This window comes from Myotis myotis, unplaced genomic scaffold (assembly GCF_014108235.1).
Source record: "Myotis myotis isolate mMyoMyo1 unplaced genomic scaffold, mMyoMyo1.p scaffold_m19_p_18, whole genome shotgun sequence".
Taxonomy (NCBI): Eukaryota; Metazoa; Chordata; class Mammalia; order Chiroptera; family Vespertilionidae; genus Myotis; species Myotis myotis.
Genome location: NW_023416322.1, coordinates 976,956 through 1,102,574, shown reverse-complemented (window position 1 = coordinate 1,102,574; position 125,619 = coordinate 976,956). Strand labels below are relative to the sequence as shown.

General features: G+C 57.7%; 3 protein-coding genes across 4 annotated transcripts; 1 reads left to right on the top strand and 2 right to left on the bottom strand.

Annotated features, from left to right (window-relative positions):
- The first annotated feature begins 30,717 nt into the window (after nt 1-30,717).
- Nucleotides 30,718-36,488, top strand: CCDC190 (coiled-coil domain containing 190). The gene is made up of 4 exons (XM_036343803.1): nt 30,718-30,867; nt 31,619-31,898; nt 35,642-35,759; nt 35,981-36,488. Exons 2-4 carry the CDS (start codon nt 31,703-31,705, stop codon nt 36,450-36,452), a joined length of 786 nt encoding a protein of 261 aa, XP_036199696.1. The 5' UTR covers nt 30,718-30,867; nt 31,619-31,702; the 3' UTR covers nt 36,453-36,488.
- Nucleotides 36,489-37,422: 934 nt separating this feature from the next.
- Nucleotides 37,423-49,927, bottom strand: HSD17B7 (hydroxysteroid 17-beta dehydrogenase 7). 2 transcript variants are annotated; one of them, XM_036343511.1, is made up of 9 exons: nt 49,792-49,927; nt 49,469-49,672; nt 48,540-48,632; nt 47,549-47,663; nt 45,516-45,710; nt 40,955-41,059; nt 40,197-40,253; nt 38,879-38,977; nt 37,423-38,745 (listed from the first exon to the last, which is right to left on the bottom strand). In XM_036343511.1, exons 1-9 carry the CDS (start codon nt 49,824-49,826, stop codon nt 38,653-38,655), a joined length of 996 nt encoding a protein of 331 aa, XP_036199404.1. In that variant the 5' UTR covers nt 49,827-49,927; the 3' UTR covers nt 37,423-38,652. The 2 variants fall into 2 exon arrangements, with proteins under 2 accessions (XP_036199404.1, XP_036199405.1); XM_036343512.1 differs by lacking the exon at nt 49,469-49,672 and having other exon boundaries at nt 49,792-49,901.
- Nucleotides 49,928-51,648: 1,721 nt separating this feature from the next.
- Nucleotides 51,649-123,192, bottom strand: DDR2 (discoidin domain receptor tyrosine kinase 2). Its single transcript, XM_036343406.1, has 17 exons — nt 122,903-123,192; nt 95,508-95,608; nt 82,074-82,176; nt 80,723-80,954; nt 80,482-80,629; nt 80,132-80,237; nt 77,162-77,345; nt 75,928-76,171; nt 70,564-70,626; nt 69,724-69,854; nt 66,729-66,939; nt 65,461-65,684; nt 64,248-64,375; nt 62,491-62,682; nt 62,021-62,255; nt 61,104-61,253; nt 51,649-57,805 (listed from the first exon to the last, which is right to left on the bottom strand). Exons 2-17 carry the CDS (start codon nt 95,587-95,589, stop codon nt 57,671-57,673), a joined length of 2,568 nt encoding a protein of 855 aa, XP_036199299.1. The 5' UTR covers nt 95,590-95,608; nt 122,903-123,192; the 3' UTR covers nt 51,649-57,670.
- Between the last annotated feature and the right edge of the window lie 2,427 nt (nt 123,193-125,619).

Genomic DNA, 125,619 nt, shown 5'->3' with positions numbered 1-125,619 from the left:
AACAAACTGCAGCTGGCCCAAGGCCCCAGGGCAACTTGCATTGCTTCACAGCTGGCTCCTGCTGGGTAGCCTCAGGCAAAGACTAGATTAGCACCTCCTTAGAGATCCAGGAGCCAGTGTGCTCGGTGGTCAGAGTGGGACCATCCAGATTGCAGCTCTTCGGATCCATAAAGGACACACTCAGGGGGAAGACTCAGTGAGCACCAAAGCCCCACAGAAGCAAGTCTTGCCCCGGAGGGGTGTCTCCAGCACAGAAGTTCTCCCACTGTAGACATAGCTGATTTTCACAGCCAATTGGCCTGGAGGTCAATCCCTCCCAGTGTTACCTACAACAATCAAGGCTTAACTACAACAAGACTGTGCACAAAGCCCACAAGGGGGTGCACCAAGAGTGTCTACCTCAGGTAATTGGGGAGGCTGAGCCACTGGGTCCTATAGGACACCTAGCACAGAAAGCCACTCTATCGACACAGCGAGCATAAAAAAATGCGGAGACAAAGAAATAGGACACAAATGACAGAAATGGAGGAAAGCAAACTACTGGATATAGAGTTCAAAACCACACTTTTAAGGTTTTTCAAGAATTTTCTAGAAACCGCCAATAAACTTAATGAGACCCTCAAGAAATCTAATGAGACCCTTGAGGCTGTGATAAAGGACCAACTAGAAATTAAGCATACACTGACTGAAATAAAGAATATTATACAGAATCCCAACAGCAGACTAGAGGATCGCAAGAATCAAGTCAAAGATTTGAAATACGAAGAAGCAAAAAACACCCAACTGGAAAAGCAAAATGAAAAAGGAATCCAAAAATACAAAGATAGTGTAAGGAGCCTTTGGGACAGCTTCAAGCGTACCAACATCAGAATTATAGGGGTGCCAGAAGAAGAGAGAGGGCAAGATATTGAAAACCTATTTGAAGAAATAATGACAGAAAACTTCCCCTACCTGGTGAAAGAAATAGACTTACAAGTCCAGGAAGCGCAGAGAACCCCAAACAAAAGGAATCCAAAGAGGACCACACCAAGACACATCATAATTAAAATGCCAAGAGCAAAAGACAAAGAGAGAATTTTAAAAGCAGCAAGAGAAAGAAACTCAGTTACCTACAAGGGAATACCCATACGACTGTCAGCTGATTTCTCAACAGAAACTTTGCAGGCCAGAAGGGAGTGGCAAGAAATATTCAAAGTGATGAATGCCAAGAACCTACAACCAAGATTACTTTATCCAGCAAAGCTATCATTCAGAATTGAAGATCAGATAAAGAGCTTCACTGATAAGAAAAACTAAAGGAGTTCATCACCACCAAATTAGTATTATATGAAATGTGAAAGGTATCCTTTAAGAAGAGGAAGAAGAAGAAAAAGGTAAAGATACAAATTTATGAACAACAAATACACATCTATCAACAAGTGAATCTAAAAATCAAGTGAATAAATAATCTGATGAACAGAATAAACTGGTGAATATAATAGAATCAGGGACATAGAAAGGGAGTGGACTGACAATTCTCAGGGGTGAAAGGGGTGGGGGAAGAGACTGGACAAAAATCGTACGCCAATGGATGAGGACAGTGGGGGGTGGGGGAGTAAGGGCAGAGGGTGGGGTGGGAACCGGGTGGAGGGGAGCTATGGGGTGAAAAAGAGGAACAACTGTAATAATCTGAACAATAAAGATTTAATTTAAAAATAAAAAAAAGAAAATACATCCTTCATATCAGATATTTACATGACAATTCATAACAGTAGCAACATTACAGTTATGAAGTAGCAACGAAAATAATTTTATGGTTGGGGTTCACCACAACATGAGGTGGGGTGGGAACTGAGTGGAGGGGAGTTATGGGGGGAAAAGAGGAACAACTGTAATAATCTGAACAATAAAGATTTAATTAAAAAAAAAAAAAAAAAAACAAATGAAAGAACTAGAGAATTCTCCAGAAGAAAAGCTAAATGAAATGGAGATCATAAATTTATCAGACAGATGAGCCGCTTCACACCGAGAATTGTGTTTCCCAGTTCGCTGCACTGTGCCACCCGGAGGGCAGCTTTCCTTTGGACACCCTGTGTTTGGGTCACTGTGAGCACGGAAGGGCCACCAGGGCCCTGACCCCAGGGACAGAACCTAAGTGCCTCTTCCTGGAAAAGCATCAGGTTCTCCTTAGGCAGGACGTCCTTCTGGGCGTGAGTCGCAATTACTCCAAAGAGAATTTGTCACCTGGCCTGGCAGCTCCCTGGGACAGGCGCCTGTGCTGGCCGCCCTCACCTTCTGCCTGCCCACCTTTCAGGACGCATCCTTCAGGAAGTGCTCAGGTCATAGAAGAACCGACTTCACCAGCAGGCAGACTCGAGCCCTGAGCCCTGAGCCCTGCGTTCGCCAAGCTCTGTGCCTGTGGACTGGTGACTCCATCTCTCAGCCTTGGGTCAGTCGCCCTGGGAAATGGGATGAAAGCATCTTCAGGCGTGAGGAGGGTCTGGGAGCCCTGTCGGCAGGGCGGGGTTGTGGCCTCTTGGATGCCTGTTGTCTGCAGTGGAGACAGTGAAACCATTCAGCATTGGCTCCTTTGGAGAGGGCGGAACTCCTGGCGGCAAGTGCTCCCAAGTCCTATTCTGGTCCCAGCTCTGCTGAAACTGGGCTTGTTAACTTGGTAAACCCTTCCTGTTGGAGAGGCTGGGGCAGTAAGACTCCCCCGCTTCCTGACATTTTCTTCCCTCCCTGCGCCCCTCACCCCTGTTCATGGAGAGTGAGTCTGCTTTGCCCATCTCTCTGCCCTCCCCCCACCCCGCCCCTGAGGAGCCAGTGTCCATGGGTGCTGGGGTCCCCAAAGGTGTGGACGGAGTCGGCGAAGAAGGAATGACACAGAGACAGCGTTCAGTTGATCAGCAGCCTAGCCAGGATCTCTAGCCAAGTTCTGGTCAGGATCTCCAGCAAAGTTCTGGTTAGGATCTCCAGCCAGGTTCTGTGTCCATGTTCTCTTGCTAGGTTCTCCAGCCAGGTTCTGTCCAGGTTCTCCAGCCAGGTTCAGTCACCACGTTCTAGTCAGGTTCTCTTGCCGTGTTCTATCCAGGTTCTGTGGCCAGTTTCTGTCCAGGATCTTTTGCCATGTTCTCTCCAGCAAAGTTCTTCTGTCTCTAGGTTCTGTGTAGGTTCTGTCTTCTAAGTTTTGTCTTCCCACTGTCTTGTTACATCTGTATTTATACCAGTTGATTCCAATCCTATCAATCTCTATTCCAAAGGTTAGGGCGTTTCTTATCTCCATTCCAGGGAGTAAAGATTATGTAGCTTAAGCATGATTGTTCATAGTTAAAGTGATTAATTACCCGCCTGGCACTTAGTTAAGGGGTTTTATTCCCTCCCTAACTTCAGGGGAAAATCCCTACCTGGGGAAACAACCTTTCTCAGAGAGGTGACCTTGGTTAAAACACATAGTGCCAAGAAGGTGAGCAAACATATTAAGAACAGTATGCCATATATGCCAGGTCCCTTGAAACAGCAAGGATGGACCGGCTCCCGGCACATGGGGACTGTCTGTCCTGCTCCTGCCACCAGACCCTTCCTGTGAGGACAGACCTCAGTCCAGCCCGCACCCAGGACCCCTGCAGACCAGTGAGGAGTTTGCCACTAATTAAGGTGCATGAGATCCAAGGTGGGAGATAAGAATGTATACAACTTGATTAGGCCAGACTGAAGGTTGCGGGCAGGTGTGACATGTGGGCCAGGGCAGGGGTAGCTGGATTTAGGAAGACCAAGGGCAAGTACCACCCCGGGAAGATCCCGGGAGGAGGAAACTGAGCCCAGAGAAGGGGGATCTGGCTCAAGTCCACGGTCTCCAGACTTCCACTGGGCCCTGCTACAAGGCAAACCTCTTAACTCACAGGATGAGATGTTATGTAAAGAGAGGACTTAATTGAGAGTGGTGTTGACCAAAGCAAACAGCAATAAACAGAAGCGATTAGAAACATGTCAATCACATTTGTCCCCAGAGCGTGCACTGTGTACACAGCCTCCTGATGGGTGAGGTGGTGCTGTCCCAGCCCCCAGCCCCTCACCTGGTTGGGAAACTCCCAGCGCGGACGCCTCCCAGCCCCATGGTTCTGAAGGTGCCGAGAGGGGGCACTGTCGCCGCAGCCCCGGCACCGCATCGGTTCGCTCAGCAGCAAGAAGAGAAGAGTATCCGGAGAGTGTCTGCTGATGGGCCCTCGGGACTGAGTGTGGCCCCACAGGCCAGGCACTGAAGTCCCAGCCCCTCCCCCGCACATCAGCAGTGACCTCATTTGGAAAGAGCTTGCTGCTGTGATTAGTTTAAATGGGCTCCTAACCCAGTCATGACAACAGCATGGGAAGACGAAGGCAGAGACTGGAGTGATGCTTCTACAAGCCAAGGAACCCCAAAGATTGTCCGCAAACCACCAGCGGCAGGGGGCAGGGTTTGGGGGGATGGGGAGAGGTCAGACCCGATTCCCCCTCACACGGGACCAGCACTTGACCTGGGACTTGTAGCTCCAGGACTGAGACAGGAACCATCGGTTGTTTAAACCTCTTGGTTTGTCCCTGCAGCTCTAGGAAACAAACACAAGGCCCCAATTTAGTGAATCAGGAGCAGCACCTGTGGGTGGAAGGTGGGTGCGATGGCCAGAGCTCAGGCTCTCAGCTTCCAGACCAGCGGCCTGAGGACAGCCTGGGCCTGTCCCTGGACGCCACAGAGCCGCGAGGACATGGCTCAGCCTTGGGGCCCATCCCCGGAGCTCTGCGATGGGTGTCAGTGTTCCTGCTCATGGATGACACACACTGATGCTCTCAGGCTGGGCCTGGCACCTAATATCCCTCCACAAATCTCAGCTCCTGCGTCCGCGTGGCCCGCTCTGTGCAAAGCACCACCCCACGCGCCGTGCGCCTGCCCCACAGTCCACGAGGCAGCGTGGTTATTCACATGTTCCACCTGGAGACTTTGAGGCCCAGGTTTTGAAGCTGACCACGGAGTGGGTTTGGGGTACAGGTGGATCTGGGCTGGAACCCTGACCCCGCCACCTCCTAGCTCCGCAACTTTGCAGACATTCTTTAGCCTCCTCCACATTTGTTTCTCCGGGTTTCGGAGAATTGTGAGAGGGGTCTGCTTGTACTTGGCCTTAGATAAACTGTCCTCACGCGCCTGCTGTCACACCAGTGACCAGTAGAGCCGGGCTTAAGCTCCACTCCCGGGCACGGTAGAGGGTGCACCTCACACTGCAGAAAGGCTGCCAGATACAGGGGCCCAGGTCCTCACTTGGAGCGAAGGACAAGAGGCGACCAGGCAGCAAGTGGACACCGAGTGGAGGGGGAGGGGGAGGCGTCCCTGGGAAGCCACGTGCCATCGAGGCTCACCGGCTCCCTCAAGGGTTGGTGCCACGACAGAGGCTCAGCTTCGAAGCCAACGTCCTCTGCACCTCTGCTACCCTGACTAGTCCTGGCCTGCTCCTCCTGTAGCGGAGAAGATCCCCGCCTTTCATAATCGCCTTGACGCCTGTGATCCGTTACCCTCAGCCTTTCATTGTGTCCCCAGTGGGGTGAGGACGCCCATGGCAGGCAGCTGACTCCACCGTCTTTGAATCGACATTCCCCCATCCTCCCTGCCTGGCTGCACTCAGGGCAGTGTCCCCCTGCCTCGCCGCCCTTTCCTGACAGCCACGGCCCCAGCTCACTGGGGGATCCTGGTCACCCTGGACCCTGCCCCTGGTTCCCCGGCACGTTGTAAGCTCTCCTTTACCTTCCTGGGCCCTCTCAGGACGAGATGGTGGGTCTACAGCACCGGCCTGCTCCCGGAAAAGCAGAAACCGCTTTGCCCATGTCCCTGAGGTCTCTTTTCCTAATGACTGAGATGGCCTCTTTGTAAGTGAAGACGATTAGTTCCCAGCACGTCTGCTCCAAAAAGGCTTTCTTCTCAGGGGCTTCACTTTTAACGTTACTTGAGGCATTTCTTCTTGCCAAACAGATTTTTTAAGAAACTCTTTATGCAGTGAAACACGTCAAACATTTTACACGGGACTCAGGTTCCTCTCTCGCCTGAAGGCTTGCTCATTCCAAGACGAGCAGTACAGCAACCAGCGCTTTCCTGGGGAAATGTTGCTATTTTTATGTTTAATCTTTAAGCCATCTGTAATGCCAATTTTATCTCCCACAGGAAGAATGAGGGAAGTTTATGAAAAAAATTCCTGAAATATTTTGCATTTCATTAACTCAGAAAGTTCCGAAAATCCTTTCTACATCTCCTTTTTAACATGACATTTTCTAATTAAACAACAAATATACCTTTTATGGTAGTAAACTTAGAAAGCACAGCAAAGTATAATGAAAAAAATAAACAGACAAACAAAACCAATAGTAAGCCCAGCAGTCAGAGACAATCCCTGTTAGTATTTTGGTTCATCTATTTTAGGCACAACTATAATTTTTATAAAATTGGGATTATACATTATAAGAGATTTGGTTCCTGAATAAAATTATTTAATATTGAACCATTGGATTTTAGCTCTGTGTCATTACAGATATCTAGATATATAGTCTTAAAACATAATCTTAAAGGGCTATATTATATTATACTATACTAGAGGCCCAGTGCACGACATTCATGCACTCCAGGGGGAGGGGGGGTGTCCTTCAGGCCAGCCTGAGCCCTTTCGCAGTCTCAGAGCCCTCGGGAGATGTCTGACTGACAGCAGGCCTAAGATGGCAGTTGACATCCTTAGTGCTGCTGCAGAAGTGGGAGAGGCTCCCACTACTGCTGCTGCTTTTGCCAGCCATCAGCCAGGCTTTTGGCTAAGTGTCACTCCCCCTGTGGGAGTGCACTGACCACCAGAGGACAGCTCTTGCATTGAGTGTCTGCCCCCTGGTGGTCAGTGAGAGTCATAGCGACCACTCATTCTGCTGTTCAGTTGATTTGCATATTACTCTTTTATTATATAGGATTATATTATACTAGAGGCCTGGTGCACAAAAATTTGTGCACTCTGTGGGGGGGGGGGTCCCTCAGACTGGCCTATGCCCTCTTGCAGTCTGGGACCCCTCAGAGGATGTCCACCTGCTGGCTTAGGCCCGCTCCCTGGGGGATCAGGCCCAAGCTGGCAGTCAGACATCCCTCTGTCAGCCCAGGAGCCCTTGGGGGATGTCCACTTGCCAGTGGGGAGCAGGCCTAAGCTGCAGTCGGACATCCTTAGTGCTGCTGAGGAGGCGGGAGAGGCTCACACCACCACCGCTGTACTGGCAGCCATCAGCCTGGCTTGTGGCTGAGCAGAGCTCCCCTGTGGGAGTGTACTGACCACCAGGGGGGCAGCTCCTGCATTGAGCGTCTGCCCCCTGGCAGTCAGTGTGTTGTTCTGCTGTTAGGGTCAGTTTGCACCAGTCATTCTGCTGTTAGGGTCAGTTTGCATATAACCCTTTTATTATAAAGGATAGAGGCCTGGTGCATGGGTGGGGGCTGGCTGGTTTGCCCTGAAGGGTGTCCCGGATCAGGGTGAGGGTCCCACTGGGGTGCCTGGCCAGCCTGGGTGAGGGGCTGATGACTGTTTGCAGCTGGTCACACCCCCTTCAGGGTGGGGGTCCCCACTAGGGTGCCTGGCCAGCCTGGGTGAGGGGCTGATGGCTGTTTGCAGGCTGGTCACACCTCCTTCAGGGTGGGGTTCCCCACTGGGATGACTGGCCAGCCTGGGTGAGGGGTTGATGGCTGTTTGCAGGCTGGTCAAGCCCCCCTCAGTGGGGACCCTCCCCCCATGGAGCTTTGGCAAGTCTGGGTGAGGGGCTGAGGGCTGTTTAAGGCTGAACAAGCCCCCCGGTGGCAGAAGCTCCCAGCCTCTCCTTTTTTTCTTTTCTTTTTTTTATTCTGGGATTTATTTACCTTCTATAATTGAAACGTTGTAGCCTTGAGAGGAGCTCAGAGCTGGCCAGGGCAGGTGGGAGGGACGCCTCCTGCTCACTCCAGCTCCGTGGCTGCCGGCCGCCATCTAGTTTGGGTTAATTTGCATATAGTCGCTCTGATTGGCTGGTGGGCATGGCTTAAGGCGTAGCGAAGGTACAGTCAATTTGCATGTTTGTCTTTTATTAGTGTAGATGTAGATGTAGCATACTGACAACCATTCCGATGAGGTGGGAATGGATCAATGAAAGTTAAATAAATGAATCGACACTGCACATGATAAAAGCATCTTCAAACAACTCCTCTGATAAGTAAGCCCAGTGTCTGCTTCTGCACCTGTGCGTCAGCATGCCTCAGCCCAAGTATTTCCTTCCCACCTGCCCGTCTGGAAGGAGACACGGATTTCTGTCAGGGCCTTTCGCATCCACGCAGCAGAATGTTTGTGCCCAGGGATGGCCCAGGACTAAGAAGGAAGGACCTGAAGTCCCCAACTGCCCCAACCCGAGAACACGAAGCATGTCTCCCGGGTTCCCACCCACCCTGGGAACCCAGGCGGCAGGGCAGGCATGACCACCCTCCTTTCCGAAGGACTTGAGCTCAGCAGGACGAGGGCATCGGGTTCCGGTGCCGAAGAGAAGCTGCAGCGTCCCCTGTCCTCCTGAGCACAAGGCCTGCGTTGAACCTGGATGGCAGGAGGGCCGAGGGTCAGGCAGGAGAGGAAGCAGTAGGAGGTGTTTGAGGACACCGGGTGGCTGACTCCAACTGACACCTGAAGGTGGAGTCTCATGCTGGGAGGGAGGTTTTCTCACCTTTAAATGGAGCAGAGATGGAGCGGGACAGGGTGGGGGCCGGGCGGGGAGGGCCATCCCTGGGCGGTGCCACGGAACATTGGTGGGTCCGCAGCTCAGGGCTCTCAGGACGCAGGTGGGTCAGCAGCACTCGGTCCACCGTGCACGTCACACATGATCGTACTGGCTCTTCACACCGACCCTGGGACATGCCGTGTCCTCATGGGACGGGTGGAAACGGAGGCTCAGAGACGTGAGACACCAAGCAGTTTCCACGGCTGGGATGTGAGCGGCAGGCAGCTGAAGTGCAGACGCCGACCCCGCGGCTCACTCAGTCCCCGACGTCCTGGTTCCACCGCCAGCGAAGCACGTCGGTCCAGAGGCCTGAGCACCGCTTCCATCGGGTTCTCAGAGGCACCACACCGTTTGCCGCGGAGCACGTGGCGCTGTTTGCACGAAGGGCCCCCGCAATGCTGTGTGCCGCCGTGGGAGTCAGTGGCTCAGCATAGCCTTCATCCCTATGCTGGCCTGCTCACAGCGCAGCGGCCGCTCGGCCCACGCATGTGGGGGAGGGGAGGAACCTTAGTGTTAAAATGCCGCCGATTTAATGAGTATCTCCATTTGCCCACATGCCCACCCCTGACCGTTCAGCTGGAACCATGTGTCCGGTTCGGGCCAGAGGAAGGCCTACCTCCAACCTATCGGGAAAGAGGAGGCCGAGGCCGGCCCGCCTTCGCTCCCCGGCTGCCTCCCGCATCTCCTGCCCGGAACCTCCACGGGAGGTCCGCCAAGGCCTGTGCAGCGAGGGCGCACAGCCGCTCCCGCGCTCCTGCCTGAAACTGCTCGGCTGTGGCCCCAGGAGCAGGGGGCGAGGGGAAGGGGCAGAAGCTGGGCTCCTGCACGCTGACGGTGATGCCATTGTTCCATCCTCGTCTCCGAGAGAAATGGAGAAAAGGTCACATCTCCTTCCTCTGATGGAAAAGGAGCAGATGTGGCTCAAGGGTGCGGGTCGGAGACCAGTGGTGCCACGCTGGGCCACGCCGGGCGGAGCACCATCGGGAGAGGCTGGTGCTGGTCACGCCACGTCCAAGGGCTTCACCCGCTGCCTGCATGTCTGCCTCCGTGACGTGGAAATAGTGTGTCCCGCTCTCGACACTGTGCCCGTCCAATCATTCAGGGGCTGGTCAGAGCCCACCGCTCAGTAGACTCGCTGACGGAGGAGAACCCTGTTTTCCCTCTAATTACGGTGATTCGAGAAGAGGACAGCAGAGGCCACCTGGGGCTCCGGTCGCCCAACACAGTCATACCAGCACCCGCCCTCCGGCGCTGCCCCGAGGAACCCACAGCAGCCCTCGTCACGACAGAGCCTGCGCCCCTGCCAGGCGTCCTGGGCTCCCTCTGGTCAGGCAGCACCGGCCTGTCTGTCTCTCCGGCCCAGTCTCCGCCTCTCAGGCTGCCAGGGCCCAGGCACTCCCCTCCCACCGGGAGCAGAAGGGAGCCCAGCGGCCACTGCAGACGGGGCAGTGACGGCAGCACTGCCCGCCTGTGACCTCCCCATCAAAACCTAAGTGGCCATTAAGGGGCCCATCTGATTAAAAACACCTGCAATTAAGCAAGAAGCGGAGATCACTGAATCTGGGCCTTGCTGTGATCCATGGTCCCTGTCAGGCGATGCTCACCCCACACAGGCCCAGCCAGTGTCCCCACGCCCTGGCCCCCGTTTGCAACCCAGACCACACAGCTTCCGTGGGGTCCCCAGCGCCCCGCAGCCATGTCGCTCCTGTGCTGACCCCGAGGGCACCAGAAAACACCCTGTACCGGACATCCCCGGGCGGGGCGGGAGGGCTTCCTCGGGGGAACTGTGACCACCGTCCGGCCGCTCTCCCCTCCTCCGAGGGGCACAGGCCCCGGGCGCTGTGAAGGGCCTTCAACACGACTCCTCCTCCTCTGTGTGCACGTGTTCTCTCCCAGGACGCGCTGATGCTCGGACGACGGCAAGTGGCTGGTCTCCATTTTTGTCGCTTCGGTCCCTGTGTCCCGGGTCCAGCGAGTGGCTCAGGCACCAAGTCCTGGGGAGCGCGAGTGGCTGGGGACATGGGGCCACTGGCCACACAGACCCAGTGCTTGTCTTCCCATCAGACAGGCCGCTCCCGAGCTCCCGATTTCCACACCCAGCAGCTCACGCTAAGGAGGTGGCGCTGGGGGTGGAGCCGAGCGCCCTTTCCCGTGGGGCCTGCCCTCCCTCCCAGGCCCGGGACACAGCGGGCAGAGCGGGACCAGGTCAGGAGAGGCTGGGGAGGGGTGACCCCGCGGCGCCTCCGTCATGTGGTGCTTCCTCCACCAGCTTTAAAGAATTCTCTGCGACGCGCTTCGCTCGGGATGACTGGCGGCGGGAGCCCACCGTGTCCCCGCAGAGTGCGTGCCAGACTCACCCCCGTGGGTGCTCAGCCGGTACCATGGCATGAAACGTGTCACTTCCTGTGTCTGAGGGAGTGAGGTCAGGCCACCGTGGCCCCTGCATTAGACGGCTCCGTCGCTTGTCCGTGGTTTGGGTGCAGGAGCAGAACCAGCTCGGGAGCCTGCGTGGCCTGCACAGGGGAAATCGGGGCACCAGAGCCCTGTCGGCCGCGTCGGGACTCCACCATCTCCCGGACGATGAGCCTTGGGGACCCCGCCGCCCCCTACCTGGGGGACAGCAGGACGTCTGACCGTCCAGAGGACTCAGCAAAGGACGCAGGGCCAGAGGACTCAGCAGAGGAGACGGGTCAGAGAAACTCAGGCGCCGTAGCCTTGTCTCTGCAAAGCCCTGATCCATCCAGACCATAGATGGACAGTGAGCCGGCCACTGCACGTGCGGACCCTCCCTGGGACCTGGCGGGCAGCAGCCAGTGCAACTAGTGCCGATTGGCCTGAGGCGCTGGAGAAAGAACACGGCCCTGCCCCTACGGTTCTGGATTATTCTAACCCAACAGGCCATGGTTGGAGGACGAATACCATCCATCTGGGCTAATCTGTTTACAAGGAAGACCAAAATAGAAGCCGGAGAGGAGCGAGGTCAGCGCTTGAGCCCGGCCCGCCTGCTGCGGGCGCTGGACCGGAGCACAAACAACTTCCCAGGGACGTGGAGGCCTCTCTCCGCCACAGCCCCTCGGGGACCACCGCCACCAGCCTCGGAAAAGAGCTCCCTCACGGATCCCGGAGAGCAAGACACTTTGTTTCAGGAAAAGGAGCATTTTCTCAGCGTCACCATTACCTAAGGACCGGGAAACTGGGGTTAGAAACCGTCCAGGGCCCTCGCTGACAGCTGCCTTGCCTCTGGGGGAGAGGCAGACAAGACGGAAACTCCAGCCAAAGTTTTAAATGTGACGCTTTTTCTCTACAGACATGTGCACCTGTGCCCACCCCACGCACCTGTGCCCGCCCTGCGCACCTGTGCCCGCCCTGTGTACCTGTGCCCGCCCCGCGCACCTGTGCCCGCCCCGCACACCTGTGCCCTCCCCGCGCACCTGTGCCCGCCCTGCGCACCTGTGCCCGCCCTGTGTACCTGTGCCCGCCCCGCGCACCTGTGCCCGCCCTGAGGACAGGGACAGGAGGAGGTATGGCCAATCCTTTTTCTTGCAAAAACACCCAGCATGGAAGGACAGACGTCAATTTGAGGCGTAGCTCACTCGCCCTCTGATAAGAATGCTGTAGACAGTAAGGTCGTTGCTTTGGGTGGAGAGACAACCCCGGTCCCCAGAGCACAGCCCCAGACCAGCACCAACAGCACCGGGGAAAGTGCCAGAAACATGGACTTCCCGTCCTCACGCCAACCTGCGGATTAGAAACTCAGGTGAGACACAGACCTGTGTTCTAACAAGCCCTCAGGTGACTGAGATGCCGAAGCATTAAAAGAATAATGGCGAGGTGCTGGCTGGGGCTCAGTGGTTGGCGCGCCGTCCCATGCACCGAAAGGACGCCGGTTGGATCCCAGTCAGGCCACGAACCCAGGTTGTGGGTTCAGTCCCTGGAAGCAGCCAGTTGATGTTTCTCTCTCTCTCTCTCTCTCTCTCTCTCTCTCTCTCTCTCTCTCTCTCTCTCTCCCTTTCTCAAATCAATTTAAAATTTTTTTAAACATTACAATTTTTGGAAAAAACAAAAGGAATTATGGTGAGAAGGCCTGTCCCCACCCCCGGGACACTCTGATGAATGGCCTGGGCCGCGAGCAGGGCTTTCTGAGCTCCCACCTGATTGATTCCCAAGGGCAGGAATGGCCGGCTGGGGGTCGAGGGCTGACCCCACAGGCCTCTGGCAATCCCTGCGCCGGGGACTTGCAGCCACTTCAGTTTTAAACAGCAAATTCTCAAGGAGTTGCTTCTCTTTCCAGAAGTTAACACAAAAATTTGGTAGACGGGCTGCCCCGCGGGTGACAGGGGAAGTGAGACCCGCGCGTGGCTACGTATGAAGTACCACAGCCGCGCCTGCTGAGACCGAGGGGCCCTGTGCCCAAGCACAGCGGGCATTTACTACCCCTTTTGCTTTTATTTCAGAGAGGAAGGGAGCGGGAGAGAGAGAAACAATGATGAGAGAGAATCATGGATCGGCTGCCTCCTGCACGCCCCCCACTGGGGATCGACCCACAACCCGGGCACGTGCCCTTGACCAGGAATTGAACCATGACCTCCTGGTTCATAGGTTGATGCTCAACCACTGAGCCACACTGGCCCGGCTACTATTCCTTTTTTAAAAAATAAAAGCATATTCATCAAACCATGTAAACGTCAGTGAGTACTGAACAACCATTACTTTAAAAAGTGAGTGTTTGGAGCAACAGATGAGCCGTAGCTTTCTCACTAATAGTTCACTCTCCTCCCGTCAACTCATCCTACACTGGCTTCAGAATCAAGACCTCCTCACTTGGCCTCGCCGACAGCGCAGCCTGACCATGGCTCTCGGCGCTGGCTCCCAAGCCTCCTGCTCTGCGTCTGTCAGAGGGACCCAGCCCTGGTGCTGGCAAGGGACACACTTCTTCACCCGGTGGCAGGAGATGGCACCGAGACACGCAGGGCCTGGGGATGGTCCCGGGAGGCCGGGCCTGCACCGTCACAGCAAGGCGGGCGTGGAGCGGAGCACCTGGTCCAGGCACGGGGCAGGAAGGATGCCCAGGGCCAGGAAGGCATCAGAGAGGCGGGCAGGTGGGAAACAAGGCAGCAGCCTTCGGTCACAGGCCCACTGGGGTCGAGGTCGCAGTGACGTCAGAGAAGATGTAACAACAGAGGGGCACCGAGTGACAGGAGTCGAGAACCTGGAGACGGGGGTGAGGCACAGGCGCCGGGCACGGGCACCAACGCCTCCCACGGACGAGTCGGCCGCAGCGCGAGGTGCGGGGCGGGGCCAGCAGCAGGGCTGCCGGAGCAGCTGGTTGGCAGGGTGAGTAGGTGTCCACGCGTGTCCCGGTCTGGCTGCGTTTCCGCAACAGTGACCCTGTGTCGCCCAACCCGCCCTCACACTGTTGGGAACCCGCGTGTCCGCAGCTGAGCACCACGGGGCGCAGGAAGAACAGCTGTGGCCGTGGGCGGGGTGGCGGGCGGGCTGCTGCTTCTGTCACTCCGCAAACCCAGGCAGAAGCGGGAGCCCAGTGGGCTCAGTCCTAACGCGGCCCCCACGCCAGCAGTTCCCGCAGGTCCATCTCAGAGGCGAGTGCGTGCTGCCCGACAGCACACGGCTTCCCGCTGCGGCTTTCCCAGGCCTCACCGCCCGCAGTCGGGGCCGCAGGGCCCGTCTTTTCGGTGTTTGTGGGACCACAGGGCGAAGGAGCCACAGGCTGCTCAGTGTCAGCTTTGTCTTTGTGCCCCGGGGTCAGAGGTGGGCAGGGGGCAGGCGGTGCCGAATGTGTCCAGACACATGGAGAGAGTGACACAAACAGTCCCTCTCCTCTCCTCGCCGCCCCCCCCCCACCCCAGGGCCCTGCCACTGGGCTACGTGCTCCCCTGCACCCAGGGGAAGCGAGGGGACCTGGGGACAGCCATCTGGTTCTGCAGGCCCTTGGAGCCCTGCCAGGCAGCCGGCGCGCAGGCTGGAAGTCATGCACTTAGCGAACATCTGCTGGGCCCCGACACCCCGCTCCCCCGGGGACACGGGGTGGGGAATGGGGGACGTGGGCACGGGCACAGGCAGCAGGCAGGACTCGACTCTGGGCCAGGAGCAGTCTCGTCTCCCCTGCCCACCGCCTGCCCTGTCCACACGCAGGTCCATGTCGCCACGCTCTCAGGGTGCTGGAAAGGCGGCTGGAAGGGGCCTTGCTTAGGGTGGGACAGGGGGGGACACAGGACGCCCAGGAAGTCACATGGAAAGCCGGCCTGCGTGGTCCCTCGCCTCCGGGACGGCCGGGGCTGGGATGGGAGGAGGCTGCGCCGGGCGCAGAGAAGCAGGCTCTGACCTGCAGGCCGGACCCCGGGCCTGAGGAAGGCGGGCGTGTGGGCAAAGGGTGAGGGAGCGGGAGAAGGAACTCCCTGCTCTGCCCCAGTGGCTGCTGCCCAAACGACCCCCTTCCCCGGGGTGGGCCAGGGGCCCCCTCAACTGCAGTCAGTGTGATGCCAACGCAGGAGTAGGACCACGGACGTCCTGAGCGGCCCTGGGTGTCCCTGCCTCGCAGGCCAGGTGCCCACAGCTGACAGGGCTTTGGCAAAGACCTGTGTGTGGTCTGCTTCCGGGACTGGCAAGCTGTCCCCCACCTCCCGGGACACCCCTCTGAGGGCCAGGACTCCTCATGGGTGCCCCACCCTCTCCACCTCGTCCCCTGCCCTGTAACGTGAGGAGGACAGGGGACGGGGTGCCAGCGCCGTTGTCTTAAGAATGAACAGTTGAGACCTGAGATTAAACAGCGCCCGGCCCCCGTTACCGAGGCTGTGAGCTGGGTCTCCCGACCCTCTTCCGACAGCTGGCTCGAGGGGTGCGTTGCTTTTCAGGTGTCAGTGACACTCCTGCTCCCGCCGACCCGTGGCTTTGGCCCGGAGTTTCTCGGGCAAGGGCTGCGGCCGACCACGGTCCGTCGAGCTCCCAGGGCCCAGCGTCCGCGGGCATGTGGACAATGCGTGTGGAATTGACGTGGAGGGGAAACTAGGAATCAGACCTTACGGTGCTGACTGCGCTGGGCATGTTGCTAAGAGGCTTATTCGTAGTTTCTTTAAATTTCTCCCCTTCACAGCTCAGAAGTTTGGCTCCCGCAGAGAGGAAGTAGCTGGAGGAGGCCCACGGCGCAGCGTCGCCGGCGGCTGGCACACGGGGCCACTCCGTGCCAGGGAGGCTGGGGGACGCAGTTAAAGAGAAGGACACACAGCTGAGGGGTGTGTCTAGGAGTGGGGGCCTCGAAGCAACGGAAAAGTAAGAAACAAAGGCGGTCAGCGCGGAACAAGACCAAGTGCGCCCGGCCGCCCCCTTTCACAACCGTGTTTACGGCTGCGTCTGCAGGTGCGAGAACCAGAGCGGGAGCTCGGCCGGCACCGCGATGCGGGGACGTGAGGCTGGTGCCAGGCAGGGCCCCGCGGCAGGAGACGCCAGGGAGCAGACGGAGCTCTTTGCCCGGGAGGAGGTGACGTGCCAGGCTCGGGTGAACAGGAGGAGGTGCCGCGGCTCACCCAGGGCCAAGCGACGTCCCTGCCCGGCGCACGGGGGCGGCAGGGCTCTCTGCGGTTTGCTCTGCGTGCGGGCGGCTGAGACCGGCGACAGGAGACTGGCCAAGTCCTCAGCAGTTTGAAGGCACTTCAGCCTCCTGCCCAGGCGACCCTTACAACAAAAGCACCACCGGCCACGTCTGTTCTGGGCACTTGTTGGTTTTTAAAAAGCCCTTTCACTCTATCACCTGATTCTGTCAATTTCCCGGCAAAGTGGCTCCGGTGGTGCCGAGTGGGCCATTGACGTGAGCCTTGCGCAGGAGCCCGTGGACGCTCCTTTTAATTCAGACGCCTCGTCTCTACGTCCCCCGAACACGAAAGAAGAGGCGATGGAGCCAGGCAGCCTCGTTTTATCCTTTAGAAACGTTTCCTAACTTTGACTGAAAAAAAAATAGCTTCAGCTTAAGGGGCAGTAAACTAAAGAAAACAATGCAACGACCCGGGACCGGGAGGGAAGGCCCAGCCGGCGTTAAATGCGCAGGAACCAGGAAGGGAAAAGCGGCCTGGGCTCCACTCCCAGTCCCGGGTCCTGCTCAGCCAGGCCCGGCTCAGTGTGGCGGAGGAGCGCCCCCCCGTGTCTTACTTGGAAACTACAGGTTTTCACTTGAGCTCTGCCTGGACAAGCCCAACTGAAGCGCCCCCATCGCCTGCTTCAGGCCTGTGGCTACTTCTGCAGCCCATGGAGCTTGGCTCCAGCGCAGGCCTGATCACTGCCCATGCCCTTCAGAAAGACTCCTGGTGGGAGTGTCGTCCCGTGCACTGACAGGGGGCAGGTTCAATTCCCAGCCAGGCACATACCTAGGTTGCGGTTCAATCCCCAGTTGGGTTGCATATGGAAGGCAACTGGTCGACGTCTCTCCTTCCTTCTCCTTCTCCCTTCCTCTCTCTCTAAAAGCAATAAACATATCCTCGGGTGAGGATTAGAAAACAATAATGTCTGGAAGCAAAGTAGAGCCAGTGAACTGGCCATCACTGTCACCACATCATCATCACATGACATCCTCCCTCGACCACACAAGTGGCCTGAGGGTCTGGGTGTTTCAGGGTGAGAGCCCCTCGTTCACCGACTATGTCACTGCCCTTAATCCTTGTCTTCAGCCCTCGTCCCTGTCACAGGACCTCTGCACGTGTCCCTATCATAGTTGAATCATGGCCCCAAAACTATATCCGTCCTCACCCTGGTCCCTAGGAACGTGACCTTATTTACAAATGCAGTCTTCGCCGATGTGATGAGTTTACGATGAGGCTGTACTGAAGTAGGGTGGGCGCTAAGCCAATATGACCGCTGTCCTCGTAAGAAGAGAAGAGGGCGGAGCCTGGCCTGAGGCGGCCATGAGCCCAGGAGCATCGGAAACACCGGGAGCTGCAGGAGGTGAGGAAGGGTCCCGCCTGGAGGCTCAGGAGCAGGCGTGGCCCTGCCAGCACCTTAGCCTCATACTTCCAGCTCCAGAACCGCGGGAGAATAAATTTGTTTTTTTAAACCACGCGGAGTGATGTCAGAGGAATGGCCCTGTGAGAGCACACCTTTTCCTCTCCCACTGAAATTTCAATAAGCTAACCAATGTAGTCAGACCAAGGAATCCCTGCTCAACCCAGACACACGCCTGAGAACCGCACACTGAAACCTCCAAAGGTGGGGAACTGGGAGTTAACGGGGAGACAAGAAGGGAGGAAAGCACGACGGCCCACAGACGCAGCCCCGCAGCTAGGAGCCCGCAGACGCAGCCCCGCAGCTAGGGGCCCGCAGACGCAGCCCCGCAGCTAGGGGCCCGCAGACGCAGCCCTGTAGCTAGGAGCCCGCAGATGCAGCCCTGCAGATGCAGCCCCGCAGGTAGGAGCCCGCAGACGCAGCCCTGTAGCTAGGAGCCCGCAGATGCAGCCCCGCAGCTAGGGGCCCGCAGACGCAGCCCTGTAGCTAGGAGCCCGCAGACGCAGCCCCGCAGCTAGGCGCCCGCAGACGCAGCCCCGCAGACGCAGCCCTAGCTAGGGCCCACAGACGCAGCCCTGTAGCTAGGGGCCCGCAGACGCAGCCCTGTAGCTAGGGGCCCGCAGACGCAGCCCTGAAGCTAGGGGCCCACAGACGCAGCCCTGTAGCTAGGGGCCCGCAGACGCAGCCCCGCAGCTAGGAGCTAGGCTCAGCCAGGAGAGGGGAGAGGGCTGTGAGAGGCACTTCCTTTGGCAGGAGGAACAGAGAGCTGCGGGGCAGCCCAGCAGGGTGAGCGGTAAGAGAGCGAACGGAGTCTGAGCCAGCAGACACCTGACAGAGCACAGGGTTCTGCCGTGTGGCTCCCCCGTCGGGCCAGGCAGTGGTGCTTCACATAAAGAAACAGAACCACAGACCTCTGCCGCCACTTGGACTCCCCAAGCTCAACTCCCATTGCCCTTGCAGTCGGGCCCAGGAGCACATTGTCTGTAAACCAAGAGCTGTCGCATAGAGCCCCTGTTTCCCTCTGTGACTGATCCCCAGGAAGGGTGCTTGGGGTGGAAACCCATGGAGGTCAGGGGTCGCCATTCCAGCGAGGGCAAACAACCCTACCCCAAGCAGTGTGGCCTTGCTGTCTTACAGAAACCAGAGGGTCAAGACTGGGAGGCCACAGAGGTAACAAATCTTGCAATTCAGTGCCATCTACTGGAAAATAGTAGAAAGCTCATCAGAGATCATGTGTAAGCAAACGAGGACAGCAAATACCATGAAGAATCAGTAATGAGAATGACCAGAAAGAAAGTGAAAAATCCCTAGAAAGCAAGCGGGAACACATGGAAATGTGTGATACAAATGACAGATTTCAAGGTTGCAGTTCTGAAAATACTCAACAAGATGTGAGAAAATACCCACAGGCAATTCAGTGCCCTCAGAAAACAAATCAATGAACAAAACAAGTAACTTTACTAAAGAGATTAAACTTTTAAAAAGAACCAATCCGTAATCCTGGAAATGAAGCATGCAATTAAGGAGATTAAGAGTGAACTACTGCCCTAACGGGTTTGGCTCAGTGGATAGAGTGTCGGCCTGCAGACTGAAGGGTCCCAGGTTCCATTCTAGTCAAGGGCATGCACCCTGGTTGCGGGCACATCCCCAGTAGGGGGTGTACAGGAGGCAGCTGATTGATGTTTCTCTCTCATCAATGTTTCTAACTCTCTATCCCTCTCCTTTCCTCTCTATAAAAATCAATAAAATGTATTTTAAAAAAAGAGTGAACTACTGCCCAACCAGTTTGGCTCAGTGGTTGAGCATCAACCTATGAACCAGGAGGTCATAGTTCAATTCTCAGTGAGGGCACATGCCCAAGTTGCAGGCTTGGTCTCCAGTAGGGGACGTGCAGGAGACAGCTGATCAATGATTCTCTCTCATCCTTGATGTAGCTATCTCTCTCTCCCTCCGCCTTCCTCTCTGAAATCAATAAAAATATTTTTTTTTAAAAAGGAACTATTGAGCATAGAAAACAGAGCCACCCAGATAGAGGAAAGAATTAGGGATATCAAAAATAGGAATGATACAGAAGGAAGCGGAGAGAGACCTGAGCATAAGGAAAAAGGAAAGAGCTCTATGGGACCAATCTGACTCTATCAGAAAAAGCACTATTAGAGTGATAGGTACTGAAGAGGAGGAAGAAAGGGGACATGGGATGGAGTCTGTTAAAACAAATAGATGAGAACTTCCCAAATCTATGGAAAGAACCAGATACTCGAATTCAAGAAGCAAACAGAACAACTAGTTAACTCAATCCAAAGAGGCCTTCTTCAAGACACTTGGTATTGAAACTGTCAAAAATTAATGACAAAGAAAAAATTCTCAAAGCAGCCAAAGAAAAGAAGTGACCTAAAAAATGGAAACCCATCAGAATTTCACCTGACTTCTCAGCAGAAACTCTACAAGCCAGGAGAGAGTGGAACAGGTAGTCAAACATCTGAAAGAGAGAAATTACCAGCCATGAGTGATATATCCAGCAAAATTTTCTTTTAAATATGGAGGAGAAATAAAGACATTCCCAGACATGCAGAAACTAAGAGATTTTATCACCAGAAAACCTCAATTGCAGGAAATATTCAAGGGAGTAATTCTACCTAAAACAAAGAACACAAAGTCACAACACTACAAGTAAGACCACCAAAAACTTTATAGCATAAACAGGGATAATTTGTGACAACAAAAACATAAAAAGGGAGAGGGGAAAGGTCTGAACTGGCAAAGAAGATGAAGATCAGATTAACTCAAAAGAAAAAGACTATGATATATACGCGTGGGAACCCACATATGAATATATGAGTCCCAGGATAGTCAGGCCAATGGGAGCACAGAGGCCTCATTGTCAATTCACCAGGATGGCCAAGAGTGCTCGGAGCGTGAGCCTAATAGGGGTGCCCAAGACCAAGATACCATAAACAGCTACAAGGCCACAGTGATCTCACGGTACGCTGTGCCCTTCTGTAGCCAAAATGATTGATGTCACTGTTGGCAGCTAGCCTTCTTTGTCCCTGGAATAATATACAGGTTACTGACGAGAGAGAGGAGAGGGAGCTCAGAGAAGCACAGGCAGTAGGCACAGAGAATGCAGCTCCTATGTGTGCAGGAGAGGCTAGAGAGCTCAGACGAAGCTGAGAGCTGCTGATATGATGTAAGACTAAGAGCTCAGAGGTAGTTACTGTGCGAGGCTGCAGAGACCAGCCAGTGTGCTGGGCAGGGGAGACAGGAGCAGCTGCTGAGCCAGAGAGGCTAGAGAAGCTGCGGAGGCAGAGAGCTTAGGTACCGCTATGATGTGAGGCGGTGCGTCTAGGGGGCAGCGTGCAGCGGCTCAGATAACAGCTGTGAGCACAGAGGTTTCTACGGCTTTGTGGGAAAGAGGTACATGTTAGCCAACTAGTGTCCGGCTGCCTGCTGGTATGGACTTTGTTGTAAAGAACTGTTTTGTCTGACGGCTATATGGCCACTGGCTTCTGCAATAAAGACTCATTCTTATAGACCCACAACCTCTCGTGGCTCCTCTATCTGCCCCACCAATGAGAATGGACCTGACCCTGACAATATGCAACTTCATTTTTCATAAACTGAATGGTAACTACACATAAAAATCCCCAAACCAGAACATATAGCTTTAAAAAAAAAAAAAAAGAGGGAACAGGAAAGATATATGGAATACCACCAAACAAAAACAGCAGACAGAAGCATAAAGGGAAAGAGCCAATGGAGGCAGAGCTACCAGAAAACAAAAATAAAATGGCCATAGGGAATCCTCGTACATCAATAGTTACCCTACATGTAAATGGTCTGAATTCACCAATAAAGAGGCACAGAGTAGCTGCGTGGATCAAAACCCCAGAACCCAACCATATGCTGCCTACAAGAGATACATCTAAGCTGCAAAGACAAAGGTAAATTTAAAATAAAAGGATGGAAAATGATTCTCCAAGCAAATAACATCCACAAAAAAGCAGGTGTAGCCACACTTATATCTGACAAAATAGATTTCAAGACAATAAAGATAACAAGAGATAAAGATGGATACTTTATAATAATAAAGGGAACACTACATCGAGAAAACATAACACTTGTTAATATATATGCACCAACCAGGGAGAACTGAAATATATAAAACTCCTCCTCACAGAGCTAAAAGGAGAAACAAATAAAAACACAGTCATAATTGGGGATTTGATGCTCCATTGACAGCTCTAGGTCAACCAAACAGAAAATCAATAAAGGAATATCGGCCTTAAATGAAACACTAGGCCAAATGGACGTAAGTGACATTTACAGAAACGTTCATCCCAGAACATCAGGTTACACATTCTTCTCCAGCACATGGAACGTTCTCAAGGACAGGCCACATGCTGGGTCACAGAACCAGCATCAACAAATTCAAGAAGATTGGAATGCTACCAGCAGATTCTCTGACCACGATGCCTTGAAATTATAAATCAACTGCAGAGAGGAAGTAAGAAAGCCACAAATACGTGGAGATTGAACAACTTACTACTAAAAAATGACTGAGATCAAAAGATTCATAGAGATAAATGAGACTGACAATACAATGCCGGGGTCCAGCCCCGGGGGTCCAGGGGTTCCCAAAGGTGTGGACGGAGTCGGCGAAGAATGTTTTACATGGAGACAGTGTTCAGAACTCTCTAGCTCTCTTTAGTCTCCGTGGATCTTCCTGTGCCTGGCTGAGGTCACAGAGAAAGATCCCGAGGCAAGCTGAGCCTTTATTTTATAGTCAGAGGTAAACAAGGTGGTGGTTACCAAGGTTACACTGTTCTTGTGAGTTTCACTTGTTTACACTGTTCTTGTGAGTCTCGCTTGTTTTTGTTCTTGTTGCACTTCCCTCAGCCCATTAGCTTCCCAGGTAAGATCTAGGGAGCGTCATAAGGTCAAGCCTAATTATGCGTAAGAGGGCTGTGCCCTCTAAGCTGGGACTGGTTTGTGACTTTGCCAACAGGTCAGTCCAAGGCTTAACCCTATAGCGGCTCCCCACAATACAACATATCAAAACCTCTGGGATGCAGCGAAAGCAGTAATAAGAGGGACGTTTATGTCATCACAGGCCTATCTCAAGAAAAAAAGGAATACAAAGTAAACAACCTACCATCACATCTTAAAGTACTAGAAAAAGAAGAACAAAAGCAACCCGAAGTCAGCAGAAGAAAGGCAAAAATAAAAATTAGAGCAGAATTAAATGAAGTAGAGAACAAAAAGACTATACAAAAAAATCAATAAAAGAAAGATCTGGTTCTTTGAAAAAAATAATAAAATTGACAAACCCCTAGCTAGACTCACAAAGGAAAAAAGGGAAAATACCCATATAAACAAAATAAGAAATAAAAGAGAAGTCTCCCTGACATCACAGATATTCAAAGGATGATATGAAAGATGATATGTCACCAATTCAACAACCTAGAAGAAATAGATAAGTTCCTAAAAATATATAACATTCCTAGACTAAATCAGCAAGAACTGGAAAATCTAAATAGACAGAACAGCAGTAAGGAAATTGAAACCACCATCAAAAACCTCTCAAAAGACATACCCTGGCCGGTTTGGCTCAGTGGATAGAGCGTTGGCCTGCGGACTGAAGGGTCCCAGGTTCGATTTTGGTCAAGGGCATGTACCTTGGCTGCGGGCACCTCTCCAGTAGGGGGTGTGCAGGAGGCGACTGATCGCTGTTTCTCTCTCTCTTCCTTCCTCTCTGTAAAAAATCAATAAATTTAAAAAAAAAAACCTCCTAAAAAACAAAAATCCAGGCTTCCCCAGTGAATTCTACCAAACATTCAAAAGAAGATTAAAACCTGTCCTTCTCCAACTCTTCCAAAAAACTACAAGAGGCAACACCTCCTAACACATTCTATGAGGCCAATATAACCCTGATTCCAAAATCTGGAAAATATAACACACATGCACACAAAAGAAAATGACAGACCAATATCGTTGATGAAGACAGATGCAAAAATCCTAACAAAATACTAGCTCATCAAATACAACAGTCCATCACGATCAAGTGGAGTTCATTCCACGGGCACAAGGATGGTTCCACATATGCAAATCAATCAACGTAATACACCACATTAACCAAAGACAGGATCAAACCATATGAACTTATCGATAGAAAAGCATTTGATAAGATATAACATCCACTTATGATTAAGACACTCAGTAAAATGGGGATAGAAGGAAAGTACTTCAACATAATAAAGGCCAACTATGGTAAGCCCTCAGCTAATCTCACGCTCAGTGGTGAAAACTGCAAGCTTTCCCCCGAAGATCAGGAACAAGACAAGGACGCCCACTCGCACGGCTCCTATCCCACACAGAGCTGGAGGGCAGCCAGAGCAACAAAGCAAGAGAAACAAATAAGAGATATTCAAATAGGGAAGGAAGAAGTCAAACCACCACTTTTTACAGACAACATGATTCTGTACATAGAAAACCCTAAAGACTCCACCAAAAAAAATATTAGAAACAATAAGCAAATATAGTTGTTTCAGGATGCAAAACTAATATGCAAAAATCCATTGCCTTCCTATATATTAACAACAAAACTTCAGAAAAAGAAATGCAAAAAAAAAAAATTCCTTCTGCAATTGCAACCAAAATAATAAAATACCTAGGAATAAACTTAACAACGAATGTGAAAGACCTATATACTGAAAATTACAAAGCATTGTTAAAAGAAATTGAAAAAGACACAACAAGGAGAACCAAGATGGCGGCATAGGTTAACGCCGGAGTTTGCTGCTCTGAACAACTACTTCAAAAGTGAAACCAAAAAACGGAAGGGACATCACCCAGAACCACAGGAATGCTGGCTGAGTGGAAGTCCTACAACTAGGAGGAAAGAGAAACGCATACGGACACTCAGAGGAGGCGCAGTGCTGAAGTCAAATTCTGAGGTGAGGAGTGCGCGGAGCGGGCTGGCGGCGGAGGGCGCGGTTGGCGTTTTCAATCGGGAGGGAGTCGCAGACTCTGAGCTCCAGATCCGGGCGAATCTTTAGGGACCCAGACTCAAACGGGAGAAGCGGGACTGTCTGGCTTCGGTCAGAGCGAGTGCAGCTTTCTCTCTGAGCTTTGCAGCGGGTGCTGGGACTCAGAGAGGCAGAGCCCCTGGGGACAGGACTGAGAGCCGCCATAACTGCTCTCTCCGGCCCACCCTGTTGATCCTGTGCGACCCGCCCCGCCCAAGCCCTGCACACAGGCATTTGCCGGATAGCCTCAGTCAAAGGCCAGATTAGCACCTCCCTAGAGGACAGAAGTTCTCTCACTGCTGACACAGCTGATTCTCATAGCCACTTGGCCTGGAGGTCAAACCCTCCCTGGAATTAGCTACAACAATCAAGATTTAACTATAAGACTGCGAACAAAGACCACTAGGGTGTGCACCAAGGAAGCATAACAAAATGCGGAGACAAAGAAACAGGACAAAATTGTCAATGGAAGATATAGAGTTCAGAACCACACTTTTAAGGTCTCTTGAGAACTGTTTAGAAGCCGCCGATAAACTTAATGAGATCTACAAGAAAACTAATAAGACCCTTGATCTTATATTGGGGAACCAACTAGAAATTAAGCATACACGGACTGAAATAACGAATATTATACAGACTCCCGACAGCAGACCAGAGGAGCCCAAGAATCAAGTCAATGATTTGAAATGCGAGGAAGCAAAAAACACCCAACCGGAAAAGCAAAATGAAAAAAGAATCCAAAAATGGGAGGATAGTGTAAGGAGCCTCTGGGACAGCTTCAAGCATACCAACATCAGAATTATAGGGGTGCCAGAAGATGAGAGAGAGCAAGATATTGAAAACCTATTTGAAAAAATAATGACAGAAAACTTCCCCCACCTGGTGAAAGAAATGGACTTACAGGTCCAAGAAGCACGGAGAACCCCAAACAAAAGGAATCCAAAGAGGACCACACCAAGACACATCATAATTAAAATGCCAAGAGCAAAAGATAAAGAGAGAATCTTAAAAACAGCAAGAGAAAGAAACTCAGTTACCTACAAGGGAATACCCATACGACTGTCAGCTGATTTCTCAACAGAAACTTTGCAGGCCAGAAGGGAGTGGCAAGAAATATTCAAAGTGATGAATGCCAAGAACCTACAACCAAGATTACTTTATCCAGCAAAGCTATCATTCAGAATTGAAGGTCAGATAAAGAGCTTCACAGATAAGGAAAAGCTAAAGGAGTTCATCACCACCAAACCAGGATTATATGAAATGCTGAAAGGTATCCTTTAAGAAGAGGAAGAGGAAGAAAAAGGTAAAGATACAAATTATGAACAACAAATATGCATCTATCAACAAGTGAATCTAAGAATCAAGTGAATAAATAATCTGATGAACAGAATGAACTGTTGATTATAATAGAATCAGGGACATAGAAAGGGAATGGACTGACTATTCCTGGGGGGGAAAGGGGTGTGGGAGATTCGGGAAGAGACTGGACAAAAATCGTGCACCTATGGATGAGGACAGTGGGTGGGGAGTGAGGGCGGAGGGTGGGGCGGGAACTGGGAGGAGGGGAGTTATGGGGGGAAAAAAAAGAGGAACAAATGTAATAATCTGAACAATAAAGATTTAATTAAAAAAAAAAAAAAAGACACAACAAAATGGAAAAATAGCCCATGGTCATGGATTGGAAGAATCAACATAGTTAAAGATTCACTGTAATCTACATCAAAATCCCAATGTCATTTTTTGAAGAAATAGAACGAGAATTCATCAGATTTGTATGGAAACAAAAGAGCCTAAATAGCCAAAGTAAACCTGAGGAAAAAAAGAATGAAGCTGGAGGTATCACGCTACCTGACTTCAAATTATACTACAAAGCTATGATAATCAAAACAGTATGTTACTGCAGAGAAACAGACACACAGATCAATGGAACAGAATAGAAAGCCCAGCTATAAAACCATATGTTTAGACAAAGAGAGAATTTTCAACAAAGGAGTCAGAAACACGCAGTGAAGTAAAGATAGTCTCGTCAATAAATGGGGCTGGGAAAACTGGAAAGCCACATGCAGAAGAATGAAACTGGATTGCAGTTTGTCCCCATGTACAAACATTAACTCAAAATGGATCAAAGACCTAAATATAAGACCTGAAACAATAGTTGCATAGATGAAAATATAGGTACCAAACTTATAGGCCTTGGTCATAGAGAACATTTTATGAACTTGACCCCAAAGGCAAGGAAAGTAAAGGCAGAAATAAATGAACGGGACTGTATCAAACTAAAAAGCTTCTTCACAGCCAAAGAAACTGATAACAAAACAAACAGGCAGCCAACCAGATGGGAGATGATATTTGCAAACAGTAGCTCCAACAAAAGTTTAATTTCCAAAATAAATAAAGAACTCAAAGCTCAACACCAAAGAAGCAATTCAATCGAAAAGTGGGCAGAGGACCTGAAAATGCACCTCTCCCAAGAAGACGTACGGACAGCCAATAGATAGATGGAAAGATGTTCGGCCTCACTGGCACTCAGGGAAATGCAAATCAAAACTACAGTGAGATGCACCTCACACCTGTTAGAGCGCCCATTACCAACAAGACAAGCAACAACAAGTGCTGGAGGCTGTGAGAAGAGGGAACCCTCACTCACTGCTGGCGGGAATGCAGACGGTACAACCACTACGGAAAGCAGTCTGGCGATTCCTCAAAAAATTACTAGAGTTACCACACGACCCAGTGATCCCTTTCCTGGCTATAGACCAAAAGAACTCGAATCATTTATATGCAAAGATCTATGCACCCCTATGTTCATTGCAGCATTATTCACAGAGGCCAAGACGTGGAACCAGCCACAGTGCCTGCGACAGAGGACTGGACGAAGGGGCTGTGGGCCGCATGCGCAGGGAATACCACTCAGCCTGAGAAGGCGGGAACGGCGCACTCACAGCGGCACGGCGGGCCTTGCGAGCATCGTGCGCAGTGAAAGGAGGCAGAGGAAGTGAGGACCGTGCGGTGTCACTCCGATGCGGGACACACCGTGAAACAAACTCGTGAACGCCACAGCGTGAGGCGGCTGCCAGAGGCGGGGGTGGGGGCAGAAGGGGCCTGATATGAGGTGACAGGAGAACATGTGACTTCGGGTGGTGGGCACACGGTGCAACATACAGATCTTCTAGCACAGAAACCCACACCTGAATCCTATGTTCATGTTGACCAATGTCACCTAATCAATTGAACAAATATTAAAAAGTAAATAAGTAAAATAAACCGCCCAGTTTGTGGCACTCTGTTTTGGTGGCCCAGGGACACTCATGTTGGGGGAGGTGGATGTTTAGCATGTAGGTGGGGCGGACATGGGCTTGTCACCATGGAGACGGCGTCCTGTGCAGAGCTGTTAGGCACAAGGTGGGGCATGTGGTATGTGAAAACTGTGTACTTTCCCCGACTGCTGAGAAGGGAGGCTGAGGACATTCCTGAGGCTGAGTTTGCCGTGATGTTGTCCAAATGCCCATGTCCTGCCTGCATCTTACCTGAGCGTGTTCATTACTGACCTGGGGGAGTGACGCTGCCACTGATTCTGGACATCCCATGGCTGTCATTCCTGTGGCTGTCATTCCTGTGGCTGTCATTCCTGCAGCTGTCACTCCCATGGCTGTCACTCCCGTGGCTGTCACTCCCTGTCACTCCTGTGGCCGTCATCAGTTTCCCCTCCACCTGGCTGCCTCACACAGTTTGCCGTGATGTTTAAGCACTTACTATAGAAAACCTGAAACAGTTCCAAATTTAGAAAGAATCATCTAATAAACCCTTTTATGCCACACCCCAGCTTCAGTCGTCACCATGTTCCCCTTTGCAGACACCTATGCACATGGTAGTTTATCTTACTTGGCTGGCGTGCTTGAGAGCAGACATGTCCCCTCCTTGTACTCAGTCAGGCCACGGCATGACTGATAAAGATCTTACTAACAGAAGTGCCCAACCAGCAAATCCACAAGAACATTAGGGTCTCTAACACCCACGTCTGTTCAAATCCCCACCTGTCCCAAGGGTGCCTTCCAGGCAGGCGGTGGAGGCGGGTCTAAGTAGGCCGGCTGCTCTGGCTGTGTCTCTCGGAGTGCTGAGTGCTGATTACGGGGCCAGAGGCCCTTTCTTCGCCCCCCCCCCTTCCCCCTGCCCCCCTTGCTATTGACTCGTCAGAGAAACCAGGTCACTGGTTAGAAAGACCCACGTTCGGACTTGCTTTCTCAGCTTGTCCATTAGCTCCCCCAGAATCCTGTGCAATGGGAGCCAGACTTCAAGGTCTGATTGGCTCAGGGGAAGCAGTTTCCGGCGGTGCCTCTCTGTGCACTCACGCTGCTGGGCATTGGGTTTCTCCCCTCGGTCCCTGAGACTGAGCGGTGGCTGTGAGCGACGTCGGTGAGGCCACCGTGAGTCCCCCCACGCCCCCGGGTTGAGGCCGGTGGCCTGGCCTGTGACCTCGTCAGAGGCTGAAAGTGACGGCCTTCCTCCGTCTGTCGTTCATTTGCATTCTGGCCCTTGAGGACCACGGGCAGACCCTACACTTTCCGGGCCACCATGGTTCCACCAGAGTCCAGTTCGCACTGAGTCGGATCCCACGTCATTTAATCCCTTCCTCCCTGAGTCCCAGGAGGGGAGGGAGGGTGACCTGCTCTGTCACTGCAGTCTCCAACCCTGGGGGTCCTTGGTTCTGAGTCCTCTCCCCGTCTCCCCAGCACTGCGCCCCCTGTGCTTGAGGACAGGAGGGAGGGACCAGGCAGGTCCTTCCTGATGAGCAGCACTCCTGGTCCGGGTGCCTCGCTGTCTTCTGCTCTTGGCTGTGGTGAGGACGCTCCCCTGCGGTCTGCCCACGGCCCTGCCATTTCTGCGCGCTCTGGGCGAAGTATGAGAAGCATGACCTCGTTGGACCTGGCGTCTCCCAGGGCAAGACCGAAGCCTCTGCTCCCGCCTCCAGCCCTGCTCCTGCAGGACCAGGAGCCCGGGGCCCTCTGCACCCCAGGGCTTGGCCCCATTCCCTCCCGAGTCACCACACTCGGGCTCCTTCTTGCCCCTCAAGCTCGGGGCCCTTCTGCGAACCTGCCCGGGCAGCTTCCTCTAGGGCGGCCCAGGGTGGCAGGGGTAACTCTCTCCTGAGCCCCCTCGCTGTGCTCAGCTCCGGGCCACCAGGTGGGCATGGGCTGCTCTGTGGTCCTGCCAGGTCCCCGATGGGGGAGAGGCGCTCTCTGGCTGGTGGTTCTCCTGGAACCCACCCTGGCCCAGGCTTGGCATTCAGGAGGAGCGAGGGTGGTGTCCTGGGAAGGGCAGAGGAGGGAGCGCTCCCCACTGAGAGCAGCCCCCCCAGAGATCCCCACAAAGCCTGTGTGAGGGGGCCGTGGGGAACAGGCCGGCCTGGCTGCCTCCTGGGAGGTTCTGGAGATGAGTAAACTCCGCGGGGCATTCATGCCTCTTGTTCTCGGATGATGCCCAAGGCAACAGCCAAAATCCCACTGACACCTCGTTCCATAACCCACAGGGTCCTGGCCGCCTGCGTTGTCCCTGAGACAATCCCGAAGCACCTGCAGTTTCCCGTCAGGCTCTGGGTTGAGCCTGGGAAATCTTAACATTGGCACTAAAATGCGGGGACAGGGTCGGAGCCTGGGGGTGAGTGGCGCCAGGAAGCGGGTCCCTCCTGCCCGTAGACAAGCACAGACAGAAAACCACTCTGCCTCCCCGGGGCCTGGCCTGGTTTCCCAGGAGCAGGAATGGGGACAGGAGGGGGGAGGGCTAAGCAGAGGAAGAAGGGGGTGCGAGCACGGACATGCCTGGCTTCCACTCTGGGCTCCCATGGACACGGGGGACAGTAAGGGGCGGGACCCTTGGGGGGCGGGACTTAGAGCCTGGGGCGAGCCTGCCAGGCAGCCAGCATTCCTGAGCGGGACACAGGCTCTGAGAGCTTTGAAGCATATTCCGCTCTGGCTCCAGCTGGCCTTGCTCCCCACACCAGACCCCTGGACCCAAGAAGCGCAGCTCAGCTCCTTACCCAGCGCAGAGGTGGGAGCAGCGTCCTCCGGGGGAGCCGGGCTCGCAGGTGAGTGCTGATCACCTGGCCTTCGGTCCACAGAGCGGCTGCCTAGCTTCTCCTGTGTCCTCGCTCGTCCTCCCTCGTCCTGACCTTATCTTGCCACCACGGTACTATCACTATCGATGGAAACCCACTCACCCCGGGCTCCAGCGGGGAGACCTGTCCCTGCCCTCACTGCCAGGAGACCCGAACAGGGAGAAGTCGCCCTGGGCTTGGTCCTCAGGGTCCAGAGGGAGGAGGGGGGCGGTTCTGGGAAGACGAGAGGCTGAGGCCGCCCGAGGACAGTGTCAGGCCCGGGGGGCGGGCAGCACCTGGACCAGCAGGTCCCACTCTTTGCACGTTGGAAAGTGATTGTTCCGATTCGGCCCCCAAGTCACCAGCCTGAAATCTCCCTCCCACGGGACCCCGTCCCTCCCAGAGCGGCTGGCACGGGCCGTTACAGGCCACGGACCTGCGCATGTGAGTGAGTGAACGGAAGGGAGCCCTGAGCAGGACACCAAGGAAGGCAGGCGGCACTCCCGTGGGTGGCGATGCCGTCTCCACAGACAGCCTTGCCTTTCTTTCCCCAGAGTCCTGTGTGCTTCCCCTGATCTTACAGCAGGTCCTGGGGGGGGGGGGGGGGGGGCGGGGGGCTCCATCTACCACGTATTTCTGGGCAGAGGGTGGCTCAGAGGAGCGACTGTCCCTCCGTCCTCTGGGTCCCTGGCATCTCATTCACCACAGAGCAGACTCCCAACAGTGCGCCTCCACCTCACAGGCAGGCAGCGCGGCTCAGACCCCTGGGAGAGACCAGGCCAGGCGCCCACTCGCTGTGTCGGGGCCTCCGCTCGCCTGCGAGAGCATGAAGGGGACGGAGCGGCACATGGCCAGGAGGCCGCTGCATAAGCAGCTGGATTGGGAGAGGAAGCATGCCAGGCAGGCCGAGGCCAGGCTCAGCCAGCATCTGCAGAGACTCGAGCAGGCCCACCTGTGCCACCTGAGGCTGCTGGCCTGGGAGCAGCGGCAGCTGCAGAAACAGCTGCAGAGGCTGCAGCACGGTAACCCCGGGGGTGGGTGGGGGGGCGGGGCGGGGCCGGGGGCGGGGCGGGGCCAGCCCTCGCAGCTCCTGGAGCGCCCACCCCTGACCTCCGGCTGAGGCCAGGCCCTCTTTCAATTCTCTCTCCTGCTCGAGCCCTTGGTCCCCTGCTTCCTCGCTTTGCTTTTATTCTACTCTCCCTTCGCGCCCCTTCGAGTGGGTTTCACCTCTTTTCCATGCCGGGTCCGTACCACTCAGCGCAGCGATGAGCATGAGGGCACCTTAGGGAAGGGCTCAAACCTGAACCCCAGGGTTCGGCCCCGCTGAGCAGACGGGGGGGGGGGGGGGGGGGGGGGGGCAAGCTTTCCCAGCTCTGCCCACCGCCCGGCCGCCCTGGGACACTTCGACGCCCTGCACCACGTCCACTCCGGGCTTTCTCGCTCCTCTTAAGCCAAAGGGCAAGTGCTCTGTCAACCCCCGGAGGCCTCTTCACCTAGAGGCGTGCGCTGGGGTCTCCAGTCACTCCTCCCACAGGCCGGTGTCCCGGGCACTGCCCTCCAGGCACGCACTGAGAACCCGCCAGCCCCGACTGTGTGGGCGAGAGTCACAACGAGAGTAGCCTTAACTCGTCCTAGTGAGCAGTCCCTGGTCACCACGGGGGGGTGGGGGGCGGAGGGGGCACCGTGTGTGCAGAGCCCAGGCTCCCGCAGGCCCCACCTTGGTCCATGGACCCAGCCCAGCCTCCGGCTGAAACCCTCACTCCGTCACTTATTCCCTTGAGGCTCGAGCGGCTACTGCACCTGCCAGTGCCTCCATTTCCTCAAATGTAAATGGGAGAGGTGGCACCTACGGGGGAAGTCACCTCGATTCTGCGAGCACTTGGCGCAGCCCCTGAACGCAAAATGAGATCTAGCAAGTGACAGCTCGCCAGCCAGTCAGGAAAGGGTTGCTCAGGGGGCTCCGTGAACGGCTGGGTTTTAAGATCATCCCATAATTCAGCACAGACCCTCACCTCTTCGAAGCCACACTCATTCTGCCAGGCAGGTGCCAGCCAAGCCCGAGAACCATGCCTTTAGGGCGCCAGGTGTCCCACCGGGTCAGCTCCTTGGGCCTCACAGCTGAGGGGCACACGGAGCCACGCGTGGCGCCTGCACGTCGCAGGTGAAGGTGGTCACGGGCAACCAGCCTTCTCTGCTTCCCACTGCCCTGTCTGCGGCAAGTAAGCTGCGCCCTGGGCAGGGCGAGGCCCTCGGCTGAGCCCAGGGCCTCCAGGGGGAGGTGCCGGCAGCCGAAGTGGGTGCCTGGCCCGCGGCTCAGGGGCAGGGAAGAGGCAGAGGACAACGATGAGGCCTCCGACTCTGTCCTTTGAAAAGGGGGTCCTCTCTGAGCCTCAGATTTCTTGACCGTGGGTTCGGGGAACGGAAGGAAAGGTGCAGTGAGTCTCCATGTCCGCTGGGCGCTGCGCCTGCCTCACTTACCACAACCGCGTGGAGCCTCGGGCGCCCAGGGCTGTGTGCACACGCATCCCGCTCGGCCAGAGTCTGGAGCCGCAGGGTAGGGGTTTGCAGACTATTCTGGGACAGGGGTCTGGGGACCAGAGCACAGACACTGTCTCGGCTGCTCCTATGGAGGCAGAAATGCCAAGGAGAAAGCCGACTGCGGGCCCACGCCCACCAGGCGCTCGCCTCGGCACTGCGAGGTCGCTGCCTGAGAGCTGAGGACGGACCTGTTCGCTGCTCAGGGGGCGCTCCCAGGGAGGCGGGAGCAGCCAGGCCCTGTGTCTGTCAGGGAAGGCCTCCCAAGGAGGCAGCATGCAAGCCCAGCTGGAGGAGACGAGAGGCCGGGACAAGGGTGCGTGCAGGGTGCACACGGGCCCACTGGCCGCCAGGAGCTCGGGCTGCAGGAGGCTGAAAGCAGGAAGGGGCCGGAGAGTGGAAACCCCAGCCTGAGGGTTGGCAGTGGAGCGGTGACCTGTCCTACAGTCAGAGGGCGAGGGGAGGCCTCGCGGCGTGAAGACCTAACGCAGGGCGTTGGCAGGTGAGGGAAGGAGCATCTTGAGATACTGAGAAGGTGGGACTGTCAGTCAAGAGGATGCCTCCTGGCACAGCGGGCAGGCATGCTCAGCCGGACGCTGGCTGGCGGCAGGCCACGCCTTCACAGAGAAGCTCCGAAAGGTTAAGCGTCGGGGAAAAGCTATGCTCCTTTCTGAACCTGTCCGCTCTGAGGGTCTCAAATTGCTGACACACTAACCACTGAGCCCCGGCCAGGGCTGGGAGAAGCTCCAGATCTCAGTGTAGAGGGAGTCAGTGAAGTTCTCACATGGAAAAGACACACAGACACACACACACAGACACACACATATCCACATATACACATGTGCACAGTGCACACTCAGACGCACATATGCACACACAGAGACACACACATGCACAGACACGCACACATATACACATGCACACTCAGGCACACATGTGCACACGCATGCACACGCATGCACACGCATGCACACACATATATACACAGGCACACATACACATGCACACACATATACACATGCACACAGAGACACACATATGCACACACATATACACATGCACACTCAGACACACATATGCACACACACATACACCTGCACACACACAGACACACACACGAAAGGCAACAGAGGACGCGGGGCCCACACAGGACTCCCTGGTCTGCGTGCCCCCAGAGGAGTGCAGGGACGGTTGGAGGCGTCAGGTGTGGCTCTCAGGCCCCGTCTGGTCCTGCTCCCTCTGCCGGGTGCCCCAACCACCATGTCCACTCAGGGAGCCCAGAGACCGAGCCAACCCCGTGGCCACCAGGGAGGTGTGTGGAGACGCGGGTTCCCTGCAGCTTCTGTGATGGCGCGGGGGTGAGACGGAGCCGGGGGGGGAGCCACTCGCCCGGGCATGGGGCTGAGACAGAGCCCAGGAGGAGCCTGCTTGGCGGGAGGGGCCATGACAGCGGGGAGGAGACAGCAGCACCCTCTCTGGCTGTCACTCACACCGAGATGATTCGGTTCAGCAAACACCCTGCTCCACAAGGAAATGCTCACACAAAGCCTCCAGGGCAGAGTTGACGCCTCTGATGCCGATTCCTAAATCCTCAGGACACGCTCCAGCCGGGGGTGGGCATCGCCGCGGCCCCAGGAGGCTGTGACATCACAGGGCCTGACCGGCCCAGGCATGTGGAGGAGGTAAAGAAATGTTTGACCAAATACAGCAGGCGAATGTGCAAGCGAAGAGGAGAGCTTTGTGTGGCCCGAGATGAAGCTATAAATATCCACATGGCCGTTGACAGAAGGTCGCCACCCACTCGAGGCAAACGGGCGGACGCCTGGTGCCGTAGGGTCCATCGGAGGTCCCGGGGTGGTGGTCATGGCCCAGGCACAGACGCTTCAGCTTCTCTTCCTTCCTCCCGCACTGCCCTGGGCCTGGGCGTCCTACCCAGCCCTGGCTTAAAAACAGTCACGGCCCGCCCTGGAGCCCAGGCAACCTCCAGGCGTCCTCCCGCTTGTGTCCCCTCCTGTCTCCCCTCACGTCTCCCCCTCGGGTGTCTGCGTCCGATCTCCCCGTGTGATGGACACCAGTCCCGTGCGACTAGGGACCCTGGTGCCCTCATGTGGCCCGAGCGCCTCTGTAAGGCCCTCCCACCAACGGCCACAGGCTGCCCAGGGTCAGGGCTGCGAGGGATCGGTGTGGGACACAATTCAACCCATGACAGGTACGCACTTCCTCCCAGCAGACCGCAAGGGCAAGTGCCCCTTCTCCCCCGGGAACCGAGTTCGGCAGAGACCAGGAGGCGCCCCCGAGCGCCCGCAGCAGGGAGGGGACCTCGGGACCCCCCGGGCCACTGGAGCCAGGTGAGCCCTTCCGCACCCGCCTGGGCACCCACCCACCTCCTCCCGCTGTCCCTGCCAGGGCCCCTCCCTGAGGAAACGCCGCCTCTGGGCAGCACGCCCCCTCCCCCCGCCCCATGGCCTGGCTGACACCCCATGTGGGGCCGTGGTGCAATCACTTGGAAATTCAACATATGGGCATCTTCATGGGCTTCAGAGAACCTTCCTCTTCTCACCCCTCCCAGAGCCCTGGCCACCAACACAGCCCAGGAAACACATCGGGCCCGGCCCCAGGGGCCTCCTTCCCACCGCGATGGCCTCAAGGGCCCCACGAGAAGCAAAGAGCAGTCACCGCCTCAAATCCAGGTGACCTCCCCCCTCGCAGGGGAGATGCCGCCCGACCCAGCCGCCGCCACCTGCTCCACAGCCCCCTGCCCCGGGGACAGCCCAGCCGGTGATGGGGTCCTCGGCGAGGCCAGACCGGTGGCCACAGGCCTGCAGCCCGACCTCCACGCCAGGGAGCACATGTCCCCGGGGGCCCCCTCCTTCCGCGAGGTGTTGGCAAGGGCCGCCAACGCCCACTACCTGCGGCACCGGGTGCCTCCCGAGGCTGAGCGGCTGCTCAGCATGGGGGAGATATTTGGGCACGGGGGTCCCGGGACCCAGCACAGGGCACCTGGAGGTCACCTCTCCAACCCTCCCGAGCCCTCAGAGTAACACATCAGCCACTAGAGAAATGTGCGCAATTTTATTTTCAACCGTTTCCCCCTTTCCCCGAATCTGCAAGGCCAGTTGATGAAAATCGAGGGGAGGGGAGTCTCCTGGGAACCAGTAAGTGATGCACCCGCACCCCCGGTTAAGGTCTCAAAAATAGGACTCTGCCTTGAAGAGATGGTGCCGCCCGTTCTGACACTTGTGGCGCCACCTGCTGGCCAGAGGGCACCGCCCTGGGTCCTGGGCCCCTGAGGGTTGGGCTTGCGGCCTGTGCAGACCATCTCCCTCCCATTTAGGTTTCCTGTTCCCACCTTCCACCTGCTCACATCAAACTGGCAACCTAATCAACAGCTGGCAGCAGTGTGCTCCCGCCAGCATCTCCTGCCCAGCCAAACGGGGGCAGGTGGCAGCCCAGGGCGGCTCAGATGACCAACATGAACTCACGGGCCATGGTGGAGGCCGCGCCAGGACAGAGGCTGCGTGCACACCGCCCAGCCCGCCATCTGTGCCTCTGTCTCTTCCCCATTTTGTGTGGGTGTTTCTCCTGCGGCCAGAGCCAGAGGCCAGGGGCCAGGCCAAGGCAGCCGGAGCGTGGCCGCTGCTGGGCCGTAGACGGGAACACACACTGCGCACTCCCCACACCGTGCCGTCTCCACTCCTGTGGGTGAGCCCTGCTGCAGCCCTCCACCCGTTGTGTCCAGACATTTCACGTGGTGCCACCCCGTGCCTGACCTGTAGCATCTGAGCCGTGACATCCCACCGTCTCTAATAAAAACTTCGTTGTCATCGGTCCAGAAAACGCTTCTTTGCCTCGCGCACATTATGGCGCTCAATGCTCACCCTCCCATGGGCAGAGGAAGCAGACAACCCGCCCCCTGCACTCAGGGACCGGGGTGTCCGCCAGGCGCTACTGCCCAAGCCAGCCCTGCCCTCGGGCCCGCCTCACCCTCACTCCACAGGGAGGATCCAGTCCTCATTTTTGCCTATAGAATGTCCAACTTTATTGAAAATATCTTTAGCAACAAAATTAGAGAGATTATAATAAAAATTTCATACTTCAAAATGTATAGAAATTATATTTAAATATAATTTTTCACTGTTATTGACTCATCCAAAACGTCACTCACTTTATTGTGTCCCAGGTGTTGGTTATATTTAGGGTAAAAACATCTAAGCATTTCAGCATTTTGTCTTCATGTCATGGAAACAAAGTCTGAATTAACTTCCGACCACTGCCTCTGACCACTGCCAACACCAGCAATAGCTCAGCTGGAAAATTTTATTGAAACACAAAATGTGAGTGAATCATTCTTGCCCAAGTTTACATCCATTAAAGCATGGGCATGAAAATGTGTTGGTCAGTAATGAACAGATTTGCAGATGGTGTTAAGAGCCAGGCCCATGGTAACATGGACTGACCTCAACGTCAAGATGACGCTTTTAAAATATGGTAAGAAAGCCCAGCGGTGTGGCTAAGTGGTTGAGCGCTGACCCACGAACCAGGATGTCACGTTTCGATTCCTGGTCAAGGTCAGGGCGCATGCCCAGGTTGCAGGCTGAGTCCCTAGGAGGGGGCATGCAGGAGGCAGCCAACTGATGATTCTCTCTCATCATCTTTATCTCCCTCTCCTTTCCTCTATGAAATCAATAAAAATATACTTTTAAATTGTCACCTTAAATTTAAAAAAATTGTAAGAAATAATTGAGGCGGCCGCAGCACACTAGTTCTTTAGTTCCTGCGACAGCCAGGTGGCACCTGAAGGAGAGGCCAGGCTGGAGCGTGGGGCTGGTAGGAGCAGTGGGAAGGTTAAGGGAAAGGCCTAAGAAAATGCTCCCGGGACAAGGGCACAGCTAAGCCTGTCACTCAGAGTGGCCGTGTCCCCGCCAGGACCGGCCAACAGGAGGACCCGTGTGCCCACATGTTGGCTTCTCGAGGCCAGGCCTGGCCCGGAGCCCGGCTGGGGCTCCAGCTGGTGGTGGACAGGAGGTGGCGGCGGGGCTCTGGCTGAGCTGGGTGGGCCACCACTCTGGAGAACAGCCAAGTGACTTTCACTTGTGAACCTTTTCCACGAGCACACACGGCCTTGGAGAGAATGCCGGACAGAAGGGAGACGGAGAGTTCACTTCACCACAAACACCATCCCCCGCGCCAGGGGCCCGGCACAGAGGACAGAGGGCGCGTGCTCCAGCCACCGCCGCTCTGCTAGTCAGTGCTCAGCAGGGTGGCCCGCAGGTGCCTCTCCAGCTCCAGGAGGCTCCGGTAAAACTTCTCAGCAGTGTCGTCGTCGAGGTCCATCTGGAAGGGAACCGGAAACAGTGGTGGGGAACGACACGAACGCTCTGGGAACAGGCGGGCGCTCGCCCGATGTGGAGAACTGAGGCGGCCACGGGGAACGGCCGGAGCCGCCCCGGGACAGCGGGCAGCCTACCTTCTCCGTCGTCACGTAGTTGCTCCCGAAGCCGGTGGTGGCGCTCAGGTACTTGGTCAGAGGGTTGAGGGACTCGGGCTTCTGGCGGAAGAGCCACACCTGGAAAGGAAGAGGGCGCGGGGCGGTCGGGCCGAGGGTGCAGCCGGTGGGGACTTGGACTAGAAGTCCTCTCGACCAGCTTGCTGTCACGGCTCCACGACCCGCTGCTGGGACTTGAAGGGAGAGGGCGGCCTGCTTGACGGCATCCTTTGAAAAGCACCTGAAGCAAAAGCCTCTTCTCTTAATCCCCAAATTAAAGCTCATGGCGCCCCGCTCACCAGGTAACTCACAGAATCAGCGGTCGCCTCAGTGACAGACAAGCACCGGCACTCCACCGGGAGCCCCCTTCCCGCCGCGCCTCCTCTCGGTCCCCTCCTCTCCGTCCCCTCTCGGGAAGCAAAGGCAACCAGCATCTCGTGTTCACCCACGAGCACGTGTCTGCTGGAAGCGGGGCTTCTGCTCGCCCTGACAGGGAAGCAGGACCCCACACTCCGCAAGCATCTGCAGACATTTTCATCAGGGTGAGCGGGTCTGTTTCATTCTCTTTCTAAGCAGCCGGCATTCCACAATCTATATAACCAGTTTCCAATGGACGGACATACAGGTCTTTGCCGTCACAGCCGCGCTGTGATGAGGGACAGTCCAGCGTTACCTGGAGTCTGAGCACACAGAGACGATAAACACCGAAGCCGGAATGGCTGGGTTTGCGCACTGACCGTGTTCACTTTCCTGCGGGGTCCACCGACCCCAGCCCAGAGCCAACATCGTGAACTCCCTCATCTCTGCCACTCGGAGCTGGAAGCTTCACTGTGACTTTGGTTTGCATTTCTCAGTGTAAGACTGGGCGTCTCTTCCTACGATTAAGGCAGTTTAAAGTTCTGTTGGTGGTCTTTGCCCCTTGTCCTGAAGGAGCGCTGGGGAGTGAGGGACAGACACACAGAGAGTGACCAAGTGGGGGACTTCACCCAGACGGTGCGGCCAGCGGGCCCTGACCCAGCAGTAGAGGACCCTGGGGACGTCCTGCGTGTCCGACAGAAACGATGACCGTGAGCCATTAGCAGCCCCGGCCCCAGCGAGGGAGCGCGGCAGCCCCGGCCGGAGCGCAGTAAGTAAACGCGCTGGTTTCCCAACAGTAACAGCTCGGCTCCGATGTGAATGGAGGAAGGAGCATCTCTGTCCCAGGAAGTGGCCTGGGCTTTGCTGCCGCTAGGCTGACCCACAGGTGACCTCCCCGGGAAGCCCGCGTGCCGGCCACCATCGCCCTGGGGCCCTCACCTACCAGGGCCTCGGCTCCATTGTACGGCGTCAAGGTGAAAGCGTTTGCAAAGAATCGAAGCTGACGGAGAGAAAACAGGCGTCATTCCGTGGGGGTTTAGAACAAGGCCCCAAAAGCAGCATTCATCACACATTTAAAGAAAACCTGCACTTCTTCTCCCTGAACATTTAAGTGTCGAAGTAAAAGAAATCTAAAACAGAAATGGCACTTAATCCCCCACTCTAGGCCAGCCCCTGGAGTGCGGAGGCGTATTCCTCCTGCCTCTTCGCGCCTGGTGACGGAGGGCGTTTTCTGAGCTCCACATGGAAGGACAGTCCCTAAAAGGAGCCTTTTTAGTGGCTGAAGGCACTTCTGCGAGAAACGCTCAAAACACAAACCAGAAGCGCTGACCTGGGGCTCCGGCCATGAGCGCACACGCGGCCTCCTGGGAGCTGTGTGCATGTGCACGTAACCACACCGAGCACGCGAGGAAGCCCGTAACCACCATGCAGCCAGGTTCCCACTCACACGGCCCTAGGGCTCCCGGGCCCACGGAGCACGCTCAGGGGAGCGCGCCCTCCCAGAGAAGGGACGGGCAGTGTGGCGTCAGCTGGGGGGAAGCAGAGGCTACTTGCCATGGACTTCAATCCTCCAAGGACGTGAGGTTCTGCCACCTCCCGATTCAATTTCTGAAATCCCTTCCCAGCCCTCACACACCCTTCAGTCCCGAGTGGAACAGCGGCATAAACAGAGAAAGGAAGCGCTGGGCGGGGCGCACTCACCAGCCATATGATCGGCATTATCAGTGTCCACACGAAGCGGGGCAGGATCCCGTAGGTCAGGTTGGTCAGCATGGTCCCCGGGCACACCACACTGGAGAACAGGCCCTGTGGGCGCAGGGGCGGCGGGCAGGGCTGAGCTCAGGGCGCAGGGACGGCGGGCAGGGCTGAGCTCGGGGCGCAGGGGCACAGGGACAGCGGGCAGGGCTGAGCTCGGGGCACAGGGACAGCGGGCAGGGCTGAGCTCGGGGCGCAGGGGCACAGGGACAGCGGGCAGGGCTGAGCGCGGGGCGCAGGGGCACAGGGACAGCGGGCAGGGCTGAGCTCGGGGCGCAGGGGCACAGGGACAGCGGGCAGGGCTGAGCTCGGGGCACAGGGGCACAGGGACAGCGGGCAGGGCTGAGCTCGGGGCACAGGGACAGCGGGTAGGGCTGAGCTCGGGGCGCAGGGGCACAGGGACAGCGGGCAGGGCTGAGCTCGGGGCACAGGGGCACAGGGACAGCGGGCAGGGCTGAGTTCGGGGCGCAGGAGCACAGGGACAATGGGCAGGGCTGAGCTCGGGGCGCCGGGGCACAGGGACAGCGGGCAGGGCTGAGCTCGGGGCGCAGGGACAGCGGGCAGGGCTGAGCTCGGGGCGCAGGAACAGCGGGCAGGGCTGAGCTCGGGGCACAGGGACAGTGGGCAGGGCTGAGCTCGGGGCGCAGGGGCACAGGGACAGCGGGCAGGGCTGAGCTCGGGGCACAGGGACAGCGGGCAGGGCTGAGTTCGGGGCACAGGAGCACAGGGACAATGGGCAGGGCTGAGCTCGGGGCGCCGGGGCGCAGGGACAGCGGGCAGGGCTGAGCTCAGGCGACAGGTACAGCGGACAGGGCTGAGCTCGGGGCGCAGGGGCACAGGTACAGTGGACAGGGCTGAGCTCAGGGTGCAGGGGCGGTGGGCATGGCTGAGCTCGGGGCGCAGGGGCGGCGGGCAGGGCTGAGCTCGGGGCGCTGACTCAGCCCCGGACATGCTGGTGAACCAAGGACACGCACCAACACGCCAGGACAGGCAGGAAAGGCCTCTGCTCTGAGGGGTCCTGGGCGCTGGGGAGACCCTGTCAGTGGAAGTTCGGGCGGAGGACCCACTGTGGGGGTTCTCAGGATGCAGAAAATTAATGAGACTGTCTCTAATCTCAAGCAACGCCCTGGATGAAGAGCAGCCAGACCTGAAGCTGGAGAAAGGGGCCTGGCACCTGAGTTTCCCGTGTTGCTGGGTCAGGTGCAGGTCAGCTTGTCAACCCTAAAAATCACTGGAGACAAAAAGACACACAGGACAGTCTCTGCGTCTGGGAACAGATGCGAACTGCTCTGTATGCCTGCCTCCCAGCAGGGGCACACACCCAGACTCCAGCTGCGGGTGGGGCGCTGGGCTCAGAGCAGAGGGCTGAGCGGCCCACAGAGACCCCGCCCCTGCAGGCCTCAGAGGGGGCCTCCGCCAGGACTCTTGTCCAGTCCAGCAACACAACTCGTGGACCAGAAGGGGGCGCTGTGCAGTCTGCCCCTGCAGAACCGGGACTTGCTTTACTAGTGAATCAGTTTAATTTTTTTTTTTTTAAATATATTTTATTGATTTTTCACAGAGAGGAAGGGAGAGAGATAGAGAGTTAGAAACATCGATGAGAGAGAAACATCGATCAGCTGCCCCTTGCACATCTCCCACTGGGGATGTGCCCGCAACCCAAGTACATGCCCCCGACCGGAATCGAACCCGGGACCTTTCAGTCCGCAGGCCGACGCTCTATCCACTGAGCCAAACCGGTTTCGGCGAATCAGTTTAATTTTTACTACATTTGACCTTCTTTGATATTGACCATTTCAACTCATTTTTATTACTTTTCATCTTATTTTTTAAACGCAACGCTGGAAGTACCAGTGTAACAGGCGGCCGTGCGGAGAAAGCACCTGCGAAGCTTGTTCTGCTCGGGGCGGTGAGGCTCCGGATGCACACTGATCCCCAGCCCCCGGGAGTCCTCCCGCTTACCAGGGGCCTGGACTCGCCAGCCTTACAGACCAACAATTCCTCCCAAGAAAGTCACGGTTTCCCCCGAGACAGCCAGGGACCTCTGTTCTGGGAGCCAGTCAGGCCCAGGCAGGGACTCGTCAGCCCTAAGTGAAGACGTCTGTGAACTAAACCTTGATGCTGAGCCACAACAGAAACACGCAGGGAGGGGCTCCACCACGACCACTGCCCACAGGGAACCACGGACCGCGAGGCCGGTGCTCTGGGTGCCGGGCACGTCACCACGGACGGCAGCTCAGCGGGAGCTGGTGGGCCCCAACGCGCACGCATCCCTCAGCTCTGGAGGGTGCAGTTCTTTCTTGGCTGCTTCTCTGAGCAAAAGCCAAGGCCACGCTGAGGCTGAGCCGCAGCACAGACCGGGCGGCAGCAGCCGCAGCTACGCCTCCCTTCTTTCTTTATCCTCATCCAAGGATATGTTTACTGGTTTTAGAGAGAGGGAGGGAGAGGGAAAGGGGGAGAGAGAGAGAAGCATCGATGTGAGAGAGGAACATTGATCAGTTGCCTCCTACATGCACCCTGACTGGGGATCGAACCCACATCCTAAGTGCATGTCCTGACTGGGGATCAAACCAGGACAGGATGAAGCACCAACCGACTGAGCCACACCGGCCAGAGCTGTACGATGAAATCCCAACCCTTACTGTGGGGTGGGGAACGTCTGGCCCTGGGGCCATAGGAGGCCCTCGTGATCATTGGGTCTGGCCCTGCCAAGGCAACCACAGGCTGGACTCGAAATTCCATCAATCTAGGAGCGTTTTTTCACAGTTACATCAATTCATGTTAAGGGAACTACAGGAAGTGAACGATGTTATAAATACCAGTGGCCCTTGGCAGAAAAGGCGCCCCACCCCTGCCTTACTTGCTTGACAACCAGACTTCACTAGCCCAGAGCTGTCCAAGGTCAGACAAGCCCTCCCACACTGACCTGCCCCCACAAGGGGGTCTGGGGACAAGCAGTTGTGACAAGCTATCATCTCAAGAAGCCAGAGGATCTCCATTGGACCAGCACACTGGGCTCAAACTGTAACACAGTAACAAGAATAACAACAGCCCACACACGCACGAGCACACACATGCAGACCATGTGCACACACCATACAAGCACACCCCTGTGCACACCCACAGGCACGCTGAGCACAAAGCACTGCTGACTGCTCCAGACCTGCCCTCGCTCCCCACCCAGGAGGCAGGAACTATTACTGTCCCTACTGGCCAGGTGAGGGAACTGAGGCCCGGGACTGAGCCAGGACCCATAGGTCCCGCTGCAGGCTCCCAGCTGCTACTTGTGCACAGCCTCACCACTAAGAGTCAGGACTCGCAGAGTGGGGCCCGCCCGACAGGCCTCCGCTCCAGGACAGAGCAGGTCCCAACCCTCCCGGGAGGCCAGCTGCTGTGTCTAATGCACCAAAGCTGCTCCCCTGCCCTGGCCAGTGCTCAGTGGTTAGTATCGGCTTCTGCACCAAAGGGTTGCAGGTTCAAGCCTCAGCCCTGATTGGGTGCTTATTGGAGGCAACCGATTGGATGCTTCTCGCTCACATTGATGTTTCCCTCTCTAAAAAAATAAATCAATTCCCCTCCCCCCATCCGCTCTAAAAAATAAAAACAATAAAAATCATGGAAAAAATCTCCGCTGGTGAGGATTAGCACCACCAACAAAAGCAGCTCCCCTACGGGCAGATGGTTTCACGGTCCTCTTGTAATTTCTCCCTCCTCTCCCACCCCAGGCCTGGTCCAGTGCCCTAAACATGGTAAGATTTTGTAAATATTAGTGGAATTAAATTGCTCCACAGCCTCACACCCCAACCACAGAAAAAGCCCCCAGGAAAACACCATGGGAACAACAGGAGATGTTAACGTTTGAGACACACAAGGACGCAGCAGGCCCCAGACCCCAAGGCTGCAGGCCCTAGCGTGACTGACAAGGGTGCCCTCCAACGAAACACCCTCGACACCCAGGGCGCGGACAGGCAGAGCGCGGGGCTCACCAAGGGCCACCACTCCCACTGGACACCAATATGAACACGGGGCAGCGGATGGCTTGAGGGGATCCAGGCCGCAAAGTCAGAAGGCTGGGTCCCACCCTGAGCTGCACCCCCACCAGTTCCTCACTTAACCTCTCCACATCCTCACAGGAAGGGGGACGCTGAGCCCGCTCCCTGGGACGGGAAAGGTATGAAAGACACAGGCAGAGAGAGGGCACCTACAGCACAGCGAGGGCTCGCAGCGCAGGTGCCGAGGCGCGGCTCTGCCCGAGAAATCGCGGCTGGCAGAAATACAGGGCGGCGCACGAACCCCTGTACCCTAGAAGTCAAGGTCTCGTTATCTCTGTCCCAAAACATGCCTAGACACCAACTATCGATCCCATGCAGGTCTCTGCCTTCCGCAGGGCAATCCTGCTCAAGAAACAACGCTGCGTCTTCTCGGCGGCCACGGTGAGCGCGAGCCCGGCCACGGTGAGCGCGAGGCTCAGACACCACGCCCCACCTGCGCCAGAGCCCGGCCTCACCCGCTGGTTGAAGTTCTTGTTCAAGGCCACACTCAGGAGGTCCAGCGCGTACTTGGAGGAGCTGTAGGGCTCCTGGCCTCTGCTGTGCTGGAAGTCCTCCAGGCTGAAGCTGGCCTTGCGGGCGCTGCGGGACGACGTCCAGATGAGCTGAGACGGGCTGTCACCGCGACCGAGGAGAGGGTCCAGCTCCCGAATCTGAGTGGGAAAAGGAACAAAAAGCGAACCAAGATCGACTGGGGAGGACGGGCAACAATGTGGAAACCACTGAAAGGTCTACTGTAACGGGGTAGGTTTGTCACTGGGAGGGGACACCACAGGTGAGCAGGGAGGGGCCCGAAGGCCCTTCGTGGTGCTGGATGAGAGTGAAGACAACAGCACGAACTCGTGTTCACATTCATTAAGGTGCGGATGGTGACATGTGGAAATATGTACAGCTGCGTGCACACATGTGGGTTGGTACACATACGCATCCCCTTGCTGCCAGCAGAGGGCCCAGAAGCACTGCTGCCTCAACAAGCACCACGTTCTGGTGTCTAACACCCGCTCCAATGAAAGGAACCAGGCTCCTTAGAGCAGTGGTTCTCAACCTTCTGGCCCTTTAAAAATGTACAGTTCCTCATGTTGTGACCCAACCATAAAATTATTTTCGTTGCTACTTCATAACTGTCATGTTGCTACTGTTATGAATTGTAATGTAAATATCTGATATGCAGGATGGTCTTAGGCGACTCCTGTGAAAGCGTCGTTCAACCACCAAAGGGGTCGCGACCCACAGGTTGAGAACCGCTGTCTTAGAGGCACGGCCTGTTCTAGGTCTAGGGCAGGGAACATACAGTGACCTTGAGGCATCTTAGTGTCAGCAAGGACGTGCTTAAAGCAGAAGCAAAGCCATTGTGATGAAGGCAGGTCCAAGACAGACCCAACGGAAACATCTGAGCAGAAACTCAAGACGCGTTTACAACCCGGGGCAGCAAGTACATCCTGTGTGCCCACGCAGGTGTCTGTCGGCACCAATGCTTTAATAAGCAAAAATGCCAGAGGAAGAGCTTATGAAAAGATAAGAGAAATATTAGATAATGATCTTGGTGAACTTATTTTTTAAATGACCAGATAGGAATTCAACCCATCCTGACTTTATATTTTAATTTTTGATTGAAAACTAGTATCATATTAAAAATAGTACGAAAGGATATAGAATGAAACATGAACTTCCCACTTATCCCCAAGGCCCTGGCAGCCAGTGTTCCCAATTTATATAATTCTAGAAATATTATATACATGTGCACGTACTTTGTAAAGATGTATCTTTACGCTATTTTGCTGTAAGAATCAAATCCTAGAGGCTATCCCACACCAATGCAAAACAGTCTTCATTTCTTTTCATGGTTTCATAATATTCAGTGTTTGTATGTACCTCAATTTATTATAAAATATAGGCTAGTCCTCAAGAAGGTGGTCCAATTTTCAGGGAAAACAGGCTCAACGTGCAGAAAAGTGACCATGAACCTAGCATCAGAGAAGCAGGTTGCACTGGCAAAGCCAGTGGCTGCCCCGAGCAATGGTCAGCCACTGGACACAGCCGGCGTGACAGTCTAGATGCTAATGTCACCCAAGAGATTAGCCTGAGGCCGGAGCATGGAGCAGGCTGGACAAGGCAGCTGTGCCGGAACCGCAGCGCACAGTGCGGGGCTCAAGAAACGGGCGACAAGAGATTAGCTGAGTCCCGTTCAGTAATGGCTTGCCTGCTCCCCTCCTCTCTGAGGCCAGCCTGGCTCTACGGACCACTGAGCATGATCTTCGAAGCCCTCTGTGTTCCTTTCTACTTTCTCTCTGCTCTCCAGAGCTGATGGCAAAAGGAAAAAGAATCTCTCAAGAGGCTGCTGCAGGGACCAATGTTTTCAGAGGAGCGTGAGGGTCCTATTTAAATACTCCCAACCCAACGCCAGCCCACACCGGTGAGCTTCACAAAGCAGAGCTATGGTGGCCCCAGCTTTCAGGACCCCAGTGCGGAGTGGAGGCCTGATGGCACTTACCAGGACAAAGTGGCCGAAGACATTGGTTGCGAAGACCTCCTGGAGGCCGTGGGCAGTGACCCTGTCGTCCTGGGTCAGCAGCCCCTCCGCGGTGGAGAACACGTGGATCACCTTTCTGAAACGGCAGAAGAGAACGGCGTGACTTTCCCACGTCCGGCAACCGGACCCTGAAGGGACGCTCCCTGTTGCCCTTCTGCCCCCAACCCATGTCTTTGCTTCTGTAACGCGGGAATGAACACACCTGTTTCTCAGACTGGGGGGCTGTGTCACATACAACGCAAGATGCCTCACATGCCACAGCCCGTGCGCCAACAGCCTCCGGGCCTCTAAGCCTGCTGAAGCCCTCGGCACCTCTTTCCAAACCAGATCACAGGTCCACGGGGACAACAGCGATGCCGAGGCGGAGGAGGGTCCCCCACACACTGAGGCGAATGCCCAACCAGCCAGGCGGCTGGTGCTCTCGCTGGTCATCCTTAGAGCACTGAGCCTCCTACCGCAGTGCCTGCTGCAAGGTCGGCGTGTCAGGGGAAGGCCAGTGTGGGACTGAGGTGTGTGTGTTTAGTGGCAGAGAGTGACACCAAAGTCTAGCAAGAACCTCTATGAGTAAGTAGGTGAGGCCGCAGGGCAAGAGTGCTTTCGTCCTGCAGGTTGGGCTCCAACATCTTTGAGAGCCACCGCACTGTACTGAGGCTCTCCAGGAGCCAGCGAGTTCCGTGCGCTTCCCGGCCCGCTGGTCAGAGCACCCGGCCCGAGGTGCCTCCTGGGGACTGAGTCCCGCAGCTGACCCACCTTCTTCTGGGCTCACCACAGACGTGTCGGACCCAGGACATGGAATCATGACACACAGCTTTCCCCAGAGACGAATGCTTTTCTTCCCTCCCGTCTTCATTCTTCTCAACACCCTTCTGCCACCCAACTTCACACGCCCAGGGCAAAACCAGGCCGAGGCAAACGCCTTGCTGGCAACCGACTGTCTGGGCACTGGCATTACCTTGAAAAGAGACTGGAGAGCACCGCTCCGATGTTCAGGTGCGGGCTGGGCATGATCCCGGCGTTCAGGTACACATAGTCTAACCGCTGAAACCTGCCGGCAAACACCAAGACAGGAAGGTCAGTCACGTGAGCGTTCTTTCTCGGATGTTGGCTTCACACAGGATCTGGGAGCTACAATGGACGGTGAGGCCAGACCTCTCTGATCAACACTCCTTCGCTTCGTCCCCCCGTTAGGCTCTGCAGCTACCCTGTCCATGAAACACCCCTCCTTTGGTCTAAGGAAGTTCTGGGCTTTATTTATTTTAGATTCACATCTTCCCTAGTTGACAAGTAAAATTTATGTAATAATAACATTCACCTAATCTGATCTGTCTGGACAGTCACAGACTCCGGAATCTGTATCACAACAACCATCGTTCCCTAAACCTGGGCAATACCACCCGTCTCTAAGAGCTGCTTGGAGAATTAAGGACAGCAGCACCGCACCAACGCTGTGGGCTGGGGGCGGCTCACTGATTGCCTTAAGCTAGGGCTAACTCACCAAGCATCTTACTTGATATAAATTGCTAACCTGCGGTAACTAATGTCCGCCCTGAAGAGCCAGGGAGGGGAGCTGGGTTCCAGGACCTGCCCAGCTTCAAGCCCTATGCCTCACGGGCACACTGCTCTCATCTCTTTATGCCGGTACCTGCTGACCTATTTAGCACCCAGCGAGCAAAGATGCAGAAAATGCTCTCAGGTGTCCAAGGCGCTCACTGAGTAAGGCGCCGGGCTGGCCGCCCGCCAGGGGCGCGCCTGGGTTACTCCTCATGAAATAAGCATGATCGCAGGGAATGAGGGCAGGACGCCGGTGCCACCGCAGGCCCTTCCTCGATGGCAGCTCCTGGCGGCACCACCACAGTGAGAAAGCCCGTCAGAGAGGCCCACCTGCGCCTGAGCTCCCTGGCGGCCCGCAGCACCGAGCGCAGGTCGGAGACGTCCACCTGCACGGTGCTCACCTGGGCGGAGGGCCGGGCGGCCAGCAGTGCGGCGCGCACGGCCTCGGCCCGGCCCGGGTTCCTGCACGCCAAGCACAGGTGCAGCCCGTCGTCCTCCTCCAGCAGCCGCTGGCACAGCGCTCGGCCGACGCCACTGGGTTAGACAGAAACGGAATTAACCACACGGTGCCCAGCACGCCTGTCTCCCCGGTCAGAGCCAGGCGGACAGGAAGGGGGGGCAGGCCCGCTGCGGGCCGGGCGCACGGGCCTCACCTGCTCGCCCCGGTGACCAGGACCACCTTCCTCATCTCCGCGCACCGACCGACAGCCCAGCAAGACCCGCGCAGCTCGGAGCCTCTCACGCCCGCCGCCCAATCAGAACTCGGTGACACAGGAATTCCACGCCCCATTCACGTCCTCCAATCATATCCCGAGCCCGGGGATGCCCCGCCTCCTCTGGCGTCACAGAGGGCGCTCTGGGCCCTCCAATCGCAGCCCGCCGTGTGCCCTCTGCTTCCGGGGACCAAGTGGGGTGAGATAGGCAGAGGGGCGGGGCCAAGGGACGCCAAGCCCCAGCCAATCCGCCCTCTGCCGCCACGCAGATGACCCCGCCTCCAGCCCTCCTGCCCCCACCCCATCGCACCCCGACCCCGTCCGCCCGGCAGCGGCTGCCCTCGGGGACCTCCCGACCCGCGCCGCGCTCGGACCGCGTCTCTGGCCGCGCGCCGGCGTCGGCGCCCCCCATCACGGGGAAGGTCGCCGGGGCGGCGGCGGAGGAGCTCCCCCATCACGGGGAGGCCGGTTTGGAGCTGGCGTGTGGCACTGCCCCCTGCTGGTCCCTCCTGACCTGAGCACCGGGCTGAGGGCCCCTTCACCGCCGCGCCCGCCCACTCCTCCTCCTCTAAGAAGTGCTCTTGGGGTGACTGATGTGGAAACAGGCAAGAATCGCCGGTTTTCAAACACGGGACTGGGCCGCAGCCGTCCGCCGGCACAGGACGGAGTGGGCACTCTGCAGCCTCCGGCCGCCCTCTGCGTGATGTCCGTCCCCCACCCCGTGGCCTCCTCTGGACGATGTCCGTCCCCCACTGAAGTATCCATCTTATATAAAAACTGCTGTTTGAAACTTTAACCCTGATAGTATGGCTTCTGTCTTAGATAATAAGGAAAGTAAGACTACTCCCATTCCAGTGAGGCGGTAAACTGCCCCAGACAGCTGTCAGTGCTGACAGGCCGGGCCTGGAGACACGGTCCCATGGCCCCTTCCCAGCAGGCAGGCCTTCTTTCTCAGAAGGCCCGGGAGTCTCATTCCAAATTTGGGAGACAGAGGACTGGGAAAAGTATAAATAGAGTTCCCGCCATATTGGGGGCCCAGAATTTGAAAGACACATTTTTCTCTGGGCCTGCACAGACTTTAATAATAAAATGTAACTCCTGTAGTCCACGTTGCTGTTCAGCCCTTGCTTCGGGAGGATGCTGCAACTGTAGTCGCTGGCCAGCTCAATAAAGGCTCCTAATCTTGATCTGAGTCCCTGGTGGCCGTCTCCGCCGGTCGCCCCATTACACCACCCGGGTGGCCTCGCTGGCAGAGCGTGCCCACCTTCTGCGGAACAATGGAGCGTGAACATACGCTCCAGGGCAGGCAGGAGGCGCTGTTTGGGTGGTTCCGTCCAAATCTGTTTCAGAGCCGGGTCAGTATTCGGTTGTTCAGGAGCTGTTGCTCTTTGTGTGTGTGGAGGGGGGGGGGGGGGAGACGGGGGAAAAACGGGGGGGGGGGTGACGGGGGAAAAACGGGGAGGGGTGACGGGGGGGGGAAGACGGGGGGGGGGGGAGCCCGGACAAACCCTGCTTGGATTTAGGAGGGACCTCTGTGAGCCAAGCAAGCAGTTTGGTGACAGTAAAGAGCCCCCATTAACCTCGGACTGTCTGACGGCACAGAACCCGGGCTCCTGGGTTTGGCTGTGCCAGGGACCGAGGTGCTTCTCTGCCAGCAAAGCGGGCTGGTCTGTGAGAAGCCCGGTCAGCAGCCCTCTGCTGAGCCCGCCCCACGAACCGGTCTACCCCCCGGCGCCCGGTGCTTCTCTGGGAAGGAGGCGAGGCCCCGGGGGAAGAGGGATAAGGCTCAAACCACCATCAGGCGCATATTTCTTTAATCATTGTTATTTACAGTTGACCATTATCAGACTTACAGAGAATAAATAAAGAAAAGAAAATATACAATTGGTATCTCGTTCTTTTTCTAATACAGAGAATTCTTACATGCTCTATTTTGGAATGACTACAATAGTTTTAAGCAGAAATTAAGTCAGTTTTCTCTTTACCCCTTGCCAAGCCACATGTCCCTCCAGAGTCCGCAGAGCAGCCCAGGTGTGCCCTCCCCCAGGAAGCCTGCTCCTCGCTGCAGCAGAAGCAGAGCCACCGGACGGACGGACGGACAGACAGACAACAGGGGAGTGGGATGGGCGGCGTGGATAGCGAAGGGCGGACGTGAGCAGCTAGACTGCGCACTCGGTGTGTTTGTAGGAACGCTCACAAGTTCTGTTAGTTCCCAGCCTCTTTTCAGGAAAACAAGTTTTCACTCGGAGTGATTGCCTACCCCACGGTGCCCTCCCTCAAACCTCGCAAACCCCCCTGTGCTGGTACCTGCGGGTCCCGAATGCCCGCGAGCTCGGCGAGCTCGGGCTGACGGGTCCTGCCCCTTTAGAGTCCTGGAGGTCATTGACCAGACATCGGCAAGACTTGTTTCCAAAGGGCTGACTTTGGGGCCAGAGTCTGGTGCCTGCTCTGGACGGGGTGCCTTATACAGAACGACCTTGAAATGCTGTCGAAAGACCTCAAAGAATAAGGCACACACAGGACATCCACCAGTGGGTCTGTTCTCCACCAGTAAGCTCTGGCCCTTTCTACTCTCTCCTCAAGTGAAAAACCCTCTATCTCACAGCAGAGCAATTCTCCCCAATTCACCACAGTCATGCAGTTGGACAAGTTTCTGTTTCTATATTTGATTCATTCAAAGACAACACTCAGTAAGCATGTACGGGGTGCCCAGCAGGCGAGTCTGGGCCAGGAACTTTACAGGATATGGGACGCAGTGGTAAACAAGTTACAATTTGGTGAGTCCTAAACAGGGCACTTCAGACACCGCCACAAACCTCGCAGCTGGGAGCCACAGAGCTGGAGCCCCAATACCAGCCACCCCTTCCCCTCCCCCCTGAAATTAGTATTTAATTTGGTCTAGTGTGGTTTATTTCATTTCAGAACAGATTAGTATTTAATTTGGTCTAGTGTGGTTTATTTCATTTCAGAACAGATATTCAGGCAAATGAAACCTCTACTATTCTGAAACTAGTTTATCACATTTAGGGTCTATTCCACTGTATTCTAGTCCTCCCACAAGGTGCCCTGGGGCCATAACTCGGTGCCACCTACTCCTTGACCAAAACACTGGTTCACTCTGGAGTGCTCTCTTTGCCACAATTATGATCCTTCCTTGCTGTAGAAACAGCAGGAACTGCCTGGATTTCCCTTCATACCTGACTAGAGGCCCGATGCACAAAATTCCCCGGCTGCCGGCACCAGCTTCCTTCTGGCACCTGGGACCCAGGCTTCCCTCACAGCCCTGGCTTCGTCCAGAAGGCCATCCAGAAAGACATCCGGTCTAATTAGCATATTACACTTTTATTATTATAGATTCTCTAGCCAGCAAACCCTGTCAGGTCTTCACTGTTCTCTGTGTTGCCTGATTCTTCCAAGTTGTTCTTGATGATTCCAGATGCTAAACAGCCAAGCAAAGTCAGCAGATGCGTGCACGTTCGCGGCCCAGGCAGGATAATGCTCGGTGATAAAGGAACAAGTGAGTTTGTTACATTCCCTTTAAGAGTTTGTACATTTGTATCCAGATGGTGTCTTTCTCGAGGCCTCCAAGCAAGGCCAGGTTACAAACCAGCAAGGGTTAGACCATCCAGAACAAACCAGTGCAGGTGAAGAGCTGGTGGAATCTGAGTGTGATCTGCGGTTGCGCTAATATGAGACCAATGTCCGTTTTCTGGCTTTGGAAAAGCGTGATGGTTCCGTAAGATGTTATCAGTGGGAAAGCCTGGTGTTAGGGTGAGGCCACTCTGTACTAGTTTTGCAACTTCTTGCCAGTTTTAAAATGTTTTGAAATAAGTAGTTTTAGAAACAATTGCCTACCAAGTAGTGCAGCTGATTGTAGCAGAGAAGTCAAAATGCCAGCAATCCAGTCCTCATTGATCATTCCAGCTTCTTCCCGTGTTGGGAAGCATTCCAATTCATTTACCAAGTGGAAAAGACATTCATTTGCTTCGTAAAAATGTTAAATTTCTGTTCAGGAGGATTTCCCAACATACACCAGGATCTGTAACTCCCAGAAGGATTCAGGGACCTGCCATTTGCCAGGCCACAGGTCAGAGGTCAGAGGTCTCACGGAAAAGGCGAAGAGGGCAGGACTACGCTAAATTCAACTTAGGATCAGGGACTTAGCAGTCCTATTTGAAGAATAATTTAAGGCTTAACTATAATTTTCTTCACTTTTTTTTATAGTTTTGGGCAAAGCAGATGCTACTCTGTTTTAGAATATTTCCTTGAAACTTCTTCCTCTTTCCCTCTTCTCTGTTCTCCTTTGACACAAAACACATGGTTGAGCTCCACTTCGTGCGGAAGCCTGGATGGAGGGAGAACGACACAGCGCTTCCACCCGCACCCACCTCTGCGTGGGTGTCAAATGAGACTGAGTCGACCGATCTAGAGCCTAATGCTTCCCTGTGTCTGTGGCCCTTCTGGGCCCAGCAGTGATCCCTTAACAGAAGCAAGAGATGGGTCGCAAAGCCGGCTGGTGGTCTGCCAGTTCCCCAGGCCCAGGTCTGCATCCCAGACAGCTCTTGGGAACCAGATCCACGGCGGGCTGAGCCGATGGGTTCGCAGCTGAGGTTACAGGCGCCCAGACCTCCGCCACCTGCTTCCTTGGGAATGAAAGGGCCTCCCTGCCGGGCACCGTGGGCCATGCCCACGAGGACCTTCTCTCTCAGAGGCTCTGCAAAGCTCCCTTCTGTTCACGCTGCCCCTGACGTCTCCTTTTTCATCATCCAGAATTCCTTCTCTCCATACATATCCTCCTTTCATCTTCACGACACTTACTTTTTCTGCCCTGACTAGTTCCGTCTCCAGAACAGAGTCTCACCCTCGCCGGAGTCTGTCCGGCTCCTGACCCTTCGCAGCCACCTATGCGAGGTCCGCTCTCCTTCCTGCGGCCTTTTCCTGCCACCGGCCTCCGCTCAGCCACACACACATTCATTCACCATCTGCCACCCCCTCCGTCCTGTGCTCCTCACACCTGGGGCACCTGCAGGCGATCCTGCCCCTGCGCTGACACCACAGCCCCCTCCGGCCTCCAGGCCAGTCCTTTCTGAGCAGGTGAGTCTGGGCCTAGCTCTCAGCACACTGACCCGCCTACACAGACATTCCGATCTGACTCCAAAACCACCACCTGGACGGAAAACGTTCCATATGCAGAATAAAGGTGACGTTTAGAAAGGCTAACAGGACGCAATGATGGTCTGCCAGCCACCTGGAGCCGATGACCTCTCTCGCCCACGGCCGGGGAACAGAGACACCCCACATTCCATCTAAATAGGACTGCTCTCTGCGGGGTCATGAAATGCAGGGGTTGAGGCGGGATGTGGGAAAGAAGCAGAGGAGAAAAGTTAGGCGCAGGACGGGAGAAATGCCGCCCTCCTGCCCCCAGCAGTCCTGGCAGGGCCGGCTGGGCCCCACTGGGGTCGTGCTCAAGTCCCTTGAATTCTAGAGAAACGTGATGACTGATCTTATCTGCTCACCCTACGGGCCCTGTGGTGCCAGGTTAGCGTTATTCGGTGTCTGAGAGCTGCTTCCGGACGAGATTAGCTGTGGGTTATTGGACTGAGGAAGGCAGAGGCCTGTCCAGTGTGTGGGCCGCACCCACTGTGATGAGGACTCGAGTGGAAGGAAAGGAGTCCACTCCGCCTGAAGCTGAGCTGACTCCTCAGCCTCCTCCCTGGACTGGCCCCCGGTGGTCTATCCTCAGAGGCGACCACAGTCTCCTGGGTCTCTTGCTCGGCCCTACAAATGGTGCCATGAGCCGATTCCTTATAAGAATCAGAAACGTGCCGAAACCGGTTTGGCTCAGTGGATAGAGCGTCGGCCTGCGGACTGAGAGGTCCCAGGTTCGATTCCGGTCAAGGGCATGTACCTGGGTTGCGGGCACATCCCCAGTAGGAGATGTGCAGGAGGCAGCTGATCGATGATTCTCTCTCATCGATGTTTCTAACTATCTCTCTCCCTTCCTCTCTGTAAAAAATCAATAAAATATATTTAAAAAAAAAAAAAAGAATCAGAAACGTGTGTGTGTCTCCTATCCGCTGTTTCTCTGGGGACTCTCAATAGGACGTGATGCTAACACGGACCTTGTGAGCAGAGAGGGGCAAGTCCCAAGGGGGAAGTGAGCGTGTTCAGCCCTGCAGGTGTCTGACGGGCGTGGGAGCGCACACATGGCGGTGTTACTAGTGCGGCTGGAGCAACTTCCCTGACAACCTCCTGCCGACCACAGTTCTCGGGGCAGGAGGTGAGCAGGTTCCCAGCAAGACTGGACACATGGGACTGGGAGCCCTCGCGGCCACCGCTGCAGCACTCTCAGCTCACAGACCAGGAGACACAGTGCAGGCAGCAGACTTGTCCAAGATGGCACAGCTGCTCAAAGCAGAAACGGGTCAAGCTCCCCAAGCCACTGTCCTGACTCCCCACCTGCGATCCTCCAGTTCATCGAGGGAGAGACTGGAGACGGAGTCCCAGGACACGACAGGAAGGGCGTTTGCTGGGGGAAGGAGAGGCCCTGCCAGTGCCCTGGGGAGCGGGGGTGAGGTGTCTGCCATGGCCTGGAGCAAGGCTGGGGGCTGAGCAGGGAGGCAAGGGCGTCAGAAGCAGGCCCAGGGGTCACGCTGCTCCTGAGCCTGAGCCGTGTCCTCTGCCGTCTTCCCTTGTGTCCCCTTAGTGGAAATTGGGGTTCCCTTCACTGCTGTCCCCTGACTCTGGGGGTGTGGGGGTCGGGAGCTCGGGAGCCATTCTGACGGGACTCTGATTTGACCGGTATCTGTTCCCACAGGTTGGGAAGCCAGGCCTCCCTCTTTCTCTCCATCACACGTGGCCTGTGCAGAGGGTCACCCAGCACCGTCCACACATCACTGCTCTGGGGTCCACAGCTACGTCTGCCTCCCTCACTCCTCAGCCCACTCATCCTGTGCGCCCCTGGCAAAGGGGGGCGGCGCTCCCCTCGCTGGTCCCAGGCGGCCCCTAGGAACCCTCGGAGCAGGCGCTCCCCTATGGCACACGCCTGAGGAACCCCGCCCACCCTTTATTAAAACAGTTGGCAGCTTTAGAGAAGATGAACCAAAGGGCCGAGGTAAAGCTATCGAAACAGCAGTTTTTACGGATTCCGAAGCGGCCTCACGGAGACACACCTGGCCATGTAAGACGGGGCTGTCCGCGGGCTTGTTTGCAATGACAGCCCTTCCTACCTCCACACAATACAATTCCTTCCTACGCAGTCTGTTTCTAGGCACAGAGACCTCCACCCTGAGCCCTGCCCACGAATGAACAAAACACCCATTCCAGAGAGCGGCGCTTTTTCAAACAGGTGACAGCTACTTGGACCCAAGAGGGACGCACAGAGCGAGGGCCGAGCCCAGTCCAAGGCGCCACTGGCCGTGCGCTTTCCCCAACCTGATCTCTGGGTTCCTAAGACATTAGTATTCAAGGTTTTACTTCTGATACTATTTTTAAAGGCAACATAAAAAAAAAAATATTGTAGAACCTGCACATTTATAAACATAAGCATATTTAGCCTTTATAAATTATCTAAATCATCTAGCTTTGTTCTCAACACTGGTACATCAATGAAGGTTTCTTTACTGGATTTTACCTGCCCTAGCGGTTTTTTTCTTTTTTAGTTCTTTAATGTAAAAAAAAGTATATATGGGTCAGGGGTGGACAGGGGGGTGGAGCGGTGGGAAACGAGGGGCGGGAGGAAAGGGACAGCCTGCCTCGCGTGCACTCGGTCCGTGGCGTGGCGCGGGCGCGGGGCGCGGGCGGCCTGGCCCGGAGGCGGTCACTCGTCGCCCTGCTGGAGCAGCAGCAGGTGTATCTCCTGGAACGAGGGCCGGTGCCTCGTGTCCCTCCGCCAGCAGCTCAGCATCAGCTTGTACACGGAGTCGGGGCAGATGGCGGGCTGCGGGAGGTAGGTCTTTAGAAACAAAAAGAGAGAACGTTCAGGAAAGAGGGGAGGGGAGCTGCTGCATCGTCACTGACTCGCCCTCCTCCACCATCTTGGAGGTGGTCACTGCGTCCTGAGGGGCCCGCAGCCTGTCAGCCCCGCCCCCTTCGTCTCCGTCCCTGTCCCTTCCGCAGGACTTTCTGCTCTGGGGTCCCTACCACCAGCCCAAAGGCCAGGCGGCAGCAAAATGACATCTCAGACTGGAGACCAAGAGGTTAGAACCCGGGGTCCACTTAGACCACAAGCCTCCAAGGAAAGTGCCCTCTGGAAATTCTCCACCGTTTGTTAAGACAAATTGAAAACAAAAATGTTAAGCACATTTATTCTCAGTATTGAAATGATTGCTCTATAGGCTTCTACGCACTTTCAATTGCATGCAAAGGATGTAAGGTTTGCCTAAGCGATGGGCCCTGCGTATAAAATTCCTGCTAGAATTCATGTCGCTGAAGTTCTCCTGAATGAGATCCACTCTGTTCGGGAAGGAGTGATGGTAGCGGTGCCATCGGAAAGGCACAGAGACCACACGCAGACTGGGCGACCCCTGGCAGGGACAGTGGGAGAGACGGCCGCATGCGCGCCAACCCAGACTTTCACAGTTCACACACCAAAATTCTACCCATACGACGGAAAGCAGTAAAATATGAATTGGAAATTCATATCATCCTATCTAATAAAAGAGAAACATGGTAATTGGCATACAACCGCTACCCTTCCCATTGGCTAATCAGGGCGATATGCAAATTAACTGCCAGCCAAGATGGCGGCCAGCAGCCAGTCAGCTTGAAACTAACATGAGGCTTGCTTGCTTCAGTGACGGAGGACTCCAACATTCCCCGCCTGCCGCTGCAGGCCTCTGAGCTGCAACTCTAAGCAACTATGTAACAAATATAGAAGCTAAGCAAAACCCCAGAAACCTGCCTTAGTCCTCCGGGCTTCAGCCAGCAGGATCGCAACATTGTTAGCAAAGGCCAGAAACCTACTTTCAGCAGCAGAGGCCTAAGAGCTGGAGCCAAGCCTCAAAGCTAAAGCTGGCCCAGAATAAAAAAAAGAAAAAGAAAAATAGGAGCGGTTGGGAGCTTCAGTCACCCCCAGCCTGAAAACAGCCCTCATCCCCTCACCCAGGCTGGCCAGGCACCCCAGTGGGGACCCCCACCCTGATCCAGGACACCCTTCAGGGCAAACCAGCCGGCCCCCATCCGTGCACCAGGCCTCTATCCTATATAGTAAAAGGGTAATATGCCTCCCAGCACCAAGATCAGTGGAGCCGCAAGGCCCTCCCGGCACCGGGATCAGCGTGATGGGGCAGCGCCCAAACCCCCTGATCGCCCTGCGGCTCTGTGTGTGACGGGGTGGGGTCACAACCTCCCTATCCACCCTGCTCTGTTCGTGACAGGGGAAGGCGCCCCAACCCCCTGATCAGCCCTGCTCTGTGCCTGATAGGGGAGAGCTCCCCAACCCCCTGATCGCCCTGCGGCTCTGTGTGTGGCAGGCTGCAGTGCCCCAACCCCCTGATCGGCCCTGCTCTGTGTGTGACAGGGTGCGGCGCCCCAACCCACCACCCCCCCCCCACGGGCCCTGCTCTGTGTGTGACAGGGTAGAGCCATAACCTCCCCATCGGCCCTGCCCTGAGTGTGAGAGTGGTGGCGCCCCAACCCCCTGATCAGCCCTGCTCTGTGCCTGATAGGGGGGAGCTCCCCAACCCCCTGATCACCCTGCGGCTCTGTGTGTGACAGGCTGCGGTGCCCCAACCCCCTGATCGGCCCTGCTCTGTGCGTGACAGGGGGCAGCGCCCCAACCCCCTGATTGGCCCTGCTCTGTGAGTGACAGGGTACAGAGCCCCAACCCCCCTGATGGGCCCTGCTCTGTGAGTGACAGGGGGCAGTGCCCCAACCCCCTGATTGGCCCTGCTCTGTGCATGACAGGGGGTGGCGCCGCAACCTCCCCATCGACCCTACCCTGAGCGTGACTGAGGGTAGCATCACAACCTCCCAATCGCCCTGCTCTGTGCATGACAGGGGACGGTGCCCCAACTCCGCAATCAGCCCTGCTCTGAGCCCGACCAGGGGCTGCACCTAGGGATTGGGCCTGCCCTCTGCCACCCGGGAGCAGGCCTAAGCCAGCAGGTCGTTATCTCCCGAGGCGTCCCAGACTGCGAGAGGGCACAGGCCGGGCCGAGGGACCCCCCTCCCCCCCGAGTGCACAAATTTTTGTGCACCGGGCCTCTAGTCTATAATAATAAAAGCGTAATATGCTAATTAGACCAGACATCCTTCCAGACAACCTTCAGACGAAGCTGGGGCTGCGAGGGAAGCCCAGATCCCAGCTGCCGGAGGGAAGGAAGGCCTACTCTTTCATGAATTTTGTGCATCGGGCCTCTAGTATTTACATAATAAAATGTAGTAATATAAAATAATAAAATAGAAATTTAATAAATTACATTTCGTAAGTTAATGTGTTAAATAATTTTTTCTTTTTAGTTTATTAATTTTAGAGAGAGAGGAAGGGAGAGGGAGAAAGAGAAACGTCTACTGGCTGCCTCCAGCACGCCCCCTACTAGGGATTGAACCTGAAACTTGGGCATGTGCCCTGACCTGGAATTGAACTGGCGACCCTTCAGTGCACAAAACAACACCCAAACAACTGAGCCACACTGGCCAGAGCAAATTTAATAAATTTTTATTAAAAATTTAAAGTTGTGCTTAGAGGCAAGGAGCTTACTCAGAACAGGGTGGTGATATGTGGCTTTGGCCTGGGCTTTCGTCAAATATTTGACTTCACTACTCAACCATTGGGCATTTGATCAGAATATATTGGTTCACTACCAGTAGGAAATGGTGGACTTTTTACACTGAATATTTTAAAATGAGTAAAAAACTACCATTTGATCCAGTGATCCCACTTCTAGGAATATATCCTAAAAAAACAAACACCAATCAGAAAGGTCATATGCACCCCTATGTTCTTAGCAGCACATTTTACAATAGCTAAGATCTGGAAACAGCCCAGATCATAGCTATTGTAAGATCTGGAATGTCTGGGCTGGCGAGGAGCCTGACCTGCCCCCTCCTGCCCCCCAAGGATCCTGGGGGGACACAGAAGCAGAGTGTGTGCATGGTGCCTGGGCAAGAGCTGGTCTTTCACTTTATCTGGATGATTCGTGACAAAGGACTTCATCCGGTGGCCCGTCCTCCAGCCACCCTGTCCTGCTAAGCCAGGCCCCCTCTCTCCCCCGAGAGAGCACCGGCCCCGCCTCCCAGCCCGGCCTCACCTGCCTCCCTTGGTCCCGGAAGAACTCGCCGGTGTTCTCGATGACCTGCTCGTCGGACAGCTGGGAGTAGGGCTGCTCCTGGCAGAAGGTGAAGGCCTCCCACAGGGTCACCCCGAAGGCCCACACGTCACTGGCTGTGGTGAACTTGCCCTGTTTAGATCAGGGCAGGAGAGAAAATAAGAATCACCTGCCCACAGGAGGGGCTGGGGTCTCACAACCTGAGTGACCGCCGCCCCCCTCCCCCTGCCCCTGGGGCTCTGAAATGGCCGGCGGAGGTGCTGAGAGGACCGGGCAGTCCCCGACACCTGTGCCTCACTCAGGGCTGCTTCCCCTGGACCCGGGCTCAGGGCCGATGGTCAGAAGAAATGACATTTGGAAAAAAAAGTCTCTCTTACCCACCCATGGTCCAGAAGACCAAGAGTTGAATAAAAATTATAAAACAAAGAATGATGAACTTAAAAAAGTAAACGGTGATAATCATTAAAATAAAAATATAGAGATCAGTGTAAATAATGAATTAGAAATACGGTTATGGAATTAATTCAGAAGAGAACTATTTTGTGTGGATAACATTTCTTTAAATGATTTTTTAATTCCCTAAACTAATGAAGACCACTCAGTATGTGGAAAGGAGAGAGGGGAAAATACTAAATCCCTTATCACCACGGGTGCATTTTTAACCCTTTTCCCCAAGTTTTCTACAGTGAGCATGTCACATTTACCAGCAGAAATAGGCAAGTACCAAAAAGTAACAATTAGCACTCAAAGCAGGTCATCCCATCTGAGCAGACACCAAGCCTGCGGCTGCCTCAGCGGCCTGGAAGTCCCTGGCCGCTGCGCCCGCGGCGCCCACCCCCCGGGCCGCGCCCCCCCCCCCCCCCGGGCCGCGACCGCCCACCCCCCGGGCCGGCGCCCACCAGCAGGATGCTCTCCCAGGACATCCAGCGGATCGGCAGCACGGCGCGGCCCTGGATGCGGTAGTAGTCCCCGCTGTACAGGTTCCGGCTCATCCCGAAGTCGGCGATCTTGATGGTGTAGTTCTTGCCCACCAGGCAGTTCCGTGTGGCCAGGTCTCGGTGGACAAAATTCAAGGAGGAAAGGTACTTCATGCCAGAGGCGATCTGCGTCGCCATGAACTTCAGGTTGGCGTAACTGAGGGAAAACAGAGAGAAAGTCGCCTGTGGACAGAAGGAGCCGTGACAAGTGCACAGCCTGCACGGTTCCAGCCAACGCCGGCCCCCACGTGGCTCTCTGCTCTTCCCTGCGTGGCTTCTCCCCACACGCCAACCCCGCCGTCCGGACACAGCAAGCTGAGGGGTTCGCTGCTCCCCGTCTGCAGACCAGGTTAGTGTCAGGAAGGCAGGCAGGGGAGGGGCACGGCTGTTACCTGACAGTGGGCACCTGGCTGGGGCTGGAGCTGGGCGGCTCGTGGCGGGAGAGGAACTGGTTGAGGTCCCCGTTCTCCATGTACTCGGTGATCATGCACAGAGGGTCGTCGGCGATGCACACGGCTAAGAGGCGGATGATGTTGGCGTCCTTGAGCCGGGACATGATCTTTATCTCCTTTAGGAAATCATTCCTTTGGAGAGAGACACGTGGATAAGCCCAGAGAGGCCAGAGCCAGTCAGGAGGCGAAGGTGGCACAGCGCCCATCCCCCCGCACGAGCCTGGTTCCCAGACGACCTTGGGGAGGACAGAGGACGGCCGGCCGGGCTGCCTCACTCTCACAGCCTGGAGCAAGCCCTGGCCGCACTGCGGCCTGAGAGCGAGAACTGGGAGTCACGGCGGCAAGCCTGCACCCAGCCACAGGCCTGCCTGCGGAGAGGGGCCCCGGCTGCATCAGATACCCCTGCCCAGAACTGCTCGCGAAGTTAAGCTCTTCACCGAAATCGAGTCTGACAAGCACAGCCGTTTACCCCTAGGTAGAGCCCTGGAGCCAGTCTATGAATAAAGCAGAAACCCGGGTCCACCTGGCACCTCTGCGTTTTCTCCTGCTGGCTGTCCTGGATGCAGGCACGCCCAGCGCCGGTCCCAACATCAACACGGTTTCGTACAGTTGATGTGGGCAGCAATATGCGGTCATTTCAAAACAAGCGCTCACCGGGCCACGACTAGTAACTGTTCGTGTGTTTGGTGGCAGCCGCCCGAGTCACAAAGTGGCTATGCCCTTTCCCACAGCGATACTGGGGTCGGGGAGACCACCAGCCCACAGTCCCCAAATGACTGGAGCAGATCGGTTAAGTCTCCTGGGAGCTTTCTGGGAAAATTCTATCAATGGACACCCCCCGAACCGCGTCAAGTACAACAACCCCAAACAGGGGTCCCCATGGCTCTACAGGGGCCAGAGCCCCGGCCGCCCACCACTGCTCGGTGGGCGTGGACGCGGGGGAGGGTGCCGTCGCTGGATGAGACCCAAGGTGTCACCTGTCGTTCGTGCTCGTGTCCCTCACACTGGAGTTCTCAGGGAAAGTCCCGGCCCCTCTCAGTTCTCCTCCCCGGCTTTTCTTCTTCATCCCCCAGCCTGCCGTTTGCAAGGCCTTTCCTGTACCCTTTCGCCCTGTTTGGAGTTCGCGGTGTTTGAGGAGGGATAAGAAACTGTCTCTCACTCTGAGTCTCAGCGAGACTGCCATCTATGGAGGGGAGGGTCCCCGTTGGGGAAACGGCTAAAGGACTGTGGATCCTTCCGCTTTGAGGTCATGGTCCTTTTCCAAGTGGAGGTAGCTTCTCACTGTGGGGGTTGCTGGACATAGAAGAAAAGGAGCACAAAAGAGGGGAAAAGTGAGAAAGTAAACGGAGATGGAAAAAAGGACGGAGAAGGCTGAGCAGGAGCGTGGTGACCGGCAGTAAGGACACTCGGGAGCTCTGGACAATGGCTGAGGAGCGCCCACTCGGACGGCCATCCGTGGGACGGCCAGGGAGCGAACAGGTAGCGAGTCCAGTGGGAAATGTGCCTTTCTGGGAGGGAGATGGAGAACAAAGGTGAGGATGCTGGCCTGGTAGAAGGTAACGCGTAACCATGGAAACGTGAGGTGGCTCACAGACCTACCCTCTCCAAAGAAAAGATTGCTCAGAAGTATCCCGGGGTGTCCCTGACCTGACCTGAGGATGAAACACGTAAAGGAACCTCAAAAGGCAGCCACAGACCTGGCGTTCTTGTTGGCGTCTGCCCGGAGCATCTTCACAGCCACCAGGACCGGCTGGCTGGCGCTGGCATCCACAGCCAAGTCTTTGCCTTTGAACCTTTCCATCCCCTCCACTTCGCAGAGATGGACCTGGACGAAAGGCATGCGTCTCAGCACCAGCGCTCCTGAGGCGGCTCAGCCTCCGCGGCGCCTCCAGGGGCAGGACGGCCGCTCACCACGCATTCCAACAGCCAGGCGCATAGATGCATGGACACATCTACTGCCCCAATACTTATAAAAACAATAGGACGTGTGCTGCTTCCTACAGGTTGTGTCCATGGCCCAGAACACGGTGTGTGTGAATGAACGAATCCGCAGCACGGCATCCACCACGGAGGGCTCACCACCCGTGCGAGCCGCTACACGCTTGAACCTTTGTGGATCAGACCAATGCCAGGCAGTGTCCCCTCTAAGACGACCCCTTAGCACAGGGCTGGCATTGCAAGTGCGGGTCCCGTAACAGCACAACGAGCCTGCGTCTTTCACCCGGGGCAGCGTGAGGACGGAGAGCAGGAGCAGGGCCTCGGACTCCTGCAGCACCACCCCCCTGGGGGGAGCACGCCGCACCTGAAACCAGCCCCCGACCGTTAACCAGGCGTCACGGCGGGAGTGTGGGCGGCCACTGCTCGGACCTTCGGAGGCGCGGTGACGAGGAGGCTGACGGGAGAGGGAAGGGCCAACACACAGGCCCGCCTCGAGGCGCCCGCCCGCTGCTCCTCCTCGGCCTGCGAGTTGGGCCGGGGCTGCTGTGGGACGCGGGCGGGCGGGCGGGCGGGCGGGCGGGCGGGCTTGTGCGGGCCCTTGTACACTAAGTCCCATGAAGGGAGAACAGGGGTCTCTCGAGAACGGTGTCGGGACAGTTTACAAGACAATCACATCCTGTGGGCCCCCGCCCGCTGTCACCCCTAACCAATGTGAACATATCGACTGTTCTCAGGGCCTGGAGAGCCTGGTGACCTGCCCGGTGTAACTCCCACACAGAAGCCAGCGGGCCCAGGAAGCCACGGAGCTGGGCAGAGGTGCGGTGACCCGACACCGGCTTCCTGGGGAGCCGCGGGGAGGCGTGGCGGGCGTCCGCAGGCGGGTCCCCGTGGAGGGACTCCGCTCTCGGGCCACGTTTGTTCACTGTGGCCTGTGGGCCACCGGGACTGGATGCCCCTCTCAGAGCCACTCACCTCCCCGAACTGGCCTTCCCCTAGCTTCTCCTTGAAGGCAAGCAGCTTCCGGGGGAACTCCTCCACGGCCACGTCCTTCCCCGAGAGCAGGTCCATGGTGAGGGCGGGCACGGAGTAGGTGTTGCCCCCGGTCACGCCCTGCAGGTTCACGATGTCCGCCTCTGCGTAGTGGGGCGCGCCCTCGGGGCCACTGGGCGGGCCTGGCTTGGTAAGGCCGCTGCAGCCTGGAAGACACGGCGGAGGGCTCGCTCCGGGCTCTGAGGCTCCCGGGGTGGCCCCGTGAGAGACGGGGGATGGGGCAGGTCCCTAGCCCTGTCTCCCCCCCACGCTGGGTTCCCAGAGGCTTCCTCGTGGCTTTGGAGCGGCCACCATCGCGCCTCTCCTTTCTCAGACCACAGGACCGCGAGCATGTCCTTGGGTGACCTTGGGGACGCTATCCCCGCGGCCATGGCCTGTGAGGCGGAGGTTACGGCGGGAGCTCTAACAGCATCTTCCTTCATTGTGAGGCACCACCCGGCTTAATGACCCAGTCTAGGTCGTGAAACGCTTTCTGGTTAAACTTACAGGATCTAGTTTAAGACACTCCCTAACTTGAAAGAAAACATTGAAATACGAGGGGTGTTAGGTTCAGAAACCAGCTACGTTGCCCAGCCTGGGAACTCGCTTCGCTCCCGCCCTCTTCCTGCCGCCTGTCCGCACTCCAGGCCGCACTCCAGGCCGTGCCCCCCGCAGCAGCACCTCCTGAGGCTCAGGCCGCAGCTTCCTCTCTTCCCTCCCCTGAGCACCGTCCGCCCCCGCCGGGCCCAGCAGCCCCCCTGATGTCGCTCCACAGCCACTTCCCAAAACGCTGGATGCGATCCGCGGGCGCTGCTTTTCCAAGCGGAGCTCTTGCTGAGAAGAGCCGGGAAATACGCTCGTCAGGAAATCTGTGTGAGCGATAGAGCTCACCAAGGGAAACAGGTCTGGGTGGGGAGCCGAGGCCCCGGGCCCCGCAGCCTCCATTGCTCCTCCTCCAGGGGCCCCGGTCCTGAGCGCACCCCCAGATGCTGGTGTGGGGAAGGCCCTTCCCGGCACTCTCCCTCGGCCACCTGAGGGGGCTCCTGGCCCAGACGCCTCAGTGAGCCCTTCTGTTCACTCGCTTCCACCTCTGAGGTGGGGCCCTGGCGCTCGGTGGGGGCGTGGGCCCCTCCCACTGACCAGCAGGTGGCACGCCCGCCCTCCCCCTCGGCCAGGCCGCCCCCAGCTCCCTGCTGCTCTTTCAGCCTCACCCGGCGCCTCCTCCCCGGGAGCGAACTCTGGGAGCTTGCGGATCAGCCTGGAGGGCTCCTGGTAGTCCGGCCGCAGCGGGAAGATGCGGTCGTAGGTGGAGCTGGAGCCCTGCTCACTGGGCGGTGAGGAGTGGTTGTTGTGGAACATGCTGGACTCGCTGGGCAGGGACAGGCTGACGGTCATCTCGTCGTCCAGCATCCGCCGGGAGGCCTGGCGGGGAGGGAGGGAGGGCTCGCTGCACGGGGACCTTCCGGCTCCTCTCACCCGGCCCCCACGGGCTCTGCGAGCTCTGGGACTGTGCGCTGTGCGGCCGGTGCCGGCTGGTGGCACAGGCCTCACTTCGCGTCCCCTGAGGCCCTGGCACGTTCTTCACCTGACCCGCGGAGAGCCTGTCCGTTCCAACCAGAGCTCTCAGGCCCGGCGTTCGATGTCCTCGGCAGCAGTGGACTTGGCTGGCCACCCCGTGCCAACCACAGCACAGTGCGTCCGCGGCTCACCCAGTCCCTCTCGCCCACAGTCTTACCAACCAGCAGTGCCCAGCGAACCACACCTGCTTCAGGATCACAGCAGCTAACTGTGTGTCGTCCTGTCTGGTGTGCCCTGCTGCTCCTTCAGAAAATGCCAGAATCTGAACCTGATCCCTCACCTCATGCTGTGGGTGTCAATGAGAAACCTAGACGCCTGCTTCGCCCCTTTACTGCCTGAAGGTCCCTGTGGCAGTAAAACCCCCAAACCTAAGCTTCCTCTCTTCTGGCAGCACAGGAAGCCTGGGTACACTGGGCGGCTCAATGCCTACGGCTGAGCCTCCCCGAGAGAGATCCGCGCACACCCGGCCAGGAGCCCACAGGAACTACCGCCCGAAGCTAATGCTGAGTGACGCCGGGAACGGGCCTCCCCGCGGCGTTCGCCCGCAGCGCTCGGGCCCACGGGGCCTCTGCGGGTCCCTCGCTCAGGGCCCGGGGAGAAAGAACTTTCAAGGACCAAGATAGACAGTCCAGGGCAGACGTTCCTCTCCTCTGTACCTGGAGTCCAGTCAGCACCCTCTCCGGCCCAGGCGGGGGTTTCGGAAGCTAGGCCCAGGGAAGGGGCGAAGCACGGCTCACAGAGAGAGAGAGAGACAGACAGCTCTGGAGTGGGGGGCAAGGACCCGCCCCTCGGACCCACCGCCTGTGCGATCAGGACACAGCAGCTCCGACCGCCCAGCAAGCCTCAGCCCAGGGCACCAGGCCAGTGCCCCCACCTCCGCCTCCTTCGCCTCCGCCCCTGGGCTGCCCTCTCCCTGGACGCAGACGCGTGTCCGTCACAGGCGTCACGCGTGCTGCAGGCGCCTCCTGTCGGTCTCCAGGCGCTATTTGTGGTAAGAGCCTTAATTCAGGGAAAGTGCTTCCAGGCTGACGGCGAGGCCTAAGTCACAGGGAAGCACAGGCCTCTCCCGTGAGATGCTGCGGCCGAAACCCCAACGCGAGCCCCTCGTCTCAGAAACTGACTGTGGAGCAGCTCAGTCTGGAGCCCGTGATGCCGGCCGTCCTCCGGCCTCTCCCGCCCGTGCCCCCCCCCCCCCCCCCCCCCCCCCGCCTCCCGTGGGCACTGGTCTCCTGGAGGCCTCCCAGGCTCTGCCTGGCCCGCCCGCCCCTCACAGGCAGTGCCAGCCCCCACAGCCCACGCCCACGGGAGCTCCCTGCCCGGGGAGGACGTCCACGGCCAAAGGTAGAAACCCTTACTCCCCGGAACAGCCCGAGGCACTGAGCAGTCGTGTCCAGAAAACTGGTCTCTGGCCTGAGGAACCAAGCGAGTCATGGCTGGCCCACCTGTGGTGACCTGAGTGTGTTTCGGAAGACAATGACAACTTATTTCAAGACCGACAACTGCAGGAACAGAGAGACAGGTGTGAGCCGTGTAACGTGAGCACATCACGTGTGCCCATGAGAGAGGCCGTCAGGTACAACTCTGCCCAACTCACCACCACTCAGTGAGGGTCAAGTGGAAGTCCTTGTGGACGGTAAAGCGTTAGATGTAATGACAATTATTCAGATAAGTTGGCCTGGACAAGAAACTGAGGAAGGGGCCCACAGGGATGGACAATTGTAACGTTAAGCATGCAGAGAAGTGGGAATAGAACTGTGAGAGCTTGGCTTGGATATTAGTGAGGCTGGATGCTTTACACACACACACACACACACACACACACACACACCAAAAAATAAACAGCAAACAGCAAAGAAGAGGAGCAGTATTTCAGAGATTTTGGGTAGGTATCAGTTGTCCATCAGAAGCACTTGTTAATTTTTTTAAATTGTGTTTTAAGAGAGAGAGGACGAGAGATGGAGAAGTAGAAACATCCACGGAAGAGCAGCATGGACCGGCTGCCTCCTGCACACCTCCTACTGGGCATGGAGCCCACAACCTGGGCATGCGCCCTGACCGGGAATCTAACTGCGACCTCCTGGTGCGTGGGTCAATGCTCAACCACTGAGTCACACCAGCTAGGCTCCTGCTAATTTTTTTAAATATATATATATATTGATTTCAGGGACGAAGGGAGAGGGAAAGAGAGATAGAAACATCAATGATGAGAGAGAATCATTCAGCAGCTGCCCCACACTGGGGATGGAGCCTGCAACCCAGGCATGCGCCCTGACCGGGAATCGAACTGTGACCTCCTGGTCGATGCTCAACCACTGAGCCACGCCGGCCGGGCATCCTGTGCATTTTTTTTAAACGCACATGCCTGCACCTCCCTCTCCACCCAGGGCATCAGCATCTCTGAGGCGGAGCCTGTGCTGAGATCTCACGATTGGGAGGAGCTCCCTGGGCAGGTCCCAAAGTCTCCACTCTGAGAATGAGAACGTGGACCTGCCCGTTCTTTCCTGGCTCCTTCAGTGACAAATCCCTCCACCCTGCGCTTCCCGGGGCCCGGGCGAGCGCCTCGCTGGGTGCAAACCCTCACAGTTCGCCCTTGGGTCCCGGGGCAGCAGCGGCCTGGCGCCTCCTCACCTTCTCCAGCATCTTCTGCCAGAACTGCCTCCAGAGGATGGTGACAATGACGGCCAGGAGGATGAAGATGATGGCCACCAGGCAGCCAATCAGGATCCGGGTGTTGCTGTCGTCGACTTTCAGCATTGGGTCTGCAACCAGGAAGAGAGGTGGGGAACGCCGTCATCTTGTGGGACAAGGAAGAGAAGGGGCCTGGACCAGCGACAGGCCTCTCAGGGTAATTCCTCTGGTGCCACCTGGACACCTGCTCCCTCTCGGCCTTGCTACTCTGTCCTCTCGCCTCCTCCTCCCGTGTCAGACGGGATCACGGACAGCTTTCCAACTTTCCCCAAATGTCGTCCCTTTATCACCACGGCCGGGGTCTACGGGCCCCTCGTCACACCTCCTGAGAACCAGGTGAGGGTCCGGTCTGCGCGCTCTGAGATGTGACAACTCGCCGAGGCTCCTCTTTGAGACGCAGGGTCATGCATTTCCCAGGTGCTGGCTCCCGCGACTAGTGAGTGTCTGAAGCTACAGACACAGGTCTGCACATTTATCTCCGATTAGAGAGGCTGGTGCTGCCCTCAGCGCCCCAGCCATCCATGGACACCCGGGGGGCCGCGGGTAGAAAGGTCTCCCCCTGCTTCTGCTCCCCATTTCCCCAGCTCCCAGAAGCCACTGGAAGCAGGCCACCTCCGCCTCGGGCGAGCACAGGCCGGGCAGGGAGGAGCGGAGGCTGGGCCCACCTTTGGGGGGCGCTGTCTCGGGGCAGAGCCACCTGCGCCAGCTCCCACACAGACAGCAGGTGCAGTCTCCACCCCTAGGAGCTCCCTTCACCTGGTTTGCTGGAGGCGGACTCACCGTAGGTGGTGGGCGCCCCCGGCGAGGCGGGCAGGGCCCCGGAGGTGTTGTACATGGCAGCATCTGTTAAAGACAGGCGGAGTCAGAGCTGTGGGCGAGGAGCGGACAGCAGTCTGCAGAGGGCGGGCCCGGCCGGCCCAGCGTGAAATCAACTTCTCGGCTGGCCACTCACCTTTCTTAAACATGAAATCATGTCATACATTAAATAAAAACATCACCATTCATCTATTGAGTAAGCGCAACTTTTGTAAAACTTTTGTTTAAGTTATTATATACTCGTGCCATGGTATTAAAAAGAAAGAATCAGTGATGTGGCCCTGGCCCATTTAGCTCAGTGGTTAGAGTGTTGTCCCACAGACTGAAGGGTCATGGGTTCAATTCCGGTCAAGGGCATGTACCTGGTTGCAGGCTCCATCCCCAGCCCCAGTTGGGGCACATGTGGGAGGCAACCAATCGTTGTATCTCTCTCACATTGATGTTTCTCTCTCTGTATCTCTCCCTTCCCACTCTCTCTAAAAATTAATGGGGGAAAAATCCTTGGGTGAGGAGAAGGAAGGAAGGAAGGAAGGAAGGAAGGAAGGGAAGAAGGGAGGGAGGGATGGAAGGAGGGAGGGAGGGGGATGTCGAGAGCCGTGACTACATATTATCACAAAGCTCACATAGGAAGTTAAGGCCCCAAGTCAGACAGTGCACAGGAAGGCGGGGACGTGGGCCTGTGCAGGCTCCTGCCAAGGCCTCTTTCCCTGCAGGAAATCCAACTGTGTGACAGAGGGCTCTCACCCTGCCGTGTGGCCTGGCCCTGGACTTGTGACCGAGCTCGTCCTGCGGACGCAGACGGCACCCAGTGCTCTCTCTGGGAGGCAGCAGCGTCAGGACCGGACCCCAGTATGGGCCAGACTGATGTGGGCAGCGGAAGTCCTCCTCTGGGTGTCCGGCCGAGGAGGTCAAGAGCTAGACCTGCACCTCTGTCCCACGGACGTTCTCGCCAAACCCTCGCGGCTCCTTCGCAGCGTGCTTTCCGCGTGCGGGCGGCGACTGGCCCCCAGGACGGCTCGGAACTGGGTCCAGTGAACACGAGTATTATCGTGACGTGGAACCCAAGCTCAGGAGGCCCCAGGAGTCAAACACCGCCGGGCTGCCATTAGCTGTGCCCGGTACCAGCCGCTGTGCACACGCCGCGCGTGGACGGAAATCCGCGGTCCCCGTCACACAGGTAAGTGCGTCCCCCAGGCCCCGCACGAGGCTCAGTCCGCGGGCAGCGTCCAGGCAACTCCACTGCCCGTGGCCCTTCTCTCCTCTGGCCGCTGAGGGTTGGTCCCAATCTGACCGCGTCCTCCGTGCCGTTAGCTTCCCCAGGCCTGGCACAGTCCTGGGACCCCGCCGTGACCTCCAGACTTCATTCCCACCAACAGCAGCCACGACTGCCGAGGAGATGGTTGGTCCCACTTTGGGGCAGTAAATGCTCAAATGGGCTCGGGGCATCCTGTTCCTCCTAAAGCAGGAGAGTTCCAGAGGCCGTGGGGCCCGGGCCGAAGGACATGGAGCTGCTCAAGGGTGTGCGCCCCCCGCAGGGCAGTCTGAGCTTCAGAAAGCATTTGACTCAACACACTGAATTCTAAAAAGCAGTGAAATGCGTGCGCAGTGACACCAACACAAAACCAGGACGGAGAGCCAGCAGCTCCTCCGAGGCCCTTGGAGGTTGTGAGGGCGCCGACTCCCTCCGACAGCTGCCGAGGAGGGAAACCAGGCGCGCACCCTGCCTCCTGGGCAGTAACGGTGCAGGAAGGTCCCCGTCAGAAGACGGGCGCTGACAAATGCAGAGGACCCAAGACTGAGGGCCACCCTTCAGCGTCCCCCAGGAGCTGACTGACCCAAGCAACGGGCATTGCGGCCGTGCGGGGTCCTGGGGGCACCTAAGCACAGAGGTCCCTCTTCCTGCCCGAGAGCACCCCTAACCCCCCGCCCAGGCGGGGGCCTCCCCCAGCACCAAGGGCCACCATGCTTGTGGGCCCATGAAATGGTTAAATCTATTGACTTCCTGACCCATGAGAAGTGTTTTACACAATCCCAGGGTTACTCACAAATGGCCTTTAGTAAAGAAACAAGCAAAAGACTCTAAAAATCTATGTAAATCTACTGCTTGTCCCTTTAAAAATTATTTCTTCAGGGGGAGGGGTGAAAGCTCTGGCAGGTTAATCAGGCAAAAGTTTCCCTAACAAAATAATCAGCCCTGGCTGGTTTGGCTCAGTGGATGGAGCGTCGGCCTGCGGACTGAAGGGTCCCGGGTTCGATTCTGGTCAAGGGCACAGGCCCGGGTTGTGGGCTCGATCCCCAGTGGGGAGCGTGCAGGAGGCAGCCAATCAATGATTCTCTCCCATCATTGATGTTTCTATCTCTCTCTCCCTCTCCCTCTCCCTTCCTCTCTGAAATCAATAAAAATATTTTTTAAAAAATAAAAATATTATAAAAACAATCCCATTTACCATCGCACCAAAAAAATTAAGCTACCTAGCAATAAACTTAACCAAAGAGGTAAAAGACCTCTACTCAGAAAACTACAGGACGTTGAAAAAAGAGATAGAGGAAGACATAAACAGATGGAAGAACATACCGTGTTCATGGATTGGTAGAATCAACATCATTAAAATGTCCATACTACCCAAAGCAATCTATAAATTCAATGCACTTCCCATTAAAATACCAACGGCATACTTCACAGATCTAGAACAAACTCTCCAAAAATTCATCTGGAATAAAAAAAGAGCCCGAATAGCTGCAGCAATCCAGAGAAAGAACAAAGTAGGTGGGATCTCAATACCAGATATCAAGATGTATTACAAAGCCACTGTTCTCAAAACTGCCTGGTACTGGCACAAGAACAGGCATATAGATCAATGGAATAGACTAGAGAGCCCAGAAATCGGCCCGAACCAATATGCTCAATTAATATTTGACAAAGGAGGCAAGAGCATACAATGGAGCCAAGATAGTCTCTTCAATAAATGGTGTTGGGAAAATCGGACAGATGTATGCAAGAAAATAAACTAGACCACCAACTTACACCATACACAAAAATAAACTCAAAATGGATAAAGGACTTAAATGTACAACAGGAAACCATAAAAATTCTAGAAGAATCCAAAGGCAACAAAATCTCAGACATACGCCAAAGCAATTTCTTCACTGATACAGCTCCTAGGGCACTTGAAACTAAAGAGAAAATGAACAAATGGGACTACATCAAAATAAAAAGCTTCTGCACAGCAAAAGAAACCATCAACAAAACAACGAGAAAACCCACTGCATGGGAGAACATATTTGCCAATGTCATATCTGATAAGGGCCTAATCTCCAAAATTTATAGGGAACTCATACAACTTAACAAAAGGAAAATAAACAATCCAATCAAAAAATGGGCAAAGGACCTAAATAGACACCTTTCAAAAGAGGACATTCAGAGAGCCAAGAGACATATGAAAACATGCTCAAAGTCACTAATCATCCGAGAGATGCAAATCAAAACAACAATGAGGTACCATCTCACACCTGTCAGACTGGCTATCATCAACAAATCAACAAACGACAAGTGCTGGAGAGGATGTGGAGAAAAAGGAACACTTGTGCACTGCTGGTGGGAATGCAGACTGGTGCAGCCACTATGGAAGACAGTATGGAGTTTCCTCAAAAAACTAAAAATGGGCCGAAACCGGTTTGGCTCAGTGGATAGAGCGTCGGCCTGCGGACTGAAAGGTCCCAGGTTCGATTCCGGTCAAGGGCATGTACCTGGGTTGCGGGCATATCCCCAGTAGGAGATGTGCAGGACGCAGCTGATCGATGTTTCTCTCTCATCGATGTTTCTAACTCTCTATCTCTCTCCCTTCCTCTCTGTAAAAAATCAATAAAATATATTTTTTTAAAAAAAACAAAAACAAAAACTAAAAATGGAACTCCCATTTGACCCTGTGATCCCACTTCTAGGAATATATCCCAAATAACCAGAAACACCAATCAGAAAGGATATATGCATCCATATGTTCATAGCAGCACAATTTACCATAGCTAAGATCTGAAAACAGCCCAAGTGCCCATCAGTAGATGAATGGATTAGAAAACTGTGGTACATCTACACAATGGAATACTATGCTGCTGTAAAAAAGAAGGAACTCTTACCATTTGCAACGGCATGGATGGAACTGGAGAGCATTATGCTAAGTGAAATAAGCCAGTCAATGAAGGAAAAATACCACATGATCTCACTCATTCATGGATAATAGAGACCGTTATAAACTTTTGAACAATAACAGATACAGAGGCAGAGCTGCCTCAAACAGATTGTCAAACTGCAGCAGGAAGGCCGGGGAGGGTTGGGGGGCAGGAGGGAGGGGGTAAGAGATCAACCGAAGGACTTGTATGCATGCATATAAGCATAACCAATGGACATAAGACACTGGGGGTAGGGGAGGCCAGGGGATTGTCAAGGGCGGGGGGAAAAAAGGTCACATATGTAATACCCTTTGTAATACTGTAAGCAATAAAAAAATAAAATAAAATAAATAAAACAATCAGTCCCCCCCCCTCAAAAAATATAAATAAAAATAAAAAATAAATTTAAAAAGCTCGAAGCACCATCTAGGAAAAGCCATTGACAAAAATAAATATGGAACCGGAATTGAAATCAGCGGTAGATACACCCTCACGTCTGAGGGATGAGCCGCCAGCCAAACCAGGTGGCAGTTTTTGAAAAGGACTGTTTCAGATGAAAGAGACGCGTGGGATACAATGAAGGACACAGCCCCAGAGGCCCATCCAATCAGCCAAGCGCAGCAAGACACCACGGGCAGCGGAGTGGGCGGCCGCTGGGGACGTGCAGGCGTGGCCGTGCCTGCTGGTGAGTGTTGGTAGATGTTATGATGGCGTCATGCATGTAAAGATGATGCTAGTTTCTTAGCGGCACCGAGCACTCTTAGTGCTGAGTCAAACATTGCCTTCAATTTGCCCTAAAGTACTTAGCAAAGGGGGAATGAAGCACACCAGCGTGCCGTCGGGGAAGCGGAGGGACCATGGCTCCCTGTGCCCCCTGTGCTTTTAGAGAATTTCCTCTCGATGTTTGAACAGTGACGTGGGGGCTCCCGCCGACGGGCTTACTTCACAGAAGCGTCTACCACACCGTGCTCTCCCTTGTCAATCCTCATTTCTGTTCTCTTAGACAAACAGGTGGGAGCCAGCGCATGTCCTGTCCCTACAGCCCCGGCCCTGTCCCTCCACGGGGGCAGCCAGGAGCGCGGTCCCTCCGTGCCCCTGAGAAGCCCCCAGCGGGGGAACTCCCGCACCCGCACCCACCCGCTCCCGGGGCCCCGCCCCAACCTGACTGGAAGGTGATCTCGCTGAACATCATCCAGGTGTCGGCGAAGTGGAACTGGCACTTGAGGGCGCTGGCCATGCGGTGCTGCAGGGGCACGGTGACGAAGCGGGCGCTGGGGTTCACGTCGTCCAGCACCAGCGGGAAGGACACGGCGTTGGGCTCCCACTCGCCGGCCTCCGCGCGGAAGTAGCACTGCACCTCCTTGAAGGTCTTCACGCCCTTCTCGAACATGTTGTTGCAGTGCACCTGGGGGAGGGGCCGGGCCGTCACTCTCCCGTGCTGGCGCTGGCCGCACGCAGAAATGGACGTGCCCTGTATTCCAGGCCTCCTGGCAGGCGGAGGTGACCCCGTCCTTGGACAGAGTCCCCGAGTCCCTACAGAGGAAGACTGAAGCCGGACATTGCGGGGTGAGTGGTCGGGCCCAGAGGGAGGCCCGCGGCGCTTGCCTGCGGAGGCTGTGACCGAGAGAGGTGCTCTCTGCCAGGGTCCTAGTCCTGCCCTCGAGCTCTCCTCCTCGCACCAGCGTGGCGGAGCATTTAGACCGAGAGACGGCTGGCGCAGGCAACCAGGGGCGCTAACCTGGCCTCTCACAGTGGTGACGGAGCTGTCGTATGCTGAGTGCAGGGACAGAGCCGACAGGGGAGCCCCTGGAGGAGCCCGGGGTCCGTCAGAGAACACGCACCCCTGCCTGTGAACAGCTGGCAGAGGCCGACTCCTCGGTGCTGGGGGAGGTACCCGGGTGGGAAGTGGTTCAAAATGAGAAGCCCACCCTCTCCGTGGGGAGAGCACAGTGCAGAGCCCCCTCCTGGGTGGGACCCTCAGGTACCCCCCTGGCACGGGGTCGCCTCCGCAGCCTGGCACATGTGCCTCTGTGGGCCCCTCCCTCCTTAAAAAGACATTAAAATCAGATGGTACAACTGTTGTTCAGAGGGGGGATCATTTTGGCCCTGAAGTTCATTGTTTTCCTCTGATATTTAAAGGAGGTAAACCATGCTCATGGGCCCACAAGCATGGTGGCACTGGAGACCGCCCACCGTGCTGCTGGACGCGCCGGCTCCGCGCTGGCACCACACGCCACGAGGGACAGCGGCCTCGTCCGACCGCCTTGTTTACAATGAGGAAAGGGCCAGACCGGCTGGGGGGCTGGGGGCCGCACGTGGCCAGTCAGGAGCGTGTCCTGCAGCCCCGCCCAAGGCCGCCAGCCCCCGCCACGCACAGGGCCGTGTGCCCGCTGACCTTCATGGTGGTGAAGTTCCTGATGCGGTCAAATTCAAACACGATCTCGATGTAGCCGTTGGCGGCGCTCTCGTTCCTCCAGCCCACGTAGTCGTAGCCGGGCCACACGTGGTACTCGTGGGTCTGGGTGAAGTCGTCCAGGCCGGACACCCCGTCCGTCAGCTGGCCCAGCCCCTCGGTCATGCTGCCGGCCAAGGCGAGAGGAGGGGACAGAGGCCCGAGTTAGCGCATGCTCGCGGAAGAGTTCCCACCGGCTGCACCGGGCTCTGAAAAAGCTGGCTATCATGGAGGGTGTCGGATTATGAGAAATCCGATATATCTGAGAGTATCAACTCATTCATCCTGCATCGGTGCAGAATTAAGCTTCATATCGATGAATTTTACAAAACATTTGATTTTGATTCCCCTTCAATGGCAAAGCTGTTAAACAATATTCTATCACTTTCTATACTCTCTTGTGCCCTTACCTATTCTTACATGCTGACATAACCAGTCTTTTTATAATGACTCAATGTTATCAAAGACATTTGATTAACGAATCTAGGAGTGAGCGACTGCAGGAACGCATGTGGAGTGGACCGCAGCCTGCCCATCCCCTGTCCTGGTCCCTGAGCGGGTTGGAAACTCATTGCTCGGCGAGTCAGTTCAGTAAGCCAGCCCACCCCCACCCCATCCGACACCAAACTACAGGGCAGGAGGCCACTGGCCCTTCACCCCGCCCGTGAAAGAGGCGAAGGGATTGAGAAGTGTGCGTCGGCCGTCCCAGGCAGCCACGGGCCAGGGGCAGAGCCAGTGAGGTGCACTCGCTATGGACGGTGCCGGGGGCCTGGACTTCTTGAGGTACCGCGTGGTAAATGATAGCAACGTCTAATTCCTATGCTGTACACCTGGAAACAATGCCAAATAATATTGGAAGTAAACTGTAATTTAAGAATGAAAAACCTGCCACATTTAAGTACTCATTTATATTTCATTTTAATCAAATTCATAGGCAATGAGACCCACAGAGTGAGAGGCATGGGTGACACGAGGGTCTGGGACTGGCTCAGTTTTGTTCTGGGCCCGGCAGCCTTTCCACCTCCGAACAAGGCCGCTCTGAGGGCGGAGCCGCCCGGAGCCCGGCTGCTCGGCCGTTCACCAAGACTCTGCATTGTGGGCTTGGGTCCCGCTCAGCCACACGGCATCTCCACCGCCCATCTCCTCAAGTCACGTGCCAGCCTCTCGTCTCCTTCCCTGCGTGAACGTCCCTCCTCACCCCCACAGTCCCCATATGGCCTGGACTTCCTTCTCCCCCACCCCTCCTGGCCCTGGCATTCAGGTTCCTCCAAATGACGACAGAATCTGCCTCGCTCTTCTTCACACTGCGGCTTCGGGGAACTGAGCTGCTGCTCCCCTAAAGGGAGGCTGTGGTCCTGTCCACACGCTGCCCCTCTGCCTCCAACACCATTTCCACGCCCCCTGCAGGGCGGCTCCACACCCTCTGGGGCCCGTCTATCCATCCTGCCAGGTGTTCCCTGGCCCTCCCTACACGCGAAGCTCTCCCCCTTCAGGGCACTTCTCCCTCCGTTTTAATCCCATAAGCCTCGGAGCGAAGCGAAGGAACCTTCGTTACATGGGCCAGGGCCTTCCCTCCATGCTGGGCTCCTCCGGGCGTCCCCCTCCTCTGTGCCAGGCCGCTCGGGACACGGCTCACTCACCCTGACGTGTGGCCGCTGATCCCTATTTTAGCCCCATTCTACTGAGAGCTTCGGGACCAATGGCTGCATGGTGAGAATGCCCACCGTGCCTGGCAGGCACCATGATTAGCAAATTGGACTCAAGCCTGGGGTTTCCTCTGGGCCCTGGGACTAGGCCGCTGGGCTGTGGCCGGGGGATGATGGCACGCCGACAAGGCAGCAGAGGGGCGGGGCCGAGCGGATGGGAAGGAAGTGACCTGAGCGGGAGGCTGCGGTCAGGGCGGCGGGGACAGCTGTCTGCTCTCCCCTCGGGGCCGTGGCCCTGGACCGCCACGCTCCTAAGTCACCAACCTCGGAGCTCCAGTCTGGCCCTCGCCGTGGGCTGACTCCGCCAGGCTCCACTTTTGCCGATCAAGACTGAGCTGAGCGAGATAAGGTGTGGAAGTGGGTGGGCGAATGGCCAAGTGTGGTGCCACCTGGGACAGGTGGGGATGGGTCTTATCCAACCCTAATTCCTGCAGGTCCTGAACGGACTGCACACGGCCTCACAGGTCCACTTCAGGCTGTCACTGCTCCAGCTCCTGGGCCAGGCGTCCTGTCCTCACCCCCCTCCACCCCCCTCTGCTCCAGCTCCTGGGCCAGGCATCCTGTCCTCACCCCCCTCCACCCCCCTCTGCTCCAGCTCCTGGGCCAGGCGTCCTGTCCTCACCCCCCTCCACCCCCCTCTGCTCCAGCTCCTGGGCCAGGCATCCTGTCCTCACCCCCCTCCACCCCCCTCTGCTCCAGCTCCTGGGCCAGGCGTCCTGTCCTCACCCCCCTCCCCACTGCTCCAAGGATCAGCCCATCCTCAAAACCCTCCTTGTCTACCTTAAGCATTTCCTACTGGCCCCGTCTTTTCGCACCTTCTAAAGCACGCATAGCTATGGGTCATCCTGCCTGAACCTCTTAACCTGTGCAATGTATTAAATGGACGCCTTCCGTCCCTGCAGCCCGTGCACGGCTGCCATTCGTGAGTCAGACCCTATGTCCCGCTTCAAGGGGGAAAGCACGCGGTGTCCTCGGCCCAGAGCCACCCTGTGAGCTCCGCCCCCTGCCAGTCCCTGTCCTCCCAGGAGGCCCCACTTCCTGGGAGTAAACTCCCGTGGGCTCCATCTAGGTTATCCCGTGACGCCCAGGACAGGGTCTGAAGGAAACTGGGGGTGGATTGACTGGTTGATTGGCTATTGATCCCAAGCCATGGTTCTCTTTTAGTGGCCATTTTCCCATTCTGAGAACCCAAGTCTCCAGGAGTTACCTGTACCCGACGGCTCCGTCGTAGACTGAATCGTTCAGGTAGATGACGGCGCCTCCAGGGAGCACGAACTGCTGTCCGGCCGGAGCGTTGTAGGACACCAAGCCGTCTGCGAGGGGAACGGACGGTCAGCACCAGAGCCCACCAGCCCGGGAGCCTCCCGGCTGCCCCTGCGCTGCGGCCCACCAGGCCCCGACGCGGGCACAGCGCAGCCAGGGGGACTGAAGTGATGCCACGCTGGGAACACCCCTGCCGGGATGGGGAGCAGCCGGGCTGGGTGAGCGACGCTCCCCCTCTCCCGGGGACCACACACCAGCCGCCGTCGCTCTCTGCAGCGCGGCTCGGACACCTACCCAGCCAGACGCAGCCGTAGAGCTCCACCCTCATGCACACGTTCATGGAGTGGTCGGTGACCGGGATGAAGCGGACGAATCTGGCCACGATGGGCGGCTCCAGGTCCTTCAGGAAGATGTCGTAGGGGTTACTGCTTCCGTCCAGCACCTGAGCGGAGAGCAGAGAGTGGGGGTGGCTGCGACGCTCCGCTGACCCTTGCTCCCCCAGCCTCCCCCCAGGGCTGGACGTCTCGCCTCCTACCTGCTTCCCGTGCCGGTTCCGCCAGGAGATCCAGCGTGCGCCGTCCCGGCTGTAGTGGATCCTGTACATGGGGGCGAACTCGATGCCGTGGCCGCCCGCGTGGCGGCCCTGGGTCCCCACCAGTGTGATGAAGTGCAGGGAGTGCAGGTCGATCTGCAGGAACTCCTTCAGGTCGTCAGGCTCCACCGGGATCTCGGGACACCAAGCTCCATCCCCTTCCTCCGAGTCCAGCCTGAGACACGAGGGCGAGACGGGGATCCGTGACTCCCGGACTCCGCTCCCCGCGCAGCCAGCAGCTGCCCGGCCTGGCACAGGGCCAGAGAGTTCTCCCTCGGGGTGGCTGCACCACCGTGCCCCGCATGGTCAGCCCTTCTCCCTGGCACCAGGGACCCAGAGGACAGTCACCACTGGGAGCTGGGGCCGTCAGGTCACAGGGAGGCCTGATTCGGATGCAGAGACCTCACTGGAGGTGCCGTGAAGCCTCCCCCACAGTCACTGCACCTGCCTCCCCTGATGGTCGCCTGGAAGTCTGGGGGCGCTAAGGTTCCCAGTGTGGGCAGCGTAGCCAGCAGGAGGGGCGTGGCCGCCCAGCAGGTGGAGACATGGTGGGAGTGACGGGAGAGGGAACCACGGATCATCTGGTGCTTATGTCCAGGCTGCGCTGCCGGGGGCAGAATGGGGAACTGGGTACCAGGTTCGTTCGGGGACCCCGGGACACCCTCCCTCTTCCCTGGCACATGCCTTTGCTCACAGGTGTTTCTGACCCCTGCTGACCCCATCCAGCTCACCACCACCCCTCTCGTCCTTAACGCATGAGTGGAATTTATGGAGGTTGCTCTTCTTATGGGTGATGCGAGTTTAACAGAAATCCACACTTCACACCAAAAGACTCAGCTCGAAGAAGGCGGTTTGGCCCTAACAAGCAGAGGGGCTTTTGACAAGGAGTTTATTCCTGCAGATGACCTGGTACCAGCACACGGGGAGCGCCACACTCCTAGGGACGGGGCCTCCCGGGAGGCGTCCTTGAGAGCAGGGTGCTCCCAGAGCAGGTCCTCGCTAACCTGCACCCCCGCATCTGCCACCCAGCCACCCTCCAGCATCTCCCGGCAAGAGGGTGAGGCCAGCCCATGCATCCGGAGCCTCCGCTGTAGTGTGGCCTGGCCTCCGCGGTCAGGATGTCGCCAGACCTGCACCGGCGGCCGAGCCCCAACTCTCCCTGAGAACACGCAGCCCAGGGCAGGCCCGTGACGTCCTCCAGTTCCCACGCGCTCCCACCAAGCACCAGCCTGTCCAGGAAACCTGTCCCACTCGGAGCTGCTGTCCGGGTCCCCGCCTTGGGCCCCGCCCTCACCGTCCGTATCTGGCCGCGGTGGACTCTGACCATTGGCTGGAGGCTGTGATGTCCTCATCCGGAATGTGGCCTCCCGACATGCCCAGGGGGTAGCGGCACACGGCTGGACCAAGAGAAAGCAAAGACAGGAAATCCGTATTGTTACGTCCAGAGGCCTCCCTGGGAAGAGCACAGTTGGTTATTGGACGTGGAAAAAGCGACTCAAATCCTCCAGATCGCGATGACCCGCTCTGCTCACCGTGACGCTCAGCCTCTCCTTCCTGGTTCTGCCCCCAAACCGATCACCACGCCACCGTCCGAGCGCTGACCCGCGGCCAAACTACCTTTTGGTCCAAGGGCTGAAAGGACTGTAACATGAGTTGTGTCGACCTTCCCATCCGCACTCCCTGTCAGCAGGTGGGGTTTCCTATAAGCGATGCTCCTCGCAACCCGGGGCGGGGCCAGAGCACCCCTTCCTCCCGGAGGTGGTTTCATGGAACTCGGGAGCAAGCCCAGACCCCCGGGAAGGTGCGGAGCACAGCCGCGGCCCCTCGGCACCAGGCTGGGGCCCTGGCTCAATCAGGAACCTCAGAGATGGACCCCTCCACCCGGGGTAAGGGACAGGGCCGGGTTCACTCTCCTGGGTGAAACAAACAAACAAACAAGGATAAAGCATGTGAAAAACTGGGGTCCAATATAATGAACATAAGACAACCCAGGGCAGCGACCCTAAAAGACAGGAAACAAGGCGAGAGCCCACTTTGTACCAGCTCCCACCGCGCCATGTCGGGCGCTCAGGAGCGAGAGCCCAGGTGAGGCTGGAGGGTGTCCGAGTGGGGACAGAGCAGAGCCCGGGAGGACAGGGGACAGAGCTTGCAGGAAGGGCTGGTCAGAGGAAATGCAGGCCTCCCAGCTACATTCACATTTCAGATAAAAAACAAATGCCTTTGAGCATGGACATGTCCCATGCAATTAGAAAAAAAAATAATCATGTAAAGAAGCAGGGAAATAGAACCTTCAATGAGAAAAAAAATCAACCAATTGCAACTGATTCAGAGCTAATATAGAAACGAGAGTTGGGAAAGCAAACAGTAAAACAGAACTGTGTTGCATGTATTTAACCATAAGGAGAGCTTATATGATACTAGTAACCCGGTGCATGGATTCGTGCACATTGAAAGGAAATTACTTAGAAGGTGGCCAGTGGGGCGGGACACGCCCTGGAGCCAACCTCCCGCCATCCCTCCCCGGCCGGCTGCACCTGGGGTGGCGCCGTGGCTCGAAAGGCATCTGACGAATGAGCGGGATCCCTCCAGCAGGTGGGGTTCCTCGGCCTGGCCTGTGGGGATCGGGCCAAAACCGGCTCTCCGACATCCCCCGAGGGGTTCTGGGGTGCGAGAGGGCGCTCTGCAAAGTTGCTGTCGTACAGGGTGTGGAACGCAAACGCGAGTGAGCAGTAACCAGATTCAAGGCTGACAGTGCCCCAGCAACAACATAGCCCACGGCCAAAGGTGGAATCATGTGCTCCTGTGAGGAATCGGGCTCCCTCCTCTCTGGTTTCGGGGCACGTCACCCGAGAACTGCCATTGCCAAGTCACTGCAAGTAGGCAGCTCCTACATTGAGCGTCGGCCCGCTGGTGGTCAGTGCACATCATAGCAACTGATCGGACGGTAGGAGGGACATTTAGCATAATAGCCTTTTATATATATAGACTAGAGGCCCAGTGCAGGAAATTCATGCAAGGATAGGGTCCCTAGCGGCAGTTGGCTGCCAGCTGGGGCCTCCCTTCATTCCGCACTGCTCCCTGGTGGTCAGCACGCATCATAAGCAAGCGATCAAACTCCCAGTCAGTCAAACTCCCAAGGGGACACTTTGCATATTAGCCTTTTATATATATAGATAGCGAATTAGTAAATCAGATTTCTAGAGATGAGACTTGAATGTGTGAGATAAGCATGCTGGATGGGATTACAGATTGACATTAAAGAAAAGACTTATGAACTTAAAAACATCAATGGAAACTATCCAAAACAAGAAACAAGACAGAAAATCAATCAACAACAAAAATAAAACATCAATAAGATGTGGGAATTTTCAGGCCTCGTGGATTCAGGTCAGTGGGCTCCTTGAGGAAGAGCAGGGAGGGAGACAGAAAATTAATTGAATAAAATTTGATGAAGAGGAGGGGTGGAGCGGGCAATGGGGGGACATATGTAATACTTTCAACAATAAAGATTTATTTTTTAAAAATTTGATGAAAAGTCTAAACCCAAGAAGCTCTATGAGCTAAAGCATGAGAAGCATGAAGAAAACTATACGACAGGATCCTCATCCAATTGCTTAAAAATGGGCACAAAGAGAACATCTAAAAGCAGCCAGAGAAAAGGGAGCCACTGTGACCAGAGGCCCACAGACACCCTGACAGCAACCCTCCCGTCCAAATGGGAATTCCATCGTAAACACAGAGGATGATTTCTTGTTATTTGTATGTTTTTAAGGGGTAAGCGGCCATTTAAACAAAAGTAATAATGAATTGTGGGGTTCACACCTACATCACAGGAAACGCATCAGACGACAGCGCAGAGGCCTCGGAGAAGCGGAAGCTGTCTTTCCTGTGACGTGATGTGAGACACCTGGGACAGACCAAGGCAGCACGGCAGGTGTGCACGCCGCACCCCGCTGCTGAGACTTCCGGAGCGACACCGGGGGAGGTGGCGCAGTGAGGGCTGCGAGGACATCAAGCCACCCAGCCAAAGCCGGGGGATGGGCGTTTTGGCATAAATAAACAAATGATTCCAAAATTCACAGGGCAACGCAAAGATCCCAGAATAGCCAAACAACCTTGAAAAGCAGGCCACAGAGGCCCACGGGCCCCCTTCTGAGAGCTCTCACTCAGGCACAGGCTCGGCCCAGCCGCAGGGGAAGGGCACAGGGAAAGACAAGCCGGGCTTGGTGTCCTGCACCCCGGTGGGTCCGTGGGCCAGGACGAGCCGTGGCACGGGCACGGGCGGCATTCAGCAGCAGCACCGGGCCTGCCTGCTGAGCACGCCGGTGCCAGGTAAGCTCCTCTGGGGAAGGGATCCAGCCAAGAGTGAAGATGCAGAGCTGGCAAGTGGCCCAGGTTCTAAAGGCCAGGCCCGAGGGTCCCCACACCCACCCTGTCGGTCCTCAGACCCCAAAGGTCTGTCTGGGAGCCCATCCGGGCGCAGCCAGAGCCAGGCCGGGGCACGGCGAGGGGCACGGGGCCAGGCACTCAGGCCGAGCGTGGCTCCTGCCCCTGCTGCCAGGCTGTGTTGGTGGTTTCCCCAACGCTTCCGCTGCCCGTCTCCTGGACGGAGAAGCCAGTTCCCTCTTCCAGCTCCCAGAGTGGAAAACTACCAGCGCCCGTGGCCCAGGCCCAGGGGGCGCATCCCCGGCGCTGCATCCAGTGGGCTTGGCGGGCTGGCCTGGGAGGAGCAGCTGCCCAGGAGCCACGGCCGCGATGCTGCCAAGGTGGAAGCTCAAAGGGCTGCTTGTTGCTGCTGTTTACCGTCTGGCTGAGAGCCCCCGGCCTCGGCTCCCGCCAGTGAGAGTCCTGTTGCGCTTCCAGGAAAACGCCAGGTGCACATGAGGCCCCTCTGGGCACGAGGAGGACACGAGTGAACTCGGGGGGGGGAGGGGGGGGAACGCCCAAGATGGTCTGTGGGATGCCTGCAATCCTGAGCCTTCAGAGCCAGGAAGGGCCTCCAGGAGCCACACCCCTGTGATGGCCCCAAGTTAAATATCGGAGCCAGAGACGTAGGTTGACTGACCAAGGATGCAGCTGACTCATGTGACCAGGCCAGGCCCAGGTCTCCTGATCCCTGTGTCCTTGCTCTTCGACCCCAGGCTACCATTGTCTAGTTCAGTGATGGCGAACCTATGACACTCATTTTTTTGGTTGATTTTTCTTTGTTAAATGGAATTTAAATATATAAAATAAATATCAAAAATATAAATCTTTGTTTTACTATGGTTGCAAAGATCAAAAAAATTCTATATGTGACACGGCACCAGAGTTAAGTTAGGGTTTTTCAAAATGCTGACACGCCGAGCTCAAAAGGTTCGCCATCACTGGTCTAGTTCTTCCAAGTGCAGAAGGGACAGGATGCCCCAGTTAAAGAGGCTGCAGCAAGTGCCCACAGTCCACCTGCAGCTTCGCCAGGGAAGTATCAGGTCAGGCTCCACGCCACGGGAACCTGCCAGGGGCCGCGGACGATGACTGGGTTTGCTCCAGGCACAAGGAGCTGTTCTGCCAAGACCCCTTTTGCCTGCCTTGAAACTCCCCTTAGGAACTGCCCTCTGGGATTACAGTTTTCCTGGAAGACCCAGAACTCTCCAGAAATAATCCTGCTGAGCTCCCTGAGCACAGGGCACCGCGTGAGGGTCAGACAGGCGCATCCTCCCCCGTTAATGGAGTCAGAGGCTGCACGGTGAAACCACGCGCCTCGCCCGCCAGGAGGGAGCTGCGCCGGCGCAGAGCTGGCCGCTGGGAGCAGAAGCAGCCGGGAGTCGCCTGTGCTTAGCACCTGATGCCGCCGCTCTCCGCCTTGCCTTCCTCATCCGTACCAAGCGGGTGGTGGGGATCTGGTGGGGTCAGACAGAGCGGGTGCTCTGCGAGAAACGGGGCACTCGGGGACCGATGGGGGCCTTCCTGGTAGGCATGGCAGCCACTTCTCTAGCCTTGGAAGGTTGCTTGCCGTTTAATGGTGATAACAGTGCTTGGTTATAGGAATGCTGTGACACATATGAGTTAATATGTGCCAACTACTTAGAGACATGTCGTTTAATAAAAGTTAGGTATTATTTTTTTAGACTTTTTTTTATTGATTTCAAAGAGGAAGGGAGAGCAAGAGAGAGATAGAAACATCAACGATGAGAGAGAATTATTGGTCACTGCCTCCTGCACCCCCTGCTCTGGGGATCGAGCCTGCAACCCGGGCATGTGCTCTGACGGGGAATCGAACCTTGACTTCCTGGTTCATAGGTCAGCGCTCAACTGCTGAGCCACGCCAGCTGGGTGGTGTTATTTATTTTGTAATTATTTTCCCTCTGACACAGCTCAGAAAAAGATTGCAGCTGGCTTCCAAAGTTGTGTAAGATACAACAGAAAAACAGAAAGGAAAGAAAGAGAGAGAGAGAGAGAGAGAGAGAGAGAGAGAGAGAGAGAGAGAGAGAGAGAGGGAGGAAGGAAGGAAGGAAGGAAGGAAGGAAGGAAGGAAGGAAGGAAGGAAGGAAGGAAGGAAGGATAGGTTAAGGCAGTGGTTCTCAACCTTCCTAATGCCGTGACCCTTTAATACAGTTCCTCATGTTGTGGTGACCCCCAATTTCATTGTTACAAATTGAACATAATTAAAGCATAGTGATTAATCACAAAAACAATATGTAATTATATATGTGTTTTCCGATGGTCTTAGGCGACCCCTGTGAAAGGGTCTTTCGACCCCCAAGGGGGTCGCGACCCACAGATTGAGAACTGCTGGGTTAAGGGGAACAAAAAATAGGGACTATAATGAAGGAGCTCATTTCAGGTTAATGTCCAAAACACATTGCACTTGGTTCCATGTGCTTTGCTAGTGATGGGCCTCCAACTGGGCTCTGAGCTCCCCAGTAGCCAATTCAAAAGTAAAAGGTCGTCAGTTAGCCTGAATCACAACGGCCACAAGTACAGCTGGCTTCTTCCTCCTGTTTTTGTTGGGATGGAGGAGCTGGCAGGAACCAGCGCCCCCTGAGAAGAAATAGAGGAACCAGATGAATCCACAGATGGTTCTGAGGGCACCTAGTCGTCGGTGAGGTCAGAGGGCAGAAGTGCAGACTTGGGGGACAGACCCTCTGCGGCCACTTTAGCTGTTTGTCGGTTTGGGCAAGGGGTGGACTGCAGGCTCTGCACAGGCAGAGGGTCCGGGAGACAAAGTCCCGAGCTTCCCGAGACGGCCCCCCTGGAGGCAGCCTTTCTCACTCAGCACAGTTGCTGGGTGTGGAGACAGCACGTAAACACTTAGGGAGGCTGAGCTGAGGCTCTGACCAGGCAAGATCAGAGTTCAGGACCCACCAGGGAGGGAGCTCCAGACACGGGCATTTTAAAAAGCACCGACTGCCCTGACCGGTTTGGCTCAGTGGATAGAGCGTCAGCCTGTGTGTGAACTGAAGGGTCCCAGGTTTGATTCCGGTCAAGGGCATGTACCTTGGTTGTGGGCATATCCCCAGTGGGGGGTGCGCAGGAGGCAGCTGATCGATGTTTCTAACTCTCTATCCTTCTCCCTTCCTCTCGGTAAAAAAACCAATAAAATATATTTTTTTTAAAAATAAATACATAAAATGAAAAGCACCGACTGACTGACAATTCAGGCTCCACCTGACGCAGGACCCAGAGTGAAGACTTTCTCCTCTACCACGTGAGGCGGGCGCTCCTACTCTAACTGTCGGCCGGTCCGACTAGGGGCTCACACCTTCTTAAGGGAGTCGAAGATCCAAGCACATTTCTAAGAGAAGATCACCCAGCTTTGCTGAGCCAATTTCTGCCCCCAGGCCAGGCATCTTAGTGGCTATAAACAAGGGAAATGTGCTCACATTTGTCCAAATACATATAAGTCTCTTACTCCTGGCATTTCAAGGGGGAAATTCAGATCCATCCCCATAAGAGAAATTAGGGGTCAGTTTTATCTAATCATGAAACACAACCAGTAAGCAAAGATATATGCATTAGTAGTTCCCAGCAAAGCTCTGTCACGACAGCAAATTCCTCAATAAGGAAAGCTGTAATGAAGCCTTAAATATTGGCCTCACCCCCTAAAAGCAAACATCTTAAAATCACAGCTTCCTCATGGTGCGCTTACCCTGCCCCATAGCCAGGCTCCTGCGCCAGGATGGACCTTTGCTTAAGTTCCCTTGTGCTTAGGACACACTGCGCTGTTAGACCTCAAGTCCTGGCTCTAGGGGGAGTAGGGCGGGGCCACAGCAGGGCCTGCAGGAGGCTGGGGGCGGGGCCACCTGCAGGACTTCCAGGTCCTCTCTGGCTAGCTCCCTCTGGGCTCAGTATCCCCACCGTTTACTGTAAAGCGACGGTACTCCCACAGGATCCTTCGCAGCTTCCTCTCCCCTTGTGAGGCCATGTCCCACACGGATAATTTGGATCCTTTTTTTGCAGAAGAACACAGAGAAGCGTGGGAGCTCCTTGACGTCCTTTTTGCCTGTCCTCCCCCCACGTCACTGATGGAAGCAAGCACCAGGGAGGCGGGAGGCGGGAGGCGGGGTCATGAGCACAGACAGAGGCCCAGGTCATAAACTCTGGGAAGCAGGGGAAAGTCACAGACTTTTAAACAGCTCATCACCTTCTACTTAATGTCCCCCCCCAAACCTCACTGTTTGTAAAGCCAAACTTCTACTTAACTGTATATGTGTCCAAACCACCAAAGAGTCCTGGGCGGCTGCCCTGGGCTGTGTGGCTCAGTGGTTGGGCATGATTCCAGGCACCAAGTCACCAGTTCAGTTCCCTGTCAGGGCACATACCAAGGTTGTGGGTTTATCCCCAGCTGGAGAGCATGTGGGAGGCAGCTGATCGATGTTTCTCTCTCTCCCTCTCCCTTGCTCTCTCTCTAAAATCAATTTTTAAAAACACATTTAAAAAAAAAAAAAAAAAAAACGCTGGGAGGCCAATCTAGCCACATCCATGGTTCTCTGAGGCCTGCTGGCCAGACCAAGAGCTAAGTCAGCAACCAGACTGCTCTCCCCAGAAAAGCCCATGGCGGGGACACACTCCTGGCACAGGCCCGGCCCCTTGCAGTTAGGGCGGCCAGAGGTACCTCGAGTCTCCCTCAGAACGACAAGGCCACCACGGGCACCGACAACGACGAGGTCTTCGCTGTTTCCTCCTCCAGCAGCTACTTGGCAGGCCACTGTCTCACAGTGTGCGGTGTTTAATGTCCTCCTCTCCCGTAAGTAACAACCACACCACCCCCCACCCCCACCCCCGCCCTGGCTGTTGGTTGGAGAGTCATCCCGCACACGAAAGGTGGTGGGTTTGATTCCCAATCAGGGCGCATACCCAGATTTCGGCTTCAATCCCCCAGGTGGGGCGCATGCAGGAGGCAACCTATCCCTGTTTCTCTCTCACTGTTTCTCTCCCTCCCCTTCCTCTCTAAAAAAAAAAAAAAAAAAAATCACAAATCCAAAAGTGACAGATCCCAGCCCTCAATATCTGCATGGGACTTTCCAAAGCCCATTGACCCCACTGTCTCATCTGGTTCCCTGTGAAGTGCAGAGTAGCTTATTCTGCCCATTTTATAGGTGAGCAAAGTGAGGCCCAGAGATTCACCTGAAGTCGCAACGCTGCATAGTGATGGTGCTGGAACTAGAGCCGAGACCTCTCGACTTCCACTGCCGTGGGGAGGTCCCGGGGCCGGTGTCTTCTTCACGCTGCCGTTACCACACGCCCTCCACTGTGGAGTGCGCCTCAGGGACAAGAAGAACCAAGTTGGCAACAATGCGGACAGAGGGTGGAGGAGGCCGGCTGCCTGTGTCAGTCTCAGGACGCCCTGCCCAGCTCGGGGGACATGTGGTGGCAGAGGCAACCGCAGCCTGCCCCAGGACAAGGCCACACACGCGGCTGCATTTCTGCTGATGAGAACCACCCGCGAGAGAAAGGAGGCAAACAGGCCCACTCACATTGTATCAAAAAGAATCAAAACACCTACAAACAGATTTAACCAAAGAGGTAAAAACTACAAAACAGTGATGAAAGAGATTGAAGAAGACACAAAGAAATGGAAAGATATTCCATGCTCATGGAGTGGAAAAATCAATACTGTTCAAATATCTGTACTACTCACAGCAATGTGCAGAGTTAGTGCAGCGATATTTACAATAGCAACGAGATGGGAACAATCTAAGTGCCCACCCATAGATGACTGGATTAAACAGCTGTGGCACCTTTACACGACGGAATACTACAAGGCCATAGGAAGGATGAAATCTAACAATTGGTGACAGCATGGGTGGACCTAGTGGGTATTATGCTAAATGAAAGAAGTCAGAGAAAGACAAATACCATATGATTTCTCTTAAATGTGGAATCTAAAAAAAACACCACCACAAAACACGAAGCCCTTAGAAACAGAACCGATGGTCAGTTGCCAGAGGTGGAGGGCATGAGGGATGGCTGAAGGGGTATAAATTTATTGAAAATTTTAAAAATAGGCCGAAACCGGTGTGGCTCAGTGGATAGAGCGTCGGCCTGCAGACTGAGGGGTCCCGGGTTTGATTCCGGTCAAGGGCATGTACCTGGGTTGCGGGCACATCCCCAGTGGGAGTGTGCAGGAGGCAGCTGATCGATGTTTCTCTCTCATCGATGTTTCTAACTCTCTATCTCTCTCCCTTCCTCTCTGTAAAAAATCAATTTAAAAAATATATTAAAAAAAAAGAAAATTTTAAAAATAAAATAAAATGATCTAAGTTTTAAAAATAATGGAACCTGCATCCTGGGAGGGAGAACATGGTGTAGCATCCTGTTATCACAGGTGAAGACAAAGCTGTTGACCAGGAAACTCCCGTCACCTGCCGAGGATCCGAGAATCACGTGGCTCCTGCTTCAGGTGCCACGCCAGGTGCCTTTGCCTGGCGCCCCTCGCGACAGCCACCACCTTCCCTACCTGGGGCGCCTCTGGGACGTGTTCTAGCAGTTGCTCTCCTTTCCCTGACCTCGCCAGTTCCCTCGTCTCACTCCCTCTCACCCTCCACCTCTCAGCAAGAAGACCCTGGAGGCCGTGCTGGGAGCGCTGCCCTGGCTCTGCAGGAGGCGTGAGCACAGAGGTCAGGAAGGTGCTGGCTGGAGGGTTGCAGCCCAGCTCTGCACTGAGCCCTGTGCGCACCGGGAGTGAGCTGCTCGTGTTCCGGCCCAGTCCTCCCCTCGGACCTGGACTCAGCAGGAGCTGCTCAGGAGTGTGGGAGGAGCACATTGCTGACACCTCCCAGTGGCTCCAGGAATGCCTCAAGGGCTCGTGGAATGCCAGGCGGTTCTCCTGGAACGGGGCATCCCCTTTTTTCTACTTGGCACAATCAAGGGCGCTGAAGGGGCAGATGCGTTTCCGTTGTTCCATGGAGAGATCCTTTCACTGCCAGGACAGACGCTGGAGCCACCCGCAGGCCGACGAGGCCCACAGCACACACCAAAGAGCCACCCGCAGCGTCTCGCACCGCTCACTGGAGAGAAGTTCAACCAGGAGGTCTCTCCTTCCCAGGGCTCTGCTAAGGCCTTATCAAGTCTACACACACAAGTGCATGCACACATGCAAACACGCACACACACACACTTGTGGACATACAAATGCACACCACACATGCGCGTGCACAAAAACGCATGCATGCGCTCACAAAACATACATACACATGCACACACATATGCACACAACACACACCAATATTTCGTGTTCTTACACAGATCATTCCAGTGGAGACCTGTGTCTCTTTCCCGCTGACAGAGTCGTTAGCCACGGGGAAATGCTGCGGGGTTATGCTCCTGCTCCGCTGCAGCCAGGCCTCGGACCGGCGGCTGCTCCTTCACTTCAGCTGTGCAGCCCTCCTGCCCCACCGTCTCATGAGTGTGCCCAGCGGCAAGCACCCTGCCCTGTCACTCACAGTGGCTCTTCCTGGAGAGGAGAGGAGAGCAGGGACAACGACACGATGACAACAGCAGGCTTGTCCACTCCTGGAGAGGAGAGGAGAGCAGGGACAACGACACGATGACAACAGCAGGCTTGTCCACTCCTGGAGAGGAGAGGAGAGCAGGGACAACGACACAATGACAACAGCAGGCTTGTCCACTCCTGGAGAGGAGAGGAGAGCAGGGACAACGACACAATGACAACAGCAGGCTTGTCCACTCCTGGAGAGGAGAGGAGAGCAGGGACAACGACACGATGACAACAGCAGGCTTGTCAACTCCTGGAGAGGAGAGGAGAGCAGGGACAACGACACGATGGCAACAGCAGGCTTGTCCACTCCTGGAGAGGAGAGGAGAGCAGGGACAACGACACGATGGCAACAGCAGGCTTGTCTGTGTGACAGGAGCCACCGAACCCCCTGGGCGGGAGCAGGACGGAGAGAACGGCGTCCACGCTCAGACCTGAGGCCCACACTGGCTTGGGCAGGACAGCCGCAGGGCGCTGGCTCTATCGCACCAGCAAGTCTTTGAGTTTAAGGTGCGTTGATGACACCTCCTGGTGGCACAAAGCCCGTGGCATGGAAGTGGGGTTTCTGCAAGGAGAAAGGGTGAGCATTCTCACAAGCGACTCTCACGCTACGCGAGGGGAACAGCGTAAAATGCGCTCTGAGGGGCGGGGGAGGGTGGAGAGGAGGACGGGGGTAAGTGGTGATGGCAGCGATTTGACTAGGGCTCTGAACACACAGTACAGTGTACAGACGATGTGTCGTGGAATTGTGCACCTGAAACCTGTGTGACTTTTTAACCAGTGTCACCCCTACCCTCTATAATAAAGCGGGAGTATGCAAATTGACCCTCACTCCATCACGCCATCACAAGATGGCTGTGCCCACAGCGGAGGTGGGGTTCCCATAACAAGCGATCAGCAGGGACCTGAGGCTGCGTGGTGCCAGGCTGCAGTGGGAGACCTCAGGCTGCGCCCCAAGCCCGGTGTGGGCCAGGGGACCTCAGGCCGCACCCCCTACGCCAGCGCCAGGCCCAGGGACCTAAGGCCATGCCCCCCGCCCCAGCCTGGGCCAGGGGACCTGAGGCCACGCCCCCAGTCCAGCGGGACTTGATGAGGGACCTCAGGCCGTGCCCCCCGCCCCAGCCTGGGCCAGGGGACCTGAGGCCACGCCCCCAGTCCAGCGGGACTTGATGAGGGAACTCAGGCCGCGCCCCCCCGCCCTGGTGCTGGGTCAGGGGACCTGAGGGTGTGCTGGGGGACTTGAGGCTGTGCCCCCTGCCCGGCGGGGCTTGAGAGAGGTGGGACAGGCAGAGTCTGGACCTCACTCAATAGGGGTGGGGCTGGCCGGGTCTGGGTCTCACGTGATTTCGAGGTGCATGCGGATGAGCAGGGACTTGACTCTGGGTCCCACAGCATGCCCCAGACTCTGACAGGAGGAAGATTTTCATATACATTTTACTAATTTTCTTTCACCTCTGCCACTTCTATTATAGAGAAAGGGCAAATAGCACTATTAAAATATTTCCTCTAATTAATCCCCTTTTAATGTGCATGAATTTCATGCACCGAGCCACTATTAAATTCAATAAAAAGGAAAGAAAATGGAAAAGCTCTCAGGTCCTAGTGCAGATGGAGCAGAAGCCTCACGCTGTGCGACTGGTGAACAGGCAGACATCTGGGAAAACTCCGTGGCAAATATGGTCACGGGTGACTCAAAACCCAGAAATTCCACGGTTAGGTCTACACCCAAAAGAACTGAGCGCATACCCCACGAAAGGCCTGCACGGCACGATCACAGGAGCTTTACTTACAACGGCCGAACCGGAAATGCCCTGTCCCACCATGTGGACCGGACACCTCCATACTCAACGCATGCAGCAAGACGGGCTCCACTGCACGCAACACGGCGAACATCACAGACACCTTCGGGCGGAAGAGCCAGGCACACGGGAGTACGTCAGCATCACCGATGGCACTGACAGAAGGTGCACAGCCAGCAAAACTCACCCTCTGCGAGGAGGCGCGCGGGCCATGGCATGGGGCTGGGCGGCTGCTTCCCCATCTGGGGTGAGCACCTAGCATGTTTGCTTTCCTAGGTGTACATCGGCGGCCAATGTGGACGCAGCCCCATTCTTTGCACCCCGAGTGGTTTCCGTGCCCTGGCCCTCTGACCCCAGGCCAGGCCGCATGACAGGTTGGCCGAGGTGGTGCCACACTCTCCCGTGTCTGCTCTGGCCGCCAAGCCGTTTCCACTGCAAAGCACCCACACCAGCTGCGGGGCACAGCCCGCAACCTGGTCCTCAGAGCCAGGCCACAGGGACGGGCAGTACCAGCTGGCTCCAGGTTCGTGGGGACCAAGAGGAACTCAGAGAATGGTCCATCCAGGCCCGACTGTCACCCCCTGCTCAGGTGGCCAGGCAGCATCACCATGGCAACAGGCAAGTGATACCATTGTCTATGTCAATGTAAAGTTTAAACATGTGTAATAAAAACATGGGGGGCTGAAAGACTCCTCCTGAAACATGTATTTCTGAGCACACCACACGTGCAGGAAGGAGAACCTGCTGCAGCGCCACAAGGAAAAACGCAGCCTGAGTCAGCCAGTGGCTCCTGCTCTATAGGTGCAGAGCACGTGGCTGCGGCCCCACCCCCTCTTTAATAGGCCTCCTCGTGCTTCTCCCCAGTGGGGAGCGGGTTCCCCTCTGCTCCTGCTGTGACCCCCTCCACCACCCCGTTGCCTGCCCTTCGGGCCCGGCTGAGCGACGCTGTTACCTGGGTTGACCTGGGCTCTTGCAGAACTCAGGATGGGCAGCAGCAGGAGCAGCACCGAGGGCATCCTGGGGACCGGGGCCATCTCAGCGGCAGCGAGGGACCTGCAGCGCGGCCACGGGGACGCGGGAGAGAAGACAGCGGTGAGTGAGGCGTGCGGCGAGGGCACCGTGTGCCCGAGTCTCACGCTTCCACAGCGTTGGTTTCTGTACTTAGAGCTTCAAACCGGAGACCCTGAGAGCTGAATGGGCACATGTGAGACTTTCCACACTGTTAGTTCACACGCGCATGGAACTGAAATGCTCACACCAGAGGCAGGAAACAAGTTGCCCAAAGGTTAATACTTACCCAAATGGCCACTGATGAACAGTAAAACTTACACTTACAATATTGTCATAATTCTGATACTGATGCCAACATTACACCAAGAAAAACGTTCCGTGATGTTCATTGTCTGTCCTGACTCATGGCTCCGGCGGTGCTTGGGAATTGGACGTTCTCCCCGGATGGCCCAGCGTGAGGGCCCAGGCTGAGGCACCAGCACGAGCTCACGTCCCCCTTAATGAAGTATCTGTGTGCACGCGGGTAGCACGCACACAGGCGCCTCTCGCTCTGCCAGCTGAGAGCGGGGAGAAGCAATGGCACCCCCAGAGCAATGCGCCAGCTCCCTGTGCAGACCTGTGTCTCACACCATCGCCCACGCAACAGTGGGCGCCTTGGCCGGCGGCTCTGGGACTGGGCAGGAGACGGACAGGACGAGCCTGGAGACGCTTCTGGTGTCGGAGGTTGAGGAAGCTACACCCACAAAAATGAGCGGCTGTGTCAAAGGGCCCAGAATCCGAGGAAGGATTCCCGACGGCCGAAGATGGGACCATGTGCACAACGTGGACATCAGCTCTCCAGGCTCCTGCTGTCTCCTCAGCACCTGGCAACCCCCTTCGCAGTCTCCCCCCGTGAGCGTGCGGTCTCGGAGACATCAGCGGCAGCGTGCCGTGCTCGCTCTATTCCTGGCTCACGTCCCGAGGTCCTCACGTCCACCCTTGGGCCTTGCCGACTGTCCTTTCTTTTTAAGGCGAAACAGTGTTCCACTGTGTGGACATACACCTTCCTCGCTCACTCATCCCGCTCCCCTGAGGCCCTCGCTTCTGTTGTTTTGAATAAATACCCAGCAGAAGGATGGCAGGTCACATGGTGGTTTTATTCTATTTTTATTTTTTAGGGTCTTCCTACTGTTTCCCTCGAGGCCCTGGCCCAGTGAACTTCCAGAAGGGAGCCGGGGACGCCAAGGGAAGGCCACGCCGCTCAGAACCGAACCGGAAACTGTGCCACTTTCGGAGGAAGCGGGGAACAGCTCATGGCAGGGGTCCTGGCACTGACTTTGTAGGCATCACAGCAAAAGTACAGGCAACAAAACAAACAAGTGGGAGGCCCCCAGCAGACGGAAATCAACCTCTGAGATGGGAGAAACCGACATCTGATAAGAGATTAATTCCCAAAGTATGTGAAAAGCTTCCACAACTCAATCACCAAAAACAAAAATAAATAACCTGAGTAAAAAGGAGGCGAAGGATTTAAACAGACATTTCTCCAAAGAAGACACAGAAATGGCAAACAGATGCTCAACATCGCTAATCATCAGGAAATGCAAGTCAAAACCACAACAAGAAACCACCTCAGACCTGTCCGGATGGCTATTGTTTAAAAATCTTATCTAATAAAGAGGGAATATGCAAATTGACCATAATGGTCAAGATGGCTGTGCCCAAGGAGAGGCCAAGTTCCCGTAAGCCTTAACAAGCAATCAGCAGGGACCTGAGACTGCGCCCACACCACCCCCCTACCCCCGCCTGGTGGGGCTTGACAGGGAACCTCAGGCCATGCCCCTCACCCCAGCTCCGGGCTAGGGAACCTCAGGCCGTGCCTCTCGCCTAGCAGGGCTTGACTGGGGACCTCAGGCCATGCCCCCCACCCCAGTGCCAGGCCGGGGCACCTGAGGGTGCGCTGGGGGACGTGAGGCTGTGCGCCCCCGCCCGGCGGGGCTTGACAAGGGTGGGGACAGCCAGGTCTGGATCTCGCCCAATGGGGGTGGGGTGGCCGGATCTAGGTCTTGCACAATTTTGAGGCACTGCAGGTGTGCAGGGACTTGACTCTGGGTCCCACAGCATGCCCTAGACTCTGACAGGAGGAAGATTTTCATATACATTCTACTAATTTTCTTTCATCTCTGACACTTCTATTATAGAGAAAGGGCAAATAGCAATATTAAAATATTTCCTCTAATTAATCCCCTTTTAATGTGCACGAATTTCATGCACCAGGCCACTAGTATATAAATAAAAGACAACACGTATAGGCAAGGATGTGGAGAGGGGGAACACTTAAGCACTGTTGGTGCAATATTTTATAAATAACAAAACTTGGGAAGATTTCTCTTAGTGAGCTCCCACCCCTGGGACATGGCCGGCGGGGGGGGGGGGGGAGGGCAGGGGGAGCAGGGCTTTGGGCACTGGGGGAACCACACCTGTCTGTCTCCAAACAGTTGGTGTCTGTGCTTCACGGCGGCAGTGAGTGCGTGTAACAGCGAGTGAGGTGACTGACGACTGATAGTAGATGGATCACAGGAACACAGGAAGATAAAAGTGACAGATGGATGGATTATAGCTGGTAACAGAGAGATGACAGACAGACTGTAGCTGGGTATTAGACAGATGGCTAGGCGGTGGATAGGTGGGTGATGATGGACGGTGGAGAGGTACAGGGAAGAGCTTTCGAGGCATAGCTGTGAGAGTAACTTCGTTTATCTGCAGAAGCAGCACCAGGTCCACTCGGACACAACCCGGGGAGCGGTGGGCAGGGGAGTGGATCCTGGGGGCCTTTGTCCTAACAGAAGGGGAGCCCCACACCCCTGCAGTCAGCCCCCGGGCACAGCGCTCTCTTTCTCCCTGAAGTCTGAATATGAACCATCTTTTCCTCTGAAGCTGAACTAGGAAAGAGCTGAACCCCCACGGCCGGCCCTCGTCCTCGGTGCCCAGCTTCCACGCAGCAAATTTCACATCGCACTCAGTGCACACAAGCTCCCTCTGCTCCCCCTCCATCAGGGAGTCCCCCGCGACGGACAATTCTCCACTTTCTCAAAGGACAGGGCGGGTGCCTTCGAACAGCAAACCCTCCCAGGACCTGCAGGCAGGAGCGTGCCTAACCCAGCCTCTCCTCCCACAGAGCAGGCGCCAGCATGGCGGCCGCTGGGCTCCTCAGATCTGAAAACAGTCACCGACCCCCCGCAGGGCCCTTCTCCCAAGCCCGTGACGAGGCCAGAGAGGAGGGGCCTGCCCTCCAGGAAGGTCGCGTGGCCACAGTGGGGCCTCCACCCCCACGAACAGCCTCCCGGCAGGAAGGCGGCCTCGGGTGGCCATGGGAAGGGCCAGGTAACAGATGGGTCAGGAGCCCCATGCACCACGGTGACCAGGGCTTGGTGGGGGAACCGCCAGCTCTAGGGCCACATATTCTCACTCAGGGCATCAGGGTGTGGCTTTCCTTTCTGCTGAGTCATTTTCATTTCAGATTCAACAAAGGGGAAGAGGACCCAGGAGGAATTAACACTCAGCAAACAAGTGTGCAGATGTGGGCCTGGTTTTGGCAGGAGACAGCCCCCAAACACACACGTGCACACACGTGCACACACATGTGCAAACACTCATGCACATGTCCCATAGCTGCCCCAACATCCTCACGTTTTTTCCTTGCTTTCCACGTGTTTGAGGGGTCTCCTCACCCCCTGCTCTCCCTGGAGGGCCCCTCACGGCTCAGAGGGGACGGAGCAGCCAGCCCGGCCCTGCCCTGGTCAGAGGAGCGCTGTGCTTCCCTCTGTCTCGCTCTCTCATCTGTGAGATGCAGACAACTAGAGCTTGTCCGAGGTAGAGGGTGCAAGAGCTCCCAGCCTCCCGTCCCGCCGCCACCATCACCAAACGCCCCTCCGGCCGTGGGCACAGACCACACGGGCGACGTCCTCTGCCTGTCACACTGTCCACGGGAAGCACAAGGGCCACAGCTGACATCCTCTCTGGTGAGCGGGACGCGGGGAGGCAGTGGCAGCGGCCTTTTCCAAGCAGAGTGATCTGCTGGGTGCGCTGAGTCCAGTGTCCCTGAGCTGAGACCTGGACGCCCAGGATCCCAGCTGAGGCCCAGACAGCGTGGCCCTCGGCTCCACGTGGTGGCGTGTGGCCCCCAGGAGCCGGCCCTCGGGTCCATGTGGTGGCGTGTGGCCCCCAGGAGCCGGCCCTCGGGTCCATGTGGTGGCGTGTGGCCCCCAGGAGCCGGCCCTCGGGTCCATGTGGTGGCGTGTGGCCCCCTAGGCGCCGGCCCTCGGGCTCCATGTGGTGGCGTGTGGCCCCCAGGAGCCGGCCCTCGGGCTCCATGTGGTATTTTGTGGCCCCTAGGCGCCGGCCCTCGGGCTCCATGTTGTCGCGTGTGGCCCCCAGGAGCCGGCCCTCGGCTCCATGTGGTGGCGTGTGGCCCCCAGGAGCCGGCCCTCGGCTCCATGTGGTGGCGTGTGGCCCCCAGGAGCCGGCCCTCGGGTCCATGTGGTGGCGTGTGGCCCCCAGGAGCCGGCCCTCAGGTCCATGTGGTGGCGTGTGGCCCCCTAGGCGCCGGCCCTCGGGTCCATGTGGTATTTTGTGGCCCCTAGGCGCCGGCCCTCGGGCTCCATGTGGTGGCGTGTGGCCCCCAGGAGCCGGCCCTCGGGCTCCATGTGGTATTTTGTGGCCCCTAGGCGCCGGCCCTCGGGCTCCATGTTGTCGCGTGTGGCCCCTAGGAGCCGGCCCTCGGGCTCCATGTGGTGGCGTGTGGCCCCCTAGGCGCCGGCCCTCGGGCTCCATGTGGTATTTTGTGGCCCCCAGGCGCCGGCCCTCGGTCCATGTGGTGGCGTGTGGCCCCCAGGAGCCGGCCCTCGGGTCCATGTGGTGGCGTGTGGCCCCCTAGGCGCCGGCCCTCGGGTCCATGTGGTGGCGTGTGGCCCCTAGGCGCCGGCCCTCGGGTCCATGTGGTGGCGTGTGGCCCCCAGGAGCCGGCCCTCGGCTCCATGTGGTGGCGTGTGGCCCCCTAGGCGCCGGCCCTTGGGTCCATGTGGTGGCGTGTGGCCCCTAGGAGCCGGCCCTTGGGTCCATGTGGTGGCGTGTGGCCCCCAGGAGCCGGCCCTCGGCTCCATGTGGTGGCGTGTGGCCCCCTAGGCGCCGGCCCTTGGGTCCATGTGGTGGCGTGTGGCCCCTAGGAGCCGGCCCTTGGGTCCATGTGGTGGCGTGTGGCCCCCTAGGCGCCGGCCCTCGGGTCCATGTGGTGGCGTGTGGCCCCCAGGAGCCGGCCCTCGGGTCCATGTGGTGGCGTGTGGCCCCCAGGAGCCGGCCCTCGGCTCCATGTGGTGGCGTGTGGCCCCCTAGGCGCCGGCCCTCGGGTCCATGTGGTGGCGTGTGGCCCCTAGGCGCCGGCCCTCGGCTCCATGTGGTGGCGTGTGGCCCCCTAGGCGCCGGCCCTCGGCTCCATGTGGTGGCGTGTGGCCCCTAGGAGCCGGCCCTTGGGTCCATGTGGTGGCGTGTGGCCCCTAGGCGCCGGCCCTTGGGTCCATGTGGTGGCGTGTGGCCCCTAGGCGCCGGCCCTCGGCTCCATGTGGTGGCGTGTGGCCCCCAGGAGCCGGCCCTCGGCTCCATGTGGTGGCGTGTGGCCCCTAGGAGCCGGCCCTTGGGTCCATGTGGTGGCGTGTGGCCCCTAGGCGCCGGCCCTCGGCTCCATGTGGTGGCGTGTGGCCCCCAGGAGCCAGCCCTCGGCTCCATGTGGTGGCGTGTGGCCCCTAGGAGCCGGCCCTTGGGTCCATGTGGTGGCGTGTGGCCCCTAGGCGCCGGCCCTCGGGTCCATGTGGTGGCGTGTGGCCCCTAGGAGCCGGCCCTTGGGTCCATGTGGTGGCGTGTGGCCCCCAGGAGCCGGCCCTTGGTTCCATGTGGTGGCGTGTGGCCCCCAGGAGCCGGCCCTCGGGCTCCATGTGGTATTTTGTGGCCCCTAGGCGCCGGCCCTCGGGCTCCATGTTGTCGCGTGTGGCCCCTAGGAGCCGGCCCTCGGGCACCTGGCTACTTGGCACAGGCCTCATCCTTAGGGGCTCAGAGCGCTTGGGGGCCTGGAACGTCTCTGTCACTGAGACACGCTAGCCGGCCAGAGCCTCAGGGAGAACGACCCTGCTCTCTGTCCCCACAGGAGGCCCACAGAGACCTTCTTGTGACCCACTTGGGGCTCCTGAAGGCGAGGGCTTGCCCAGTACCAGGGCCACCGACAGCCCTCGCATCCGAGGCCTCAGCGGATGCAGGCTGAGCGCTTCTAAACGGCCAATGCCATTCACCTCGGGGTGAACAGCACTTTCTATAGACACACTGAGCTGTGGGTGAAAGCAGGGAACGGTGTCACCAATGACACTAAATGGGGGGGGGGGGGAGATGGGCATCAAGGACGGCCGCGGCTACGGTGAGCTGACAGCACGGTGTTGTGAGGCAGGGGGACAGGGGGGCAGAGGGATAGGGGAACAGGGGGCGGGTGCTGCCTGGGCGTTGGAGCCACCAGGTGCCCTCACACAGCCAAGCCGGGCCCCAGGGCAGCGCAGGGCAGCGGGGTCTGCGCGATGGAGGGCTGGTGGCCTTGGACTCAGACAAGCTGGAGGGCCCACTTTAGTAAGAATATAAAATTACACACACAGTCGGGTTCAGCCTCCCAGGGTGGCAAGCAAGTGGGAGGGAGAGGTGGGCACCTCAGCACTGGAGGGCAGCACCACGCAGACCGAGTGCTGGCCCACCACCCTTGCCAGGCTGTGCCCAGAGCAGCAGCTCGGTGCCCTGATGGTTGGGGAGGTGGGCATGGAGCACCTCGGTCAGCTCCTCCCTGGCGCCATGATCCACTGGCCCTGGTTCCCAACTGCGGGCTCAGCACCAGGCCACTGCCTGTCACGAAGACGGCCCTCCCATGGCCCAGGCCGCCCTCCACCACAACGATGAGCGCTCCATGGCTTCCATGTCACAGCACAAAACCCGTGGCTGCCCGGCTCCTCGCACGGCCTGCCCAGGCCCCGGAAGAGGAGAGGCCATGCTGGCCCTGGAGTAGCCCCTGGCTGCACCGGGAGTGAGCGTCACTGTGGCCACACACTGCATCAGGAGTGAGCGTCACTGTGGCCACACGCTGCATCGGGAGTGAGCGTCGCCATGGCCACACGCTGCATCGGGAGTGAGCGTCACTGTGGCCACACACTGCATCAGGAGTGAGCGTCACTGTGGCCACACACTGCATCGGGAGTGAGCGTCGCCATGGCCACACGCTGCATCGGGAGTGAGCGTCACTGTGGCCACACACTGCATCAGGAGTGAGCGTCACTGTGGCCACACGCTGCATCGGGAGTGAGCGTCGCCATGGCCACACGCTGCATCGGGAGTGAGCGTCACTGTGGCCACACACTGCATCAGGAGTGAGCGTCGCCGTGGCCACACGCTGCATCAGGAGTGAGCGTCACTGTGGCCACACACTGCATCAGGAGTGAGCATCGCCATGGCCACGTGCTGCATCGGGAGTGAGCGTCACTGTGGCCACACACTGCATCGGGAGTGAGCGTCACTGTGGCCACGCGCTGCATCGGGAGGCAATGTCACTGTGGCCACACGCTGCATCGGGAGGGAATGTCACTGTGGCCACACGCTGCATCGGGAGGGAATGTCACTGTGGCCACACGCTGCATCGGGAGTGAGCGTCACCGTGGCCACGCGCTGCATCGGGAGGGAATGTCACTGTGGCCATGCACTGCGTCGGGAGTGAGCGTCGCCGTGGCCACACGCTGCATCGGGAGGGAATGTCACTGTGGCCACACGCTGCATCGGGAGGGAATGTCACTGTGGCCACGCGCTGCATCGGGAGTGAGCGTCGCCGTGGCCACACGCTGCATCGGGAGTGAGCGTCACCGTGGCCACACGCTGCATCGGGAGTGAGCGTCACTGTGGCCACACACTGCATCGGGAGTGAGCGTCACTGTGGCACACACTGCATCAGGAGTGAGCGTCACTGTGGCACACACTGCATCAGGAGTGAGCGTCGTCGTGGCCACGTGCTACATCGAGAGGGAATGTCACTGTGGCCACACGCTGCATTGGGAGGGAATGTCCCTGTGGCCACACGCTGCATCGGGAGGGAATGTCACTGTGGCCACATGCTGCATCGGGAGGCAATGTCACTGTGGCCACACGCTGCATCGGGAGTGAGCGTCACTGTGGCCACGCGCTGCATCGGGAGTGAGCGTCGCCGTTGCCACGCGCTGCATCGGGAGGGAATGTCACTGTGGCCACACGCTGCATCGTGAGTGAGCTTCGCCATTGCCACGCGCTGCATCGGGAGGGAATGTCACTGTGGCCACGCGCTGCATCGGGAGTGAGCGTCGCCGTGGCCACGCGCTGCATCAGGAGTGAGCATCGCCGTGGCCACACGCTGCATCGGGAGTGAGCGTCGCCGTGGCCATGCACTGCGTCGGGAGTGAGCGTCGCCGTGGCCACACGCTGCATCGGGAGGGAATGTCACTGTGGCCACGCATTGGGCCTGTCAGGGGAGGGCCAGGTCACTCCAGGACAGAGGCCCAGCTGCAGCGATTGGACTGGCAGAGAGGGCGGGCCCGTGCCCCAGGCTGCAGGAACCTGTCCTTACCCCTGGGACACAGACAGGCCGAGGAGTCCAGCCAAAGGCCTCATGAGAAGGAGGCCAGTCCCGGGCCCGGGAGGCATCCACACTCAGATGGGACGGAGCTGTGGGCAACGTGGAGGGGACAGTCTCCCCCGGGCTTCCCCACGGCCGGCGAGGCTTCAGGGCATCTGCCACCCACAAGGCATCTGTGCTATTCGGCTCCCCCTACAGGGCCTCTGGGCCTCACATTCTGAGATCGGCCCTAACTGCTTGGGGGCCTCCGCAGACATCCCTGGAGTGTGGGCTCTGGGTGAAGGGGCCCCACAGATGAGAAGCAGGCCCGTGTGCTGCCCCCACAAACCTAGTTCCCGCCCTCAGCACCCTGGACCCCGCAGATTGGGAGATGCCCCCCGAGGTGCCTCTGCCAGGAAAGGCAGAGACATGACAATACTGTGGGTTAACGGCAGCCTGTGCACGGCCCTTCCCCAGCTCTGTTCCTCCCCGATGACAGTGTCTGTCAGACATGTACACATGCACACATGCACATGCACACACCCACGTGTGCACGCGCACTCACACACATGCGCACGCACGCCCACACATACACGCACGCACACGTGAGGACAAAGGCAGGAAGGTCTGAAGTCAGTGCGGGACCCACCTCAGCAGTAACTGTGGGGATGCCCACCTGGCAGCCGGACCGTGGCCGACGGTGTCACCCTCTCACGGGGACCCTAGCAGCTCCCAGCGGGCTGGAGGAGGTTTGGGAGCATGGAGACGCGGGCCAGGCTGGGGCTGGGAGGAGGGATGTGAACACGGGCCGGGGCGCCTGGTTCCGAGCCCCCGGGGCCACTGGGACTCCTGCTGTGAGCGCCCCGGCCGCCCCTGCCACCCGAGCGGGAAGGGGAGCGGAGTCTGTGGTCGGCAGGTGCACAGACTCTGCTCCCTCCGCTGCCGCCGCCTCGGTCTCAGGGCCTCAAGCGGGCTGTGCTGCGGGGCCGTCCGCCACACAGGGCTGGCGGTCAGAACCACGCCTTTTCCACCCGGGCCCTTCCGCGCTCACACCACCACCCGCCCACGGGGACCGCGAGCAAGCAATCTCACCCCGCCCCCAGCTCCTCACCGTGTCAATCACCTTCTACCATGACTGGAAGCTAATTTTTTCATACGACTCAATCTTGTTCCATTTTTACCCACTTGCATGGTGCTGGCTGTATTAGCACAAACACACTGCGACCAGGGACTGAGCCGGACGCCGCTGCAGCGGCCACGGCACCCAGCGTGACACGATACCTGTTGGGACCACCTTCGCAGGCACCCCGAAGCCTCGCTTCCCGGCTCCATCCCTCAGGCCTCACTCGTCTCTTCCCCTAAACACATGCCCACTTTCCAAAGGAGCGGAGGCTGCACACATGCGGCAGCCAGCAGCCACTGACCTTCCGCACGCCAGCAACGCGCCAGGTGGCGAAGAGGAAAAGATGTGTGCACACGTGAACACACACATATGTGCACAGTGCACACACACCACACTCGCATGGGCACACCCAAACATGCACATGTATGCGCACACGATGCACACACACACTATGGATCTCTGCCCGCTGAGTGGCTCGGTGGAAACAGCCTGTGTGCAGCTGCTCCTCTGAGGGTGTGACCGTGCACCGCCCGACGCCGCCCGCTGCAGAGCCCGCAGGGTCCTGCCCTCCCGCCACGGGCAGCAGCGTCTTCTGACTACAGCCCAGCAGAGAACAGAGTGCGGTCGCGAGCGAGAGGACGGGAGGCTGACGGGTTAGGAGGCAGCATTTAAACTGCATGTCAATGCAGCTACTTTGCAGCCCCATAAACTACACGCTCCGAGACCAGCAGTCGCGGGCGTGGGCGTGGGGGCTGGGCTGGGGCGCACGTGAATCGCGCGGTGGACACGGCCACACGCCTGGGACCATGGGCTCTATGTGCGGTGGGCCTCGTGGGCTCGCTGGTTCCATGAGGCTCCCCGCTGGAGGGAAGAGGGGCTGAGGGTCTGTCGTTGCTCCAGGTGATGGGAGAGGCAGACAGTCCCCAAGGAAAGGGAAGGACTCACCCACCAGGAGGAAGGGAGGCCACGACCCAAAGAAGCCTCTAGGCAGTGCGAGCCCAGGGGCGTCAGTGAGGCCGGAGGCAGGCTGGGGGCGGCACGCGACGGGCCCCCGCGACTTCCCCAGATGGCTCGCTGGCACAGAGCGTCCACGCCACCTTGGTGCCATGCACGTGCCGTCTGGCCGGACTCGGTGGCTGCGTGGCAGGTAAGGACAACACTCTCTCTGCAGCGACACTGCTCAGGGCGGCGCTCAGCTCCCGCGGGCGTCAGAGCTGGAGGGCAAAACTGATCGCCTCCCCAAAACACTGCGGCCACCATGTGCCGCTGTAGAACAAAGCCGTCTCCTGGGCCAGGCATGAAGCCCGCTGTCAGGTGTCTGCCTCCGTCCAGGGAGGCTGCCTTTGTGTCTGTGTCCCTCCCGGTCCTGACCCCCAGCCCTGAGCCTGCCTCGGCGTCCGTCCTGAGACGGGCAGGAGCAGGAGCTGATGCTGTCCAGCACGTGTCCCGTCTCATTTCCTGGCAAATGTGTGGGAGACAGAACCCGGGAGGAACCATGGCTTCAGGCCGCCATCCAGCTCCCTCCCTGTCTCACACCGCAGTGCGAGGCGAGGGCGCCGTCCTGCCCCGACAGTGCCCGACGGGACCGGACCACGGCCTCCGGCTGAGCCCTCGGAGCTGCATTTTCTCAGGAACACACCTTCCAATGGCTGTCACACACCCCACCCAACGTGAGCCCTGGGCTCCCAGTGCTTCTCACACTTTGGAGAGAATGTATATTCCACCCACGTGGTGCACGTATTTAATGTACATTCAATGGGGGACTGCCGGCCCACACGGCTCAGCCTCTGGGTCCCAGCCAGAAATGCCAGGAGGATGACCGAGGGCTCAGAGTCTCCATATCATCCCAGAGCTCCAGGGTCCCAGCTGCCCGGGGACAACGGTCCCCCAGGTGTGAGCCTCCAGGACGGCACTGGAGTGGCTGCGTGACGCCCAGCACCTGGGTCCCTGGAGGGGCTTGTGGCACAGACATGAGTGTCCAGATGGATCTAGGCCAAGGGTCTGCCACAGCGAGAGGCACCGGGGCTGACACGCTCCCCACAGTAGCGGGAGCTGTGTCCCCGGCAGCCAGGACGCCACGGCTGAGATCCAGTGAAGGCTGAGCTGAGCTGCAAACAGAAAGCTGTGCCGCAGGCCGAAGGAAACCGAAGGGAAGGAGTCCGCAGGGCCAGCATCGAGAACCTCGTGAGTGGCTCAGAGCAAGGCCACGGTGCCCCAGGGTGGCCCCACCTGTGCGGCCGCGCAGTCCCGGGGCCGCCGCGGGAGCAGCAGTGCAGCCAGAGACGGCTGGGCTTGTCGGCAGCGTGACACCGAGTGCAGGAGCCCAGGCGCTCGTTAGGGGAGAGGCCTTCCTGAGTGTCCGCCACGCATTCGCAGAGGCAAACAGCTTGGCATCGCTGTCTGAGGGCTTCCCCGTGGAACTGCTCTCACCCTCCTGTGCGCCAGCTAGAAAACCTGACCTGGGCTTTCACGTGGGCAGAATTGGTGGGAATAATAAGTGACTCACGGGAGTTAGTTCTGCTTCTGTTTTCTGCTCTGAGTGAGCCCAACAGGCACGGGGCGCGGAGCGACAGGGCCAACCCCGCCACGCTTGGTGGGAACGGTCACGTCGCCAGTCCTCCAGCCAGTCTCATGGCCGACGCGCCTCCAAGTGGGCAGGCCCACATGAGAGCCACCTGGCCATTCCCCACAGAAGCCTGGGTTTCGGCACAGGACGTCCACGCGGGGATGGGCGGCATGTCCAGACTCTGCACGGAACCAGGCGTGGGGCTGGGGCTCAGCGCCCCGCTGCTGGGAGGCGGTTCCTAGTTCTTCCAACACTGTGTCCACCCCCAACCTTCTGAGAGGAACGCTCCCGCCAGGAGCCCTGTCCACGAATTCTATGAGGTTCAGCCAACCAACGGGCAGGGCAGAGGCTTCTGCCCCAGAGGCAGGTCCAAAGGCTGTGCGCCCACCCACCTCCCACCAGACGGAGACGCGGCCAGAGAGCGAGGAGAGGGCACAAAGGCTGCTGGGGACCAGCCCAGTGGCATGGAGAGGTGGCAGCTAATCAGGGCCTCCAGTCCAGAAGTCAGGACACGCAGGCAGGGCAGGCAGCTGCAGACTCTGGGGGGTGGGGGGGAGAAGGAGGCGAGGGAAGGAGGGGGAGGGGGAGAGGGAGGGGGAGGGGGGAGGGCTTCCCTGAAAGCGGTGGTTTGGGCCCCAACCCGGAGGGTGGGCTGCCAGCTGCTACTCCGGCTGGGCCTGGGAAGGTACGAACTCGCCTGGCGCCCAGCGAGTGCCCAGCAAATGGCCCCCATCCGTGTCTTTCCAAACCCGCCCTGCGTGGCCACGGAGGCCGGGCTGCAGGCCAGTCTCTGCTTGGCCCTGAGCCCCTGACACGGGCCCCGGAGAAGGAAACCAAAGGGAAGGAGTCCCAGCCAAACAGCACGCCCCGGCCGAGCCGCGGAGCCGGCCAGGAGGGGCCGCGGGAAGGTGGCGGCTGCTCCCTCTGTGCCTCCGGGTCCCAGGTTCCCCAGGAGGGGGTTCCGCTCCGAGCACTCACCCACCCGCACCAGACACTTTCATGGACCCGCTCGATGACCAAGGTTCCGGTCCCCGCGGGCCCGGCGCACACAGTTGTGCTGTCCACGTCCCGTCCCTAACCCGGCCTGCCCGCGGTGGCCTGTCTCCAGCGCCATCCTCCAGGTCTTTCCCACCCCTAGCTCCCCAGTGGGCATGTCGGCCACAGGGCTGATCCTGTCTCCCGGGACACCCTCGCCCACTGTGTGCCCTGGGCCTGCGCCCCGTCGGAACGGCCTGCCATCTGGGAGTGACGGTGGCAGTGAGTGCAGGACCCACTCCAGCAATCCCACCGACCACCGACAGCTCGCAGCCAGCCCAGTGCCTTGGCTGGTTTGGCTCAATGGAGAGAGCGTCCGCACATCCACGTGGGTTCACGTGCGCTGTCGGTTCAGCTACGTGCCCATGCGGGCTGACGTCCCTCGCTGTGTCTGAGCAGGGACACCTTGCCACTGGCCCCGGAGCCACGGGCCCACCCCCAGGGCAGCTGACACCAGCTGAGACACGCAGAACTACTGCCTCCCCAGGCCGAGTCAGGAACCCCAGTCACAACAGAGTGGGCAGGTGTCAGCAGGACATTGTGAGGAGACCCCGGGGCTGGACTCCATCCCCAGTGGCAGCAAAGGCACAGGTGCCAACCCACTGATAAGAGTGAAGAAGCCAGTTCCCCTGCCGGCACCCACTGGCACCACAGCGGGCGGGGCAGGGCCAAGGGCACGCTTCGTCACCTCCCTGCCGAGGCTTTCCTGGGCCTTCTCCAGCCAGTGTCCTGGGGCCACAGTGGCTCAACCAGGACAGCTTTCGAATGACTGAGGCCAGCCGCACCCTGGACGCCCTCCTGTGTGAGTCACGGCAGAGCCTTCCCGACGGATGGCTCCATTCTCAGACCCCACACACAGCTCGAATTGTGAATAGAAATGGAGCATAAATGCTTTCCCACAAACAGACTGAAATCAAGGAACGCGCAGGTGTTATGGTGCGAATGCAGCCTTGGTTCCAAGCGCCAATTTCAGGGCAGGTGCTGCCGGTTCCCATCTCGCGGAACCGCCGGTTCCCCACGCGAGACATCAGCCTTGGAGCCTCAGCTGCCGCCTCAGTCACAGGGTCACGCTCACGGGCCTGGCGTGGTCAGGCAGCTCCGGCGCCGAGCGCAGGCGGAGGAAAGCCGAGGCGCCTGCCCTGCAGACCACGCTCTGGCTCTCACTGGAGAAACATGTCGGTCCACACGTGTCACTGACCCCAGCTCTGTGTTCCCAGCTACTTGGACATGTCCAAAGCGAAGGGCCTTTAACGGCCTCCCTCCACGCACACCACGCCGACGCCTGGGAGCCAGTCCTCAGGCTTTCCAGAACAGTCGCCGCCCGAGTCAGCAGGGAGCTCCCCTGTCAGAAGCCGTGCAGGCGGACCGATGCTCCCTCCACCATGGGCGTAGCTTCTCCGCACCCCCAAGAACGGCCCCCGTCACCCCACTAATGCTTGGCATGTGCACCCTAAATACTCATCATTCACTGTGGGGTCAGGTATGTAACTGAATAGGACCAGCGTAGATAGATGATAGATAGACCGATCGATAGATGATAGTGATAGAATGATAGATAGATAGACGGAGAGAAGATAGCAGGCAATGAGCTGGCCATACACAAACATGAAGCACACACTCCATGAATCTAGACTTGCCTCACCTCCTCACCCTTCCACAAGCCACAAGGGAAACAAAAGCCAGACGGTAGTTCTCCGCGTGCGTCCCTGGGCACCGACGCGCCTGCTCTCCCCCAGGCCGGAGCCGGGTCGGCAGGGTGAGAGGAGCTCGCTGCGGGGCCGCCTGTCCGGGCGTGACGGCTGCCTCCTCCAGAGCAGGGCCCCGTGGCAGCGCTGCCAGCCCCACAGCCGCCCCTAGAGGCCCTCCCCCCAAGCTTGCAAGGACGCAGGGCTTTTCTCTGAGAGGTGGGGCCAGGCAGAGTTTGAAAGTCCATTTGCGCTCATTGTAGCATCCACACAACGACCACCTCCATCGCTAATTACTGAGCTGACAGGGCGTGAGAGGCTGAACGAGAGGACGTGCGTGACGGTGACACTGCCGTGGAGACAGTGGGGTCCGGGCACTCCGCGCCCGAACTCCTGCACAAGCGCCCGGCGACGAGCCCGGCTCAAGGGTGTCTCTGACAGGCTCCGTCTCAGGGGGACAGGCTCCGTCTCAGGGGGGCAGGCTCCGTCTCAGGGGGACAGGCTCCGTCTCAGGGGGACAGGCTCCGTCTCAGGGGACAGGCTCCGTCTCAGGGGGACAGGCTCCGTCTCAGGGGGGCAGGCTCCGTCTCAGGGGGACAGGCTGGGGCCAGCCAGCGTGGCTGCCCGGGCGAAGGACTCATGGTCAGTGTGGGCAGGCCGCCCCCGGAGAGCGTGGGAATTGATCTTTGCCATCACACGATAGGGAGGGACTCGCCTATTTAAGTCTTTTCCACTTAGAAGCAACATCAAAACACGAAGTCAGTTAATTTGGAAACAGAGTGTACAGGAATCTGTGTCATAACACATGTACGGTAACATGCACGCAGATAACAGATCCCCACAGTGGGGGTGGGGAAAGACACCACGGCATGTACCATGCGGCACATGTGGGTGCAGCACTGGTGTGCGGGTGGCTTTGCAAACACGACCAGAAGCAACCAGAATGGGAGCCTGGGAGCAAGTCCCGGTGAGGAGGCCGGCGTGGACAGCAAACTCCCCGGTGAGGGTCTGACTCGAGGACGGGTTGGAGGCGAGCCTCGCAGACAGGCCAGAAGGACCGTGACACGCGGGAAGAAAACGTGGCCAGCACCCGCCGGGAGCCTCGGGGCCTCTGCCCGCCTCTGCCCGGCCGCCGCCTCTGCCCCCACAGCCTGGCCTGACCGAGCCTGCCTCGCCCAGCTCTCGCCTCGCCTGGCCCGCGGCCCCTGGATGACACCCGCCCGTGGAAATGCTGGGTTTCCTGCGGGAGAACTCGGTGCTGTCTTACGTTCTCCTCTCCCTCTCCTGTCTCAGATCATCTCATCTCAATTCTTTTTGTTCAAATCCCTAGTTATCATGCCTCCCCCGCTGCCCCCCGCAGTCCCTCCCCCGCTGCCCCCCACAGTCCCTCCCCCGCTGCCCCCCGCAGTCCCTCCCCCGCTGCCCCCCGCAGTCCCTCCCCCGCTGCCCCCCGCAGTCCCTCCCCCGCTGCCCCCCGCAGTCCCTCCCCCGCTGCCCCCCGCAGTCCCTCCCCCGCTGCCCCCCGCAGTCCCTCCCCCGCCCTCTGCGCACTGCCAGACCCACCTGTGTGTGTCACCACGCCCGCCCCCCCCTCGCCGCTTACTGGCCACCTGTCCCCTGCGCTGCCCCCTCCTCTCCGAGCCAGCAGTGCCGTCCCCCTGCCCCAGCGCCAGGCGCCTGGGTTCTCAGCCCCGCCCCCCTTGCTGGTGACCAGGGCAGGGCATCGGCCACTCTGTGCTGTGTTTTTTCTCCTGCAGGAGACGTGTGTCCGTCTCCCGGGTGGGGAGCCCGGAGCGCCTACACAGCCTTGTGTCGCAGAGCCTCTGGGCACGCGTGAGCCAAGGAATGCACGTAAAGGGACCCATCCCGCGCCTGGCATGTGTCACTTGAACCCCAAAGCAACTCCCCTGCATTTCCCTACATATTTCCTGAGGCGCTTAAAGCATGACGGGTCCGCCCGTCTCGACTGCCATATTCCTACAAATCCACGAGGCTTCTGCTACACCCAGGGTACCCCTCACCATCTAGCAGTGCTGGGGTGAACTGGGTCCCCCCGAAGATATGTTGAGCAATGAATGACCCGTCATCGGCTCTGACCACAACCACAGACCCGAGTTCACACTGCCCCCACTGCCCTCGGGCGCACCTGTCCTCCATCACTCATCCTTCCCAGCACCAACGCCCACCCTGCGGTTAGCACCATAGTAGGTTCCAGAAAGAGCTGCAAAGATGAACCAGCAAGATTCCTGCCTGTAAGCAGCTCAGACTCCTCTGCAGCTAACAGAAGGAAGAGAAGGCTCCCAGGCAGAGGGTAAACAAGGGGCCCTCCCTCAGCCACCCCCACTGTGAGGCTGGTCAGCAGAGGCCCTCCTCCCACTGGGACACGCCCTCCTCCCACTGGGACACGCCCCCTCCTGCTGGGACACGCCCCCTCCCGCTGGGACACGCCCCCTCCTGCTGGGACACGCTCCTCCCACTGGGACATGCCCTCCTCCCACTGGGACACGCCCCCTCCTGCATGCCCTGTGTGGGGCCTGGCAGCATGTCAGCACAGCCTCACCTTTCTCAGCTGACCTCTTCTTGTGTCCAACGTGGACACAGGGCTTGCCGCGAGAAAGGAGGAAGAGGCGCCTGTAGGAACTTGAAGGAGAGGAGGCTGCGGTCGGGGAAAAGAACAATCCTGAGACTCACAGCAATGAGCTGCAGGCCGGGCGTGGCTTCCTGAGGTTCCCAGAAACGCTGTATGTAGACGGCCTCTATGCCCCTCGCCCTGCGTGGTCCCAGGCCAGCGCCAGGGAAGGGCGCACCTTCTTCCCCAACATTGACTTGATCTCCCCATGGCGCTGAATTTTATTCCAGTACTATCCATAGGTCCTTGCCGTGGTTTTGACAAGAGGCGGTATGTACGAGTGGCCAATGGACCATACACTCGCTGCGAATTAGAACCGCTGGGGACACATCGTGGCAGAAAAGTAACGTGAGCTCGACAGGCACCCAAGGCAGGTGCAGACAGGTGAATGGCGCACCTGGGACAGTGACAGAACAAGGCCACCAGCTTCAGAGCTGCAGGGAGCCGTGGCAACCAGCTGTCACACGCCCTCAGGTCACAGGTGTGCCATCCAAGACCCAGAAGTGCCCACCCAGCACTGTCAACCTGTCCTGTGGAAAGGGGCCCCTAGCCTGCTGGGCTGGGTGGTATGTGCTGCCCCTGGGCATGAGGAGAGGGTCAGAAACAGGGAGCTGGGCCCCAGGTGAAGCCCAGCGCTTCTGAGAGGGGCTCTGACTTAGCAGAAAGTGAGTGTGGCAGAGAAGCCAGAGAGCGCAATTGGGTTTGAGTCTCAACGATGCTGACAGAAAACCAAGGGTTTAGATCTCCAGTCCATGTAGGTGACTGAGATCCATGTGTGCCAGAGAGATCCACGTGTGCCAGAGAGAGATCCACGTGTGCCTGAGATACACGTGTGCCCAACAGAGATACACGTGTGCCAGAGAGAGATCCATATGTGCCTGAGATACACATGTGCCCAAGAGATCCATGTGTGCCCGAGAGAGATCCACGTGTGCCTGAGATCCACGTGTGCCCAAGGGAGATCCACATGTGCCTGAGATCCACGTGTGCCTGAGATCCACATGTGCCAGAGATCCACATGTGCCAGAAAGAGATCGACGTGTGCCTGAGATCCATGTGTGGCCAAGATCCACATGTGCCCAAAATCCGTGTGTGTTGGAGACCCACGCATGCCTGAGATCCACGTGTGATGAGCAGGCGCGAATAGCAGCTCTCGTCCTCGGGCGCAGACTGACGTGTGGTGATGACCCCGCTGGGAGCAGGACAGACCTTCCAAGAGCAAAGAGCCTCCGCGTCCCAGGAAGGGAGGCGACAGGCCGGCTGCGCTGTCTCTGGGAACAACACACACTCCTTCCTGACGTTGTCCCTTTTGTAGAAATGACACAACTTCTTTCCTTGCTGATCGTGAAGGAAGGCAGGCTCGTCACACACTACCCACGGCACGAAGAACGAGTGTCCCCCAAACATCCACCTGGTTAGCATCTTGGCCCGCCTTCACCCAAGGTCCTTCCTGTGCATCTTTACATAATTGATTGACCACCTTCATACAACTTTGTGAATAAAACCTGAAGTAACTGTATCATCCAAAATTCTCAGAACTGTGGTTTTAAAGGCGGGCCCTCGGCTCCCTTCCCCAGCCCACGGGCGGGCGTCTGCTTCGCCCCTGAGGCTGCGTCTCTGTGACCTGTGTCATCCGTTGGGAGTGTTTCCTCTGAATAGACCCAGAGCAGTGCGACCCTCTCAACAGCACGGACGGGGTAAAGGCGCTGATCTACAGTCTGGGGTCAGATTGCTCACGTAGAATTAGTAGTTTTTATTGAATGCAAGGAGTTTCTGCTTCAGTGATATTTCTTTAGTTACAAATGTATTTCCTCTTTGAAGAAAAGAAAATTCTCCATAAAATTCGACTATGGGGAAAAGACCAGCTTACGTGACGTGACCTTTATGGGGCGTCCCCGGGACCACTCCTGCCGGCAGGGAGGGTGGCACCCTCCCTCTGTCCCGCCCTATGGGTCATCAGTCCTGTCACTGCCCCAGGGCTCTGTCTGGTATGTCCTCCTGAAGGCAGAGGCTTCCGCACTTGCCCAGGGCTTTGGAAAGTCAAGTTTTACAACAAAAATATTATCAGCGCTTCCTGATGCGCTTGCCCAGCCTGGCTTCCTCCATGGTCACCGGGCACAGATCCAAACTCCCCGACGGAGGTCTGTGCAGCGACGGCCACACTGTCTCATTTCCCACCAGCGTATGGGACCCTCTGAGACAGCCGACACTCAGGCTGTTCAGTCACAGCCCCACCCCAGCGCGGCCTCCCACCAGGCCAACCCCAGACCAGAAGTCCACCCGAGACGAGAGACGTGGGGCACAGATGCGGATGCAGTGGTGGCTCCTGTGGGGAAACTGAAGCCCTTCCTTTCACAGAGAAGTCAGCTCAGCGGCACCGCCCTCAGGAGCCACCCTCCAGTGAAGGGAAGAAAGTGTGACAGGTGGAGCGGAGAGACAAAGAGACGTTAATGTAAAAACACTCAAACCTGTAAAGAATTTTTGTGAGTTTATTGGAGCCAAACTGTCGACAACTGCTGAGAAGCAGAGATTGCGCTCCAGAGAATGGCGGTCTTTCATCTATTGTTGAAAGGAGGGACGTAGGTGGGTGACATGAAATCCACTGGTGATAGATAGAGAGGCGGGAGAAAGCACAGCGGAGTGGGGGGCAGAGAGAGGGGGGCCCCTGGGATTGGATAAAAAGTAAAATGACAGACACATACTTAGGTGGGTGCAGGATAGTTAACAGCCAACAATGAACATGACAACAACAATGAAGGAACCTGTGGTCTCTGTCCTGGGCGCCCAGGCACATTAGGCTGTGCCCTGAGGGGTCCGGGAAAAGGGAAGTTACAAGTGACCCAGACATTTCACAGGGATGTTATCATAGATGCAAAAAGACAATAGGCTCAGTGAAGGTAAAGGTTGACCCTGTCAGGGAAGATACCAGCCTAGGACGTGACTACCCACCATCATTGCTTTAAAGTTTAATTTCAGACCATCCTTTGTGGTGACTTTAGGTCTCTGAGTTTGCAAGGCCTCCATGCAGGCCTCCCCTGAGCTGGTCAGGTCAGCATGTGGCCCCTTCTGTCCACAGAGACACAGAAGGAAATGGGAGAGAATGGGACAGGACGCTGGAGGGAAGGGGGCACAGAAGGGACCAGCAGGAGGTGGCACCTGAGCCTCAGCCTGAGTCCCCTAGAAGCGTAACGTCCCGAGGGGCCCAGGCAGGACTGCTCTGCGGACCCATTAGGAGCACTTGGTGCTGTAGGACCCAGGCCAGAGCCCCCGGCCCGAACAGGATGAGGGTGCAGAAGCCGGACCGTCCCCTAGGCCCTGAGGCTCCGAGAGCTGGCAAGGGCGCGGAGCGGCCCTGGGCCCAGCCTGTCTCAGCCACTTCCCTCCGGTGTTCCAGGTCAGACGCTAACACCTGTTGTTAATGACACGCAGGACACGGAGTGGCACTCTCTCCTCGTTCTCGGGAGGACTGAGCCTGGATCCGTGGCCAGAAGACCCCAGGGGGCCCAGGGACACTTCCAGGTCCGACACTGGGCCGTGGAGGCTCCGACCCGGCTCCCGGCCGAGGCCATACACAGCACATGCCTTGGACAGCACAGTAGTAATTTCTGGAAATAGTCACTTACAATGGAGTGGCCGAGGAAGGAAAGACCACAATGATAGTCTCTGAAAGGTACAGCAGAATGATTCAGATAATTAATGTTTGAGGATCTCATGCAATAGAGAAGCTGCAATAACTTCTGGTCAGTGGTTAACTGTAGCTACGAATTGTTCATTCTGAAATGCATGCCATGGAGGCAAGGCTAAGACCTCTTAGCAATGCAGTATCGGGAGCCTGTTGTGGGGAAGGGAGGGGAGGGAGAGGGGGCGCGGGGAGAGGGGAAAGGAAGAAAGAATTCCTTTCAAGGATTCTGTGGGGACAAGGGCACCTGAGATATCTTCTCCCACAAGGTGGCTAAGGAGGCATGGGGTGTGGCCCCAGATAATGAACAGGCAAACCCATGAAAGCCTTGACAGTGAGGAGGAACCCCTGCGGACTCAGCCTTCCCCCCAAGAGCTTGCAGCCACTTGCTTGACTCTTTGCTCTGAAAACTGCAGAAACTGCGAGGAACCGGACACGTCTGGGCCACGGCCCCTCTCTCTGCCGCACGAAGGACAGGGCTCCTCCCTCGGGGCCGCAGGTCCAGACTCCAGACTCCAGACTCCGGGACCCAGCCTGGTCCCAGCACCACAGGCGGGGCCTGCTGACTCCCAGCACCGCACGAGAGGCCCGCTGACGGACAGCCCCAGCACTGCACGCGGGGCCTCCTGACAGTCCAGCACTGCACGCGGGGCCTCCTGACTGACAGTCCCAGCACTGCACGCGGGGCCTCCTGACTGACAGTCCCAGCACTGCACGCGGGGCCTGCTGACAGCCCCAGCACTGCACGCGGGGCCTGCTGACAGTCCCAGCACTGCACGCGGGGCCTCCTGACTGACAGCCCCAGCACTGCATGCGGGGCCTCCTGACAGTCCAGCACTGCACGCAGGGCCTCCTGACTGACAGTCCCAGCACTGCACGCGGGGCCTCCTGACTGACAGTCCCAGCACTGCACGCGGGGCCTGCTGACAGTCCCAGCACTGCACGCGGGGCCTGCTGACAGTCCCAGCACCGCACGCGGGGCCTCCTGACTGACAGTCCCAGCACCGCACGCGGGGCCTCCTGACTGACAGTCCCAGCACCGCACGCGGGGCCTCCTGACTGACAGCCCCAGCACTGCACGCGGGGCCTGCTGACTGACAGTCCCAGCACCGCACGCGGGGCCTGCTGACAGTCCCAGCACCGCACGCGGGGCCTCCTGACTGACAGCCCCAGCACTGCACGCGGGGCCTGCTGACTGACAGTCCCAGCACCGCACGCGGGGCCTCCTGACTGACAGTCCCAGCACCGCACGCGGGGCCTCCTGACTGACAGTCCCAGCATTGCACGCGGGGCCTCCTGACTGACAGTCCCAGCACTGCACGCGGGGCCTCCTGACTGACAGTCCCAGCATTGCACGCGGGGCCTCCTGACTGACAGTCCCAGCACTGCACGCGGGGCCTCCTGACTGACAGTCCCAGCACTGCACGCGGGGCCCGCTGACGGACAGTCCAGCACTGCACGCGGGGCCCGCTGACGGACAGTCCAGCACTGCACGCGGGGCCCGCTGACGGACAGTCCAGCGCCGCACGCGGGGCCCGCTGACGGACAGTCCAGCACTGCACGCGGGGCCTGCTGACTGACAGTCCCAGCATTGCACGCGGGGCCTCCTGACTGACAGTCCCAGCACTGCACGCGGGGCCCGCTGACGGACAGTCCAGCACTGCACGCGGGGCCTGCTGACTGACAGTCCCAGCACTGCACGCGGGGCCTCCTGACTGACAGTCCCAGCACTGCACGCGGGGCCCGCTGACGGACAGTCCAGCACCGCACGCGGGGCCCGCTGACGGACAGTCCAGCGCCGCACGCGGGGCCCGCTGACGGACAGTCCAGCGCCGCACGCGGGGCCCGCTGACGGACAGTCCAGCGCCGCACGCGGGGCCCGCTGACGGACAGTCCAGCGCTGCACGCGGGGCCCGCTGACGGACAGTCCAGCGCTGCATGCAGGGCCCGCTGACTGACAGTCGCAGACCCAGACCGACCTGCTGACCAGCCGCCGACATGGAAACAGGGAGGTAAGGGGTGTATCCATCTGCAGCAGCCGCCGGGACCAGGCTTCCTAGTACTGAGGCCTCTGAGCCTCTCGCGGGCTCTGGCGGTCATGCTGCTGGTAGTGGTTCCGGTCAGTATTTCCCCCTAAACCACCGGCAGCTGTTGTGTAAGATGCAACTTTAAATAAATGACATGGCAATGTCAGAGACCCAGGTGGACGCGGGAACCAGAGGTCCGGGCAGGTCCTGAGGGGACGGGAAAGGTCCCGCATCCCGCGCCCTGTGGGGCCGGGCCGTCCCCCTTAGCCGGGACCCCAGAACTGACCTCTAATTGGGGTGCGGCCCTGGGCCCGAGACGGGTGGAGAGTACGTGGACGACTCAGCCTCAATCCCCTTTTCTTCCCCTCCTGGCCCCACACCCACCGGGCCCACAGGCTGTCCAGAGGCTCTGCTCGTGACGTCCATCAACGCAGAAGACACGAGGACTGCGCGCTCGTCATTTAGGAACAGTGAAATGACAACTGCGTGGTAACATAAATAATGACTTTTTCTAAAAATACGTCTTTTCAGAAGTTTTTAGCGAGAAGGGTGGCACTGGGACACAGGAGTCTCTGCTGCTTCTGGATTCAATTTGCTGCGAGAGTGAATGTCACGTCACCTCGTGGCAGAGAGAGAGAGAGAGAGAGAGAGAGAGAGAGAGAGAGAGAGAGAGAGAGAGAGAGGCAGAGCATCTAGTGCCGCTATGAAGACAGCGGTGACCTGTGGATTCCCCGAAAAGGTCTCGGGACACTGGGTCCCCTGCTCCACGAGGGAGAGCGGCCCTGCAGGTGTGAGAGGAGCCCCCCACCGAGGGCTCAGGGGAGGCCGGGGGGCAGGCGCAGACTGAGCTGACTCTGGAAACATAACTTCGTCTCAGAGAAGGGGACCATTTCCATAGCCGAGTTATGGTGAGAGCTCAGCGCGATGGGCAGCCCCAGCCGCACATGACAGGGCACGTGACCCAGAATAGAGCCCGGGACAAGCAAGGAGGAGCGATTTTGAGCATGGAGAACGTGGCTGCCTGAGGATGGAGCCGGGCACAGGGGAGCAGAGCGTAGAAGGGAGCCCGAGGCGGAACAGGGGGTCTGAGAAGCGGGGCTGGCACCCGCCCTTAGTCGATGCTCTGAACCTGCTGCCGAACAGGAGTGAGTCCCGTTAACCTCGGACGGAGTGAAGCAGAAAACACCACATCCACGCAGCTTCCTTCTGGCCACAGGCATGCAAACCTGTCTAGTTCTGGCCACGTCGTTTAGGACAGGAAGGGAGACTGGCCCCCGCCCCGGGAAGTCCCCTGACGGACCGGCCTGTGCTTCCTGCTCGCTGGCCCCGGGCCGCGAGGGTCTGGCCGGAGGCGCGTCCTTCCCAAGACCACGTTCTCCACTCTGAGTCCATCCTTGAGATGAAGACGAAACCCCGCGTGGTCCTCCAGGCCCCCACATGAGGCAGGACACCCACCAGGTCACCGAGGGGGCGGCTCGGTCCAGGTGCCCTGGTCACCGGGCATACGCATCCTCCTTGGCCGTCTGGGGTGGCGCCTGGATCTGCCTGTTTACAGAGCTCCAGGGGCCTGTGATGCCAGCGAAGGTGGAGGCCCCGCAGGCAGAGATGGGCAGTGGAGGAGGTGCCCACGTGCGGGGGAGGTGCCCGTGCCGGGGGGAATATGCGGGGCCCTGGTGGAGGGCAGACCTGGTACGGCTGACTGCCCTGAGGAGCTGACTCCTGAGAAGGGGTGCCTGGGTAGTCAGGGGTGAGCACACACTCAGGGGCCCCCACTCTCATCCACTTCCGGGCCTGGGAGAGGCCAGGGGTAGCCCCTGCCTTGGGAAGAGTGGGTGGTGGCAGGGCAGGGGGTGCCGGGGTCTGGCGAGGAAACGGCGTGGTGTGGACGCCCACGCGGTCACCTGCCCACCCAGCACCATGCATCCACCACAGGGAGCTGCACCCACAGGGTGGCTGAGCGGATTCAGGACCTCGTGGGTGACAACAGCTGATGGGCCTGCCGAGACCTCAGGGGCCCCGGGGCCCGGACGCAGGCAGCGCCGTCCCCAGCACAGCGCCGGGCTGCGCTGCGAGACCAGCGCCGAGCGTGCGGGGGGCAGGCAGCAAGGCTCCCACTTTCCCGTCGCGGCTGTTTCGATACTTTTTGGAACCAAATATCAACAATTCCCCAAAGACACTGGAGGTGCCAGCGCCTCAGACCCCGCTGTGCAAAGCGACACGGCGGACGCTGCGTCGGGAACACGCAGAGGAGCAACCAGGGACGCAGGTCCCGCAGGGACGCGGGCACAGCTGGGGGAGGGGTCCTGGCCACGCCAGCCACGGGCCCAGATAGAAACCTGGGGACACTGACCGCGAGCAGGGATGGCTTCCATCAAGGAGGTGGCCACGGAGACAGGCCACCCTGTCAGTCACACGCCCAAGCGCACGCCCTCCGGCCGGCACACTCCTCCTGGCCGAGGCTGCTCACATGACCACCCACTGAACTGGGGGTGCAGGCCCTGCAGAGCCTTCAGGCGCGGCCACGTCCAGGACCTCTCGGAGCAGCAGCACCACGAGGCGCGGCTGCCACCCGCACAGACCAGGGGTCGGAGGGGTGCCGGCCGGGGCACCCACCGAGCCAGCGGCTCTCCCAGGCTCTGCAGGCCGGAGGCGCTCACGGAGCCCCAGAATGAGCCGCCGCCAGGCCGCCCAGCGCCTTCTCAGAGCCGCGCGGCGGGCGCACTGCTGGGGACTCGGGCACAGGTCTGAGTCCTCATCCCGAGAGGACGAGGCTCTTCTATGGGGACCAGACGATGGTGAGTGAGCATTTCCCAGGCAGACAACATCGCATCATTTGTACACCTGCTGTGCTGGGCCCTGGCCGCTAGAAAATGCAGACAGCAAGGGCAGCACGGCTGTCAGACTTACTACTGCGGTTAAGCACCTGGCCCCCAGCTCCCCTCTTCACCCTCCTGGGCCGCCCCCTGCAGAAGGAGCCGTGACCAGCGGAGCTCTGAGCGGAGCCTGGGGTGCTGTGAACACTTGGGGGTCGCTGTCTTGTGTCCACACACAGCCCAGGGCACCCACAGACATCATGCCCCACCACACCCTCAGCACCCTGCTCACTGACGGGGTCCGACCGTGCTGCCCGCAGTGGCTCCGTGGAGCTGGGCCAGAGGGACGGGAAGCAGAGGCCCCACGCAGGCCAGCTCTCCCCCAGCCCCGGGCGAGGCCAGGTGACACCAGTGCCTTTCAGGCCCCGACGTCCTGGGAGGGCGTCTTCCTGGGAGGGCGTCTTCCTGCGAGGGCGCTGCGGCCAGGCAGCAGCAAAATGGTGCTGAGGCCCCGCCGCCGGCAGGGCTCCCGCCTGAAATGGCTGGCGGCGGCCGCCCTTGGACAGGCTCCTTCCTGTCGATGGGACTCCTGAGCCTCGGCCACGACTTAGAGGTCCCACAGCCAACAAGGCAAACAGCCCCAAGTCCTGGGACAAAGGCAGCGTCGCCAGGCCGGCGCGGGGACCAGGACGGCAGCGGGCTTTCCCATCGCGTCCACGCAGGCCCCGCCACAGAACCTCGGGGCGAGGCACCCCTCTGCCCGAGTTGCCCCCAAAACAAAGCACCAGGGAACATCCTCTCTCAAACTGGGGCCTCAAAGGCCAGTGCCAGCCCCGCTCCCGCCCAGCGCCTCCGCCAGCCGGGGCCGGGCTCCGCGTCCAGGCCTGCCTCCACCGCCGCGGCTGCCTGGCCCGTGGCTGCCTGGCCCTCGGCGCAGCTCTGCCGACCTTCCCTGGAACCAGAGCCCAGCGCCTGGAGCAGGGAGGCCTGGATTCCGGGAGCCGCCCCGCGGCCCCCGGCCCCACCTGAAGAAACGCCTCCGGCCTCCTCTGTAAACTCTTCCGGAGACGCCAGAAGCACAGTCAAAGCTCTCGTTTGCGGAAAAGAAAGAAACGAAGGAAAGAAAAAACCACGCGGAACTTACGCTCATCCAGGAGTGCGCGCTGCGGGCAGAGGCCGAGGACGGAGCTGTGGTCCCGGTCCGGCCGGAGGGAGAGCCGAGCGGGGTGTGAAGGCCGCCCGCTCAGCCGGCGGCCGCGGCGGCACATCCACGGGGCTGATGCAAGATGCCTTTGCGAGAAACCTCGCATTCTGAGGATTCCTGGGCCGGCGCCAGGCTCCCAGCATCCAGCACGCCGCACATTTGGTTTCAATTAGGAAGGGGCTGGGAGGGAAGCGCAGGGCGCCAATCGGAGCGGTTTCTGTTTGGAGACCAGTTCTTCTGACCCAAGGGACCAGGGGCAGAGCTGTAATTTACAGCAAAACCCATTCACAGGAGAGAAAAGTACGGATAACCACCGCACAGTCTTAAAGACACAGCTCTCTTCCGCCCTGTCCCCCTCCACCCGCCCTGGTCCCCACCGGCGACCCGCTCCGGGTCCCTCCTGGGCGGGAGCTCGGACACAGCCCACGGGGGGGATTCCCTCCCGCCGTAGCTCCCAGGACATGGGGTCGCACACACGGAGTGAGCACAGAGCTGCCCCCCCCCCCCCGCCCCGGGGAGATCTGACCCCATCCCGTCCTCCCACGCTCCCCCACACAAACACTGGAGGCCCCAGGATCCCTATTTTCCCACTCAACTCCCGGGGGGGCCGCGCCGCGGCAGGCGGCTGCAGCCTGCACTCAGGCGCAGACAAGCCCTTCCTAAGCTGTTCGGGAAGCCTTTCCCTGTTTCTCTGTCTGTGGCCATGGCCAGAGGTCACGCGGAAGGGGAGGGGCCGCAGCAAGGAGCCTCCCTCAGCTCCTAAATGACAAATTGCCTTCATCTTCATCCACCCAGGCTGGGGGCCTCGACCCCACCGAGCCCAGATGCCCCACACTCAGGCTGCCGGTTCCGGGGTGCAGGGCCCCAGGGCTCAGGTCCGGAGATGGTGGGGCCGGGGTAGATGGCAACAGGAGGTCACAGGACCTAACGCACCTCAGAGACAGCTCCAAAGACACTGCTTCCTCCAGGCTCCCAGGCCTTGCGTCTCCTCCACTCCGGCTGGGCAGGCCCTGGGATGGCTCAGCCCCGAGACCAGCAAGGCTGGGGGCGCACAGGAGTGGGCAGGGACCATGGAGGGGCCGTCCCTCAGAGCGCCCGGAGCAGGAGACACTTCGCAAGAGGAACAGGAGCAAGGAGGCCTCCCTGGACCCAGCGGGAGGCACAGACACCTGGGCCTGCGGGAGGGTGACAGGCAGATGGCTCAGAGACAGGGCTTGCTTCCTGGCCACCTCTCAGCTCTCTGCACAGACCATGCTGCCCCGCAAACACCAGCTCTCGGGCTCCAACACAACACACGAAAGCAGGAAGGAATTTCTATGGCCAGCGGCACTCTAAGCCTCCAGGACAAAGGCCAGGCTAAGTCTGTGCAATTCGCGCTCCTGGGAGGCGCAAGCCGGTTCTCACTACCAGCCAGGCCAGCTTCGGTGCTGGGACCGGAGGACAGAGCAAGGGCAACTGCTCCCACCTGAGCGCAGGTGCCTGGGACCTGGAGGCCCCCCGGAGCCGCTGCACTCTCACCGCAAGTCCCCCAGGTAGGCCACCTGTCCGAGGTCTCAGTACAAGAGGCGAAGCACAGCTGGAACCCACCTCTCGAGTCCCCCCCCATCACGCTTTCCAAAACACCGTGCAATTGCACAAAATGCTTTTACTTTAAACGTTTAAGAGATTTTAGGCCAAAATAAACAGGGAACCAAGGCCAGGGAAAACCTTCGGCGTGAGGGCCGGCGGGGCCAGGTGGGCTGGAGTGCCCGTCGGCCTGGCAGCAGCCTCACTGTGCGGGTTTCTGGGGTTACTGGTTACAATGTCTCCTCTTCCGTTTACAGTTTTATTTGCGTCTTTTCTTAGTTTAGCTAAATGTTTGTCAATTTTGCTTATCTTTTCAAGAAACCAACTCTTAGTTTTATTGAACTTTTTATTGTTTATCTATTAATTTCTGTTCTGAACTTTATCTCCTTCCTTCTGCTAATTTTGGGCTTAAACATTCTTTTTCTAAATCTGTGAAGTGTATTTTTTTCTGCTTTATTTTTCTGGTTTAGGTTAATTTCCATGAACAACATATTCTGTATTGTGTGGCAAACTCCGACTCTATATTTATTGAGGGTATTTAACTGTTTTTATTTATTGTACCACCACCTCCTCGCTTTATAGTTGTCATTCACCAGGTTCTCCCTGCCCGATCGGACTCGCCCAGGACCCGCCTTCTGTGCCACAGCTTCCTCGGCTCGAAGACGGGCTGTGGCCGCCTCTCCCTGGGGAGGCGTCACTGGTGTGCGTGTCGGTCTCCTGCAGTGGAGCCCGGCCTTGGTCAGCATCAGCCACCCTCACCCGTCAGGGTTCCATTACAGATGACCTTTGTAAGCATTCTTCTTCTTCTTTTAAAAAAAATTATGATTCTGGAATAACTTCCCTGTGTTCTTTCTGCTCATTCCAGGCCCCCAACGACCACTTCCTTCCCTCTGACCCGAACCTGAGCTCATCGGCGTATCCTAGTCCCTCTCAGGGGCTACGTGCTCCCACTTGGGAACTGTCACAGGTGTGTCCCTAAATGACGACAATAAGCCGCAAGCGCCTCTGCCCCCCTTCCCAGGGGAAGAGCGGGAGGGACCCCTCTGGCCTTTGCAGGACTCGCTGCTGGAGGCACAGCTTCGCTTCCATGT

Coding starts and splice junctions, on each gene's coding strand:
- CCDC190 (XM_036343803.1), top strand. CDS start 31,703: ATGAAGGGGACGGAGCGGCACATGGCCAGGAGGCCGCTGCATAAGCAG. Junction 31,899..35,641: donor GCTGCAGAGGCTGCAGCACG/GTAACCCCGGGG, acceptor TCCTCCCAGCAG/ACCGCAAGGGCAAGTGCCCC. Junction 35,760..35,980: donor CCCCGGGCCACTGGAGCCAG/GTGAGCCCTTCC, acceptor CACCCCTCCCAG/AGCCCTGGCCACCAACACAG.
- DDR2 (XM_036343406.1), bottom strand. CDS start 95,589: ATGGCCCCGGTCCCCAGGATGCCCTCGGTGCTGCTCCTGCTGCTGCCC. Junction 65,685..66,728: donor TCCCGGGGAGGAGGCGCCGG/GTGAGGCTGAAA, acceptor CGTGTCTTCCAG/GCTGCAGCGGCCTTACCAAG. Junction 62,256..62,490: donor AGCCAGGTGCCCACTGTCAG/GTAACAGCCGTG, acceptor GTTTTCCCTCAG/TTACGCCAACCTGAAGTTCA.
- HSD17B7 (XM_036343511.1), bottom strand. CDS start 49,826: ATGAGGAAGGTGGTCCTGGTCACCGGGGCGAGCAG. Junction 48,633..49,468: donor GCCAGGGAGCTCAGGCGCAG/GTGGGCCTCTCT, acceptor GTTTGCCGGCAG/GTTTCAGCGGTTAGACTATG. Junction 38,978..40,196: donor ACAATGGAGCCGAGGCCCTG/GTAGGTGAGGGC, acceptor CTTCCTTTCCAG/GTGTGGCTCTTCCGCCAGAA.